A 144179-nucleotide genomic window follows, 5' to 3' on the forward strand; every position below is an offset into this window, starting at 1 on the left:
CAGCGTGCTGTGGTGATGTTTTTCAGTGGTATGGACTGGGAGACTAGTCAGGATTGAGGGAAAGATGAATGGAGCAAATTACAGAGATCCATCGGGACTCAGCTGGCCTTCTAGGCAGAGTTCCTCTGTTCTGTGTCCTTTTGCCCATCATAAACTTCTATTTTTATTGGCCAGTCTTGGGTGTTTTGCGGGTACTATTTAATGAAGCTGCCAGTTGAGGACTCGAATGTGCTTGTCGTCTTGTGCACCGGGGCCTCCCACTCCTCTTTCTGTTCTGGTTAGAGCCAGTTTGCGCTGTTCTGTGAAGGGAGTAGTACACAGCGTTGTATGAGATCTTCAGTTTATTGGCAACTTCTCGCATGGATTAGCCTTCATTTCTCAGAACAATAGACTGACGAGTTTCAGAATAACGTTTTTTTTCTGGACATTTTGAGCCTGTAATCGAACCCACAAACGCTGATGCTCCAAATATTCAACTAGTCTGAAGGCCAGTTTTGTTGCTTCTTTAATCAGACAAGAGTTTTCAGCTGTGCTAACATAATTGCAAAAGGGTTTTCTAATGATCAATTAGCCTTTTACAATGATAAACTTGGATTACCTAACACAATGTGCCATTGGAACACAGAGTGATGGTTGCTCATAATGGGCCTCCGTACGCCTATGTAGATATTCCATGAAAAATCTGCCATTTCCAGCTACAATAGCAATTTACAACATTAACAATATCTACACTGTATTTCTGATCAATTTGATGTTATTTTAATGGACAAAAAATTGGCTTTTCTTTCAAAAACAAGGACATTTCTAAGTGACCCCAAACTTTTGAACAGTAGTGTATCTAAAAAATTCAGTACCCTTGTCCAAAAATTGTTCTGCCGTGTCCGATGGCATTTTCTGTATTAGCGGGTCGGGTGCGGGCCTCCGATTTTCACTCTATCACATATAGTAAGGCGGTTATGGATGGGTTATTAGCAATTGCAGGTGGGTGTGGGTGAACAAACAGCTGATCTGCGCACTACTTGTGTGTGTGTGTATATGTGTGTGGGTCAGCGGGGTCGGTGATTTTCCATGGTCAGCTCAGGACAAAGATTAGCTAATGGTATAGTGTGTGTGCGTGTGTGAGATTGTGAGACAGGGACAAGAGCAGGACCTGACTATAACCAGCCTCCTGGGGACTGACACATAGATAGTTAAACAGGCCTTTTCTGCCTAGGAGTAGACCTGCTGATTTGGAAAGGAATATAAAAGCCTTATGGAGCGAACCCTTTTTTTAAATTTTCGCCTAAAATGACATACCCAAATCTAACTGCCTGTAGCTCAGGACCTGAAGCAAAGATATTCTTGATACCATTTGAAAGGACACACTTTGAAATTTATGGAAATGTGAAATTAATGTAGGAGAATATAACACATTAGATCTGGTAAAAGATAACACAAAGAAACAAACATGCGTTTTTCTTTCTTTTTTTATCATCATCTTTGAAATGCAACAGAAAAGTCAGTGTGCTATTCCAGGTTAGGTCCAATTTCCATTTTGGCCAGTAGATGGCAGCAGTGTATGTGCAAAGTTTTAGACTGATCCAATGAACCATTGGAACATTTCTGTTCAAAATGTTGTATCAAGACTAGACTGCCCAAATGTGCCTAATTGGTTTATTTATAAATGTTCAAGTTCATAACTGTGCACTCTCCTCAAACAATAGCATGGTATTCCTGTACTGTAATAGCTATTGTAAATTGGACAGTGGAGTTAGATTAACAAGAATTTAAGCTTTCTGCCCATATCAGATATGTCTATGTCCTGTGAAATGTTCTTGTTACTTACAACCTCATGCTAATCAGATTAGCCTACGTTAGCGCAACCGTCCCGCAGGGGGACACAAATCCTGTAGAGGTTTTAAATCCCTTTAGTGTCTTTAAACGTATTACAGGAAAAACAAGGAGACGGGTGACATTTAAATGTTGATTATTATTTGACATTCAATTTATTCACATTTAAAAACATTTTAAGACATTTCGCTTTTGCTTTCATTAGAACCTATACGGTCTGGTTTTTGCCAACAAACATATTCCTGCTTCGATTTATTATTTATGATACTTTGTTAGTCAGGGCGTCAGGGCCTTTGGATTTTGTATGTGTTTGTTTTATTATGCTTGTGGGGACCAAAAAATGTATTCCCATTCAAAATCCTACTTTCCCTAACCATAACCCGTAAAACAAAACATAACCCTAACTCCTAACCCAAAACCTAACTTTAATTTTAACCCCTAAGCCTAAAATAGCCTTATTTCCTTGTCTGAATTTCCTTGTTTTACTTCTGGTCCCCACAAGGATAGTAAAACCACACTCACACACACACATACACTCTCTCTCTGCAGGTAACCCAGCTTCTACAGATAATCGAGAGAATGGAGATGAGCGTGCGAACAACAGCTCCTCTCCTATCCCTCTCATCTCCTCTTCCTCTCCCTCTCATCTCCTCTCCCTCTCCCTCTCATCTCCTCTCCCTCTCCCTCTCATCTCCTCTCCCTCATCTCATCTTCCTCTCCCTCATCTCCTCTTCCTCTCCCTCTCTCATCTCCTCTCCCTCATCTCCTCTTCCTCTCCCTCTCATCTCCTCTTCCTCTTCCTCTCATCTCCTCTCCTATCATCTCATCTCCTCTCCCTCCCATCCTCTTTCTCCTCTCACTCTTATCTATCTACCTCTCTCTCTCTTCTCTCATCTCCTCTCCCTCTCCTATTATCTTGTCTCCTCACCCTCATCTCCTCTCCCTCTCCTATCATCGTATTTCCTCTCCCTCTCTCTCTCCTATCCTCATCTCCTCGTTCTCCTCTCACTCATCTGTCTCTCTTCTCTAATCTCCTCTCCCTCTCATCTCATCTCTCTCACCTCTCCCTCTCCTATCCTCTTTTTTTCTCTCCCTCTCTCTTCTCTTATTGCCTCTCCCTCTCCTATCATATTGTCTCCTCTCCCTCTCTTCTCCTATCCTCTCATCTCCTTTCCCTCTCTCTGTCCTATCCCTCTCATGTCCTCTTTATCCTCTCCCTCTCATCTATCTTCCTCTCTCCTCTGCCTCTCCACTCTCTCTTCTCTTCTCTCCCTCTCTCTCTCTCTCTCTCTCCATCTCCTCTATCTCTCCTACCCCTTTCCCTCTCCATCACCTGCTCACTTATATGCTCCACTTCTTCCCTCCCCCTCCACCCATCTCTCCCCCCTCTCTGCTTCTCCCCTCTTAATAATAGGTCAGCCCCAGTCCTCCCCTCTCATCTATCTCTGTCTCCCCCTCTGACAATGTCATCCCCATCTCTCCTTTTCTTTTTTACAATAATCTGTCCTTCTCCTCTCCCTCTCTCTCCATCCCCATTCTGTAAAGCAACCCCAGTTTTTTTTTTACTCTGTACAGTGTGTGTAACGGCTGCCAACAGTGTGTGTGTGCACCCAGCATCCCTCCGCTCATCTCTAGGCACCCACTCTCCGTGTGTGCTCAGTGTTCACCTCCCCAACCCCCCTCTCACATCATCCTCTCTCTCTCTCTCTCTCCCTCACTCTCTCACTCTATCGATGTGTGTGTCTCTCTCTCTCTCTCTCTCCCTTTCTCTTGCAGGCTTTCCCTTCTCCCTTCAATGCGCTCTTCTGTGTGGGTGCGTGTTTGTGTGTGCAGCTAAAGCGAGATGCTCTTGCTTACACAGAGCTGCATTTAACAGGTGCTCAGTGCTATCAGCATAGCTAGCCTGAGAGGAATACAGAGACAAGCTACAGAGTAGGAACCAGAAAGGAGCTACGCTGCTCTGAAACTGATCCAGGATAGAGCACCTCTTTGGGGATGCACTTGTCTGAACGAGCCCCTTGGAGAATAAATCTCTTGAACTGGGTTTAGTTGCCTGACAGAACGTGGAGATCCAGAGAGAGTCTACACTGGCCAGGGTTGTGATACTCTGCCCTGCTCGGCAGGGTTTCCTGGAAGTTTCAGAACGGGATGGACTAAGATTTATTTAGAACTTTGGATGTGCTCCAGAGAGGGACTCAGTGTGACTGAGACAGCCAGGAGAGAGCTTCAGATCTGGGCTACACTTACCTTAGTGGTACCGGCATTCCTTAGAACTCAGTGAGAGAGAAAGACCTACTGTGCTCTCCTTTCTTTCTCTGTGAGATAGAGAGACATTGAGAGGTTAGCCTGAATGTGACTTTTGCTTCTCATCTGGACTTAACCTCTCCTCTCAAGGGTACCATTCAGGACTAACCTCCATCTCCCTCCTCTCCTACTCTCGTCTCCCCCTCTCCCCCTCTGCTCTGCAGCTCGGAGAGTAAGATATCTCACCTGGCTCAGAGGTTGAACCAGAGACCAGGGGATGCTCTGATAAAGGACTTCAGACAGTTGCTCTACACGGGCTCACCACGCACGTCTCACAGCCTGGACAGGTACAACTGCTGAAGCCACCGCACACACACATACAGGTGAACACACACATGCACAAAGCACAGACGTAAGTACACACACGTGCAGATTCCCACACATGCAAAGATGCATAGGCGCATGCACCGACACATGCAGATGTACACACACACACACACACACACACACACACACACACACACACACACACACACACACACACACACACACACACACACACACACACACACACATCAGATGATACACGACATCAGTATGTGTGAGGTCAGTATACGTCTACTGTGCTGTCAGCTGATAATTGATCTGTTGAACTTGGTGGGTGAGAGATGTAGGCTAGATAAAGGGGTAGGTAATTAATGTACACTGTATGACTGCTGCTTCAGCATTCCTGGCTGTTAGAAGAATATACTTTTTTGGTTTCGCTTATACAGTATCGATTGAAGCTGAAGATATCCTCATATCCCTCCCTTTCTCTCTCCTCGTTCCTTCTCTTCTTTGCGCAGAAACAAATTAGACTGACTTGACTTCTGTTGCTGTTACTGTAATTTCTCTCCATCTTTATGTTCCTGTCTTTCTCAACCTGTTATCCCTCTCTTCTCCCCCCGTTCTTTCTCGCTCTCTCTCTACTCTCTCTCTCTCGTTCTCTCTCTTTCTCTCTGCTTTGCGCAGAAACAGATTACTGACTTGACTCCTGCTGCTGTTACTGTAATTTCTCTCCATCTTTATGTTCCTGTCTTTCTCAATCTGTTATTGCTCTCTTTCCCCCCCGATGTCTCTCTCCCTCTCTCTCTCCCTCTCTACTCTCTCTTGTTCTCTCTCTACTCTCTTTCCTTCCGTCTTTTGTGCGCAGAAACAGATAAGACTAACTTGACTTCTGTTGCTGTTTCTGTCTTTCTCCATCTATTATCTTGCTCTTCTTCCCCCATTCTCTCTCTCTTTATCGCTCTGTCCCTTATTCCTCTGTGTGTAATGTATGTGTTTCAGTGTAATTGTTGCAGTAGGCTGTTGTTGAAAATGCACCTGTACGTGTCTGTTGGTTGCTACAAGTCCCGTAGGCTCTTTAGTTAGCAATGTTCTGTTTAGATGTTCCATTTAAGACAGAATCAGCATGTTTTTCTTTGTGGGAGTGATTGAATAACGATGTTGGCGCTGAATAGAATACTCGTACTTGTGTTCTAAGTAGTAGCCTGTTTGGTAATGCAAAGAAATAATGTTTTATAGTATGTTACATTTCCAAAATTGAGTATGCTTTAAATGCCAGGATGTCATACTAGTTTCTGCTTTTTATCTAGTAGAATTTGCTACACACTGTTAAAGATTGTTATGCCTTGAGACATGGATTGTGTTTGTGTGCCATTCAGAGGGTGAATGGGCAAGACAAAATATTTCAGTGCCTTTGAACAGAGTATGGTAGTAGGTTCCAGGCGTACCGGTTTGAGTGTCAAGAACTGCAACGCTGCCGGGTTTTTCACGCTCAATATTTTCCCGCATGTATCAAGAATGGTCCACCACCCAAAGGCCATCCAGCCAACTTGACACAACTGTGGGAAGCATTGGAGTCAACATTGAGTATATAGTTCCTGTAGAGTCCACGCCCCGAGGCTGTTCTGAGGGCAAAAGGGGGTGTTACTCAATATTAGGAAGATGGTCCTAATGTTTTGTACACTCAGTGAATAAACAACATAGCCAAAAGTATATGCATACCCCTTCAAATTAGTGGAATCGGCTATTTCAACCACACCCGTTGCTCACAGGTGTAAACAATTTGGCACACAGCCATGCAATCTCCATAGACAAAGATTGCCAGTAGAATGGCCTGTACTGACTTTTTAACGTGGCACTGTCATAGGATGACAACTTTCCAACGAGTCAGTTTGTCAAATTTCTGTTCTGCTAGAGCTACCCCAGTTAACTGTAAGTGCTGTTATTGTGAAGTGGAAATGTCTAGGCTCAGTCGCGAGGTGTTAGGCCACACAAGCTCACAGAATGGGACCACCGAATGCTGAAGCGCGTAGCGTGTAAAACATATTCTGTTCTCGGTTACAACACTCACTACCGTGTTCCAAACTGCCTCTGGAAGCAACGTCAGAACTGTTTGTCAGGAGCTTCATGAAATGGGTTTCCATGGCAGAGCAGCTGCACACAAGCCTACGATCACCATGCGCAATGCCAAGCGCCAGCTAGAGTGGTGTAAAGTTCGCCGCCATTCGACTCTGGAACAGTGGAACCGTGTTCTCTGTAGTGATGAATCACGCTTCACCATCCGGTAGTCCAAAGGACGACTCTGGGTTTGGTGGATTCCAGGAAAACACTACCTGCCACAATGCATAGTGCCAAGTGTAAAGTTTGATGAGGGAGGAGAAGTGGTCTGGGGCTGTTTTTCATGGCCCCTTAGTTATATTGAAGGGAAATCTTAATGCTACAGCATACAATTACATTCTAGATTATGCTTTGCCTCCAATTTTGTGGCAACAGTTTGGGGATGTCCTTTTCTTGTTTCAGCATGACATTTTATCTTTACTTTTTTTTATTTCACCTTTATTTAACCAGGTAGGCTAGTTGAGAACACGTTCTCATTTACAACTGCAACCTGGTCAAAATAAAGCAAAGCAGTTCGACACATACAACAACACAGAGTTACACATGGAATAAACAAACATACAGTCAATAATACAGTAGAAAAAGTCTATACAGTGTGTGCAAATTAGGTAAGATAAGGGAGGTAAGGCAATAAATAGGCCAAGTAATTATGATATAGCAATTAAACACTGGAATGGTAGATGTGCAGAAGATGAATGTGTAAATAGAGATACTGGGGTGCAAAGGAGCAAGATAAATAAATAAATTCAGTATGGGGATGCGGTAGTTGGATGGGCTATTTACAGATGGGCTATGTACAGTGATCTGTGAGCTGCTCTGACAGCTGGTGCTTAACTTCTTGCAACTATAGGGGGTGCTGTTCCGCATTAGCATATTTGTGTCTCCAAATTAAACTGCCTCGTGCTAAATTCTTGATCGTACAATATGCATATTATTGTTATTATTGGATAGAAAACACCTTCTAGTTTCTATAGAAGTTGGAATTTTGTCTCTGAGTGGTACAGAACAATTTCTACAGCACTTTTCATGACAGGGTTCAGATTTCAGAAATTTTTACCTCTGATCTGGGGTCTGTTTTTAAGGCGACAGTGAATGCTATGAAGAAACCGACACTGCCTACGTCTTCCTCTGGGTGTCTGTACGTCATCACGTTTTCAATGGAATCGATCGGACATTCACAGCCATTATAAAAGACCAAAATGTATAGAGACCGCCCTTTCTCGTCGTGCGCCTGAAGCGTGAAGGACATCGGACCTGCCTCGTTCCAAATCGTTTTCTAACCAGCAGTATTTCTCCGGTCATGTTTTCAGTTGTTATAGTTGTTAAAAACATCATAATGTAGTTAATTTGAACCGTTTTATAGCAATTTATATCCGTTTAGTGCGATTTTGAGGAATTTCTTTGTTGTGCACTCTGAAAGTTTGGACACGTTTTGGGGTGTCGGTCGTTGGTGGTGGACATTTCGAAGGACAGAGGACATCTATCGACCAAAAGACGTTTATAACATAGAAAGGATACATTGCCCAAGAATCTGATGCAAGAACAGCTCAAAGTAAGCAATATTTAATATGATAAATCGTGTTTCTGTCGAAATATTTTAAACGCATATTTCGCCATTTTGTTTGGTATAGCTTCACTTGGCCAACCCTGTATTGAAAAGTAAGGATAATTTTAAAAATGTAAATCAGCGGTTGCATTAAGAACTAATTTGTCTTTCGATTGCTGTCAACCCTGTATTTTTTAGTCAAGTATATGATTAGCTTTCAATTAAACTAGATCACTCTGATAGATGACGTCAGACATATTGAGGCTTGATTTCCTAGTATTTTTATTGTGTAACCACGGTTTTGTATGGCTAAATATGCACCTTTTCGAACAAACTGTATATGTATATTGTAAAATGATGTTACAGGAGTGTCATCGGAAGAATTCTGAGAAGGTTAGTGAAAAAATTAATATATTTTGGCGATGATAACGTTATAGCTCCCTTTGCCTGGAATCGATGCTCTGGTAACGTTTGTACATGTGGTATGCTAACTTATCGATTTATTGTGTTTTCGCTGAAAAACGCTTAGAAAATCTGAAATATGGTCTGAAATCACAAGAACTGGGTCTTTCCATTGCTATGCTTTGTCTATTTTTATGAAATGTTTTATGATGAGTAAATTGGTCATACACGTTGCTCTATCTAGTAATTCTAGTCGATTTGTGATGGTGGGTGCAATTGTAAACTGTGATTTCTACCTGAAATATGCACTTTTTTCTAACAACACCTATCCTATACCATGAATATGTTATCAGACTGTCATCTGATGAGTTTTTTTCTTGGTTTGTTGCTATCAATATCTTAGTTTAGCCGAATTGGTGATAGCTAGTGGTGGAGAGAGAAAATGGTGGACAAAGAAAGATGGTGTATTTTGCTAACGTGGTTAGCTAATAGATTTACATATTGTGTCTTCCCTGTAAAACATTTTAAAAAACAGAAATGATGGGTTTATTCACAAGATCTGTATCTTTCATCTGGTGTCTTGGACTTGTGATTTAATGATATTTAGATGCTACTATTTACTTGTGAAGCTATGCTAGCGATGCTAATCAGTGTGGGGGGGGTGGGGGGTGATCCCGGATACGGGGTTGAGGTTCGGTAAAGGTTAAAGCTAGTGAGGGAGATGTGTGTCTCCAGCTTCAGTGATTTTTGCAGTTCGTTCCAGTCATTGGCAGCAGAGAACTGGAAGGAAAGGCAGCCAAAGGAGGAATTGTCTTTGGGAGTGACCAGTGAGATATACCTGCTGGAGCGCGTGCTACGGGTGGATGCTGCTATGGTGACCAGTGAGCTGAGATAAGGCGGGGCTTTACCTAGCAAATACTTGTTGATGACCTGGAGCCAGTGGGTTTGGCGACGAGTATGAAGCGAGGGCCAGCCAACGAGAAAGTACAGGTCGCAGTGGTGGGTAGTATATGGGGCTTTGGTGACAAAACGGATGGCACTGTGATAGACTGCATGCAATTTGTTGAGGAGAGTGGAGGCTATTTTGTAGATGACATCGCCGAAATCGAGGATCGGTAGGATTTTCAGTTTTACAAGGGTATGTTTGACAGCATGAGTGAAAGATGTTTTGTTGCGAAATAGGAAGCCGATTCTAGATTTAATTTTGGATTGGAGATGGTTAATGTGAGTCTGGAAGGAGAGTTTACAGTCTAACCAGACACCTAGGTATTTGTAGTTGTCCACATATTCTAAGTCAGAACCGTCCAGAGTAGTGATGCTGGACGGGCGGACAGTGATCGGTTGAAGAGCATGCATTTAGTTTTACTTGCATTTAAGAGCAATTGGAGGTCACGGAAGGAGAGTTGTATGGCATTGAAGCTCGTCTGGAGGTTAGTTAACTGTGTCCAAAGAAGGGCCAGAAGTATACAGAATGGTGTCGTCTGCGTAGAGGTGGATCAGAGAATCACCAGCAGCAAGAGCGACATCATTGATGTATACAGAGAAAAGAGTCGTCCCTAGAATTGAACCCTGTGGCACCCCCATAGAGACTGCCAGAGGTCCGGACAACAGGCCCTCCGATTTGACACACTGAACTCTGTCTGAGAAGTAGTTGGTGAACCAGGCGAGGCAATCATTTGAGAAACAAAGAGAGTCTGCCGATAAGAATGTGGTGATTGACAGAGTCGAAAACCTTGGCCAGGTTGAAGAATACTGCTGCACATTAATGTCTCTTATCGGTGGCGGTTATGATATCGTTAGGACCTTGAGCGTGGTTGAGGTGCACCCATGACCCATGAGTTCTGAAACCAGATTGCATAGCGTAGAAGGTACGGTGGGATTCGAGATGGTCAGTAATCTGTTAACTTGGCTTTCGAAGACCTTAGAAAGGCAGGGTAGGATAGATATAGGTCTGTTGCAGTTTGGGTCTAGACTGTCTCCCCCTTTGAAGAGGGGGATGACCGCGGCTGCTTTCCAATCTTTGGGAATCTCAGACGATACGAAAGAGATTGAAAAGGCTAGTAATAGGGGTTGCAACAATTTCAGCAGATCATTTTAGAAAGCGAGGGTCCAGATTGTCTAGCCCGGCTGATTTGTAGGGGTCCAGATTTTGCAGCTCTTTCAGAACATCAGCTATCTGGATTTGGGTTAAGGAGAAATGGGGGAGGCTTGGGCGAGTTGCTGTGGGGGGTGCAGGGCTGTTGACCGGGGTAGGGGTAGCCAGGTGGAAAGCATGGCCAGCCGTAGAAAAATGCTTATTGAAATTCTCAATTATAGTGGATTTATCAGTGGTGACAGTGTGTCCTAGCCTCAGTGCTGTGTTCTTATTCTCCATGGACTTTACAGTGTCCCAGAACCTTTTTGAGTTTGTGCTACAGGATGCAAATTTCTGTTTGAAAAAGCTAGCCTTAGCTTTCCTAACTGCCTGTGTATATTGGTTCCTAACTTCCCTGAAAAGTTGCATATCACAGGGGCTATTCGATACTAATGCAAAACGCCACAGGATGTTTTTGTGCTGGTCAAGGGCAGTCAGGTCTGGAGAGAACCAAGGGCTACATCTGTTCCTGGTTTTACATTTTTTTGAATGGGGCATGCTTATTTAAGATGGTGAGGAAGGCACTTTTGAAGAATAACAAGAATAATATCCTCTACTGATGGGATGAGGTCAATATCCTTCCAGGATTCCCGGGCCAGGTCGATTAGAAAGGCCTGCTCGCTGAAGTGTTTCAGGGAGCAAGCAATGAGGCAGTGATCGCTGAGATCTTGGTTGAAAACAGCAGAGGTGTATTTGGAGGGCAAGTTGGTTAGGATGATCTCTATGAGGGTGCCCGTGTCTACGGCTTTGGGGTTGTACCTGGTAGGTTCATTGATAACTTGTGTGAGATTGAGGGCATCAAGCTTAGATTGTAGGATGGCCGGGGTGTTAAGCATGTCCTAGTTTAGGTCACCTAGCAGCACGAGCTCTGAAGACAGATGGGGGGCAATCAGTTCACATATGGTGTCCAGAGCACAGCTGGGGGCAGAGGGTGGTCTATAGCAAGCGGCAACAGTGAGAGACTTGTTTCTGGAAAGGTGGATTTTAAAGGTAGAAGTTAAAATTGTTTGGATACAGATCTGGATAGTAAGACAGAACTCTGCAGGCTATCTCTGCAGTAGATTGCAACACCGCCCCCTTTGACAGTTCTATCTTGTCGGACAATGTTATAGTTAGGGATGGACATTTCAAGGTTTGGCAGAGTGTGCTAAACCAGTGAATAAAACAAACTTAGGGAGGAGGCTTCTAATGTTAACATGCATGAAACCAAGATTTTCACAGTTACAGAAGTCAATAAATGAGAGAACCTGGGGAATAGGAGTGGAGCTAGGCACTGCAGGGCCTGGATTAACCTCTACATCACCAGAGGAACAGAGGAGGATAAGGGTACGGCTAAAGGCTATCAGAACTGGTCGTCTAGTATGTCCGGAACAGAGTAAAAGGAGCAGGTTTCTGGGCGCGATAGATTAGATTCAAGGCATAATGTACAGACAAAGGTATGGTAGGATGTGAATACAGTGGAGGTAGGCCTAGGCATTGAGTGATGATGAGAGAGATATTGTCTCTAGAAACATCATTTAAACCAGGTAATGTCATTGCATGTGTGGGATGAGGAACTAAATGGTTGGCTAAGGTATATTGAGCAGGGCTAGAGGCTCTACAGTGAAATAAGGCAATAATCACTAACCAGGACAGCAATGGACAAGGCATATTGACATTAAGGAGAGGCATGCGTAGCCGAGTGATCATACGGGTCCAGTGAGTGGTGAGGCTGGTTGGAGACACGGCATTTCAGACAGCTAGCGGGCCGGGGCTAGCAGCTAGCAGAAGGGCCTCAGAGGGACGTCGCGATGGGGGAAGTCTGTTTATAGCCTCCTCGTGCAGAGCCTCCTCGTGCGTTTACATTGGTAGACCAGTCGTGATGGATTAGTAGGGTTCCGTGTGGTAAAGGGGACCAGTCCAATTGGCAAAATAGGTATAGTGGCCAAAGTAATTGTCGGATGGACCTATTCAGCTAATAGTCGATATGCTCTAGACAGCTAGCGGGCCAGCTAGCAGATGGGCATTTGGGGGACGTCGCGACGGAGATCCTCGTCAATCATACAGCAAATGCCATTTGCGTCCCTTATGTAGGAGAGTATTTTGAAGTTGAGGTTTAGAAAAAATATTAAAAAGATATTCGCAGAAAACGATATAAGATATAAAAGATATATACATGGGACACGACGAGGACAAAGGCGTCTGACTGTTACGCCATCTTGGATCACATTGCCCCCGTGCACAAAGCAAGGTCCATACAGAAATGGTTTGTCGAGATTGGTGCGGAAGATCTTGCGAACAGATTTGGGATGAATTGGAACGCCGACTGCGAGCCAGGCCTAATCGCCCAACATCAGTGCCCAACCTCACTAATGTTCTTGTGGCCGAATGGAAGCAAGTCCTCTAAGCAAGTCCTTGCAGCAATGTTCCAACATCTAGTGGAAAGCCTTCCCAGAAGAGTGGAGGCTGTTAGAGCAGCAAAGGGGGGACCAACCCTATATTAATGCCCGTGAATTTGGAATGAGATGTTCGACGAGCAGGTGTCCACATACTTTTGGTCATGTAGTGTATATATACAGTATATACAATGCATTTGGAAAAAGTTCTCATCAATCTACACAATTCTCATCAATCTACACACAATACCCTCTAATGACAAAGCGAAAGTATTCAGACCCTTTGCTATGAGACTCAAAATTGAGCTCAGGTGCATCCTGTTTCCATTTAGCATCCTTGAGATGTTTCTACAACTTGATTGGAGTCCAGCTGTGGTAAATTCAATTGATTGGACATGATTTGGAAAAGCACACACCTGTCTATATACTGTCCCACAGTGACAGTGCATGTCAGAGCAAAAACCAAGCCATGAGGTCGAAGGAAATGTCCTAGCGCTCTGAGACAGGATTGTGTCGAAGCACAGATCTGGGTAAGGGTACACATTTTTTACAGCATTGAAGGTCCCCAAGAACACTGTGGCCTCAGTCATTCTTAAATGGTAGATGTTTTGAACCACCAAGACTCTTCCTAGAGCTATTTAATCAATTTTAGAATAAGGCTGTAACGTAACAAAATGTGGAAAAAATCTTGGTCTGAATATTTTCTGAATGCACAGAACAAAAATATAAACGTAACATGCAACAATTTCGACGATTTTACTGAGTTACAGTTCATGTAAGGAAATCAGTCAATTGAAATAAATAAATTTGGCCTTAATCTATGGATTTCACATGACTGGGCAGGGGCGCCACCATGAGTGCGTCTGGGAGGGCATAGGCCCACCCACTTGAGAGACTGGCCCATCCGCTGGGGAGCAAGGCCCAGCCAATCAGAATGAGTTTTTCACCACAAAAAGGTTTTATTTCAGACAGAAATACTTTCAGTTTCATCAGCTGTCCAGGTGGCTGTTCTCAGAAGATCCTGCAGGTGAAGAAGCCAGATGTGGAGGGCCTGAGCTGGCGTGGTTACACAGTCTGCTGTTGTGAGGCTGGTTAGACGTACTTCCAAATTCTCTAAAACGACTTTTCTCTTATGGTAGAGAAATTAACATTCAATTCTCTGGCAACAGCTCTGATGGACTTTCCTGCAGTCAGCATGTCAATTGCACGCTCCCTCAGAACTTGAGGCATCTGTGACATTGTGATGTGTGGCCTTTTATTGTCCTCTGCACAAGGTGCATTTATGTGATTAACATGCTGTTTAATCAGCTTCTTGATATGCCATATCTGTCAGCTGGATGGATTATCTTGGCAAAAGAGAAATACTCACTAACAGGGATGCAAACAAATTTGTGCAGAGAAATAAGCTTTTTGTGTGTGGAACATTCCTGGGATCTTTTATTTCAGCTCATGAAATCTCTCTCTCTCTCTCTCTCTCTTTATTTCTCTCTCGAGCACTTTTCTTATCCACTCTCTCTTTCTCTCCGCCCTATTTACCTCTCTACTTCTCCCTTCCTCTTCCTCCCTCACTCCCAGCTAATGATTTGTCCCTTCAACCAATTTTGTCAGCTCATATCCGTAGTTATTAGGGTGAAGGGTGAGAGGCCATTGTACCAGCCTGCTGCTATTTGAGGCCCAGTTGATAGAGCTGGAGTCAGATGTGAAGGACTATTCATTGTGTTGTACATCACTGTTCCAGCCACCTCTCAATAGATACATGGAGAGATGACGCAACCGTTAAATTCAAACACTCCTGAAAGGACAGACGTGACTATTCTGTGGTTGGTCATGAGTGTGTGTGTGTGTGTGTGAGCATAAAAGAGTGCTCATTGTGGATATTTTAGTTCACTCGCCTCAATTAGTGGGGACACACACATAGGTACACACATGCTCACGCACACATATGCATGCATGCACACACACACTTTCTCCTGCAGTGCCTCTAAATGGTCATGTCTTGGGGTGGCAAGTAGCCTAATGGTTAGAGCATTGGGCCAGTAACCGAAAAGTTGCTGGATTGAATCCCCGAACTGACAAGGTGGAAATCTGTCTTTCTGCCCCTGAACAAGTCAGTTAACCCACTGTTCCCCGGTAGGCCGTCATTGTAAATAAGAATTTGTTCTTAACTGACTTGCCTAGTTAAATAAAGGTTAAATAATTAAATAAATGTCATGTTCCATATCTGTGCCCACAATCCCAGGTGTAATATTTGATGATATTTTAATGACATTTGGTTATTTCTTCAACAAGAAGGACACTCACTTGCACACTTAAACTAATTGTCAGCCAATTAATCAATCATTCAGTCAATTATTCAATTTTGCTTTATTCAAGAAATGTATTTATAAGATAAACTAATTGGTCCTGGAAATGATAGAGAGCATTCATCTTTACTTAACATATACTGTACTCTTGAAGCATAAAGGACAAAAATAAACCATCTTTAGAAGCATTTGTTTTGTTATTCTTTCTATTCCTTAGGCTGTACCCAATTTGTGACAAAATATAATAATTGGGCTGCCTGTGTAAACGCAGCCATTCTATTGGAATACTAAAGCATGTTTTATCCCTCTGTAGCTATGTGAACGCTAATTATGTTTTGGCAGAGGAAAGATAATGACGGTTGTCGTGACTCGCTGGCCTGTCTTCTGTGACAGTGAAGAGATAATGAATAGAGGAACACTAGAATGTTCCTTTTTCATGAATGGTTTCTGAAGAGCCCTCCACTTAACTGAGCCTTCTCACAGCTGAATGTAGAGGTTTGAAACTCAGTTTCTTATTGGTCTATTAACTAATTTAATGTATAGTGATGTCACCATGGAAGGCCAAACTCCATCCCACCAAAACACGCTGAAATTTCAGGTGGTCTTTTTAAACAACTCTTACACTAAAAGGGCATTATAATAGTCTTCACAATTTCACAGTATTATTCCAACCTCATCGTGTGGAAATATATATAAAACACAGGAAGATTACATTTTTGATTGAACTGGGCCTTTAATAGTCCTTGAGGACATGTGAAGATGATGAAGATTTTAACTTACACCAGATATGAAGAGTGCCTTGCTATTTTTTCTAATATATTTTCCTCCCTTCCTTTAGGAACTTATGTTCTGTCACAATGACAGAACCTGAAACTCATCCATTTTTCAAACTCATCAATTTGTACTGTCTTCATTGTCAGCCAATATATAATTGGGTAGAAATGTAGACTATTACTGTCCTCAAAAGAAATTGGTCTTACACATTCAAATGACTTTTCTCTTCCTTAGGAACTTCTATTCTATCAGCATGACTCAACAGATGCAGAACCTGCAGCTGTCCCAAACCAGGAAGTGCTCGGGAGGCCCTGCCTCTCCCAGCGCTGCCAAGCGCCTGTACAGGAACCTATCAGAGAAGCTCAAAGGTGGCCACTCCTCCTTTGAGGATGCCTACTTCTTCGGCCGTGGAGACCGCCACGGTCATCGCAAGGGCTCGGTGAGTTGGGAATTGTGTGTGTGTGTGTGCGTGCATGCGTGCCCTGTTTGTGTGTGTGTGGAATTTTGTGTGTATGGGTGAGCATCTATACGGGACTGTTATGCGTCTCATCTTCATCAGATCAAATGATACCAGCCAGCCCAGATAAGAGTGTCCAGGAGGACTATACTGTGACTTACTACACTCTTATAAGTAAAGGAACCCGGAAGAACCTTTAACCTTTAAATAATTGCCCATAGGGGAAACCTTTCCAGTTCTAAAATGTTCTTTGAGGAAAAGGGTTCCCTTGAAAAGGGTTTTCGGGGAATACATGTGTTAAGGTTCAAACCTTTTCACATGGATGGGGAAGTGTTACATTTTTTACATTATTAGTAATATATTGTAGAGGTATTTTGGTGGCAGCCTATCAGAAGATTGGAGGCGTGACTTTCAGGTTTTGGCCACCCATTAGAGTAAATGTGATTCATGTGATTCATTTATTTTCCTTTAATATTTATGCATATTGTAGTACAATATTAACATTACTGATTACATATAGTAATAAAATGCTAACTATTACAACTTTGGGATTTGCATAGGCTCTTGATTAACTCTTACATCACTTTAAGCCTCATTGATTCTACAAAACTGTCAGTTTTCAACCTTAACATGTGTTGACAGTACAACAGAACAGATGAACAGAAATGACATTTACTCCCACAGGTGGCCTAAAAAGATCTTTCTGAAAGCCATGCCCCTACTAATCCACACCTCCAGTCCATTGTTCTGCCATGAACCCTTTGCTACATTGAAACATTCCTCCAAGGTTCCTCCAAGAGTCGCTCAACTAACCAAAGGTGCAAATATTAACAATGAATAACAATAGTCGAGTCTCCACTAATTCTAAGAGTGTAGATAGTGACTGGATAGGCTGGAGGTCTCTCTTTGTGTCTGGGACACTGGGTTCAGACAGTGACTGGCTAGAGTGGAGGTCTCTCTGTTTATCTGAGACTCTGGGTTCAGACAGTGACTGGCTAGAGTGGATGTCTCTCTGTATCTGAGACTCTGGGTTCAGACAGTGACTGGCTAGAGTGGAGGTCTCTCTGTGTATCTGAGACTCTGGGTTCAGACAGTGACTGGCTAGAGTGGAGGTCTCTCTGTGTATCTGAGACTCTGGGTTCAGACAGTGACTGGCTAGAGTGGAGGTCTCTCTGTGTATCTGAGACTCTGGGTTCAGACAGTGACTGGCTAGGCTGGAGGTCTCTCTCTGTCTCGGGAACACTAGGATCAATACAGATTGGGTTGGTGTGTATTGTCCCATTTCCTGTAATTGGTTTATAATTTCTTTAGAACAGTGGGCGGCCCATAGAATTAGAATACGAGTAATTTTAATAGGATCTCTATGAGGCAGCCCCTCTGATTGTAAGCCCAAGAGTAGAGGAGACACAGAATAGAGGCACAGAATAGAACAGGGCTGCTTCCATAATGGCTGCCCCCGGAGATGATTTCCTTCAGTGTCCTTCAGAATGTGCCATTAAATTAAATTTAATTTGCTTTATTGGCATGACGTAACAATGTACATATTGCCAAAGCTTATTTTGGATATTTACAATATAAAAATATAAAAATGAGAATCAAAATTGTCAGCGGGACAACAGTAACAACAATAACCAAGTGTCAAAATAACCATACATTCAACAATAACAATAAGCATACAGTAGAGTACATGTGCAGGTTGATTGTTCTGTCAGACACTGTCCCTCGACTTATGGCAGACGGCAATATAGTGTGCTGCCAGCCCACAGCTCTCTGCGTCCTCCCCCAACAGGATGGGTAGCCTACTCTCATCAGAGAGGTCTTTGAAACCTTGAATAAGGGTTATTTTTTACTGCTATTTTTTACTGCTATAAGATATTTTTTACTGCTAGATTGATGCCTCTTTACTGTGAGTGAATGTGGTATCCAGAAAGTTATCTGAGTGTTTGGATATTTTGGTTACAGGTTGCTTTCTGGTATTCTTCTGTGCTGTTTTGGGCCCATCTGTATGAATTGCTGATGTTGTATAGCTTACTGGGCTGTGAATGTATGGTTGTTTCCATGTCTGTTCTTTTGAGGAACAACGTAATTTGGCTGTGATCAGACAGAGGTGTTGGTGGCTTGACAGTGAATGAGCTGAGAGAGAAGGGGTCAATGTCTGTGATCATATAGTCTACTGTACTGTGGCCAAGAGGTGAGCAGTAGGTGAATCTCCCCAAAGAGTCCCCCCGTAACCTACCATTGACAAAGTACAGACCCAGGCTTTTACAGAGCTGCAACAGATCCCTTCTGTTTTTGTTGACGGTGCTGTCACTGTTGTTTCTATGGGGGAGATTAAGACAGTTAGAAACAGTATGGCCTGTAATAAAGCTGTCCCCTCGTGTGCTCGTTAGATCAGGTAGTGTTCCTGTGCGCGCATTTGTGTCCCCACAGATGAGCACATTTCCCTGGGCCTGGAAATGGCACGTCTCTTCCTCAAGGGTGGGGAAGATCTCTTCTGAGTAATATGGGGATTCTGAGGGGGGGATATATATTGCGCAAAAGAACACATATTTTTCTGTAGTACAAGTTCTTTTTTCAGTTTTAACCAAATGTGATATTTACCCATTTTGAGGGGATCAATTGGATTTTGTAGTTCGGATTTGTACCAAATGATCAATCCTCCAGAGTCTCTGCCTCTATTGACAGAGCTGTGTTTCTGTGATGGCACAATTACCTCTCTGTAGCCTGTGGGACAGTGAGTGACAATGTCAGCCTTACACCATGTCTCCTGCAGAATGATGACGTCAACATCTTTACGTTTTTTGTTGAACTCCAGTGCTAAACTCTTCAGTCCAAAGGTTGATGAGTTTAGGCCCTGAATGTTCCACATGCTAACTGATAGCGATTTCATGTTCCAAAAGAAAGAATAGCAGTCAGAAATAAAGTAACTACTAACTAATAAGTTGTTAAGAGTGAGATAAACAGGATAACAGCTAACATTATTTCTGTTATATATATATATATATATATATATATAAATATTCCTATTCATTGAACAAGTAAATTATAGTACAATAGGTGTGTGTGTTTAGTGCAGATGTATTGGAGGAGCTGTTTAATCTCACATAATCCTACAGGGTTCTCTTGTCCTCTGACGACCTCTGCGTAGCTGCACTGGTCCTGCTGTTGGGCCCTGTGGAGTGGAGGGGGGCCAGGTCTGGGCCGTGGGGCTTCCTCTCTGGTCTGGTAGGGGTGGTGGTCTGGGCCCGGTCCGGTCTGGCTAAGCCGATGGAAGTGGGATGCTCTGGTGGTGGGTGGGGCCTGTGGGGTGCGCTGGGTCTGGTGGGGCGTTGAGGGGGCCTGGGGCTCCTTGGTGGTGCAGTGGTCTGGTAGGGGTCTCGGTGGTCCTCTGTCCAGTGCTGCATGGGGTGTTTGTCTACCAAGTGCCACATCCTTTAGAGACTTGGCAAACATCCCTACTGTCTGCTTCCTCAGGTGGGAGTGGTCGTGCAGATGCTCTGAGGTGATTGTTGGGTGGTGAGCAACGTGTACGTTCGGGAGTAGGCCACACCCTCTGGTGATGTCAGCGTTGACTTTCTGAATGGTACGGGGATGAAAGTCTTTGCGGGGCAGCAGAGTGGAGATGGTGATGTGGGAGTTGGGGAACCCCTCAGAGGCCCTCTCTGCTACTCTGTTGACCAGGCTGCCTACTCTCTCCTGCTCCTCTCGCAGGTTGTTGGTGCCGGTGTGAATAATAATGTGGCCTGGTGTGCCAAAGTCAGGCTGGGATGTGGAGCGCATCCTGTGTTTTTGGGCACCATATTTTACACACCTTGTGTTGGGGGAAGAGTTTATCTTCTTGGATGAATTTCCCATTTGAGTCAATGAGGATGGCCACCTCAGTGGGTTTTACCAGATTAGTGTGTTTACGGTCTGGGGCTGGAGTACACAGGGCCTGTGTACATGGAGGGGTGTGTCAGGGGGGGCCAGAGAGCTTCTCTCTGTAGTAGGTGTCCCCATGTGAGTCTCCTTGTTGACTGGGGGTGTGGGTAAAGTGTTATCGGTATGGAGGGAGGTTGTGGGTAAAGGTGGGGTTGTTAGGGGTGGTGAGGGGCTGCAGCTTCTCTCGAGTCTCTACAGTCTGCTCTCTGTGCTGTAGCACTCTCTTGATGACATCCTTTTCCATCTCCTCCTTTACCTGCACCAGCTCTCTCCTCATGGTGGCCTTTACCTCCTCAAGCTCTGTGGTAAGGCTCTCTCAGCTCCTGGACAGAGTTCTTCAGCTGGGTCCTGCACTGGTTGAGCTGGTCCTGTAGAAGCTCTGTGTCTGGTGGTGGTGTAGCTGGGGGGCTGCTCCTTCAGCTCAGTAACCCATACCTCTAACAGAGCCAGCACAGGCTGATGGTAGTGTGGTTTGGCTCTGGTTGTTGTAGGCAGGCGCTCTGGTGGTTGTAGGCAGGCAGGGGGGAGGATAGTCCTGCTGTTGGGGTGCCTGAGGTGAGGGGAGAGGTCGTGGTGCTTTCCTTTTCTTTTTTGCTTTCCGCTATCTTCGTTAGGGTGGGGAAGTCCTGCACAACAGAGCTGAGTGCAGCCTCACTGCCCTGGACCATGACAGTACTGGTCTTTATGCCCTGGACCATGACAGTGCCGTTCTGGTACATGTTTACCGTCAGAAACCTGTTTTCCTGGTCCTTATCGCTGTCCTCAAAAATGTGGATTTGTCTTCCCTTGCAGATGCCTTTTTTTGTTGTATAGCTGAAATGCCTGGTTACAGCTGTATGCCAGGCAGTAGTGTGGTCTGTGTAAAATAACAGGTTTGTAACAGTCCTGTTTTGTGAGTAGTCGGCAAACAACGTTTCTGGGTTCTCGCTCAGAATTCTGTGCTTAAAATTGATTCTTCCCATTTGATTTCTGCTGGGCATTCAAAAAAAGGGGGGGGGGGGGGGGGAGTCTCTCAGTCTCTGCTGCTGCTAACGCTGCTAGCGCTGCCTCAGTGGCCATGTTGCTATGGTTACCACAAGTAAACAGATGGCGCTAGACGGTAAGCTAGCTGACATATTTGAATTTGGCTAGCTACCACGATGAAGATTGACAGAGTGAGTTAAAGACCAATCTTTTCCGCCTGTGTCGATCTTCAGTTGTACAATTTGATTACCTATACATTTTTTGCTAATTTAAGCATGTCAATCTCGCTCTTAACAACCAAAAAGTTATAATAAGTCAGGAGCCGTTCTTCTGCATGACTTCTCTCTCTCTCTCTCCCTCTGTTTATCTCATTTATCTCTCTTGTACCATCATTTCTCCCTATTGACTCCTTTATTTTCCCTCTTTCTCTGTTCCTCATTCTCTCTCTTTGTATTTCTCTCTCTGTATATCTGTCTCTCTCTCTCTCAATCTCTGTGTGTGTGTGTGAAAAAGAGGCTGTTCTCACATTGCATCTTTAAGGGGATCTGCACCTGCTGATTTGGCCTAAATTTTGGGCTAGCTCCAAAAGAAATGCTGGCAGCCAGACAGAAGCCAAATGTGAGTTGTCTTGGAGGTGTGGTTTGATGTGGGTGTTTCTTGTGTGTGTCCTTGCCAGCACTAAGACACGCCCATCTGTCAGAATCTTGCCCACAGCTATTTATCACAACAAAGAAACCTCTTGCAGGTTGAATTCCATATCTACAGGCAGATGTGTGGTTAGATGCTTTGAATAGGCCAGTAGCCTACAGAGTAATATGAGAAGAATGCAATTCCTGAATTTATGTAGATATTCTAAACTTTCAAATGTAGTATCAGGTCCATGTAGAATAAACAACTCTTTACATAATACCATAGAATCAGTGTTCTGCTAATATAACAATGTGCACCTTTCACTTTTCATTGTCATTCCCTGCTGATACAGATACTGTGCCTTTCAGCATTTTGTCTGTTGGTAATGGGGCTACTTTGGCAAACATGTCAGAGTGGTTATACCTTCCTGTGTGGTGTCCCGTATACAACAGGAGATCCCTGATCCTGTTGCAGAATACATAGGGTTTCTCCCTCCCCATATTGACTGATACCATTCAATTAATGTGCTGACTCCATACATGTTTCTGTGAACACATACTGTACACACATAGTCACTTCTATAATCTATGGCAGTTAGAATAGGTCATATCTGACACATAAGCAGGTACTGTTGAAGTTTGAAGAGGTCAGATAAAACCTACCCAATTATTGTCTCCCCGTCAAACGACCGAGGATGGCATCTGCCAAAGGCATCTACAGTCCTGCCAATCTGTAGAAATAGGCAGAGTTCATCAGTGATGGATGGAATGATAAGGGTGGTGCAAATACTGGACATTTCTGCTGTACTGTATTATTAGTAAATACCTTCAGTCCCACATTGTGGATGTGTTGAGTGCCAGGTCTCTCTCCATTCAGAGACGTCAGTATCAATCCTGTCGGTCAGGACTCCATCACATCTCCCAGTGCTGACTCTATAGATGCATCTGTGAACACATACACAGTCACTGTTCTATTACCAATGGCAGTTAGGATAGGTGATATCTGACAAACAAACATACTGTATACTATGTTGAAGTTTGATCAGGTCAGACTAAACCTACCTAATTCTGGTCTCCCTATCGACGGAGACAGGCAAGAGGTGAGGCTGGAGGTAAGGTCTTTGCCAGCGCCCTGTTGATGGGCATGGCAGCGTAGATCAGCTCCTGGCCCCTCATCAAAGATACTTCACAGTCACACACAGGGCACTGATTACGTTATCAATGGTGGTTATGATTAGCATGGTGGAACCAACTTGATTGCCACATTCACCTTTCTATTTCACTTCAGATGCCATATGTGAAATAGAATAGTAAATGCAGCGATCAGGCTGGTTCCACCAGGCTAGGTTATGGTGAATTGGGAGAAAATTCTAAACAGTTTTGACCTTTGACTAGGTCAAACGACACCAACCTGATTCAAGTGTCCTCCCCGTTCCATTTATAGGAATACTCACAGCGAAGTCATGTCTATGTGATGCTGAGGGTCCCCTTGCTGGTCTTCTCCATGTTGCATGTTCGGCTGCAAACTAGACATCTCTCGAACAACTGCAGCAGGCAATCCTCATAAACAATGTACTTCCTCATCTTATAAGGGGGTGTTGACAGGGAGGGCCTGTGACAGGGTGATACAATAGACAGCCAAGTGGTAAATTGCATTTTCTTATAAAGGACAAAGCTTTTTTATATTGTACTTCACAACCAAAACGACTCTACTACTTGTACTGTATCAGCTTGGATGGGTAATTAACCTATTAGTTTATCAAACAGGGTATTTTTTTATTCAACATTTCACATAACACACATTGTTGTTGATGAAGCCGTCTGTGTCATCAGGACAGTAACTCGGGTCAAGCTAATTCTAGGTCGTCATTAGTTACCACAGCCACAAGTCATAAATCCCGCCTATTTCTACAATTTATCTTCTTAAAATGTGATTTTAAAACTAACCTTAACCACACTGCTAACCTTATTCCGAACCCTAACCTTAAATTAAGACCAAAAAGCACTATTGTTTTAATAATTTTTTACGATGTAGCCAATGTTGACTTTGTGGCTCTGGTAACTAGTGGAAACCCTAATTATATACTTTACAGATATAGACTGAGTATATCTCCAGATTAGATTCAGGCTGGTAAAGCTATCACGGTTTGCTCTTAGTTCACTGTATTAGTGAGACTCAGACATGAGTTAGCTACCACCATAACTGAATTCATTATTTAGTTTTGCCCTAGACAATACAGAATACACTTGTATGAGCTACGAACTGACCTGCAAATCTGACTTGTAGGCTAGCATTAAGGAAGAGTTGCCTCACTAGCATTATCAAATGATAGCGTTATATAACCAGCAGTATGTAGACAACACACAATAAACTTGTATGAGCTACGACCTAACTAAGTTGTAATGAGGTAACTAACTAGCTAATGTTAGCCAGCCTGCATCGCTTATTCAATAGATAGCTACTTACATAACCAGCAATAATGTTAGCTAAGTTATACCAGAGAGGTCAGTAACGTAAACTCACCCCATTCCGTACAAATGTGCGCAACCGCAACATTCAAACGAGGCTACAAAGAAAACTAATGGGACTGTAGCGACTGTGTTGACTTCAAAATCTGTGGTGTGAACTAGGTTTCTATTCAAGCGTTGATCGACATGGTAATGGCTTTATAGTATTGGAGAAAAGTTGAAAAAACGGACTCTCCGTTACATCATGTCATGCCGTAACGTACAGCACGCATAAAGCAATATATAATGACACATTATATAAACTCTTTATAGTGTTTTATTTACATTTTAGAGGCGATAAGGTGATAAGTTGGACAGATCGAGTGAAAAAAAAAAAAAATCCCCACATCTCTCCTTCTCACTATCACGCATTAGTTTCGCTTCCCCACCCGCCATTTTTAAAAAGACCCGACGGGGCTCATTGCCTTCTTGAATCATGCAGAAACGTGCAGTGTGGGGGTCATGCAATTGATTCTGTTGGAAAGGGGAGAAATTGTGCTTTACAATGGTATTGACATTACAGTTGATCTGGAAGTATTACGTTTTTGGGGCGCTAAAATAAGGTCAATTGTACGGACCAAGGCGATGTACAAAAGTGAGTGAGTTTACGTTAGCTAGCTAGCTAGCCTCCCTCGCTAGCGTTATCAAATGATAACGTTACATAACCCAGCAGTATCTAGACAATACAGAAATGTATATGAGCTATGACCTAACTAAGTTGTAATGAGGTAGCTAGATAGCTACCTGCATAATCAACAATAACATATATAACGTCATTAGCTAAGTTATACCAGAGAGGTCATTATATTCCAATACCTCTGGTTATACTCACCACCACCGGTTGTTGCCCCGTTCAGTTAAGGGCAGTGAAGTGGGTGGAGGGGCGATTTGCACATGGAGCTTGGTAAAAGGGGGCATGATTTGTTGACATAATTAATGTTGGGTTTGAATTATAATTTATTCGTTGTGACACACTGAGGTTCCAAACTCTGTTTTAGAGGAGACTGGCTTTGACCAAAATGATCCTCTTTACACTTTGTAGTACATTTTGGCACTAGAATAAATGTTTCTGACTCGATGCCACACAGGCTTTCAAAGGGATTAGTTGCTTTTTAGGGGCAGTCGCTCTTAAAACTCTAGAGCTGATGTTTCTCAATCTGATAAATTCCACCTGGCTACACATTATCTCACATACAGGTTGTTGTTAACTCCTCTTTAAAGCTAGATTCCTCAATTGGCGAAACTGCCACGTCGGTTTGGGATATTACAAAAACAAAAGTTACTGAAAACAATGAACAGTGTTTTTTTCCTCTGACATCATTGCATGCACGATGGAACAGCAGAATATATACTGCAACTTCTTTTACCATGCTGCCGGATGCTCATCTGCTCCGTTTCATCAATAAGACAATAACAAAGGTGCTGGGTTCAACAGTCGCACTGTTTCTCCAAAAGTACGGATTCGATATTCAAAACCTTTTAAATATAAATAGACATACCCAAAGTAATGCAAGCCACTTCGATCTACAGTGTCCACAGATCGATTTATAAGCGAAAATGTCAGTCGGAATCGGTACCTAGAACCACACTAGTCTCCTATTACCGCTTCAACACTTTCACTGCAATGCTACCTCCTTCTCTTCATCCCTTTTCTCTCACTTTCTCACTTTCCGTCACCTTTCCTTAGCCTCTCTCTCTCTTGACTGGTTCTGTTGTAGTTGGTTTCTAAATGCAACTACTTTTAGACCAAATGTTCTAACAGGTTTTTCATTACACAGGCGCACACAAACACACACACACACGCGCGCGCGCTTCTCATTAGTCCTCCAGGCGTATGTATTTCGATCACGCTGAACGATGACCTACCATTATCTGTATCACATTCAGTGTTGGGGTAATGTGTTACAGCAGGGGTCTTCAACCTTTTCTTACCCAGGGACCGTCTCGCAGGCAAACCAACGACCCAGGGACCCCATCATACAATCCCAAAAAAATATTGTTTTCACGTCTGGTCTTATCATCAGATGAATGATCATGGCAGGAAGAAGTAATCAGTTTTTCATTATTTTGACTTTCCCACATTATAATTAGAAGATGAAGTATAAACTCCAACATAGCCTATTAGCTATAAAAGGTATAGTATCTCCAAATACATTTTCGCTATGAGCAGGTTAGAGGTTAGCGATGTGTTGTCAAAAATGTATGTCCAAGTAAAGAAAGCTTACCAGCAGTACTTGCCGCACTGATACCCTATTCGCGGGTGCTTGTTCAAAGCCTATTTCAGATACTCCAGTGAGTGTAATTTGCTCAATAATAGGAGTTCAGAAATAGTGTACATAGTTAACTGTAGGTATGTCATAAAAAATGTGTATATTCTGTTGTTGCTAGCGATATTGATAAAAACATTTTAAATAATTTGTATTTTCTTTATTTTTTCTCTGACCTACTGCAGCACCTCTGCGGAACCCCGGTTGAATACTCCTTAATGTTACAGCTTCAGCACTTTCACTGCAGTTTTACCTCCTTCTCTTCACCTCTCTTCTCTCACCTTCTCACTTTCCTTTCCCCCTCTCTCGCTTTCTCACTCTCTCTCTCATGTACCGTCGCTATGTCACCTCTCCTCTCTATGGTCCAATTGTCACACATCAATTATCATGCAGGAACTTGGCAATCACTCCACTTAATGTTGTTGCTTTGTCTGCCTTGTTTTCAGGTTTGGGTGTGTTTTTAAAAGTGTGTTTAGTACTGTTGATGATGGTGATGATGATGATGATAATGCTGCTGATGAGGATGACGTCAACGATTATGATGTTTGTATTCTGACGTGTGTGTGTGTGTGTGTGTCCCTCTTCTCTCCTCCAGAGCATGCAAGGTAGTGAGTGTCTGTTTGAGGCGGTGGAGCAGCAGGATCTAGATGCTGTCCAGATCCTTCTCTACCAGTACACAGCTGAGGAGCTGGACCTCAGCACACCCAACAGCCAAGGGTTAACACCGCTAGACATCGCCATCATGACCAACAACACCCCCATAGCCAAACTACTGCTGAAGGCCGGCGCCAAGGAGAGCCCTCACTGTGAGTGTACACTACATAGGGCACACTGAGTACACACTTAGTAGGGTATACTAAGTACACACTATGGAGGGTGCAATGGGAGTATACACACTAATTAGTGCAACCTTCCGACTCAAAGTCCAGCATTGAAACTTGGTGGAGTATCCAGATTGCCATACTGGGGTATTCGGTAATACCGGCACTGAACACAAGGGGTGCTGTTTTCAAATCCCACTGATGCGCTGTAATCCGAAGGTTAGCAATGCTAACAAGTACATGTAAAATCCCATAAATAATGCTAACTAAATGAGCGCATTGCAAACATTTTGTACAGTTTCTGACCTAAACTATACAAGTAACTCAAATATTTACATTTTACATTTAACCATTATTTAACTAGGCGAGTCAGTTAAGAACAAATTCTTATTTAGAATGAGGGCCTACACCGGCCAAACACGGACGACGCTAGGCCAATTGTGCGCCGCTCTATGGGACTCCCAATTACGGCCGGTTGTGATACAGCCTGGATTCGAACGAGGGTGTCTGTAGTGACGCCTCAAGCACTGAGATGCAGTACCTTAGACCGTTGCGCCACTCGGGAGCAAATATGCTACTCACAGTTTGCTGCACGCACAACACAAATATTAGCCAGCAAGGCTCTTGATCCAGGAGGGATTTCTCTGCTGTTACCAAGCGAATGCTTGATTTTGGAAGAAGCTAACCACTTAGCTAGATAGCTAACTATCTTCTAAATTAGCTAACCAAATGCACAACTGCAGAGCATTAAGCACATTTTAGACAGATAACTTAATAGTTATAAGATATCTAGCTGGCAAACATTTAGTTGTGAATTCCATAGTGTAATTAAATCTCCTGGCACATGCTGAAGAACAGTGAGTTACTCACAAGGCTCCGGTCTCTCGTTGTTGTGTGCTCGTAAACAAACACCACGTGACGGGGACTACTGTAAGCTTTGTAATAATGTGACAGGTGAAATGAAGAATGCAATGCTTTATCTCCTAACGTATCGCACAAGTTGACTGCAGGTATTTACTTAAAAAGTAGCTGCACATATTCAAACTTCAAAGAAATGGTTTCAACGGTATTGAAAAACCATCCCGTGGCTTTTTACAAATACCCGGTATACGGTATACCACCCAATCCGTTACTCAAAGATAGTGCCTTCGGAAAGTATTCAGACCCCTTGACTTTTTACAAATTTCGTCAGGTTACAGCCTTATTCCAACATTGATCATTAAATTGTTTTTTCCCCTCATCAATCTACACACAATACCCCATAATGACAAAGCAAAAACATTTGTTTTGAAAATGTTGCTAATTGATAAAAAAGTAACTTAAATATTACATTTACATAAGTATTCAGACCCCAAATTCTTTTTTTTTTTTATAAAAAACATAAGTATTCAGACCCTTTACTCAGTATTTTGTTGAAGCACATTTGGCAGCGAATACAGCCTCAAGTCTTCTTGGGTATGACGCTACAAGCTTGGCACACCTGTATTTGGGGAGTTTCTCCCATTCTCCTCTGCAGTTCCTCTCAAGCTCTGTCACATTGGATGGGGAGCGTTGCTGCACACACAGCTATTTTCAGGTCTCTTCAGAGATGTTCGATTGGGTTCAAGTCCGGGCTCTGGCTAGGCCACTCAAGGACGTTCAGAGACTTGTCCCAAAGCCACTTCTGCGTTGTCTTGGCTGTGTGCTTAGGGTCATTGTCCTGTTGGAAGGTGAACTTTCATTCCAGTCTGAGGTCCTGAGCACTCTGGAGCAGGTTTTCATCAAGGATCTCTCTGTACTTTGCTCAGTTCATCTTTGCCTCGATCCTGACTATTCTCCCAATCACTGCCGCTGAAAAACATCCCCACAGAATGATGCTGTCACCCCCATGCTTCACCGAAGGGATGGTGTCACGTTTCCTCCAGATGTGACACTTGGCATTCAGGCCAAAGAGTTCAATCTTGGTTTCATCAGACCAGAGAATCTTGTTTCTCAAGGTCTGAGAGTCTTTAGGTGCCAAGTGGGCTGTCATGTGCCTTTTACTGAGGAGTGGCTTCCAACTGGCCACTCTACCATAAAGGCCTGATTGGTGAAGTTCTGCAGAGATAGTTGGTCCTTCTGGAAGGTTCTCTCATCTCCACAGAGAGCTCTGTCAGAGTGACCGGCCCTTCTCCCCCGATTGATCAGTTTGGCCAAGTGGCCAGCTCTAGGTAGAGTCTTGGTGGTTCCAAACTTCTTCCTCAAAAGAATGATGGAAGCCACTGTGTTCTTGGGGACCTTCAATGCTGCAGAAATATTTTGGTACCCTTCCCAGATTTGTGACTTGACACATTCCTGTCTCGGAGCTGTACGGACAATTTCTTCAATCTCATGGCTTGGTTTTTGCTCTGATGTGCACTGTCAACTGTGGGACCTTATATAGACAGGTGTGTGCCTTTCCAAATCATGTCCAATCTATTGAATTTACCACAGGTGGACTCCAATCAAGTTGTAGAAACATCTCAAGGATTATCAATGGAAACAGGATGCACCTGAGCTCAATTTCGAGTCTCATAGAAAAGGGTCTGAATACATATGTAAATAGGGTATTTATTTTCTGTGAAAATAATTTGCTGAGGACATTTTTATATCTAATCAATTTTAGAATAATGCTGTGAGGTAACAAAATGTGGAAAAAGTCAAGGGGTCTGAATCATTTCCGAAGGTACTGTATATACTGAACAAAAAATGTAAATGCAACATGCAACAATTTCAACAATTTTACTGAGTTACAGTTCATATAAGGAAATCAATCAATTGAAATAAATTAATTACGCCCTAATCGCTGGATTATGCGCCCATGACTGGGCAGGGGCGCAGCCTTGGATGGGCATAGGCCCACACACTGGGGAGCAAGGCCCACCCACTGGGGAGCAAGGCCCAGCCAATCAGATTTCGTTTTTCCCCACAAAGGGTTTTTATTACAGACAGAAATACTCCTCAGTTTCATCAGCTGTCCGGGTGGCTGGTCTCAGACGATCTCGCAGGTGAAGAAGCCCGATGTCGAGGTCCTGGGTTGGCGTGGTTACAGGTGGTCTGCGGTTGTGAGGCCAGTTGGACCTACTGCCAAATTCTCTTATGGTAGAGAAGTTAACATAAAATGATCTGACAAAAGCTCTGGTGGACATTCCTGCAGTCAGCCTGCACGTTCCCTCAAAACTTGAGACATATGTGACAAAACTGCACATTTTATAGTGGCCTTTTATTGTCCGCAGCAAAAAGTGCACCTGTGTAATGATCATACTGTCTAATCAGCTTCTTGATATGCCACACCTGCCAGATAGATTCATTATCTTGGCAAAGAAGAAAAGTTCAACAATTGAGAGAAATAAGCTTGCGTATGGAACATTTCTGGGATCTTTTATTTCAGCTCATGAAATCATGGGACAAACACTTTACATGTTGCGTTTATATTTTTGTTCATGAAATTATGTTGAGCCAACGTCGAATAGATATTGAATTGATGTCTGTGCCCAGTGGGATGATATCGGTCAGAAAATCCCTTTGTGTCCCACTGAATGTAAGGTGTGTACATTAGCGATACATTGCACAGACTGGGTTTTACTCTGTCAATTAAGTGTTGACACTGTCCCGTCTCAGGTTTTAGTGAACACATCAGTAACAGAAAAGAAAGTGTACTGTAGTTGGTCCACTAACAGTATGTCTCTTTTGAGGAGTACATGTTATCCAAATAATGAACTGCTTGATTAGCCAATTATCTTGAACTGATTGAACTTGGCTTGGCAGTGTAAGAACCTTATTCAAGTGTTCCATTATCTGAAGCTGTTCCTGCCTGGCTGACACGACCCACATGGTCTGGACCGGAGTCTATTGGTACAATATTCACCCAGAAATGTAGAGATTTTTGATAGGTTCTCTCAGACATGTTGTTTTCCTGGGGGGTTGAGACCTGGATTTGAAACTCCAACAGTTGTAATGGAAGGGGGTGGAGCTCGGGTACTGTACAAAACCAGCTTCATTATCGATGCATGTCTAGATACTTTTTTATAGTGGAGATCATGTTTATAAAATGCCTGGCTGGGCTGATGAGACAGTGGACTGCTCAGTCAGATGGAACAGAGTAAATAGGCATTTTAACGTCATAGATTTAGCTGGTGGTAACTTGTGGAATAGACACGGGCTGGAATGCGGCTTTAATCAATCAGCATTCAGGATTAGACCCACCTGTTGTATAAAACCAGCCAGTCAGAAGCACAATGTCCTTCATTATTGATGGATGGTGTCGACAACATCAAACAGCTTCTCCAGACTCAGAAGTCAGGAGGACTTTGAGTTTGGTATCAGACAGACTACTTTATGCTTGCCTTTGATCCATGGTTTTCTATTTAATATTTGTATGTACCTGTAGTACTTGAGATAACCCTAGTGACTGGCTAATGGACCAGTCACTCCCAACCCTTCACCCCCTTGAGTTGTCCCTCCTGTGTAGGACACAATCCAGAATGGAGGAAAGCATGAGTGGTGGTCCTGTGGTGTGGGCTTGACCCAGACAGGGGCTGTGTTTGTGTCTGCATCCCAGCCACGCTCTCACCTTACTGGGCTTGAATAAGCTCCCTCACCCCTTTCCCGCCATCCCTCCCTCCTCCACCGATCCTCGACAGGTGGTTCTTACCTTGTCCAACATCCCTGGACAGGATAAAAAGAAAGTGTGTGTCTGCTCTCCAAGCCTTTAGTGTGTGTGTGTGTGTGACTGCGTCTGCTCTACTCCATGGTAGTGACAGGTCTGTCTGGGGTGAAACAGTGGCCACTTTAGAGTCTCCCTCTCCCAGGTTCAAGGAGGGGCTGCTGGGCCTCCCCACGTCCCCACTGAAAAGCCCTAACAAGGTTTGGCATTTAATGGTTTAACTTTTCCAATGATGCATGTAACCGCCCGCCAATTATAACTAAGTGATTTATTGTCCTCCGGAGCTAAGAGCAGAGCGAGCGGAGCTTTTTTTCTAAACACGCGCGCGGATGCGCACCCACACACACACTTTCAAGCAGGCAGACACACCGCTCTCTCCCTCTCTCCTCACTGTGGTACAATTTGATCGTTGTAAACAGAGGGGTAAACATGGATCGGTTTTTCCTCCTGGGAATTTATGCTTTATGCTGCTGTCATTCCTCAAGTGCCAAGTAAATCCATCAGACAGGGTCTGACAGGCCGGGTTGGCTGGGCTGGGTTGGGGTGGTGGGGTGGAGGGGGGTTAATTTACGAGTCCTTCAGGGTCCCAGTCGACTATATTTAGGCCCACCCCTCCCCATCCCGCCGTAGTGCTCACCGGCCAGCAGGCAGGCCAGACAATGGACCAGTGTGTGAGTATGTTTGTGTATGTGTGCGTGCGTGCTTGTGTGCATGCGTTCCCGTGTGTGTGTATGGCTAGATGGACAGATCTGCATGTTCATTTATAGCCCAATCAATTAACCTCCGCCTGCATCTGCTTGTCACTCCTGAAGAGGCAGGAAATTGCACCTAGACGAGGCTCGTATGACCTGATTCTTTTCCACTGCAGCCCAGACTCAGGATGGCCCACAAATGGCACCCTATTCCTTACCTAATCCCTATAGGCTCTGGTCAACAGTAGAGAACTATATACGGAGTATAGACCCTGATCAAAAGTAGTGTACTACATAGGGTATAGGGTGCCATTTGCGACGTATATTTAGACTTACCTCAGACCCCCAGGTATGGAGGTGGAGAGATGGAGTGATCACTGAGCTGGAGATAGAATACTTATTCTGTCATTCCCTCTCTCTCTCTCTTGCTCTCTCTCCATCCCTCCGCCTCTCTATCCCTTCCCCTCGCTCTCCCTCCTCCACCCCTTCTCTCCATCCCTCCCTCCCCAGGGGGTAGGTGCAGGGTGAGAGGGCCGTGAAAGAGGGTCTTCTTCTGCAGATGTGTTTATGTGTTTATGTTGCTGTCATGGTCGGTGACTAAGGCTGGGTCCCAGAGAGAGAGAGAACATACAGCACTGTACTACAGCAGGGAAAGGAGGAGGAGGAGAGGAGGGCTGGCAACCTGCAAGGAGTGCTAGTGTTTTACCATGACAGATCTGTGTATGTGTGTGGGGGGGGTCGAACACACGCCTGTCTGTGTGTTCTTCCAAGGGGAGTGCTGCTAGTCTCTCCTCTCTTTTTGGTACTCCGCACATTCAACCATTCAAGACAGTGTGAAACGTTGTGTTCTCTCACTGAAACATGGGCTCTTTTCGGTCTCTAATGCTGACCTGTGTTCTGTATCCCATAGTAACGTGTGTTCTGTATCCCATAGTAACGTGTGTTCTGTATCCCATAGTAACGTGTGTTCTGTATCCCATGGTAACCGGTGTTCTGTATCCCATGGTAACCGGTGTTATGTATCCCATGGTAACCGGTGTTCTGTATCCCATGGTAACCGGTTATGTATCCCATGGTAACCGGTGTTCTGTATCCCATGGTAACCGGTGTTCTGTATCCCATGGTAACGTGTGTTCTGTATCCCATAGTAACGTGTGTTCTGTATCCCATGGTAACCTGTGTTCTGTAACCTGTGTGCTGTATCCCATAGTGACCTGTGTTCTGTAACCCATAGTAACGTGTGTTCTGTAACCTGTGTTCTGTATCCCATAGTAACCTGTGTTCTGTAACCTGTGTTCTGTATCCCATAGTAACCTGTGTTCTGTAACCTGTGTTCTGTGTTCTGTATCCCATAATAACGTGTGTTCTGTATCCCATAATAACGTGTGTTCTGTATCCCATAGTAACGTGTGTTCTGTAACCTGTGTTCTGTAACCTGTGTTCTGTAACCTGTGTTCTGTAACTCATAGTAACGTGTGTTCTGTAACCTGTGTTCTGTATCCCATAGTAACCTGTGTTCTGTAACTCATAGTAACGTGTGTTCTGTAACCTGTGTTCTGTATCCCATAGTAACCTGTGTTCTGTAACCTGTGTTCTGTATCCCATAGTAACCTGTGTTCTGTAACCTGTGTTCTGTATCCCATAGTAACCTGTGTTCTGTATCCCATGGTGACCTGTGTTCTTTCCTCTGTTCCATGGTCCTCCTCTCTGATCCCACCGCTATTATTAGCAGTCTGTTTGTGTTCTAGTTGTCAGCTGTAACAAGCAAGTGGAGCTGCAAGGTCTTTGACCTGTACCTCTCTGAGTGGCCCCGATAACAGAAAGCACAGCACTCTTAGTTTTTTTTTAATGAGCCTCACTTTCATGCAGCTGGTGCAAAAAGGACTAGAGTTCTTAATCTGTTGGTTTGAAGGTGGAGATAGATGGAAGAGCAGAGCAGGCTTTCTTTATAGGATATCTTGCTGATGTCAGTACACTGTACTTTCCTAACAGCCTCCACACTTTTCAGATCCAACCCTGCATACATCAAGACAGCAGCATGGGAACATGCCTCTCAGCACAGTTCCATCCTCTTGTACAGCAAGCCAAGGAAGTGTTAAGGTCATGTGTAACAATAAAAGGGTTGTTCCACCAATTTCATGATATCAATTGGTAGTTACAGTCTTGTCCCATCGCTGCAACTCTCGTACGGACTCGGGAGAGGCGAAGGTCGAGAGCCATGCGCCCCCCGAAACACAACCCTGCCAAGCCACACTGCTTCTTGACACACTGCTCGCTTAACCCGGAAACCAGCCGCACCAATGTGTTGGAGGAAACACCGTCCAACTGGCGGCCGTGTCATAGTGCATGCACCCGGCCCACCACTGGAGTAGCTAGAGCGCAATGGGACAAGCACATCCCGGCCGGCCAGACCCTCCCCAAACCCAGACGACACTTGGCCAATTGTGTGACACCTCATGGGTCTATGGGTCGCGGCTGGCTGCGACACAGCCCGGGATCGAACCCAGATCTGTAGTGATGCCTATAGCACTGCGTAGCAGTGCCTTATACCGCTGCGCCACTCGGGAGGCCCTCAATGTGGCTTTTGACATTATCGATCATAGTCTGCTGCTGGTAAAACCTGAGCACACTGTTCAGTCGTGTGGTCAGGTACCACAAAGAGGAAAAGTAACGTGTGTGCACGGCTGGCCCTTAAAAGTACACGGGGAGCTAACATTGGAGAAATGCATGTCAATCTCTCATGGTTCAAAGTGGAAGAGAGATTGACTTCATCACTACTTGTTTTTGTAAGAAGTGTTGACATGCTGAATGCAACGAGGTGTCTGTTTAAACTACTAGCACACAGCTCAGACACCCATACATACCCCACAAGACATGTCACCAGAGGTCTCTTCACAATCCCCAAGTCCAGAACAGACTATGGGAGGTACACAGTACTACATAGAGCCATGACTACATGAAACTCAATTCTACATCATGTAACTGATGCAAGCAGTAGAATCAGATTTTAAAAAACCAGGTAAAAATACACCTTATGGAACAGCGGGGACTGTGAAGAGACACACACAAAGGTGCAGACACAAGCATACGCACACACACGTACATTGTAATATTGTTGTACGGTGGTTTTATACATTTTGTATTGTAGTGGCGTAATAATGTTATATGATGTACTGTTTTATCTTTTTATATATGTAATGTAAGTGCCTTTAATGTGGGGATCCAGTACGGGTTGGATTTCAGTGCGGGTTGGATAAACATTTGCAGGACAGAAATATTTTACTGATCACCGTCACTGATCAAGGTAGCAAGCTAAGTTATTTATGAACATTTTATTTGTGATTTACAGGATATCTACCAAAAAGCAACTATATCCTCTATAAATATGACATTAAATACAAAGTTGTTTAGTTTACCTTCTTAGGTACAACTTAAAGATGTGTCTATCAATGGCAGTGGATAAGAAGTATACACAAGTGTTTGTGCTAAACCACCACAACGGGTGGCTGGCTGAATTAATTAAACTTTGTCTCCAAGTAAGTCTGAAACTGCACTTTTCACACTGACAGTTGAAGTCAGAAGTTTACATGCACCATAGCCAAATACATATAAACTCAGTTTTTCACAATTCCTGACATTTAATCCTAGTAAAAATGTCCTGTCTTAGGTCAGTTAGGATCACCACTTTATTTGAAGAATGTGAAATGTCAGAATAATAGTAGAGAGAATGATTTATTTCAGCTTTTATTTCTTTCATCACATTCCCAGTGGGTCAGAAGTTTACATACACTCAATTAGTATTTGGTAGCATTGCCTTTAAATTGTTTAACTTGGGTCAAACGTTTCGGGTAGCCATTCCTCCTGACAGAGCTGGTGTAACTGTGTCAGGTTTATAGGCCTCCTTGCACACACTTTTTCAGTTCTGCCCACAAATTTTCTATAGGATGGAGGTCAGGGCTTTATGATGGCCACTCCAATACCTTGCCTTTGTTGTCCTTAAGCCATTTTGCCACAACTTTGGAAGTATTCTTGGGGTCATTGTCCATTTGGAAGACCCGTTTGCGACCAAGCTTTAACTTCCTGATTGATGTCTTGAGATGTTGCTTCAATATATCCACATAATTTTTCTGCCTCATGATGCCATCTATTTTGTGAAGTGGGCTATTAGCAGGACAATAGACTCACCATGTATTATAATAGCCCATTATGTGCTATTAGCAGGACAATAGACTCTTGCCAACACCTCTCTGTATTTTGATACTTTGTGCAAGGCAATTGATCTGCATTAAAAACTTTGTGGATGGGGCCATCATGAGTGGCGCAGCGGTCTAAGACTGCGTTGCTACAGATGCTGGTTCGATACCCGTGCCGGCTGCGACCGGAGACCCATGAGGCGACGGTGGGCTTTTGGTTTCTCTCCCTCTAAAAACATAAATAAATAATTATAAATAACAAACTGGCTTTATTTACAAATTAGTAAGAATGTCTCACCCCATGTTCAAGAATGGCCTTTTTCTCACTCACTTTAGGTTATTTGAAAACAAAATCATCAGAATATCATAATTTTTTTAACAAAGTGATTATTATTGTTATTATTTCATTTAGAATTAAATAAAAGCACCTTAGATATTCTCAGAGATCCTAACGGAAAATGCCCCTTAGATATTAATTTAGAGTCCTCCAATCCTCTAAATCGAATTATTGGTCATGACATTGAAAAAAATATTTTTCTATATACAGTCGTGGCCAAAAGTTTGGAGAATGACACAAATATAAATTTTCACAAAGTCTGCTGCCTCAGTTTGTATGATGGCAATTTGCATATACTCCAGAATGTAATGAAGAGTGATCAGATGAATTGCAATTAATTGCAAAGTCCCTATTTGCCATGCAAATTAACTGAATCCCCAAAAACCATTTCCACTGCATTTCAGCCCCGCCACAAAAGGACCAGCTGACATGTCAGTGATTTTCTCGTTAACACAGGTGTGAGTGTTGACGAGGACAAGGCTGGAGATCACTCTGTCATGCTGATTGAGTTTGAATAACAGACTGGAAGCTTCAAAAGGAGGGAGGTGCTTGGAATCATTGTTCTTCCTCAGTCAACCATGGTTACCTGCAAGGAAACGTGCCTTGCACAAAAAGGGCTTCACAGGCAAGGATATTGCTGCCAGTAAGATTGCACCTAAATCTACCATTTATCGGATCATCAAGAACTTCAAGGAGAGCGGTTCAATTGTTGTAAAGAAGGCTTCAGGGCACCCAAGAAAGTCCAGCAAGCGCCAGGACCATCTCCTAAAGTTGATTCAGCTGCGGGATCGGGGCACCACCAGTACAGAGTTTGCTCAGGAATGGCAGTAAGCAGGTGTGAGTGCATCTGCACGCACAGTGAGGCGAAGACTTTTGGAGGATGGCCTGGTGTCAAGAAGGGCAGCAAAGAAGCCACTTCTCTCCAGGAAAAACATCAGGGACCGACTGATATTCTGCAAAAGGTACAGGGAATGGACTGCTGAGGACTGGGGTAAAGACATTTTCTCTGAATCCCCTTTCCGATTGTTTTGGGAATCCGGAAAAAAGCTTGTCCGGAGAAGACAAGGTGAGCGCTACCATCAGTCGTGTGTCATGCCAACAGTAAAGCATCCTGAGACCATTCATGTGTGGGGTTGCTTCTCAGCCAAGGGAGTGGGCTCACTCACAATTTTGCCGAAGAACACAGCCATGAATAAAGAATGGTACCAACACATCCTCCGAGAGCAACTTCTCCCAACCATCCAGGAACAGTTTGGTGACGAACAATGCCTTTTCCAGCATGATGGAGCACCTTGCCATAAGGCAAAAGTGATAACTAAGTGGCTCGGGGAACAAAACATCGATATTTTGGGTCCATGGCCAGGTCTCTCCCGAGACCTTAATCCCGTTGAGAAATTGTGGTCAATCCTCAAGAGGCGGGTGGACAAACAAAAACCCACAAATTCTGACAACTCCATGCATTGATTATGCAAGAATGGTCTGCCATCAGTCAGGATGTGGCTCAGCAGTTAATTGACAGCATGCCAGGGTGGATTGCAGAGGTCTTGGAAAAGAAGGGTCAACACTGCAAATATTGACTCTTTGCATCAACTTCATGTAATTGTCAATAAAAGCCTTTGATACTTATGAAATGCTTGTAATTCAACTTCAGTATTCCATAGTAACATCTGACAAAAATATCTAAAGACACCGAAGAAGCAAACTTTGTGGAAATTAATATTTGTGTCATTCTCAAAACTTTTAGCCACGATTGTACTTTAGGCCTACCGTAGGCGACATGAGTCTCACTAGTGTTGAGTAATGTGCTGTTAAAAGTGGTGTAGGTCTTATTTATTTTAAAAGTATATTGAATTTAGAAGCAATAGGATTTGAAGCAATAGCCTACCTGCTGTGGTCAACTATTTTATCACCGTTTCTTGCTGCTCTGAGAGAAGCATGGGGACTGGTCTTGATAAATCAATGAGATTTTTATTTTCACTGAATCTCTGTTTGGGTATTGGTTAGACTACAATTAGGGTGTGGAAATGTTATGCTCTTAGTACTGTAGCTTACTCCCGACCGTCACGTTGTACAGCACCATATTTTCCTAACAGAAACCCTGAGGGTTTTGTTTTAATTTTTTCTTGGAATAGAAACACTATAAAATGAATCATATCAATTAAGCTACATTTCTTAAAATCAATCCCATATACTTCTTACAAAAATGTTTTTTAATTATCTAGTACAGCCAATATTGAAGGCTATCAAATGCTTGTCAAAGATGCCCTCTGGTGGTCAAACTAGCACTAACTAACATTAATGGTAACAAAGGCTGATAATGTGCCATAGAATTCTGCGGCAGCCCACAAGGAGTGCGGCAGTATGGTGTAACTTTTACAGGAAGAACCACTGTAAACAAGCACAAGCTAGGTGTTCATTATGACAATGTTTTCTTACAGAAACCATATGTACGTTCCACTGTTATTCAATACAAAATGTATTGGCTATAAATTTCAACTGCAAATGGCATGAGCTGATGACTGAAAACATTTATGCAGGCAAATACTTGCCGCACTAGTATTAGTCACACGTTTTCTAATTTAGCTAGCTAGCTAACATAAGCTTCTTATCTCATCATGAATGCAAGCACATGGCCTGAACGATAGATCTGCGCCAACTGTCTGGCTTTTTGCAAATTGCATATTTGGGAAAACTAACTAAATAAGAACACTAGCTAACATAATAGGCCCAGACAGTAACCATTTTCTTTTTGTATCAAGGACGAGAGTTCACTTTGGCGACAGTCCAGTATTAGCACAGATTGCTAGCTAAGCTAACTACCTTGCTGGCTAGATCGCTGAGCTAGCTACGTTAACGAAGTGAGAATGTGATGAGGACAGGGCTCCTTGCTTGGTGACGTGTACTTTTGATTATTTACTTATTCAAATATGCTGGCTATGGCAAGCTACTCACCTTCAAACCACCATGCCTACTCTCTCTCACACGTTGTGACCTAGGGCTGAATGATTTTTAATGAGCAGCTGGTCGAGCACCCTCTTCATGCAACCATTGAAAACACTAAAAATGACCGCAAATGAGCAGACATATTTGTTTATTCTATGTATATAATATTGGAGCTGTATCTGTGTAATAAAGACCAATTTTTTTATTTTACCTTTATTTAACTAGGCAAGTCAGTTAACTTCTCTGGGATATGTGGGACGGTAGCGTCCCACTTGGCCAAAAGCCAGAAAAAATGTAGCGCGCCATATTCAAATATATTACTATAAAAATCAAACTTCCTTGAAATCAACATGGAAGACACCAAATTAAAGCTACACATGTTTGATTTGTGTTTGTCTGATTTCAAAAAGGATTTACGGGGAAAGCACACCAAACAATTATGTTAGCTCAGTACATAGCCACAGAAATACACAGCCATTTTCCCAGCAAAAGATGGTAGTCACAAAAAGCAGAAATAGAGATAAAATTAATCACTAACCTTTGATCTTCATCAGATGACACTCATAGGACATCATGTTACACAATAATTTATGTTTTGTGCATATTTATATCCACAAATCTCGGTTTACATTGGCTCCATGTTCAGAAATGCCTCAAATATCTGGAGAAATTGCAGAGAGCCACGTCAAATAACATAAATACTCATCATAAACATTGATGAAAGACACATATTTTACATAGAATTAAAGATACACTTGTTCTTAATGTCAGATTTCAAAAAAACTTTACGTAAAAAGCACACCATGCAATAATCTGAGACGGCGCTCAGATAAAAACAACATTTCTCCGCCATGTTGGAGTCAACAGAAATACGAAATTACATCATAAATATTCCCTTACCTTTTTATGATCTTCATCAGAAAGCACTCCCAGGAATCCTAGTTCCACAATAAATCGTTGTTTTGTTCGATAATGTCCATTACTTATGTTTAAGTAGCTACTTTTGCTAGCATGTTTAGTGCACATGTCCAAACGCTCGCGCAGATGCAAGCGAACTCGGACGAAAACTTCAAAGTTATATAACAGGTCGAATAAACTGGTCAAACGAAGTAGAAAATCAATCTTCAGGATGTTGTTATCATAAGTATCCAATAACGTTCCAACCGAAGAATTCCTTCGTGTCTCTAGAAGAAATGGAACGCAAGGCGATATCATGTGTAATGCGCGTGACCAGGAACTGGCATTCTGCCAGACCACTAACTGAAACACCTCCCATCCGGCTCAACATCACAGCAGAGGCTTCATTCCACGTTCTACAGACTGTTGACATCTAGTGGAAGGCGTAGGAAGTGCAAACAGATCCATATCTTACAGGGAATTGAAAAGGCGATGAGTTGAACATCGACCAGCCTCAGAATTCTCACTTCCTGTTTGGAATATTTCTCAGGTTTTTGCCTGCCATATGAGTTCTGTTATACTCACAGACATCATTCAAACAGTTTTAGAAACTTCAGAGTGTTTTATATCCAATAGTAATAATAATATGCATATATTAGCATCTGGGACAGAGTAGGAGGCCGTTCACTATGGGCACGCAATTCATCCAAAAGTGAAAATTCTGCCCCCTATCATAAAGAAGTTAAGAACAAATTCTTATTTTCAATGACGGCCTAGGAACAGTGGGTTAACTGCCTCGTTCAGGAGCAGAACAACAGAGTTTTACCTTGTCAGCTCAGGGATTTGATCTTGCAACCTTTTGGTTACTAGTCCAACATGCTAACCACTAGGCTACCTGCCGCCCCAATATGAATATTTCTGTGAAAGGCTAATATTGGCCGATAATACCGGTCAACCGATTTATCAGTCGGGCTCTAATAGATGGCTAGCTTTTTTTTTTTTACTTACCTTGCCTGTGATAAGGAACATCTTCCTGTCTTGCAATGCCATATTCGTGGCTCATTCACCCAACCCGTACTGAAATATCTGAAGCCATCAGTGTTTTTGTACGCCTTCAGGCTTTCTCCAGTGTAGGGTGAAGGGTTGTGTGTAAGGTACATGTAAACATCAGGACATGTTGATTCGGCAGCTTTTCTGTGTTTTCAGTGGCTTAAATGCGTTGGGTGAGGCACTATAAGGGTCGCATCCCCCAAGTACAGCTAGTTTTTCTAAATATAATTTTTTTAATATTTTGCCATGTCAAGCTAGCTAGCTAGACTTATAATATAGCGGCTGTCTGTGTTATTGTAGTTGTGGACAGTGATGAGTCCCACCTTGGTTCCATGGTGGTGCAGGCTGAGATGAGGGCAGGGGAACTGTAATGTTATGTCTATAACTTTATGTCTGTTTTGTGTCTGTGTTGTAGTTGTCAGTGTGGAGAGTCGCGAGGCCCACCTCGGCAGCCTGGTCATCGAAGCAGAGAGAAAGGCAGGGGAGCTGGCTGCCCAGGCCCAGAGAGAGGGTCTCAGCCTGGAGGCCTGTGACAAAGACAAGCAGCTCCGAGCCTGGGAGTGGAGGAGCAAGCTCTACAAACGCATGAGGACTGGTTTCCAGCATGCACGTGAGTATGCTGGGACTGTATGTGTGTGTGGGGGGGGAGGGAGGGAGGGTGCATGCGTGTGTTAGGACTGCACGAGTCTTGACCAGAGCCCAATGCACAGCCGTATTAAGGCAAGGGATGGGGAGAAAGAATACAACAACACATTATAGGGAAGACAAAGAAATGGTCATAGCTGCCACATACCTTAGTGTGGAGTGGTATGGCTTCAACCTTGGACATAAGTGGGGACAAGGCTAGCATCAATTGTTTGCAGGTAAGAATCTTTCATTTTTTGTGTGTTGATATGATCTCTTTTCTATATTTAGTCCTTTTACACAGAACAACTTGATTATAAGCGTGAACCCAACAACCCCAGCACATGTCTTTGTCCACTAGGAGCTCTGATGGCACACACACACACCATGGGAGGTGTCAAGTCTGAGATTGACAGGAGGATTTTGTGTATTTCAAAGGTGCCAGACAGGCTTGGAGGAAATCTGAGTGAGGTTATTATGGCTGGCAGGTCGTCCAGACTCCACAGTTACACCCTGTGTGTCCCAAATGGCACCCTCTTCCCTTTATAGGACATGGTGCATAGGGCTCTGGTCAAAGGTAGTGCACTAAACCAGGAATAGGGTGCTATTTGGGACACCGTTCCAAACAGGCCTGGGGGTACCGCCTGCTGGGGTGGGGGAGTGGAGAGAATAGAGGGGAGAGTGTTCTATCATCTTGCCAAACATCTCCTATCCATTACTGCTGTGACAAGCAATAAAGGAGGATAGGAGCGAGTGTGTATTGTACACATATTTGTACACGCACACACACAATTCCATACACACACAAACACACACATACACACACTATTTTTTACCTTTGATATTGATGACTGCGTTGTTGAGGAAGAGCTTGCACGTTTCACTGTGCTCTTTACACCTGGAGGTATCCTGTGCACGTGACAAATACACGTTGATTTGATTTGACCACAGGAGGTTGGTGGCGCCTTATTTGGGGAGAACGGGCTTGTGGTAATGTCTGGAGCGGAATCAGTGGAATGGTATCAAATACATTAAACACATGGTTTCCAGGAGTTTGATGCCATTCCATTTACTCCGTTCCATCCATTATTATGAGCCATCCTCCCCTCAGCAGCCTCCACTGAATTTGACATACACACACATTCTCTCCTCCTCTGTCGGTGCACCGTGAGGTAAATGTTCGTGTTGTGTTTGTGCCCCATCTTTTTGTGTGCTCTATCCATCAGTCTGACAAGCATTGTTATGGACTAGGTTAGGTAGTTCAGTTCTAAGGGGCACAGTTAGACACTACACTATCACGTCCACACTCCATCACCAGGTGGCAGCACCAGCCGAGTCAGGGGGCAGCACCAGCCGGGGCAGGTGCTGTGTTTTTCCAGGAAGTCTTGTTAAGTGTTGATTGTGCACAGGTGTGGGTAATCAGTGATTGGCAATCGGTGAGAGAAAGGTGGAAAGGAGCCTCTCGGCCTGCAAATGTAATTTTTTGTGTTGCGTCTTTAGTTTTAGGCATGCCTTTAGTAGTTTCCCTTTTGTATATATTTATTTTTCAAAAACTGAACACACAATAATCTGTTTGGGCTGGCCGACCAAGGGGAGTACACTGACTTCTCACGTAAATGCAAGCGTTAAATCAGGTTACAGACCATTTAGCTAAAGCTAGGACTGCCTAGACTTGTAACAATATCAGTAGGTTAGCTCAAGGGTTTCGTAACAGCATATACATAATGAAAAACTATCTGTCCTTAATGTACTCTAAAACCAGCACAGCCAGAGGAAGACTGGCCACACCCCTCGGAACTTGGTTCTTCTTCAGGTTTCTTCCTAGGTTCCTGCCTTCTAGGAAGTTTTTCCTAGCCACTGTGCTTCTGCTTTGCTTGCTGTTTGGGGGTTTTAGGCTGGGTATCTGTAAAGCACTTCGTGCCAACTGCGGATTTAAAAAGGGCATTTCTAAAATTATTAATATTTTTTTGGTAGGTGTGCCGGAGCCGCCGTCTGCAGTGGGTCTGTGTGTAACCAGTAGCTCCTCTCTCACAGTTACCTTCCAGGAACCCCACTGTCTCAATTCTGCTGTGGTCACCAAGTACAGAGGTACACACACACAGACTTGTGGAAACACACACAGACGCACGCGTACACACGTGTACACATATGAAAGGAACTGCAATTTAGAAAGGAAACTAAATGGGTAGGAACAAATAAATGATTGTTGCTTTTCATTGTTACTTTCTCCCTCTGTATTTTCTCTCATGCTCTCTTTCTTCTCTCTCCCCCTCTGTCTCGCTTCTCTCTCCCTCCTCTCTCTCTCTGCCTCCCCTTTCCTATTCTCCTTCCCTCTGCAATTTATTTCAAACCCCTGTGCCCCCTCTGTCTGTTGTCTCACTAACCTGCTTCCCTCTAGCCCTGTGGGATGACAGTAAATCTATTAACTATTGCCATGACTGATATTGACTTATTCCCCTCCTCCCTACCCGTCCCTCCCACCATCCCTCTCTCCCTCCAAGCTACAATTACGTGGGGTGACAGTGAAACTATTAAATATCCCTATACCATCCTCCACTCTAATCCCCTCTGTCCCTGCTAGCTATTCCCCTCACCTCTCTTCTTCCTCCTCTCTCTCTCCCACCCTTACCTACCTTCATCCGTTCTAGCTCAAGGCCAGAGAGCCCTAGAGAGCCCTAGCAGAGCCAGATCAGTGTATTGAACTGTAAAGGCTAAAGGGCTGGTCATTTGGGACTAATAGGCTTATGTTGCAGATGGAGCATGAAGCTTACAACAGGCTTTGTAATGATCTATAGTTAATCTCTGCTCATCAGGGCTTTCCCTAGAGGTGTAGAAGTCTTTACAAGCCTTTTAGGGGTTCTGTGGAAGTAGAAGCAAAGGAGAGAGAAATGAGAGAGATTGAGCAGAAAGGGAAAAAGAGAGGGAGAGAGTGAGCACATTTCCTCAGTGAAAACGATGTACTGAGCAAATGGCAAAAAACACATTTATTTCCACAGTGCCGTGGGGTGAGACAGTGATGCAGCTTAAGCCCCACCCTCTTCAACATACATATCAACAAATTGGGGAGGGCACTAGAACAGTGTGCAGCACCCGGCCTCACCCTACTAGAATCTAACGTCAGATGTGTACTGTTTGCTGATGATATGGTGCTTCTGTCCCCAACCAAGGATGGCCTACAACATCACCTAGATCTTCTGCACAGATTCTGTCAGACCTGGGCCCTGACAGTAAATATTAGTAAGACAAAAATAATGGTGTTCCAAAAAAGGTCCAGTTGCCAGGACCACAAATACAAATTCCATCTAAACACTGTTATCCTAGAATACACAAAAAACTATACATACCTCGGCCTAAACATGAGCGCCACAAGTAACTTCCACAAAGCTGTGAACGATCTGAGAGACAAGGCAAGAAGGGCCTTCTATGCCATCAAAAGGAACATAACATTCGACATACCAATCAGGATCTGGCTAAAAATACTTGAATCAGCTATAGAACCCATTGCCCTTTATGGTTGTGAGGTCTGGTATCAGCTCACCAACCAAGAATTCACAAAATGGGACAAACACTAAATTGAGTCTGCATGCAGAATTCTGCAAAAATATCCTCCATGTACAACGTAAAACACCAAATAATGCATGCAGAGCAGAATTAGGCCAATACCCGCTAATTAAAATCCAGAAAAGAGCCATTCAATTCTACAACCACCTAAAAGGAAGAAATTCCCAAACCTTCCATAACAAAGCCATCACCTACAGAGAGATGAACCTGGAGAAGTCCCCAAGCAAACTGGTCCCCAGGACAGCAACACAATTAGACCCAACCACTCATGAGAAAACAAAAAGATAATTACTTGACACATTGGAAATAATTAACAAACAGAGCAAACTAGAATGCTATTTGGCCCTAAACAGAGAGTACACAGTGGCAGAATACCTGACCACTGTGAATGACCCAAACTTAAGGAAAGCTTTGACCTTGTACAGACTCAGTGAGCATAGCCTTGCTATTGAGAAAGAAAAGGGCAACCAGTGAAGAACAAACATCATTGTAAATACAACCCATATTTATGTTTATTTATTTTCCCTTTTGTACTTTTAACTATTTGCAAATAATATGACATTTGAAATGTTGTAATGTGTAATGTTTACTGTTAATTTGTATTGTTTATTTCACTTTATTATCTACTTCACTTGCTTTGGAAATGTTAATATACGTTTCCCATGCCAATAAAGCCCTTGAATTGAATTGAGCAGAGAGAGCAGAGAGAGGGAAACCACACACCTCAAGGCATTAGCAGCCCAATGAGAAAGTTAATAGTGTAATACACAGCACCAGGGTACCTATTGATATCTATTATGGAGAGAGGACACACACATACCCAGTCTGTGTTGTTATTGTCTGTGAGTATTTGTAATGCTGACTTTGTGTGCGTGTGCGTATGTATGTGTCATTACAGTGGAGTGGAGCTGTCTAAAGGATTTCTCATTGCTGGCCGGAGACATGATGTTGGAAAACCTACAAACGCTCAAGTGTACCATCAACGGCCTTACCATGGTAAATAGTACTGAAGTATATGCAGCAGACGGGGAGGAAGGGGGAGAGAGAGGGAGCACAGAGAGAGAAAAAATCAAATTACATTTTTGTCACATGCGCCGAATACAACAGGTGTACAGTGAAATGCTTACTTACAAGCCCTTAACCAGCAGTTTTAAGAAAAATAAGTGTTAAGTAAAAAATAGATAAATAAAAGTAACAAATAATTAAAGAGCAGCAGTAAAATAACAATATTGAGGCTATATATAGGGGGTACCGATACAGAGTCAATGTGCGGGAGCATCGGTTAGTCGAGGTAATTGAGGTAATATGTACATGTAGGTAGAGTTAAAGTGACTATGCATAGATAATAAACAGAGTAGCAGCAGCGTAAAAGAGGGGTGGGGAGGACAATGCAAATAGTCTAGGTAGCCATTTGATTAGCTGTTCGGGAGTCTTATGGCTTGGGGGTAGAAGCTGTTAAAGGACTTACTCACATCAGCTACGGAGAGCGTGATCACACAGTCGTTCGGAACAGCTGATGCTCTCATGCCGGTGTAGTATGATTCAATCTTAGTCCTGTATTGATGCTTTGCCTGTTTAATTGTTTGTCGGAGGGCATAGGGCGATTTCTTATAAGCTTCCGGGTTAGAGTCCCGCTCCTTGAAAGCGGCAGCTCTACCCTTTAGCTCAGTGCGGATGTTGCCCGTAATCCATGGCTTCTGGTTGGGGTATATACGTACAGTCACTGTGGGGACGACGTCATCGATGCACTTATTGATGAAGCCAGTGACTGATGTGGTGTACTCCTCAATGCCATCAGAAGAATCCAGGAACATATTCCAGTCTGTGCTAGCAAAACAATCCTGTAGCTTAGCATCTGCTTCATCTGACCTCTTTTTTTATTGACCAAGTCACTGGTGCTTCCTGCTTTAGTTTTTGCTTGTAACCAGGAGGATAGAATTATGGTCATATTTGCCAAATGGAGGGCGAGGGAGAACTTTTTACACTTCTCTGTGTGTGGAGTAAAGGTGGTCTAGAGTTGTTTTCCCTCTTGTTGCACATTTAAAATGCTGGTAGAAATTAGGTCAAACTGATTTAAGTTTCCCCGCATTAAATTCCCCGACCACTAGGAGCGCTGCCTCTGGATGATCGTTTTCCTGTTTGCTTATGGCCGTATACAGCTCATTGAGTGCGGTCCTTGTTCCGGTATCGGTTTGTGGTGGTAAATAGACAGCTACGAAAAATATAGATGAAAACTCTCTTGGTAAATAGTGTGGTCTACAGCTTATCATGACATACTCTACCTCAGGCGAGCAAAACCTTGCCTGAGACTTCCTTAGATTTCTTGCACCAGTTGTTGTTTACAAATATTCATAGACCGCCACCCCTTGTCTTACCGGATGCAGCTGTTCTATCCTGCCGAAAAAGCGTAAATCCCGCCAACGGTATGTTATTCATGTTGTTGTTCAGCCATGACTCGGTGACACATAAGATATTACAGTTTTTAATGTCATGTTGGTAGGATATACGTGCTCGTAGTTTGTCTATTTTATTATCCAATGAGAGAGATAAGGTGAAAGAAGGAGCTCACACAGAAAGGGGATGAGAGAGAGAGAAGGAGCTCACACAGAGAGAAAGGTGATGAGAGAGAGAAGGAGCTCACACAGGGAGAAAGGGGATGAGAGAGAGAGGGAGCACAACGACAGATGAGTAATTGAGGGGGCCAGTATAGGAGGAGGGTAATGCTGGAGGGAGGAAGTGAAGGAGTGTGGGAATGACACAGTAATGGAGTGAGGGGCTGAATGAGGGAAAGCTATAATGGTGACTTCTAGGATGCTTCCCAAATGGCACCCTATTCCCTATAACGTGCACTAGTTTTGATTAGGGCTCATAGGGCTCTGGTCAAAAGTAGTGCACTATGTAAGTTTATAGGGTGCCATTTGTGACATCCTAGAAGTCACCATTATAGCGTGTTGCCTTCATTCAACCACAATACTGTGATATTACTGTGCTCTGCTCAACTTTCAGCTGTTTTAACCATCTTCCTCTGGCTAGTACATACTGTGTGTACGTTTTACTTAATGTGAAAATGTATTTTACACAGTATTTTACATAATGTGTGCGTGTGTGTTGTGTGTGTGTGTGTTTTCCAGGGGAGGCTGTACTATGTTCAGGTGTCAGCCTACAACATGAGAGGTTGGGGTCCACCTCAACAATCTCTACCCCCCTCTGCTGCACCTTCCAGTGAGTCCATTACTTTATTAGGTTTAAATCAAACCTTTATTGAATGTACCTTCATACAAAATCGTAGAATCGGTTGATATTTTCCTTCAAAAATAGTTTTGTTTTCGGGAAATAAGACACTTATAAGATGTCCAGTAAAGTTGTGTTCTCAAAGCCTGCTATGGCAGTTATAATTAACTCCGTCATTCAGTTGGATTGAAACCCAAACTTGCTTTTCCCTGCTACTTTGAAAATGTAGGCTCTGTCCCAAATGGCACCATATTCCCGATACACAGATGTCGCAGGAGAAAAATAATCCTGCAGCAGGAGGATTTGAATATCTAAAGAAATATTTAGAAAGGCCGTCAGGGGGCAGCTGGAAGCGGTGTCTGTATACAACGCAGTACCATAGCTACAGTGTACCTTATGTAACCTACGTGCCGGCTACGACGCATCTCGTGTGAATTCTTATGTTGATTATAATAAATCATTTATTATTCACATAGTATACCAAACAATATTGAGTTGCTGCCTCCTCCCCTCAGAACAGCCTCAATCCGTCGGGGTATGGACACTACAAGGTGTCAAATTCGTTCCACAGGGATGCTGGCCCATGTTCAAATCAAATTGTATTGGTCACAAACACATATTTAGCAGATGATATTGCGGTGTAGCGAAATGCTTGTGTTCCTAGCTCCAACAGTGCAGTAGTATCTAACAATTCACAACAATACACACAAATCTAAAAGTAAAAGAATGGAATTAAGAAATATAGAAATATTGGATCAAGCAACGTCAGTGGCATTGACAAAAATACAGTAGAATAGAATACAGTGTGTGTGTGTGTGTATATATATATGTATATATATATGTACACTGTATTCTATTCTACTGTATTTTTGTCAATGCCACTCTGACGTTGCTTGATCCAATATTTCTATATTTCTTAATTCCATTCTTTATGGAATTAATTTATAATATATATATTTATAATATATATATTTGAGATGAGTAAAGCAGTATATGAACATTATTAAAGTGGCCAATGATTCCAAGTCTATTTACTTAGAGTCCAAGAAGCTTTCTCTGCCCTCAACCTTGTTCTGAACACTTCCAAAACAAAGGTTATGTGGTTTGGTAAGAAGAATACCCCTCTCCTCACAGGTGTGATTACTACCGCTGAGGGTTTAGAGCTTGAGGTAGTCACCTCATACAAGTACTTGGGAGTATGGCAAGAGGGTGCACTGTCCTTCTCTCAGCACATATCAAAGCTGCAGGCTAAAGTTAAATCTAGACTTGGTTTCCTCTATCGTAATCGCTCCTCTTTCACCCCAGCTGCCAAACTAACCCTGATTCAGATGACCGTCCTACCCATGCTAGATTACGGAGAAGTACTTTATAGATTGGCAGGTAAAGGTGCTCTCGAGCGGCTAGATGTTCTTTACCATTCTGCCATCAGATTTGCCACCAATGCTCCTCATAGGACACATCACTGCACTCTATACTCCTGTAAACTGGTAATCTCTGGCTCAAATAGCCGACCAATCAGCCTGTTACCAACCCTTAGTAATCTTCTGGGAAAAAACTGTGTTTGACCAGATACAGTGCTGTTTCACAGTAAACAAATTGACAACAGACTTTCAGCATGCTTATAGGGAAGGACACTCAACAAGCACAGCACTTACACAAATGACTGATGATTGGCTGAGAGAAATTGATGATAAAATTATTGGGTGCTGTCTTGTTAGACTTCAGTGCAGCTTTTGACATTATCGATCATAGTCTGCTGCTGGAAAAATGTATGTGTTATGGCTTTACACACCCTGCTACAATGTGAATAAAGAGTTACTTGTCTAACAGAACACAGAGGGTGTTCTTTAATGGAAGCCTCATAGAATCCAGTTAGAATCAGGAATTCCCCAGGGTAGCCGTTTAGGCCCCTTGCTTTTTTCTATTTTTACTAACGACATGCCACTGACTTTGAGTAAAGCCAGAGTGTCTATGTATGCGGATGACTCAACACTATACACGTCAGCTACTACAGCAACTGAAATAACTGCAACACTCAAAAGGAGCTGCAGTTAGTTTCAGAGTTAACCGTAAATATTTCTAAAACTGAAAGCATTGTTTTTGGAACAAAACACTCACTAAACCCTAAACCTCAACTAAATCTTGTAATAAATAATGATGAAATTGAGGACGTTGAGATGACTAAACTGCTTGGAGTAACCCGAGATTGTAAACTGTCATGGTCATAACATATTGATGCAGTTGCAGCTAAGATGAGAAGTATGTCTATAATAAAGTGATGCTCTCTCTGCCTTAACAACACTATCAACAAGGCAGGTCCTACAGGCCCTAGTTGTCGCACCTTGACTACTGTTCAGTCGTGTGGTCAGGTGCCACTAAAAAGGACTTAGGAAAATTGCAATTGACTCAGAACAGGGCAGCACGGCTGGCCCTTGGATGTACACAGAGAGCTAATATGAATAATATGCATGTCAATCTCTCCTGGCTGAAAGTGGAGGAGAGATTGACTTCATCGCTACTTTTATTTATGAGCGGTATTGACATGTTGAATGCACCGAGCTGTCTGTCTAAACTACTGGCACACAGCTTGGACACCCATGCATACCCCACAAGACATGCCACACAGTCCCCAAGTCCAGAACAGACTATGGGAGGCACACAGTACTACATAGAGCCATGACGACATGGAACTCTATAAAAAAATACCTTATGGAACAGCGGGGATTGTGAAGCATCACAAACACACACACACGATAACATAAACATTTCTTGTTAACAAACTATAGTTTTGGCAAGTCGGTTAGGACATCTACTTTGTGCCCGACACAAGTAATTTTTCCAACAATTGTTTACAGACAGGTTATTTCACTTATAATTCACTGTATCACAATTCCAGTGGGTCAGAAGTTTACAAACACTAAGTTGACTGTGCCTTTAAACAGCTTGGAAAATTCCAGAAAATGATGTCATGGCTTTAGAAGCTTCTGATAGGCTAATTGACATCATTTGAGTCAATTGGAGGTGTACCTGTGGATGTATTTCAAGGCCTACCTTCAAACTCAGTGCCTCTTTGCTTGACAACATGGGCAAATCTAAAGAAATCAGCCAAGATCTCAGAAAAAAAATTGTAGACCATCACAAGTCTGGTTCATCCTTGGGAGCAATTTCCAAACACCTGAAGGTACCATGTTCATCTGTACAAACAATAGTACGCAAGTATAAACACCATGGAACCACGCAGCCGTCATACCGCGTTCTAACGCGTTCTGTCTCCTAGAGATGAATGTACTTTGGTGCGAGAAGTGCAAAGGACAAAAGTACAAAAGTATCTATATCCACAGAAAAACTAGTCCTATATCGACATAACCTTGAAAGGCCGCTCAGCAAGGAAGAAGCCACTGCTCCAAAACCGACATTAAAAAGCCAGACTACTGTTTGCAACTGCACATGGGGAAAAGATTGTGCTTTTTGGAGAAATGGCCTCTAGTCTGATGAAACAAAAATAGAACCGTTTGGCCACATTGACCATCGTTATGTTTGGAGGAGAAAGGGGTGTCTTGCAAGCCGATGAACACCATCCCAACCGTGAAGCACTGCAGGAGGGACTGCAGCACTTCACAAAATAGATGGCATCATGAGGAAGAAAAATTATGTGGATATATTGAAGCAATATCTCAAGACATCTGTCAGGAAGTTAATGCTCGGTCGCAAATGGGTCTTCCAAATGGACAATAACCCCAAGCATACTTCCAAAGTTGTGGCAAAATGAATTAAGGACTACAAAGTCAAGGTATTGGAGTGGCCATCACAAAGCCCTGACCTCAATCCTATAGAAAATTTGTGGGCAGAACTGAAAAAGTGTGTGCGAGCAAGGAGGCCTATAAACCTGACACAGTTACACCAGCTCTGTCAGGAGGAATGGGCCAAAATTCACCCAGCTTATTGTGGGAAGCTTGTGGAAGGCTACCCGAAATGTTTGACCCAAGTTAAACAATTTAAAGGCAATGCTACCAAATACTCATTGAGTGTATGTAAACTTCTGATCCACTGGGAATGTGATGAAAGAAATAAAAGCTGAGATAAATAATTCTCTCTACTATTATTCTGACATTTCACATTCTTAAAATACAGTGGTAATCAAAACTGACCTAAGACAGGGAATTTTTACTACGATTAAATGTCAGGAATTGTGAGAAACTGAGTTTAAATGTATTTGGCTAAGGTGTATGTAAACTTCTGACTTCAACTGTATGTGGTACTGGTGGAGTAGGGACCTGAGGGCACACAGTTTGTTGTGAAATCTGTGAATGTATTGTAATGTTTTTAAAATTGTATAAACTGCCTTCTGCTGGACCCCTGGAAGAGTAGCTGCTGCTTTGGCTAATGGGGATCCATAATAAATACAAATACAAGTCTCTGTTTACCTGTCGCAAGACCCACTGGTTGATGCTTATTTATAAAAACCCTCTCACACCTTACTCCCCCCTATCTGAGAGATTTCTCGTCTTTTCAGTTCGCTGCTGCTAGCGACTGGAACAAACTATAACAAACACTCAAACTGGACAGTTTTACCTCAATCTCTTCATTCAAAGACTCAATCATGGACACTCTTACTGGCAGTTGTAGCTGCTTTGTGTGATGTATTGTTGTCTCCACCTTCTTGTCCTTTGTGCTGTTGTCTGTGCCTAATAATGTTTATACCATGTTTTGTGCTGCTACCATGTTGTTGTCATGTGTTGCTGCCTTGCTATGTTGTTGTCTTAGGTCTCTCTTTATGTAGTGTTGTGTTGTCTCTCTTGTTGTTTTGTGTGTTTTGTCCTATATTTTTATTTTAAAGTAGATATTTTTAATCACAGCCCCCGTCCCCACAGGAGGCCTTTTGCCTTTTTGTAGGCCATCATTGTAAATACGAATGTATTCTTAACTGACTTGCCTGGTTAAATAAATACAAATACAAATGTATATAGGGCAGCAGCCTCTAAGGTGCAGGGTTGCATAATGGGTCGAAGCCGGCTAGTGATGACTATTTAACAGTCTGATGGCCTTGAGATAGAAGTTGTTTTTCAGTCTCTCGGTCACAGCTTTGATGCACTTGTACTGAACACGCCTTCTGGATGATAGCTGGGTGAACAGGCCCTGGCTCGGGTGGTTGATGTCCTTGGTGATATTTTTGGCCTTCCTGTGACATCGAGTGCTGTAGGTGTCCTGGAGGGCAGTTAGTTTGCCCCCGGTGATGCGTCCACCACCCTCTGAAGAACCCTGCAGTTGCGGGCGGTGCAGTTGCTGTACCAGGTTGTGATACAGCCTGACAGGATGCTCTCAATTGTGCATCTGTAAAAAAGGGTTTTAGGGGGGACAGCTAAATTTCTTAAGCCTCCTGAGGTTGAAGAGGCGCTATTACGCCTTCTTCACCACACTGTCTGTGTGGGTGGACTATTTCAAATTGTCAGTGATGTGTACGCCGAGGGACTTGAAGCACTTCCACGTTCTCCACTGCGGTCCTGTCGATGTGGATAGGGGCGTGTTCCCTCTGCTGTTTCCTGAAGTCCACGATCAGCTCCTTTGTTTTGTTGACATTAAGTGAGAGGTTATTTTCCTGGCACCACTCTCCCAGGGCCCTCTCCTCCTCCCTGTATGCTGTCTCGTCATTGTTGTCGTCTGCAAACTTGATGATTGAGTTGAAGGCGTGCGTGGCCACGGAGTCATAGGTGAAAAGGGAGTACAGGGGGGGCTGAGCACGCACCCTTGTGGCGAGGATCAGCGAAGTGGAGGTGTCGTTTCCTACCTTCATCACCTGGGGGCGACCCATTGGGATGTCCAGGACCCAGTGGCACAGGGCGGGGTTCAAACCCAGGGCCCTAACCTTAATGATGAGCTTGGACGGTACTATGGTGTGGAATGCTGAGCTATAGTCAATTTACGGAATTCTTACATAGGTATTCCTCTTGTCCAGATGGGATAGGGCAGAGTGCAGTGCGATGGCGATTGCATCGTCTGTGGATCTATTGGGGTGGTAAGTAAATTGAAATGGGTCTAGGGTGACAGGTGATATGATCCTTGACTAGTCTCTCAAAGCACTTCATGATGACAGAAGTGAGTGCTACGGGGCAATAGTAATTTAGTTCAGTTACCTTTGCTTTCTTGGGTACAGGAACAATGGTGGACATTTGAAGCAAGTGGGGACAGCAGACTGGGATAGGGAGAGATTGAACATGTCCATAAACACTCCAGCCAGCTGATCTGGCATGCTCTGAGAAAGCAGCTAGGGATGCCGTCTGGACCGGGAGACTTGCGAGGGTTAATACACTTAAATGTCTTACTCAAGTCGGCCATGGAGAAGGAGAGCCCCCGGTCCTTGGTAGCGGGCCACTTCGGTGGCATTGTGTTATGATCAAAGCTGGTGGAGAAGGTGTTTAACTTGTCCGGAAGCAAGACGTCGGTGTCCGTGACGTGGCTGGTTTTCCCTTTGTGGTCCGTGATTGTCTGTCAACCCTACCACATACGTCTCGTGTCTGAGCCGTTGAATTGCGACTCCACTTTGTCTCTGTACTAACGTTTTGCCTGTTTGATTGCCTTATGGAGGGAATAAATACACTGTTTGTATTCGGCCATATTCCCAGTCACCTTGCCATTGTTAAATGCGATGGTTCGTGCTTTCAGTTTGCTGCCACCTATCCACGGTTTCTGGTTTGCGTAGGTTTTAATAGTCACAATGGGTACAACATCTCCTATACACTTCCTGATGAGCTTAGTCACCATATCCATTTATTCAATGTTATTCTCAGAGGCTACCCGGAACATATCCCCGTTCGCGTGATCAAAACAATCTTGAAGCATGGATTCCGATTGGTCAGACCAGTGTTGAATAGACCTTAGCATGGGTACTTCCTGTTTGCTCCTCCCTTCCTATAGGCAGAAACTCAATCTGATGATCTGATTTGCCAAAGGGAGGGTGGGGGAGGGCCTTGTAAGCATTTCGAAAAGTTGAGTAGCAGTGGTCCAATGTTTTTACAGAGCGAGTACTACAGTCAATGGGTTTTTATTTATTTATTTCACCTTTATTTAACCAGGTAGGCCTGTTGAGAACAAGTTCTCATTTACAACTGCGACCTGGCCAAGATAAAGCAAAGCAGTGCGACAAAAACAACAACACAGAGTTACACATAAACAAAGGTACAATCAATACCAGAAAAGAAAAATAGAAAAATCTATGTATAGTGAGTGTGTGCAAATGTAGAAAAGTAGGGAGGTAGGCAATAAATAGGCCCCTGAGGTGAAAATAATTACAATTTCGCATTAATACTGGAGTGATAGATGTGCAGATAATGATGTGCAAGTAGAGATACTGGGGTGCAAAAGAGCAAGAGGGTAAGTATTAATATGGGGATGAGGTAGTCGGGTGTGCTATTTACAGATTGGCTGTGTACAGGTACAGTGATCGGTAAGCTGCTCTCACAGCTGATAGAACCGGTAGTGTTTTTCTCAAATTTGCTCTGTTAAAATCCCCAGCTACAATTAATGCGGCCTCAGGATATGTGGTTTCCAGTTTGCATTAAGTCCAGTGTAGTTCCTTGAGGGCCGTCATGGTATCGGCTTGAGGGGGAATATACACGACTGTGACTATAACCGAAGTTAATTCTCTTGGGAGGTAATATGTTTGGCATTTGATTGTGAGGTATTCTAGGTCGGGTGACAAAAGGACTTGAATTGCTGTATGTTATCACAATCACACCATTAGTAGTTAATCATGAAACATACACCCCCGCCTTTCTTCTTCCCGGAGAGTTCTTTATTCCTGTCTGCGCGATGTACTGAGAACCCAGCTGGCTGTTTGGACGGGGACAGTATATCCCGAGAGAGTCATGTTTCCGTGAAACAGAGTATGTTACAATCCCTGATGTCTCTCTGGAAGGAGATCCTCGCCCTGAGCTCGTCTACTTTATTAGCGAGTAATATACTCGGAAGCAGTGGATGGTGTACACGCCTCCTGAGAGACGAGAAGTTCACTCTGGATACCTCTTCTCCACCGGCAGTGTTTTGGAGCAGCGTCTGGAAAAGTTCAATTGCCCTCTGGGGTACAGTACAAACAAAATCGTAAAAGTCGTATTCCTGGTCGTAATGCTGGTGAGTTACCGCCGCTCTGATATCCAAAAGTTATTTCCGGCTGTATGTAATAACGCAAAAAAATGCTGGGCTAATGTAAGAAATAACACAAAAAAACAAAATACTGCAAAGTTGCTTAGGTACTAGAAGCAGATCTGTCATATCTGTCGGCGCCATCTTAGTTTTGTCAAGTTGGCTGGATGTCCTTTAGGTTATGCAGTGTTGCAGTTCTTGACACAAACCGTGCACCTGGCACCTACTACCATAACCCGTTCAAAGGTACTGCAATCTTGTCTTGCCCATTCACCCTCTCTGAATGAGACACACACAAACCATGTCTCAATTGTCTCAAGGCTTAGAAATCCTTCTTTAACTTGTTTACTCCCCTTCATCTACACTGATTCGAAGTGGATTTAACAAGTGACATCAATATGGGATCATAGCTTTCACCTGGATTCACCTGGTCAGTCTGTCATGGAAAGGGTGTTTTTCCTATCCACCATGCCTCTACACCTGCATTGCTTGCTCTCTAGGATTTTAGGTTTGGTTTCTGTATAAACACTTTGTGACAACTGCTGCTGTAAAAAGGGCTTTATTAATACATTTGATTGATTGATGGAAAGAGCAGGTTTTCTTAATATTTTGTATACTCAGTGTATGTTGAAGGCAAGCAATAGGCAAAATGAATTATTGATTTCCTCTGTGCCTGTGTGGTCCAGCGGTTACAGTCACTGACCCCGGCACACACATACCAGACTCGGCATGGATTCGAATCTGGCCCACTGCCGTTTGACTCATGAATGATCGTCTATTTTTGATGCATTAATTCCGCCTGGTTGCAGGTTTAATTGTGTGTGGTTACAGGGTTAAAACAGAAACAACTCAAAGGTTAACAGTTTAAGCATTAATTACTAGTGCTTAAGGTTAGGGTTATGGTTTGGGTAAGGCTTAAAACAACGTAATAAAAACTATGTACATATCATCAGTATTCCTAGTACTCTTGGTGCTTGCTCGAGCATTGGTCTCAGCGGTGACAATGAATAGGCTAACGGCAGCGTACAGAATGTAGCTTATATGTAGGCACTTAGATCAGTGGTTCCCAAACATTTTATAGTCTCGTACCCCTTCAAACATTCAACCTCCAGCTGTGTACCCCCTCCAACACCAGCGTCAGCGCACTGTCGAATGTTGTTTTTTGCCATCATTGTAAGCATGCCACACACACACAATATACGATACATTTATTAAACATAAGAATAAGTGTGAGTTTTTGTCAACCTGGCTTGTGGGAAGTGACAAAGAGCTCTTATAGGACCAAGGCACCAATAATAATATAATAATAATCAATTATTCTGCTCTTTCTTTAACCATCTTACATATAAAACCTTATTTGTTCATCGAAAAGTGTGAATTACAGGTTACCACAGGTTAATGAGAAGTGTGTGCTTGAAAGGATGCACATAACTCTGCAATGTAGTATTGACGAGAGTCTGTCTTAAATCATTTTCCACAGTCTGTGCCTGTATTTAGTTTTCATGCTAGTGAGGGCCGAGAATCCACTCTCACATACTGTAGGTACGTGGTTGCAAAGTGCATCAGTGTCTTAACAACGCGATTTGCCACTGCAGGATACTCTGAGCGCAGCCCAATCCAGAAATCTGCCAGTGGCTTCTGATTTAAATAAAAATTTCACAGAACCGCTTCTTGCAATTTCGATGAGGCTCTCTTGTTCAGATATCTGGAGGCAGGGCATGAAAGGGATAACGAATCCAGTTTATGTCATCCGTTTCGGGTTTCGGGAAAGTACCTGTGTAATTGCGCACCCAACTCGCTCAGGTGCTTCGCTGTCCGTAAGCTTGAGTTAATTTGCACACAAAAAATCATACAATGATGGAAAAACCTGTGTTGTCCTTGTTGTCCTTGGGGCGGCAGGTAGCCTAGTGGTTAGAGCTGACAAGGTAAAAATCTGTCATTCTGCCCCTGAACAAGGCAGTTAACCCACTGTTCCGAGGCCGTCATTGAAAATAAGAATTTGTTCTTAACTGACTTGCCTAGTTAAATAAAGGTTAAAAATAATGCAGACAGAGAAGAGCGCCAACTTCTTAATCATAGCCTCAATTTTGTCCCGCACATTGAATATAAACTCAGCAAAAAAAGAAACGTCCTCTCACTGTCAACTGCGTTTATTTTCAGCAAACTTAACATGTGTAAATATTTGTATGAACATAACAAGATTCAACAACTGAGACCATAAACTGAACAAGTTCCACAGACATGTGACTAACAGAAATGCAATAATGTGTCCCTGAACAAAGGGGCAGTCAAAATAAAAGTAACAGTAAGTATCTGGTGTGGCCACCAGCTGTACTGCAGTGCATCTCCTCCTCATGGACTGCACCAGATTTGCCAGTTCTTGCTGTGAGATGTTACCCCAGTCTTCCACCAAGGCACCTGCAAGTTTCCGGACATTTCTGGGGGGAATGGCCCTAGCCCTCACCCTCCGATCCAACAGGTCCCAGACGTGCTCAATGGGATTGAGATGCGGGCTCTTCGCTGGCCATGGCAGAACACTGACATTCCTGTCTTGCAGGAAATCACGCACAGAACGAGCAGTATGGATGGTGGCATTGTCATGCTGGAGGGTCATGTCAGGATGAGCCTGCAGGAAGGGTACCACATGAGGGAGGAGGATGTCTTCCCTCTAACGCACAGTGTTGAGATTGCCTGCAATGACAACCAGCTCTGTCTGATGATGCTGTGACACACCGCCCCAGACCATGACAGACTCTCCACCTCCAAATCGATCCTGCTCCAGAGTACAGGCCTCGGTGTAACGCTCATTCCTTCGACAATAAACTCGAATCCGACCATCATCCCTGGTGAGACAAAACCGCGACTCGTCAGTGAAGAGCACTTTCTGCCAGTCCTGTCTGGTCCATCGACGGTGGGTTTGTGCCCATAGGCGACGTTGTTGCCGGTGATGTCTGGTGAGGATCTGCCTTACAACAAGCCTACAAGCCCTCAGTCCAGCCTCTCTTAGCCTATTGCGGACAGTCTGAGCACTGATGGAGGGATTGTGCGTTCCTGGTGTAACTCGGGCAGTTGTGTTTGCCATCCTGTACCTGTCCCGCAGGTGTGATGTTCGGATGTACCGATCCTGTGCAGGTGTTGTTACACGTGGTCTGCCACTGCGAGGATGATCAGCTGTCCGTCCTGTCTCCCTGTAGCGCTGTCTTAGGCGTCTCACAGTACGAATATTACAATTTATTGCCCTGGCCACATCTGCCGTCCTCATGCCTCCTTGTAGCATGCCTAAGGCACGTTCACGCAGATGAGCATCGATCCTGGGCATTTTTCTTTCTGTGTTTTTCAGAGTCCGTAGAAAGGCCTCTTTAGTGTCCTAAGTTTTCATAACTGTGACCTTAATTGCCTACCGTCTGTAAGCTGTTAGTGTGTTAACGACCATTCCACAGGTGCATGTTCATTCATTGTATATAGTTAATTGAACAAGCATGGGAAACAGTGTTTAAACCCTTTACAATGAAGATCTATGAAGTTATTTGGATTTTAACGAATTACAGGTGCTGAAAAAGGGATGTTTCTTTTTTTTGCTGAGTTTAGTTGCAGAGAGTCCCTGTAATCCTAGATTCAGATCATTCAGGCAAGAAAAAACATCACCCAGATAGACCAGTCATGTGAGAAACTTGTCATCATGCAAGCGGTCAGACAAGTGAGAATGATGTCAATACTTTGCCCCTTGATAACCAGTGCACTTCTGTATGTTGTAAAAGTGTTATATGGTTGCTGCCCATGTCATTGCATAGTGCAGAAAATACACGAGAGTTCAGGGACCTTGCTTTAACAAAGTTAACCATTTTCACTGTAGTGTCCAAAACATCTTTCAAGCTTTCAGGCATTCCCTTGGCAGCAAGAGCCTCTCGGTGGATGCTGCAGTGTACCCAAGTAGAGTCGGGAGCAACTGCTTGCACGGGTGTTACCACTCCACTATGTCTCCCTGTCATGGCTTTTGCGCCATTAGTACAGATACCAACATGAGCAGCAGCTACGTTTGGCTACATACGCAACGTTAGTGGAATTCCTGCGAGAGAGTAATGGTTAATGTGATTGGATGTTAATTCTTTGACTAGCCTACCTGTATTTGACATTGTGTTGTTATTTCATTGAACACTAGATGGTTTAATTTTATTTTTGGCAGTGAAATGAGGCTACTCAGGCGAGAAAATTATCTCACCCAAATGTATAGCCCCGTTGGAAATATAAATGGACTGTTTGACAATAAAAAAAAAAAAAAAATGTGAATCACATTATTATTTGGCGTATCCCCTGACGGCATTGCACGTACCCTTGGGCTGTACATATTTGAAATGTCAAAATAAATCCAGTCAATCGGGGGGTGGAGTTATTTGTGCCAGAAGGACGTTGGCTGGAATCAAACCCACGCCAACATGGTAGCCCCATTCTGTATGTGCGCACTGATGGAAGTGTCCCTAACCACTAGACCACCCCAGGCCACGATTGAACTTAATTTTGACCTTAGGATACATTTGAAACTTGTTTTGTCGTAGCCTAGTGGAGACCAATATCTATCTTGTGTTATTATGCTATCCACTGACTGTAATGAGTGTCCATGACAGACTGACCAGGTGAATCCAGGTGAAAGCTATCATCCCTTTATGTCAGCTGTTAAATCCAGATGCATGGGAGGAGACAGGTTAAAGAAATATTTTTAAGCCTTGAGACAGTTCTGACATGGATTGTGTATGTGTGCCATTCAGAGGGTGAATGAGTAAGACAAAAGTGTGTATCAAGAATGGTCCACCATCCAAAGCACATCCAGCCAAGGGCAGGTCAGTGGTTGAAAAATGGGTCATTGATCAACGATTACAAGGGAGGCTGACACGAAATGTGCAGAGCAACAGACGGCTACAGTTAGTCAACTGACAGTCCAGTACAACCAATAAAAGAATGCACAACTCAACGTACCTTGACATGAATTGGGTATGGCAACAGATGACCTTACAGAGTTCTACTTCTTTCAGAAGAAAATAAGAAACTGCAGTTGCAGTGGGCTAAGGAATGAAAACACTGAACACTGGAGAATTGGAAAAACATTGCCTGGACTGATGCATCCTGGTCCCTGCTGTTTCATGCTGATGTGAGGACTAGGGTATGAAGAAAACCACGAGTACATGCATCAATCATGCCGCATGCCAACATTGCAGGATAGTGGTGGTGGTGTGATGGTGTGGGGTGTGTTTTCATGGCACACATTGGGCCCCTTGATAAAGGTGGAGCAACGTTTGAATGCCACAGGATATCTGAACATCATTGCCAATCAGGTGCATCCCTTCATGGCAGCAGTGTAACCATCTGCAAATATATATTTTTCAGCAGGATAATGCCCCATGCCACAAGGCTAGGATTGTCCAGGAATGGTTCCACGAAAATGACAGTGAATTCAGCTTACTGCAAGTGGCCTGCCCAGTCACCAGATCTCAATCCAATGGAGAATCTGTGGGATGAGACGGAATGAGCTAATCGGAGTAGAGATCCACTATCAGACAACTTTACACAACTGTGGGAAGCATTGGAGTCAACACTGGCATCCCTGTTGAACGCTTTCGACACCTTGTAGATTTCATGACCCGACAAATTGAGGCTGTTCTGAAGGCAAAAGATACATTTTTGATACATTCAGATACATTCTTGTACATTTGAATCTTGCAGTAATAGAGCCTTGTCCTAATGTTTGTGTGAGCGAGAGAGAAAATGATTTTGATAGCAATCCCTGTTCCCAATGACCCACCTCCTCCTGCATGAACCAAAAGAGATTTGCTCATTTTCAGACACTCACGAGGCTCATTTGAATTTCCTGATGCAGCAGGAAAATTATCTGTGACAAAAGAGTGATCAAGTTAAGATCCAACATCTGTAATGCACTACAGTCCTCAGCTACAATTGAAACCTTCAACTAAAGTGTATATTTGACACCACAGTTAGGACTCTCCTTATAACCATTCACTCAGATCAGCTTTGGAGAGGGTGTCCCAGAACAAAATAAGACATAAAAAGAAAAATGTGAACAAATAACAGAGGTGGAAAGAAAAACGGAGTGAGAGAGGGGAAAAAGGGTAATAAGTAAATACTTAGTCAGGAGATGTTTTGGAACTGCTTAGATGAGAAATCGAATAAAATGTCTTCTTCTTCAAACCCAAGGACACTTTATACAGTATGAATCACAAATGGGTCCAAACTGCGGTGACAGTGGTCTGTTTGAATGTGTGAACTTTACATGTGTAGTGCTGAGAGAATGAACCCGAACACTTAACTACTACTGCGTTGTAGAGATGAGCTTCTGAGTATAGCCCACCCTCTGCCCCCAGCCTCCAATTGCTCTTAAACGCAAGTAAAACTAAATGCATGCTCTTCAACCGATCGCTGCCTGCACCTGCCCGCCCGTCTAACATCACTACTCTGGACGGTTCTGACTTAGAATATGTGGACAACTACAAATACCTAGGTGTCTGGTTAGACTGTAAACTCTCCTTCCAGACTCACATCAAACATCTCCAATCCAAAATTAAATCTAGAATTGGCTTCCTATTTCGCAACAAAGCATCCTTCACTCATGCTGCCAAACATACCCTTATAAAACTGACCATCCTACCGATCCTCGACTTCGGCTACGTCATTTACAAAATAGCCTCCAATACCCTACTCAATAAATTGGATGCAGTCTATCACAGTGCCATCCGTTTTGTCACCAAAGCCCCATATACCACCCACCACTGCGACCTGTACTCTCTCGTTGGCTGGCCCTCGCTTCATACTCGTCGCCAAACCCACGGGCTCCAGGTAATCTACAAGTCCCTGCTAGGTAAAGTCCCCCCTTATCTCAGCTCGCTGGTCACCATAGCAGCACCCACCTGTAGTACGCGCTCCAGCAGGTATATCTCTCTGGTCGCCCCCAAAACCAATTCTTCCTTTGGCCGCCTCTCCTTCCAGTTCTCTGCTGCCAATGACGTGAACGAACTACAAAAATCTATGAAACTGGAAACACTTATCTCCCTCACTAGCTTTAAGCACCAGCTGTCAGAGCAGATCACAGATTACTGCACCTGTACATAGCCCATCTATAATTTAGCTCAAATAACTACCTCTCCCCCTACTGTATTTATTTATTTTGCTCCTTTGCACCCCATTATTTCTATCTCTACTTTGCACATTCTTCCACTGCAAATCTACCATTCCAGTGTTTTACTTGCTATATTGTATTTACTTTGCCACCATGGCCTTTTTTTGCCTTTACCTCCCTTATCTCACCTCATTTGCTCACATTGTATAAACACTTATTTTTCTACTGTATTATTGACTGTATGTTTGTTCTACTCCACTTCTCTGTGTTGTTGTATGTGTCGAACTGCTTTGCTTTATCTTGGCCAGGTCGCAATTGTAAATGAGAACCTGTTCTCAACTTGCCTACCTGGTTAAATAAAGGTAAAATAACATTTTTTTTAAATAATTCAAAAAATTGTCTCATACACATGGTTAGCAGATGTTAATGCGAGTGTAGCGAAATGCTTGTGCTTCTAGTTCCAACAATGCAGTAATAACCAACGAGTAATCTAACCTAACAATTTCACAACAACTACCTTATACACACAAGTGTAAAGGGATGAAGAATATGTACATAAAAATATATGAATGAATAATGGTACAGAACGGCATAGGCAAGATGCAGTAGATGGTATAGAGTACAGTATATACATATGAGATGGGTATGTAAACATTATATTAAGTGGCATTGTTTAAAGTGGCTAGTGATACATTTTTTACATACATTTTTACATCATTGAAGTGGCTGGAGTTAAGTCAGTATGTTGGCAGCAGCCACTCATTGTTAGTGGTGCCTGTTTAACAGTCTGATGGCCTTGAGATAGAAGCTGTTTTTCAGTCTCTCGGTCCCTGCTTTGATGCACCTGTACTGACCTCGTCTTCTGGATGACAGCGGGGTGAACAGGCAGTGGCTCGGGTGGTTGTTGTCCTTGATGATCTTTATGGCCTTCCTTTGACATCGGGTGGTGTAGGTGTCCTGGAGGGCAGGTAGTTTGCCCCCGGTGATGCGTTGTGCAGACCTCACTACCCTCTGGAGAGCCTTACGGTTGTGAGCGGAGCAGTTGCCGTACCAGGAGGTGATACAGCCCGACAGGATGCTCTCGATTGTGCATCTGTAGAAGTTTGTGAATGCTTTTGGTGACAAGCCAAATTTCTTCAGCCTCCTGAGGTTGATGAGGCGCTGCTGCGCCTTCTTCACCACACTGTCTGTTTGGGTGGACCAATTCAGTTTGTCCGTGTTGTGTACGCCAAGGAACTTAAAACTTTCTACCCTCACCACTACTGTCCCGTCGATGTGGATAGGGGGATGCTCCCTCTGCTGTTTCCTGAAGTCCACAATCATCTCCTTTGTTTTGTTGACGTTGAGTGTGAGGTTATTTTCCTGACACCACACTCCGAGGGCCCTCACCTCCTCCCTGTAGGCCGTCTCTAAATAATAATAGCAATTAAATAATAATAATACCTTTTTTAAAGTACATTAACAGCTAATAGGCCTACAACTAATAATAACTACTGCTACAACTACTAATACAAATAATAAAACTAAGTACAGTACCTATAATATATAGTGCATTCGGGAAAATATTCAGACCCCTTGACTTTACACATTTTGTTACATTACAGCCTTATTCTAAAATTGATTAAGTCGTTTTTTTCCTCCTCAATCTACACACAATACCCCATAATGACAAAGCAAAAACAGTTTTTTAGACATTTTTGCTAATTTTATAGAAAATGTGAAACTGAAATATCACATTTACGTAAGTATTCAGGCCCTTTACTAACTTTGTTGAAGCACCTTTGGCAGAGATACAGCCTCGAGTCTTCTTGGATATGACGCTACAAGCTTGGCCCACCTGTATTTGGGGAGTCTCTTCCATTCTTCTCTGCGGAGCCTCTCAAGCTCTGTCAGGTCGGATGGGGAGCGTGTATCACTTAAGGACATTCACAGACTATTCCTGAAGCCACTCCTGCGTTGTCTTGGCTGTGTGCTTAGGGTCGTTGTCAGGTTGGAAGGTGAACCTTCAGCTGAGTGCTCTGGAGCAGGTTTTCATGAAGGAACTCTCTGTACTTTGCTCCGTTCATCTTTCTCTCGATCCTGACTACTCTCTCAGTCCCCGTTTTTAAAAACAACCCCACAGCATGATGCTGCCACCACCATGCTTCACCGTTGGGATGGTGTCAGGTTTCCTCCAGACGTGACGCTTGGCAATCAGTCCAAAGAGTTCAATCTTGGTTTCATCAGACCAGAGAATCTTGTTTCTCATGGTCTGAGAGTCCTTTAGGTACCTTTTGGCAAACTCCAAGCGGCCTGTCATGTGCCTTTTACTGAGGAGTGGCTTCCGTATGGCTGCAGTACCATAAAGGCCTGATTGGTGGAGTGCTACAGAGATGGTTGTCCTTCTGGAAGGTTCTCCCATCTCCACTGAGGAACTCTGGAGCTCTGTCAGAGTAACCATCGGCTTCTTGGTCACCTCCCTGACCAAAACCCTTCTCCCCCGATTGCTCAGTTAGCCCGGTATACATACAGTACCAGTTAAAAGTTTGGACACACCTACTCATTCAAGGGTTTTTCTTTATTTTTACTATTTTATACATTTTAGAATAATAGTGAAAACATTAAAACTATGAAATAACACATATGGAGTCATGTAGTAACCAAAATATAGATAATGGTCTCCACTAGGTTACGACAATACAATTTTCAAATGTATCCTATGGTCAAAATACATTTTATACTTGAAATACTTCAAAATAGCCACTCTTTGCCTTGATGACAGCTTTGCACACTCTGCAAAGCTGATGTTCGATGAGAACATCTGCTCATCGAACATCTCATTACAAGATCATGGGCTTTAGTATGGAGTTGTCCCCCCCCCCCCTCTTCTGGGAAGGCTTTCCATTAGATGTTGGAACTGTGAGGGCTTGCTTCTATTCAGCCACATGAATATTAGTGAAGTCGAGCGATTTAGGTCTGGCTCACATTCGGCGTTCCAATTCATCCCAAAGGTGTTCGATGGAGTTGTGGTCAGGGCTCTGTGCAGGCCAGTCAAGTTCTTCCACACAGATCTCGACAAACCATTTTTGTATGGACCTCGCTTTGTGCACGGGGGCATTGTCATGCTGAAACAGGAAAGGGCCTTCCCCAAACTGTGGCCACAAAGTTGGAAGCACAGAATTTATTTTATTTTATTTAACCTTTATTTAACTGGGCAAGTCAGTTAAGAACAAATTCTTATTTACAATGACAGCCTACCCCAGACAACACTGGGCCCATTGTGCGCCGCCCAATGGGACTCGCAATCACGGCCAGATGTGATGCAGTCTGGATTCGAACCAGGTGATGCCTCTTGCACTTGCACTGAGATAAAGTGTGATAGCCCACTGCGCCATTCGGGAGCCCAATTGAAATGTCTGGAATGTCATATTCAAAACCGATAAGATTTCCGTTCACTGGAACTAAGGGGCCTAGCCCGAACCATGAAAAACTGCCCCAGACCATTTTTCCTCCTCCACCAAACTTTACAGTTGGCACTATGCATTGGGGCAGGTAGCGTTCTACTGGCATCTGCCAAACCCATATTCGTCTGTCGGACTGCCAGATGTTGAAGCATGATTCATAACTCCAGAAAACACTTTTCCACTGCTCCAGAGTCCAATGGCAGCAAGCTTTACATCACTCCAGCCGACGCTTGGCATTGCGGATGGTGATCTAAAGCTTGTGTGCGGCTGCTCGGCCATGAAATTTCATGAAGCTCCCGACGAACAGTTCTTGTGCTATCGTTGCTTCCAGAGGCAGTTTGGAATTCGGTAGTGAGTGTTGCCACCGAGGACAGACGATTTTTACACACTACGCACTTCAGCATTCGGCGGTCCAGTTCTGTGAGCTTCAATGCCACTCCGACATTGCTTGTCCTAATATTTATATATTTCTTAATTACATTCTTTTACTTTTAGATTTGTGTGTATTGTTGTGAATTGTTAGATACTTAACTCCACTGTTGGAGCTAGGAACACAAGCATTAAGCTACACCCGCAATAACATCTGCTAAAAATGTGTATGTGACCAATAAAATTTGATTTGATTTGTGTGGCCTACCACTTCATGGCTGAGAAACGTTGTTGCTCCTAGACGTTTCCACTTCACAATAACACCACTTACAGTTGACCGGAGCAGCTCTAGCAGGGCTTATATTTGAAAAACGGACTTGTTGGAAAGGTGGTATCCTATGACGGTGCCACGTTGAAAGTCACTTAGCTCTTCAGTAAGGCCATTCTACTGCAAATGTTTGTCTATGGAGATTGCATGGCGGTCTGCTCGATTTAATACACCTATCAGCAACGGGTGTGACTGAAATAGCTGAATCCACTCATTTGAAGCGGTGTCCACATACACTACAAAAGTATCTTTATCTTCAACCCCTACATTTCACCCCTTACCCCTATTCCCTACCCCCTAACCCCCAAAACCTGACCTTTACCCTCTAACCTTTAGACTGGAGGGAGAGTGATGGTCGTGAGCCCAGGAGAAGAGGGCACATAGAGGCTATGGAGCGCTTGCTGCAACAGGTCCGCGCTACACACACACACTACAGCTGCGGAGGTGAGTAGACACACACACGTAAAACAGCTCTCTCTTCTCCATCAGTGTGTGTGTGTGTTTGTGTGTCTGCGTGTGTGTCTTCTCACTCTAAGGCCACACTTCTTCCAGTAGATTAACTTTGTATTAAAGTGAATAAATGAAGCATGAAACTAAAAGTGTTTTTACTCCAGTACGCTATGAATGGGTTCTCACAGTACCTCTCACACACACACACACACAAACAGTAGGCACTCCTCTCGTCACTGCCCCCCCCCCTTACACGCCAGGGGTCCGTGTGTACATAAATAATGTTTAATACGTTTATCCATTCTGGATTATACACATTTATGTGTTTTAGCATGTCAACCGTATAGCCTTGCTTTGTAAATCATCATGCTGGTAGAGAAAATACACCTAGGGGGAGAGATGGTAAGAGCTACTAAAGCCCACCGTGAGTGGCGGTCAGCGCTGGAGGTAGTTGTTGTTCATAAGATCAGATCCACCATCAGGTTGGGCGATTTCTCGACCATTATGATGGATACTAGCTGGTTTCAGATCAGTCCCAGCACAGGGTAGGTAGAGTTGCATTAGCAAGTGTGTGCGCGTGTGTTGGTGGTACGATGCGGCCTCAGTGTCTGGCTTCGTGCTTGACCCCAATCTTCGTGGTGGCGTGGGGGATAGGAGGAAGAGAGGGAGGGATAGATGGAGAGAGGTATAGAGGGCGGCTGTGCAGGCAGGGTGCTGAAAGTTGCCCAGCACGCACAAACGGCAGCTTCATGTCTAATGTGGGACTCCCCGAGAGGGAGCGTGCATGTGTGTTTGTTGGCGGGGGGGGGTGGAGAAAAACCCACCGTCACTCAACCGCTTAGGAGTGAACAGCTATGATGTCAGTGGGTTCGCAGCCAGCCAGCCACGCACGCACGCGTGCGCACACATACACACACACAGTCTGGAGTAGTAGAATATGTGTAGTAGAAAGAGATGGGGTGTGTGAGATTGTTTGTCAAAGTGGATTTTGGACAGACACTTGAAAACAGAGAGCAACCTCATGGAAGGACAGAAAAAAATGTGTTAAACTTAGCAGTGAAAAAACTTCTGTAGGCATTTATTTGGAGTTGTTTGAATTTATGGTTAGAGTGTTCAGTTAATTACTCACTCTAGTAGTGTGAGTGTGTGTCTAACCATGGGTGTGTGTGTCTGACCATGGGTGTGTGTGTGTCCGCGCACCCTCGCTCTGTGGGGTGTGTGTTGACATAGTTTATTTTTGGCGTGTCAGTGTTAAAAAATACATTTGCAAAATGAATCAGAGGTTGGTACAATGCCACCACTATAGAAGGCTGGGAGCAAACCCCTCATTTACCAGGAAGGTTATCTTCATTTCTGATGTGTATATGTGGAGCTGAGAGGACCTACACTACCAGCACAGCACAGAGAGAGGGGTGTGTGGCACACTGCACCCTGTATTCCCCCGCAGACACCCCACATACACACACACTGCTATGTTCGCACACAAACACACACAACCAGCCCCAAATGGATCACACACACATTATTGTGCTCACACACACACTCTCTCTCTCTCTCTCTCTCTCACTCACTCACTCACTCTCACTCACTGCACAGCTATGTAAGCAACCTCTCCAAACTGTATGATGAGCTTTTGGGGAGATTTCTTTCTCCTCGACTCTCTCTTTCTCGCTTACACACACACACACACACACACACACACACACACACACACACACACACACACACACACACACACACACACACACTCTCTCACCGCATCTCTCTTTCCTCACTTCCACCCCTTCCCCCTCTCTGTCTGTTTGTGCCAGCAGTAGTAGTTGGATCAGATTGAACGGTCCTCATCTCATTAATCACTACCAATTCTGTTTCTCTCACTCTCTCTCCTTTCTCTTTTTATTCTCTGTGACGAGGATCAAGCAGCCTTTTTCATATTATCCACTTGTCAAAAGCAGTTAACCTTGTGGAAACAGAAATACATGTAGACTTAGACTAGCAAGTCACCAGCACCTTCTTCTGTTCTGAAAATAATTCTGTCTTATGAAAATACACACTTTTTTAATTGTAACAATGCGGGATGCTATAAGAGTTTTTGGAGAATATTAAAAGAGAGCATTAAACTAGTTAACTATGTTTTGAATACCTAAACGTTAAAGCTGTAGTCAGTAGATGAGAGAGTAGTAAAGAGAGAGAGGGAGACAGCGAGAAAGGGCAACCAGTGAAGAACACACACCATTGTAAATACAACCCATATGTATGTTGATTTATTTTCCCTTTTGTACTTTAACTATTTGCACATCATTACAACACTGTATATATACATAATGACATTTGAAATGTCTCTATTCCTTTGGAACTTTTGTGAGTGTAATGTTTACTGTTAGTTTTTGTTTATTTCACTCGTTTGCTATATATTTCACTTGCTTTGGCAATGCAAACATTGGCTTCCCATGCCAATAAAGCCCCTTAAATTGAAATTGAGAAAGAGAGCGACAGAGAGAGATAGACAGAGAGACATGGAGAGAGATAGACAGAGAGACATGGAGAGAGATAGACAGAGAGACATGGAGAGAGATAGACAGAGAGACATGGAGAGAGATAGACAGAGAGACATGGAGAGAGATAGACAGAGAGACATGGAGAGAGATAGACAGAGAGACATGGAGAGAGATAGACAGAGAGACATGGAGAGAGATAGACAGAGAGACATGGAGAGAGATAGACAGAGAGACATGGAGAGAGATAGACAGAGAGACATGGAGAGAGATAGACACATGGAGAGAGATATACAGAGATGCAGAGAGAGACAGAGAGACATGGAGAGAGCCTCAATCTTTAGTCTGATAATGGGGATTATATACGTCAGTTCCTGATCCTCAGGAAGTTAGAGGCTTCACAAGGAAGAATTCTCCCTTCCCTTCTTGTATCCCTCCCTCCATCTCCTTCCCCTCCCTCCATCTCCTTCCCTTCCCTCCATCCCTCCTTCCCCTCCCTCCATCCCTCCTTCCCCCCCTCCCTCCATCTCCTTCCCCTCCCTCCATCTCCTTCCCCTCCCTCCATCTCCTTCCCCTCCTTCCCCTCCCTCCATCTCCTTCCCCTCCCTCCATCTCCTTCCCCTCCCTCCATCCCTCCTTCCCCCCCTCCCTCCATCTCCTTCCCCCCCTCCCTCCATCTCCTTCCCTCCTTCCCCTCTCTCCTTCCCATCTCTCCTTCCCCTCCCTCCATCTCTCCTTCCCCTCTCTCCATCTCTCCTTCCCCTCTCTCCATCCATCTCTCCTTCCCCTCCCTCCATCCATCTCTCCTTCCCCTCCCTCCATCCATCTCTCCTTCCCCTCCCTCCATCTCTCCTTCCCCTCCCTACATCTCTCCTTCCCCTCCCTCCATCTCTCCTGTCCCAGGGGAGTGAGTGATATTACCAGACCGTGGCGTGGGCACATATCTTTTTTTCCTTCCTTCCCTCCATCTATCCTTAGGGCAATGATACTTTGACTGAAATCGTGACTGAACCGAGTAGAGTTAGCTAACAGTATACTGTGGTCAGTCTGTCTGACTGCCTTGTGTTTCCACACTGTGATTATGTGTTTAATTAGCTGGTAGAGTCCCTGTGGTCTGGAGATTGGCATCACTGGGGCCAAGGGTCATGGGGCAGATAGCAGGGTGATGGGGGTGAGAGGGGGGAGATACAGGGTTAGATAGGGGCTATGGAGGATAGACAGCTGAACAGACTGAGATAAAACAACGGAGTGTCACTGAAGCTTGACAGTTGACCAGCACTGTGAACCTCTTATTTCTGACTCACTCACTCTTCCCCTGCTGTTTTGTGATTGTTTCCTTTCATTCAATTGCCAAAAAAGGACACGACATTACACACAGTCAACAAGGTTGTTCTCTCCTGCTCTCTTTCTCTGTCTCTCTGTCTCTCTCGATCTCTCGCTCGCTCTCTTTCTCTGTCTCTCTCGATCTCTCGCTCGCTCTCTCTCTGTCTCTCTCGATCTCTCGCTCTCTCTTTCTCTGTCTCTCTGTCTCGCTCGCTCGCTCTCTCTTTCTCTGTCTCTCTGTCTCTCTCGATCTCTCGCTCGCTCTCTCGCTCTCTCTCTCTCTCTCTCTCGCTCACTCCGATAAAGTGAGTAAGACTCACTATGCTCCTTAGAAAGTCAAGGTCCTAGTACAGCACTGAACACAGACAATAACAACAATTACAATACTGAATAAACCATTAGAAGATATATGTTCAAGTTCTGTACAATAACAGTTAATTCAATACTGATCAACATGCAGGGAATAACATTGTAACATTATGGAGAAACACATACAGAGACACTCCATGGTCAATTTCAAAAGTCAGACAGAACCATGCAGCTGTGTGTTAGCGCTGGATTTCTTTAAACACTAACTGGAGACTACAAACACCTGTGATCATCCGGTGGCCAACAACGGATAACTACAACAAGGTTAAAATAACACAGTTAGCAGGGTTGGTTGTCGTAACAGCATTTGAATAGCGAACAACATATAGGGAATAACAGCATTACAATACTGAAAAACACACAAAACACCAAGATATTATAACACAATAACACCCAGGCCAGGCCTGGCTTTATAGACACTACTATGACAGCATTTACATTCTGAAAGCATTTGAGTATTTCAAATCAGAGCACAAACAGACATACAGACACTAGTTCATGTTCAAAACAGCAGAAGTAATGAGACCAACAAATAAGAGGTTAAATGTCTTCTTTACTATGAAGACAAGTAATCAGTTTCTCTTCTTCCTCATCCTGTCTCCTCTCCTACTCTCAGACACATCAAAGCTCCAGAACCCAAGCCGTAAGCAGTCCGTCTCCAGAAGTCTCAAGCACCTGTTTAACTCTTCAAACAAGTTCGTGAAGACACTCAAAAGGTGAGCTAGTAGTGTTTTTGTGTAAATTACACCACCTGGATGTACATCATGGACTGTTCAAATTGGAGACTCTACATTGTGTAACTGAGCTGGACTGTTCCATTGTGCTGGTTTTATAGGGGGGTTTACCTGGCGGCAGTGTTTTACCACAAAGACAGTGTTCTGGTGACCACAGAGGACCAGATCCCTATAGTGGAGGTGGATGACTCCTACGGCAGCTCTCTCATGCAGGACTTCCTCTGGTTCACTAAGGTATTGTGGGTAATGTAGTACATTATATCAAGAACAGTGGCCACATTGAATAGATTTTTTGTATGACTAAATTGCATCAAGCAGGATTCTGCATTTCACTTTATACTTAGCAGAGTAAAAATGTATGTACCATGATACCTTTTCTAGATTATCTTCATGGTGCAGTCTCTCTCTCTCTCTCTCCCCCCTCTCTCTCTATTTCTCTCTATATCCCCTCCCTCTCTCTGTAGTTGTCATGTATGTGGGAGGATGTGCGGTGGCTGAGACAGAGTATGTCTGTCTCCATGTCCTCCTCCTCCACTCTACAGGCCAGACAGAAGATGCTGTCTGCTGCCGGGCAACTACAGGTACACTCGTGTATGTGTGTGGTATGTGAGTGAGAGATGAATAGATAGGCAAACATACAGATAGAAGGATTTATTGGTGTATTCATTGATTGATTGATCAACTGATGTCATTCTCAGAATCTGTTAGGCACACACAACCTGGGGCGTGTCCACTACGAGCCCATCAAGGATCGTCATGGTAATGTATTGCTATTGACGATCAGGGACATGGAGAGCCAGTACTCCTTCTTCAATGGGAAGTGGATGCAGGTGTCCAAGCTACAGAGCCAGAGGAAGAGTCTGTCCACACCTGAGGAACCCTACGCACTGGACATACTGATAATAACCATACAGGTAGAAGATAGCTTTACCATAACATTACCACAACCCTACCATAACCTTACCATAACTCTACTATAACCCCACCATAACATAACCATATCATAGTGGTCATAGTGTAGCTCAGTTGGTACAGCATGGCACTTGCTACGTCAGGATAGTAGGTTTGATTCCAGGTATCACCCATACTTATGCACACATAACTTTAAGTCTCTTTGGATAAAAGTGTCTGCTAAGTAGCATATATTATAACCAATGATGTATATAAACCCTAAATGAGAGGGTTTGAAGCCACCGGTCGGCCATATTGGCACTCGCCAGAAGAAGCAGTCCTCCATAGGAATGAATGGAATTCTACAGTATTTCAATGAAATATTTCATGGACAAAATTACATATATTTAAGTATTTTTTGTTGTAGTGGGGACAGTAACATTAGAACTTTCAAAAAATGATACCTTAAGGAACATGTTTATCTCACATATCATTTTAAAGTATGCATTGAGATGTCTATAATAAAATAAACGTGGCAAAAGCAAATGTAGACATTAATTAATGCATTTCTATAGCTTCCAAAATATTTGTTACATGGTGGGGGAGTGCCAAGATGGCTTCATTACAGCGCCCCCTGTCAGTCATCTAGTGTATATATAAATAATTGATTATGACCCTATGCACTGGACATACTGCTCATCACTATACAGGTACCACACACATACGCACACACATTCACCCACTGACCCAGTATATTCTCTCTCCCCTTTTTCTCTCTCTCTCTCTCTCTCTCTCTCTCTCTCTCTCTCTCTCTCTCTCTCTCTCTCTCTCTCTCTCTCTCTCTCTGTCTCTCTTTCCCTCCCTCCCTCCCCAGGACATCTTGGCCTACCAGAGGCGTAGCCAGCATCGCCTGGTCCCAGGTCTGTACCTGGGCTACCTGAAGCTCAGCAGCTCTGTAGACCAGATCAGGGTGCTGGTGCCACAGAGGATGCCCAACATGCTGTGTCACGCGCGGGTACGAGACAACGCCAATGTCTCCAGGTAAGGACTCACCACAGCTGGATGTATACTTACTGTCTTACTTACTCTTACCTTTACATTACCTTTGGATTCACAGAGCAACCAAGATGCAACTTTGTAGCAAGCAACCAAAATTGCATCCAGATTACTTCATGTGACATCAGTTTAAGGCTGCAATGAACTCCCTCCATGAAACATGTTGAGCGTCACTTCAAGACAGGTTGATTTTGGAACGCTCCTCCATCATAGTGTTGCAACATGGTTCCAGGCCTCATATACACCCCAAAATTCTAGCCCGGTCCAACCTAAGCATGGTGAGCTGAAGCCCGAGCCCAGGCTCGGACCGACATCACAGAAATTAAATTAGCCCGAACCTGAAATAAAAGCCATATTACTAGAAAACAGTATATTGATTTAAACTCGTATTGAGAGCAATGCGGTGTATGCAGGCGGCAGCGGAGTGAGAAGACGAGGAAACAGCCCTTGGGGTGGATGCAGGCGGCAGCGGAGTGAGGAGACGAGGAAACAGCCCTTGGGGTGGATGCAGGCGGCAGCGGAGTGAGGAGACGAGGAAACAGCCCTTGGGGTGGATGCAGGCGGCAGCGGAGTGAGGAGACGAGGAAACAGCCCTTGGTGTGGATGCAGGCGGCAGCGGAGTGAGGAGACGAGGAAACAGCCCTTGGGGTGGATGCAGGCGGCAGCGGAGTGAGGAGACGAGGAAACAGCCCTTGGGGTGGATGCTGGCGGCAGCGGAGTGAGGAGACGAGGAAACAGCCCTTGGGGTGGATGCAGGCGGAGTGAGGAGACGAGGAAACAGCCCTTGGGGTGGATGCAGCGGAGTGAGGAGACGAGGAAACAGTCCTTGGGGTGGATGCAGGCGGCAGCGGAGTGAGAAGACGAGGAAACAGCCCTTGGGGTGGATGCAGGCGGCAGCGGAGTGAGGAGACGAGGAAACAGCCCTTGGGGTGGATGCAGGCGGCAGCGGAGTGAGGAGACGAGGAAACAGCCCTTGGGGTTGATGCAGCGGAGTGAGGAGACGAGGAAACAGTCCTTGGGGTGGATGCAGGCGGCAGCGGAGTGAGAAGACGAGGAAACAGCCCTTGGGGTGGATGCAGGCGGCAGCGGAGTGAGGAGACGAGGAAACAGCCCTTGGGGTGGATGCAGGCGGCAGCGGAGTGAGGAGACGAGGAAACAGCCCTTGGGGTTGATGCAGCGGAGTGAGGAGACGAGGAAACAGCCCTTGGGGTGGATGCAGCGGAGTGAGGAGACGAGGAAACAGTCCTTGGGGTGGATGCAGGCGGCAGCGGAGTGAGAAGACGATGAAACAGCCCTTGGGGTGGATGCAGGCGGCAGCTGAGTGAGGAGACGAGGAAACAGCCCTTGGGGTGGATGCAGGCGGCAGCGGAGTGAGGAGACGAGGAAACAGCCCTTGGGGTGGATGCAGGCGGCAGCGGAGTGAGGAGACGAGGAAACAGTCCTTGGGGTGGATGCAGGCGGCAGCGGAGTGAGGAGACGAGGAAACAGCCCTTGGGGTGGATGCAGGCGGCAGCGGAGTGAGAAGATGAGGAAACAGCCCTTGGGGTGGATGCAGGCGGCAGCGGAGTGAGAAGACGAGGAAACAGTCCTTGTGGTGGATGCAGGCGGCAGCGGAGTGAGAAGACGAGGAAACAGCCCTTGGGGTGGATCCAGGCGGCAGCGGAGTGAGAAGACGAGGAAACAGCCCTTGGGGTGGATGCAGCGGAGTGAGGAGACGAGGAAACAGCCCTTGGGGTGGATGCAGCGGAGTGAGGAGACGAGGAAACAGCCCTTGGGGTGGATGCAGGCGGCAGCGGAGTGAGGAGACGAGGAAACAGCCCTTGGGGTGGATGCAGGCGGCAGCGGAGTGAGAAGATGAGGAAACAGCCCTTGGGGTGGATGCAGGCAGCAGCGGAGTGAGGAGACGAGGAAACAGCCCTTGGGGTGGATGCAGGCGGCAGCGGAGTGAGGAGACGAGGAAACAGCCCTTGGGGTGGATGCAGGCGGCAGCGGAGTGAGGAGACGAGGAAACAGCCCTTGGGGTGGATGCAGCGGAGTGAGGAGACGAGGAAACAGCCCTTGGGGTGGATGCAGCGGAGTGAGGAGACGAGGAAACAGCCCTTGGGGTGGATGCAGGCGGCAGCGGAGTGAGGAGACGAGGAAACAGCCCTTGGGGTGGATGCAGGCGGCAGCGGAGTGAGGAGACGAGGAAACAGTCCTTGGGGTGGATGCAGGCGGCAGCGGAGTGAGGAGACGAGGAAACAGCCCTTGGGGTGGATGCAGGCGGCAGCGGAGTGAGGAGACGAGGAAACAGCCCTTGGGGTGGATGCAGGCGGCAGCGGAGTGAGGAGACGAGGAAACAGCCCTTGGGGTGGATGCAGGCGGCAGCGGAGTGAGGAGACGAGGAAACAGCCTTTGGGGTGGATGCAGGCGGCAGCGGAGTGAGGAGACGAGGAAACAGCCCTTGGGGTGGATGCAGGCGGCAGCGGAGTGAGAAGACGAGGAAACAGCCCTTGGGGTGGATGCAGGCGGCAGCGGAGTGAGAAGACGAGGAAACAGCCCTTGGGGTGGATGCAGGCAGCAGCGGAGTGAGGAGACGAGGAAACAGTCCTTGGGGTGGATCCAGGCGGCAGCGGAGTGAGAAGACGAGGAAACAGCCCTTGGGGTGGATGCAGCGGAGTGAGGAGACGAGGAAACAGCCCTTGGGGTGGATGCAGGCGGCAGCGGAGTGAGGAGACGAGGAAACAGCCCTTGGGGTGGATGCAGGCGGCAGCGGAGTGAGAAGATGAGGAAACAGCCCTTGGGGTGGATGCAGGCAGCAGCGGAGTGAGGAGACGAGGAAACAGGCCTTGGGGTGGATGCAGGCAGTCCTTGGGGTGGATGCAGGCAGCAGCGGAGTGAGGAGACGAGGAAACAGTCCTTGGGGTGGATGCAGGCAGCAGCGGAGTGAGGAGACGAGGCAACAGTCCTTGTGGTGGATGCAGGCGGCAGCGGAGTGAGGAGACGAGGAAACAGTCCTTGGGGTGGATGCAGCGGAGTGAGGAGACGAGGAAACAGTCCTTGGGGTGGATGCAGGCGGCAGCGGAGTGAGGAGACGAGGAAACAGCCCTTGGGGTGGATGCAGGCAGCAGTGGAGTGAGGAGACGAGGAAACAGTCCTTGGGGTGGATGCAGGCAGCAGCGGAGTGAGGAGACGAGGAAACAGTCCTTGGGGTGGATGCAGGCAGCAGCGGAGTGAGACGACGAGGAAACAGCCCTTGGGGTGGATGCAGGCGGCAGCGGAGTGAGAAGATGAGGAAACAGCCCTTGGGGTGGATGCAGGCAGCAGCGGAGTGAGGAGACGAGGAAACAGCCCTTGGGGTGGATGCAGGCGGCAGCAGAGTGAGGAGACGAGGAAACAGCCCTTGGGGTGGATGCAGGCGGCAGCGGAGTGAGGAGATGAGGAAACAGCCCTTGGGGTGGATGCAGGCAGCAGCGGAGTGAGGAGACGAGGAAACAGCCCTTGGGGTGGATGCAGGCGGCAGCGGAGTGAGAAGACGAGGAAACAGCCCTTGGGGTGGATGCAGGCGGCAGCGGAGTGAGGAGACGAGGAAACAGCCCTTGGGGTGGATGCAGGCGGCAGCGGAGTGAGGAGACGAGGAAACAGTCCTTGGGGTGGATGCAGGCGGCAGCGGAGTGAGGAGACGAGGAAACAGTCCTTGGGGTGGAGGCAGCGGAGTGAGGAGACGAGGAAACAGTCCTTGGGGTGGATGCAGGCAGCAGCGGAGTGAGGAGACGAGGAAACAGTCCTTGGGGTGGATGCAGGCAGCAGCGGAGTGAGGAGACGAGGAAACAGCCCTTGGGGTGGATGCAGGCGGCAGCGGAGTGAGGAGACGAGGAAACAGTCCTTGGGGTGGATGCAGGCAGCAGCGGAGTGAGGAGACGAGGAAACAGCCCTTGGGTTGGATGCAGGCAGCAGCGGAGTGAGGAGACGATGAAACAGTCCTTGGGGTGGATGCAGGCAGCAGCGGAGTGAGGAGACGAGGAAACAGTCCTTGGGGTGGATGCAGGCAGCAGCGGAGTGAGGAGACGAGGAAACAGCCCTTGGGGTGGATGCAGGCGGCAGCGGAGTGAGGAGACGAGGAAACTCACCTTAGTTATGATCAACTGAATGACAAAAATATTTGAATAAAGTAGGCTAATGCAATTAAAGGCATGTATCAAATTCTTGCTTATACTGAAATTCCCTAAGTAACTAATTTAAAGCAATGGTAGTGTGTGGTCACCTATATGATAATTTCAGCACCGTTTTGATTGGGACAGCGCCATCATGCTGCTTTGAGACAAGCGTGAGGGAAAGGTCTAGATAAATCAATTAATGTTAGATTTTTGTTTTAACTGAATCCCGGTTTGGATATTTGGTAACAATTAGGCTGGGAAAATGTTTGCTAAGTTGAGGTGAGTGCTTCACTCACATAACCTACTCCCGACCAAAAGCCTGTAACTTGTTTGATAATCAGTCAATGTGATTTTCACTGAATCTCTGCCTGTATATTTGGTTGATTGATCTCTGGCTGGGCAAGTGGAGGTGGTAGCTCATTTATTTGTTGGCTCATCTATCACTGATCAGAAACATTTAGCATGCCAAGATGTATCCTAAATCAAGTGTATTATTTTGCACTTGACTCACGTAGTAGCCTTATATAATCTATCCACCAGAGAGCTGTGAAAGCACGTCCTGGTTTTTAGGTCTTAATGTCACTTAGCCTACTTCGATATAATCAATCATAAATTAATGTCAGTACACAGCATACGAGTTGTTAATGCCTTTAAATACAATCAAGCATTTTATTTTTAAATGAAATAACAAAGGTAGCCTTGAATAATTAAACAATAAATAACTTGCTTGTCTGCCAAACACCAAACATCCATTTGAATAATCTCTAAAAAGCCCTTTGTTTTAAATGTATGTTTGATTAAGGAAACATTTGAATCAGTTACGGGTCTACTTTCGATAGTTTAAAAGGTCCAGTAAGGTGCATTAGCAGAACAGTCATAGGGTTTATTTTGTTAGGATGTATCTGCCATTGGAATATGGGCTTCTTCTGATACTAAGATGCGCTGCCTGTCATCGTCTTGGGGATCTTCATGCTCCCGAGTACACTCCAGCCTATTCCTATCACAATTTGAAGCATTTCAATAATCAGAAATATACATTTCATCATGCCAACAGATGTCTCTGGCCCAGCCAATATTGGAATCCTGGTGCCACTAGTGGCTGCAGCTGCTGCGACTGAGAGAGCTGTAGTAGGCTAAAAGGTGCACAGACACAAGCTCAAGACCGTCCCGGCCCGAATCAATAAACAAAATTTGAGAATGAGAACTCTATGCTGAGTAACTACAGGTCTGTTTTTAGATTGTCTGTCTGGCTGTGTATACTGTAGGAAGTATTAGAGTCTGTCTGGCTGTGTATACTGTAGATAGTATTAGAGTCTGTCTGGCTGTGTATACTGTAGGAAGTATTAGAGTCTGTCTGGCTGTGTATACTGTAGATAGTATTAGAGTCTGTCTGGCTGTGTATACTGTAGATAGTATTAGGGTCTGTCTGGCTGTGTATACTGTAGATAGTATTAGGGTCTGTCTGGCTGTGTATACTGTAGATAGTATTAGGGTCTGTCTGGCTGTGTATACTGTAGGTAGTATTAGAGTCTGTCTGGCTGTGTATACTGTAGGGAGTATTAGAGTGTCTGGCTGTGTATACTGTAGGTAGTATTAGAGTCTGTCTGGCTGTGTATACTGTAGGTAGTATTAGAGTCTGTCTGGCTGTGTATACTGTAGGGAGTATTAGGGTCTGTCTGGCTGTGTATACTGTAGGAAGTATTAGTCTGTCTGGCTGTGTATACTGTAGATAGTATTAGGGTCTGTCTGTTTTTAGATTGTCTGTCTGGCTGTGTATACTGTAGGAAGTATTAGAGTCTGTCTGGCTGTGTATACTGTAGGTAGTATTAGGGTCTGTCTGGCTGTGTATACTGTAGATAGTATTAGGGTCTGTCTGGCTGTGTATACTGTAGGTAGTATTAGAGTCTGTCTGGCTGTGTATACTGTAGGTAGTATTAGAGTATGTCTGGCTGTGTATACTGTAGGTAGTATTAGAGTCTGTCTGGCTGTGTATACTGTAGGTAGTATTAGGGTCTGTCTGTTTTTAGATTGTCTGTCTGGCTGTGTATACTGTAGATAGTATTAGGGTCTGTCTGGCTGTGTATACTGTAGGAAGTATTAGAGTCTGTCTGGCTGTGTATACTGTAGGTAGTATTAGGGTCTGTCTGTTTTTAGATTGTCTGTCTGGCTGTGTATACTGTAGGGAGTATTAGGGTCTGTCTGGCTGTGTATACTGTAGGTAGTATTAGGGTCTGTCTGTTTTTAGATTGTCTGTCTGGCTGTGTATACTGTAGGGAGTATTAGGGTCTGTCTGTTTTTAGATTGTCTGTCTGGCTGTGTATACTGTAGGTAGTATTAGGGTCTGTCTGGATGTGTATACTGTAGGTAGTATTATAGTCTGTCTGGCTGTGTATACTGTAGGTAGTATTAGGGTCTGTCTGTTTTTAGATTGTCTGTCTGGCTGTGTATACTGTAGGGAGTATTAGGGTCTGTCTGTTTTTAGATTGTCTGTCTGGCTGTGTATACTGTAGGTAGTATTAGGGTCTGTCTGGCTGTGTATACTGTAGGTAGTATTAGAGTCTGTCTGGCTGTGTATACTGTAGGTAGTATTAGAGTCTGTCTGGCTGTGTATACTGTAGGTAGTATTAGAGTCTGTCTGGCTGTGTATACTGTAGGTAGTATTAGGGTCTGTCTGGATGTGTATACTGTAGGTAGTATTAGAGTCTGTCTGGCTGTGTATACTGTAGGTAGTATTATAGTCTGTCTGGCTGTGTATACTGTAGGTAGTATTAGGGTCTGTCGGTTTTCTAGGTGGTATTAGAGTCTGTCTGTTTTCTAGGTGGTATTAGGTCTAAGACTTGGCACCATAACAGTTTTTGTTAGATCATTAACTTAGAGCAGGGTTCCCCAACTGGTGGCCCACGGCCGAATTTGGCCCGCAGGTGTTTTTATTTGTCCCCCCAAGTCTTCTGAGCAAAAAAATAAGACTGTAAAAACACCAGGAATTCAGCTCTAAGTGATTTTAATTTAACAAATCTGTTCTCAAGTATTCCCACGCGTAATAGAGAGACACGGGATTTCATACAAATGTAAGCAAGGTTTGAAATTATTAATGTTTTAGTCAAACATATTATATCTGTTTGGGCTTCTTGCGGTCAATTTGCGGTCTACAAATTATTTGTAATTATGTTCTGGCCCCTTGACCATCCGCTCAAGAAAAAATCGGCCCGCGGCTGAATCTAGTTGATGATCCCTGACTGAGAGGAATGCCAACTCGCTGTTTACACCTCTGATGTTGTCAGCTAACATTCACCGCATTACACACATTCTCTACTGGGACACTCCCCGCTAATCTACCTAGAGTATTATGTTACATTGACTCTGAGGCTGTGAGTGTGTGTGTTTGTGTGTGCGTACGCATGCTGGCGTGTGTGTGTTTGAGTACTATCAGATCTGATTTCTATGGGGCTGGGAGGAATAGGTTGAAGTATGTGTGCAATGCTCCTTGGCTACAGCTCAGTCCAGAGTTCCTGGACGCTAGTCAGCTAGCGGAGTTCCTGGACGCTAGTCAGCTAGCGGAGTTCCTGGACGCTAGTCAGCTAGCGGAGTTCCTGGACGCTAGTCAGCTAGCGGAGTTCCTGGACGCTAGTCAGCTAGCGGAGTTCCTGGACGCTAGTCAGCTAGCGGAGTTCCTGGACGCTAGTCAGCTAGCGGAGTTCCTGGACGCTAGTCAGCTAGCGGAGTTCCTGGACGCTAGTCAGCTAGCGGAGTTCCTGGACGCTAGTCAGCTAGCGGAGTTCCTGGACTCTAGTCAGCTAGCGGAGTTCCTGGACTCTAGTCAGCTAGCGGAGTTCCTGGACTCTAGTCAGCTAGCGGAGTTCCTGGACTCTAGTCAGCTAGCGGAGTTCCTGGACTCTAGTCAGCTAGCGGAGTTCCTGGACTCTAGTCAGCTAGCGGAGTTCCTGGACTCTAGTCAGCTAGCGGAGTTCCTGGACTCTAGTCAGCTAGCGGAGTTCCTGGACTCTAGTCAGCTAGCGGAGTTCCTGGACTCTAGTCAGCTAGCGGAGTTCCTGGACGCTAGTCAGCTAGCGGAGTGTCTGGACGCTAGTCAGCTAGCGGAGTTCCTGGACGCTAGTCAGCTAGCGGAGTTCCTGGACGCTAGTCAGCTAGCGGAGTTCCTGGACTCTAGTCAGCTAGCGGAGTTCCTGGACTCTAGTCAGCTAGCGGAGTTCCTGGACGCTAGTCAGCTAGCGGAGTTCCTGGACTCTAGTCAGCTAGCGGAGTTCCTGGACTCTAGTCAGCTAGCGGAGTTCCTGGACTCTAGTCAGCTAGCGGAGTTCCTGGACTCTAGTCAGCTAGCGGAGTTCCTGGACTCTAGTCAGCTAGCGGAGTTCCTGGACGCTAGTCAGCTAGCGGAGTTCCTGGACGCTAGTCAGCTAGCGGAGTGTCTGGACGCTAGTCAGCTAGCGGAGTGTCTGGACGCTAGTCACCTGTGCTGCAGTCCTAGTTAGCTGTGCTGTGGTTGAAAAATAAGGGTAGGGTTGTGGAGAATCGAAGGACCATGAATGTAATAAGAAATCTTAGGTGCTGGCTGAAGGCCGGTAACAACCACTACAGAATGCCCGGTCAGAACAAGGATGAGGCGGATGTCCAGGTTAGGGGGAGTTTAATGGAAGAAGATGTCCACATTCACACATCACGCACACATCTGACCTCTCATGGTTCAGATAACTGATAATTATGTCCAGTGAGAACTGACATTAACTATGTGGTTCTGAAAGGAAAGAGGAGAATGAAAACTTAGGCTATGGCACTGCTTTAATATGAATGACATGGCTGTATAAGCCAGCACAGGTAAGTAATAACAGCAAGGGCTATACACTACAGAAAGCATAAGGCCTAGTCACATGGCAAGAGGCTAAACAGCCTTTTGAGCTTGTACACATGAAACTCAGGCAAATGTGCTCAAATAAACATAAGAGTAATGATGAAATGTATACAGAATATAATTACAATGAGTGTGAGTCATATACAGTACCAGTCAAAAGTTTGGACATCCCTTACTCATTCAAGGGTTTTTCTTTATTTTTACTATTTTCCACATTGTAGAATAATCGTGAAGACATCTAAACTATGAAATAACACATATGGAATCATGTAGTAACCAAAAAGGGTTAAACAAATCAAAATATATTTTAGATTATTCAAAGTAGCCACCCTTTGCCTTGATGACAGCTTGGCATTTTCTCAACCAGCTTCATAAGGTAGTCACCTGGTATGTTTTTCCGACAGTCTTGAAGGTGTTCCCACATTTACTAATCACTTGTTGGCTGCTTTTCCTTCACTCTGCGGTCCAACTCATCCCAAACCATCTCAGTTGAGTTGAGGTCGGGTGATTGTGGAGGCTAGATCATCTGATGCAGTACTCCATCACTCCTTCTTGGTCAAATAGCCCTTACACAGCCTGGACGTGTGTTGGGTCATTGTCCTGTTGAAAAACAAATTATAGTCCCACTAAGCGCAAACCAGATGGGATGGTGTATCGCTGCAGAATGCTGTGGTAGCCATGCTGGTTAAGTGTGCCTTGAATTCTAAATAAATAACTGACAGAGTCACCAGCAAAGCACCATCACACCTCCATGCTTCACAGTGGGAACCACACATGCAGAGATCATCCGTTCATCTACTCTGCATCTCACTAAGACACGGCGGTTGGAACCAAAAATCGCAAATTTGGACTCATCAGACCAAAGGACAGATTTCCATTGCTCGTGTTTCTTGGCCCAAGCAAGTCTCTTCTTCTTATTGGTGTCCTTCAGTAGTGGTTTCTTTGCAGCAATTCAACCATGAAGGCCTGATTCACGCAGTCTCCTCTGAACAGTTGATGTTGAGATGTGTCTGTTACTTGAACTCTGTGAAGCATTTATTTGGGCTGCAATCTGAGGTGCAGTTATTTGCCAATTTCTGAGGCTGGTAACTCTAATGAACTTATCCTCTCCAGCAGAGGTAACTCTGGGTCTTCCTTTCCTGTGGTGGTCCTCATGAGACCCAGTTTCATCATAGCGCTTGATGGTTTTTGCGACTGCACTTGAAGACACTTTCAAAGTTCTTGAAATGTTCCGGATTGACTGATCTTCATGTCTTAAAGTAATGACTCTCTTTGCTTATTTGAGCTGTTCTTGCCATAATATGGACTTGGTCTTTTAACAAATTGGGCTATATTCTGTATACCACCCCTACCTTGTCACAACACAACTGATGGCTCAATTGCAATTAGAAAATAAATAAATTCCACAAATTCACTTTTAACAAGGCACACCTGTTCATTGAAATGCATTCCAGGTTACTACTTCACGAAGCTGGTTGAGAGAATGCCAAGAGTTTGCAAAGCTGTCATCAAAGCAAAGGGTGGCTACTTTGAAGAGTCTCAAATATAAAATATTTTTTGATTTAACACTTTTTTTTTTGGTTACTACATGATTCCATATGTGTTATTTCATAGTTTTGATGTGTTCACTATTATTCTACAATGTAGAAAATAGTACAAATAAAGAAAAACCTTTGAATGAGTAGGTGTGTCCAAACTTTTGACTGGTACTGTATAGAATAGGAAATAGCACATCACCATAAATGAGCAATGCTAATAAACGGCTAATCACTAACAGTCATACTAAAATGTTCATGCATTCCAATGCAAAATGCTAACGGTAGTACTTGCGGGAGTGCGAGCTAGCTCAAAAGCTCAACGCACGATAATTATACACAATAGACCACAAAACTTTGGAAGTGTCACGACTTCCACCGAGGTCGGTCCCTCTCCTTGTTCGGGTGGTGTTCGGCGGTCGACGTCACCGGTCTTCTAGCCATTGCCGATCCACCTTTTATTTTCCATTTGTCTTGTTTTCCCGCACACTTGGTTTGCATTCCCTCCTTACTTGTCTTGCATATAACCCTCTGTTTCCCCCCATGTCTGTGTGTGGAATTGTTATGTGTAAATGTATGTGTACTCCAGGCTGGTTTGCGCCGGGTTATTGTAACCCGTGTGTGTTTAGTTTTCTGAGTGCCGTGTTTTGTTCGCCTCAATAAAGGGCTCCGTTTGCTACGCATTTCTGCTCTCCTGCGCCTGACTTCCCTGCAGCCAGTTACGCACTCCTTTACAGGAAGCGCTCATCGGGATGGGGAAAGCACATTTCTGACCACACAGTGTGCTGGTGTCACAGACTAACTGAAACAGAAGTCCCGGGAATCAAGGCTGCTGATAGGCTGAATGAGATGTGGTGATAAGTATTTGGCGTGACCTTGACCAATAAGACACAAACAAAAGTGGGGGTCCTCTGAATATGAGACTAAGCTGCCCGACTAGAACTAGCCATAAAGGATGGCTAGAATCAGCTGACTGAAGCTGGCTGTTTTAACAGCGGTCCTAGTTAGCTGGGCTGCGCTCCTAGTCACCTGTGCTACGGTCCTAGTCACCTGTGCTGCGGTCCTAGTTTGCTGTGCTGCGGTCCTAGTTTGCTGTGCTGCGGTCCTAGTTTGCTGTGCTGTGGTCCTAGTTAGCTGTGCTGCGGTCCTAGTTACCTGTGCTGCGTACTAGTTAGCTGTGCTGTGGACCTAGTTACCGGTGCTGGCTGCGGTCCTAGTTACCGGTGCTGGCTGCGGTCCTAGTCACCTGTGCTGCCGTCCTAGTCAGCTGTGCTGCGGTCCTAATTAGCTGTGCTGAGGTCCTAGTTAGCTGTGCTGCGGTCCTAGTTAGCTGTGCTGCGGTCCTAGTTAGCCCTGCTGCGGTCCTAGTCAGCTGTGCTACGGTGCTAGTTAGCTGTGCTACGGTGCTAGTTAGCTGTGCTACGGTGCTAGTTAGCCGTGCTACGGTCCTAGTTAGCCCCGTTGCGGTCCTAGTCAGCTGTGCTGCGGTCCTAGTCAGCTGTGCTGCGGTCCTAGTTAGCCCTGCTGCGGTCCTAGTTAGCCGTGCTACGGTCCTAGTTAGCCGTGCTACGGTCCTAGTTAGCCCTGCTGCGGTCCTAGTCAGCTGTGCTGCGGTCCTAGTTAGCTGTGCTGCGGTCCTAGTCAGCTGTGCTACGGTCCTACTTAGCTGTGCTGCGGTCCTAGTCAGCTGTGCTGCGGTCCTAGTCAGCTGTGCTGCGGTCCTAGTCAGCTGTGCTGCGGTCCTAGTCAGCTGTGCTGCGGTCCTAGTCAGCTGTGCTGCGGTCCTAGATACAGTGGGAAGTGAGAAACAAAGGGAAACATTGAACTGCGGTTTTCCCCTTCATCTCAAGAAAACACTGCAGTCAGACAGACTTTCTTCTCTCTCATCCCTCTTTCTCTCTCTCTTTCTGTCTGTTTACTCTCTTCTCTCTATTTCACTGTCTCTCTCACTATCCCTCCCTCGTGTTAGTGTGTGAGACAGAGAGGCAGACACTAGACGGGCAGCAGTGTGTATTTGGATCTGACAGTATAATATTATGCTACAGACACTGTGACAAAGCCTCATGTATTTTCATCTACAGATCATGGAAATACTTGGGAGCTTTGGCTGTTGATGGATGTAGAGAAACTGGAGAGTGTTGTGCCCATGGTCAGTTGAGGAGAGAAAGAGAGAGATGATGAGAGAAAGAGAGGGACGAGGGGAGAGGAGATATGGAGAGGGACGAGGGGAGAGAAAGAGACGGGTGAGAGGAGAGAGAGGGATGAGGGGAGGAGAGAAAGAGAGGGGAGGGGAGGAGAGAAAGTTCTAAGGGAATAGAAGTGAGAGGTGTTGAGTTTCTCTCTACAGGTGAAACAGATGTGTATGGGTGTGTGTAGGTGTGGGTGTGTGTAGGTGTGCGTGTGTGTTCTCTGTGCGTTGGTGCGTGTGTTTGTGTTAGTTGTGTAAATGAGTTGTTTGTTGACATTGGTCTGAGGTGGTAGAAGTGACCTCAGTGGTTAGCTTGACACAGGGAGTATTATACAGTATATACACCCACTGGGCCAGTTACACACACACTCGCACTTTGGAAGAGGACTTCACACACACACACTATAAGTTTCAGGTAAAGAGGAATATAGACAGGCAGACATACACTCACTGTTGCTGGCAAGGAAGTATACACACACACACGTCCAGGGGCAGTGGAAGATGGGATTTACTAGGTCTTTCCACAGACTGCACCACAGAGCACAGTGGGGGTCCGAGGGAGAGCCCACATACAGAGAAATTCCCTGGAGAAAAACAACGATCCACAAACACACACATAAACAGACCGATGGACATGGTGATACTCTATTGGTGCATCGTAATGTTTTCGGCAGCATCAGCCTTCAGTCACAGCCCATTACTCTGTTACTATTCCGCTGCTCAGTGCTATGCTCCGACACAGAGCCATCACAACAACTTGGAACCTATGATCTTATTCCTGCTTACATTAGGTGTTTCTCTTCTTTCTCTCTCAGGGAGGAGTGGGACTGGCTGCAGAGACTGTCAACCCTAGAGGATGGAGAGGAGAGAACGGCGGGAGAGAGAGAGGGAGCAGATCAAACGACAGACAGTAACACACCGCTCCTCTACTACGAGCTACAGACTTCCCTCAAGGCCCTGCTCAAACTCATCAACCTACCTCTGCACCAGGTACACACACACACACACTCACAGGAATGCACGTATATACAGTGGGGAGAACAAGTATTTGATACACTGCCGATTTTGCAGGTTTTCCTACTTACAAAGCATGTCGAGGTCTGTAATTTTTACCATAGGTACACTTCAACTGTGAGAGACGGAATCTAAAACAAAAATCCAGAAAATCACATTGTATGATTTTAAGTAATTCATTTGCATTTTATTGCATGACATAAGTATTTGATACATCAGAAAAGCAGAACTTAATATTTGGTACAGAAACCTTTGTTTGCAATTACAGAGATCATACGTTTCCTGTAGTTCTTGATCAGGTTTGCACACACCGCAGCAGGGATTTTGGCCCACTCCTCCATACAGACCTTCTCCAGGTCCTTCAGGTTTCGGGGCTGTCGCTGGGCAATACGGACTTTCAGCTCCCTCCAAAGATTTTCTATTGGGTTCAGGTCTGGAGACTGGCTAGGCCACTCCAGGACCTTGAGATGCTTCTTACGGAGCCACTCCTTAGTTGCCCTGGCTGTGTGTTTCGGGTCGTTGTCATGCTGGAAGACCCAGCCACGACCCATCTTCAATGCTCTTACTGAGGGAAGGAGGTTGTTGGCCAAGATCTCGCGATACATGGCCCCATCCATCCTCGCCGCAATACGGTGCAGTCGTCCTGTCCCCTTTGCAGAAAAGCATCCCCAAAGAATGATGTTTCCACCGCCATGCTTCACGGTTGGGATGGTGTTCTTGGGGTTGTACTCATCCATCTTCTTCCTACAAACACGGCGAGTGGAGTTTAGACCAAAAAGCTCTATTTTTGTCTCATCAGACCACGTGACCTTCTCCCATTCCTCCTCTGGATCATCCAGATGGTCATTGGCAAACTTCAGACGGGCCTGGACATGCGCTGGCTTGAGCAGGGGGACTTTGCGTGCGCTGCAGGATTTTAATCCATGACGGCGTAGTGTGTTACTAATGGTTTTCTTTGAGACTGTGGTCCCAGCTCTCTTCAGGTCATTGACCAGGTCCTGCCGTGTAGTTCTGGGCTGATCCCTCACCTTCCTCATGATCATTGATGTCCCACGAGGTGAGATCTTGCATGGAGCCCCAGACCGAGGGTGATTGACCGTCATCTTGAACTTCTTCCATTTTCTAAAAATTGCGCCAACAGTTGTTGCCTTCTCACCAAGCTGCTTGCCTATTGTCCTGTAGCCCATCCCAGCCTTGTGCAGGTCTACAATTCTATCCCTGATGTCCTTACACAGCTCTCTGGTCTTGGCCATTGTGGAGAGGTTGGAGTCTGTTTGATTGAGTGTGTGGACAGGTGTCTTTTTATACAGGTAACGAGTTCAAACAGGTACAGTTAATACAGTTAATGAGTGGAGAACAGGAGGGCTTCTTAAAGAAAAACAAACAGGTCTGTGAGAGCCGGAATTCTTACTGGTTGGTAGGTGATCAAATACTTATGTCATGCAATAAAATGCAAATTAATTACTTAAAAATCATACAATGTGATTTTCTGAATTTTTGTTTTAGATTCCGTCTCTCACAGTTGAAGTGTACCTATGATAAAAATTACAGACCTCGACATGCTTTGTAAGTAGGAAAACCTGCAAAATCAGGCAGTGTATCAAATACTTGTTCTCCCCACTGTATACACACACACACCAATCTGTCTCTACAGTAGCTCTGTGCCAGGCACATAAAACCCATCTCTCATCAGGTCCTTCTCTGACAGGAGCCATATTGGATGGTTGATGGTCCTGACGTTAGCCTCTCTATTAAGTTTATAGTTTCTGTTTTATCTTTTATCTTCTCTCTACCTCTGAACACTCCTCTCTTTACTCAGAGTTGTTTTACAACACAAATCAGCTGGGCTCTGAAAGCCATCCATCTCCCTGAGTGTCATCAAATCAAATGTATTGGTCACATACATGTGTTTAGCAGATGTTATTGCGGGTGTAGCGAAAAATAAACAATGTTGTGTTCTTCAGGAATGTCAGTATCAGAGTGCTGAGGCTAGCTATGTGGTGGTGTCTACGTCAGAAAAATGACACCCTATTTCCTATATAGAAGTAGTGGGTGTCAATAGGGTGTCATTTTTCGGACGGAGGCACCACCACATTGCTAGCCTCAGCACTCTGATACTGACATTCCTGAAGAACACAACATTATGTTGTTTATTTTCTAAAAAGAACTGGACAGACAGAATGTCTATCACACTTAGAGGGACGAGTTGGAATGTGGGTTCGATGAGTCATGCCATGTCGTTTGTGCCTTAGTGAATGTGTGTGTCCCTGCCTGTGTGCTTGCCTGTGTGCGCGTGGGTGTGTGTGTGTGTGCGCGCCCGGCTGTATGTGTCCATCTTTGCCCCTGTTCATATTCTTACTGTGTTCATGTCTGGTTGCAGGCCAAGCACTTCCGTATCTACACTCACGAGGTGTTGGAGCTGGGTCATAATGTTTCCTTTCTGCTGCTGCTGCCGGCAGCTGACGATGTGTGTACCGCTCCCGGACAGAGCAACCCCTACACTCCCCACTCCGGCTTTCTCAACCTCCCTCTACAAATGTTTGAGCTGGGTACGTCTACACTGACCACTGCCTTCTCTTAAGCCCCTCATCTTGTTGGAACATCTATTTTCTCCCATCTTTCCCTCCTCTATCCCTGTGTACATCTCTCTCTCTTTCTCCCTCACGCTCCCTTGAATGAGTGAGAGATAATTTTTTCTCTTTCTCTGTTGGCCCTTCTCTCTCCCTCTTTCTTTCTCGCTTTCTGTTCCTCTCTCCCTCCCTCTCCTTCTCTCTGTTAGCCTCTGTTCTTCTCTCTCTCTCTCTTGCGTTCTCTCTCTCACTCTGTTTCTCTCTCTCTCTGTGTTAGTTCAGTGGTTGAAGATTCCTCTCTTTTCCTCTGGTCCCTAGGGCCACACATTAAATCAGTCTCTCTGAGGGCTCCAGAGCAGCGCCAAGCTGATCTGACCTTTGACCCCTTCTCAGAGTGACTAGCCCCAGAGATTAGTAGTGCTGTGAATACAAAGACACGTTCATCAATCACAAAATGTCTTGTTATACACCTGTTATACACCTGTTATATGCTGTTAACATGTATTCTGATATAGTTATGCTCTGTTTACAAATGCAGAATAAAATGCATAACAAGGATTTAATAACACAATTATAACAATCTCGCCAGTCCACTTCCGTGCGTATAAGAAGTTAATTAGTCTATATATTGTATTTTCTGATATATATTTGTCTCTTTAATCCACTTCTGTGCGAATATGAAGAAGTTCATTAAGAACACCTGCTCTTTCCATGACATGGACTGACCAGGTGAATCCAGGTGAAAGCTATGATCAGCTGTCACCTGTTAAATCCATATCAATCAGTGTAGATGAAGGGGAGGAGACAGGTTAAAGAAGGATTTTGAAGCCTTGATACAATTGAGGCACGGATTGCGTATGTGTGCCATTCAGAGTGTGAATGGGCAAGACAAAGGATTAAAAAACTACAACGCTGCTGGGTTTTTCATGCTCAACAGTTTCCTGTGTGTATCAAGAATGGTCCACCACCCAAAGGACATAAAGCCAACTTGACATAACTAACAAATGCTTGTAGTCCACGCCCCGATGAATTGAGGGTAAAGGGGGTGCAACTCAATATTAGGAAGGTGTTCCTATTGTTTTGTACACTCAATGTATGTCTCGGTATACAGTATTAACACTGTATATGTCTCTCTCCAGTCCATGTCTGTGCCTATAAGAAGTGATTTAGTCAATATATTGTAAGTTCTGATATATATTTGTCTCGCTCCAGCTCAATTCTGTGAATACAAGGAGAAGTTGGAGTCTATTTTATATTCAAAAATATATTTCTCTCAAGCCCATTTCTGTGAATACAGGGAGAAGTTTGATGCTATATTTTATATTCATATATATATTTATCTCTCCAGTCCACTTCTGTGCGAATAAGAAGTTCATTGGTCTATATATGTCTTGTCTCTCTCCAGTCCATTTCAGTGCGTACAAGGAGAAGTGCATCAGTCTGTACTGCCGCATGTCATCTGTCTTGGACCTGGATGCACTTATTACCCAGCAGGCACTGCGAGAGGCCATAATGGACACAGAGGTTGCCACTGCCAAACAGAGACACCAACATATACTGGACTACATACAGGTAGGGAGATATATAACTGTCCCTGTAAATGTATAGCATGAAACTGGCAGCAGAGTTGCCAGCTAAATGCTGTAGTTTTGCTTTACAGCGGGGATGCTGTCACATGTTTAACAGTAAGAAAAACAGTGTTGTATTATACAATATAGCATTATACTGTAAATAGGCCTACTGTAATAATTACAGCAACACAGCTGTATTATATAATTACAGTAATTTGCTGGCAACTCTGCTGCCAGTATAATGCTGTAAATGTACAGTACAGCATGTTACTGTAATATTTTTACGGTAATTGTAATGAATTAATTAAATTAATTGAAGGGAGGGAGGCAAGGTACAGTATTTTACTGTAATTGCTTGGGATTTGCTGCTAGGTAATGTGTTTTCATATTACGGCATATCAAATATATATATATATATACATATATATATATATATATATATATATATATACACACAGTTGAAGTCGGAAGTTAACATACACTTAGGTTGTAGTCATTAAAACTTGTTTTTCAACCACTCCACAAATGTCTTGTTAACATAATTTGTATAATTTTGGCAAATCGGTTAGGACATCTACTTTGTGCACGACACAAGTCATTTTTCCAACAATTGTTTACAGACAGATTATTTCCCTTATAATTCACTGTATCACAAATCCAGTGGGTCAGAAGTTTACATACACTAAGTTGACTGTGCCTTTAAAAAGCTTGGAAAATTCCAGAAAATTATGTCATGGCTTTAGAAGCTTCTGATAGGTTAATTGACATAATTTGAGTCAATTGGAGGTGTACCTGTGGATGTATTTCAAGGCCTACCTTCAAACTCAGTGCCTCTTTGCTTGACATCATGGGAAAATCAAAAATAATCAGCCAAGACCTCAGAAAAAAAGTTGGAGACCTCCACAAGTCTGGTTCATCCTTGGGAGCAATTTCCAAACACCTGAAGGTACCACGTTCATCTGTACAAACAATAGTATGCAAGTATAAACACCATGGGACCTCGCAGCCGTCATACCGCTCAGGAAGGAGACGCGTTCTCTCTCCTAGAGATGAACATACTTTGGTGCGAAAAGTGCAAATCAATCCCAGAACAACAGCAAAGGACCTTGTGAAGATGCTGGAGGAAACAGGTACAAAAGTATCTATATCCACAGTAAAACGAGTCCTATATCGACATAACCTGAAAGGCCGCTCAGCAAGGAAGAAGCCACTGCTCCAAAATCGCCAAAAAAAGCCAGACTACGGTTTGCAACTGCACATGGGGACAAAGATTGTTCTTTTTGGAGAAATATCCTCTGGTCTGATGAAACAAAAATAGAACTGTTTGACATAATGACCATCGTTATGTTTGGAAGAAAAAGGGGGAGGCTTGCAAGCTGAAGAACACCATCCCAACCGTGAAGCACGGGGGTGGCAGCATCATGTTGCGGGGGTGCTTTGCTGCAGGAGGGACCTGTGCACTTCACAAAATAGATGTCATCATGAGGTAGGAAAATTATGTGGATATATTGAAGAAACATCTCAAGACATTAGTCAGGAAGTTAAAGCTTGGTCGTAAATGGGTCTTCCAAATGGACAATAACCCCAAGCACACTTCCAAAGTTGTGGCAAGGACAACCAAGTCAAGGTATTGGAGTGGCAATCATGAAGCCCTGACCTCAATCCTATAGAAAATGTGTGGGCAGAACTGAAAAAGCATGTGCGAGCAAGGAGGCCTACAAACCTGACTCAGTTACACCAGCTCTGTCAGGAGGAGTGGGCCAAAATTCACCCAACTTATTGTGGGAAGCTTGTGGAAGGCTACCCGAAACGTTTAACCCAAGTTAAACAATTTAAAGGAATTGCTACCAAATACTAATTGAGTGTATGTAAACTTTTGACCCCCTGGGAATGTGATGAATGAAATAAAAGCTGAAATAAATAATTCTCTACTATTATTCTGACATTTCACATTCTTAAAATAAAGTGGTGATCCTAACTGACCTAAAACAGGGAATTTTTACTAGGATTAAATGTCAGGAATTGTGAAAAACTGAGTTTAAATGTATTTGGCTAAGGTGTATGTAAACTTCCGACTTCAACTGTATGTGTATATATGTATATATGTACCAGTCAAAAGTTTGGACACAACTACACATTCAAGGGTTTTTCTTTATTTTACTATTTTCTACAATGTAGAATAATAGTGAAGACATCAAAACTATGAAATAAATCACATGGAATCATGTAGTAATCAAAAAAGTGTTTTATATTTGAGATTCTTCAAATAGACACCCTTTGCCTTGATGACAGCTTTGCACACATTTGCCTTTCTGTCAACCAGCTCCATGAGGTAGTCACCTGGAATGCATTTCAATTAACAGGTGTGCCTTGTTAAAAGTGAATTTGTGGAATTACTTTCCTTCTTAATGCGTTTGAGCCAATCAGTTGTGTTGTGACAAGGTAGGGGGGTTACACAGAAGATAACCCTATTTGGTAAAAGACCAAGTCTATATTATGGCAAGAACAGCTCAAATAAGCAAAGGGCAATGACAGTCCATCATTACTTTAAAACATGAAGGTCAGTCAATCCGGAAAATTTCAAGAACTTTTAAAGTTTCTTCAATTGCAGTCGCAAAAAACATCAAGCGCTATGATGAAACTGGTTCTCATGAGGACCGTCACAGGAATGGAAGACCCAGAGTTACCTCTGCTGCAGAGGAGTTACCAGCCTCAGAAATTGCTGACCAAATAAATGCTTCACAGAGTTCAAGTAACAGACACATCTCAACATCAACTGTTCAGAGGAGACTGCGTGAATCAGGCATTCATGGTAAAATTGCTGCAAAGCAACCACTGCTAAAGGACACCAATAAGAATATACTTGCTTGGGCCAAGAAACATGAGCAATGGACATTAGACCAGTGGAGTCCAAATTTGAGGTTTTTGGTTCCAACCGCTGTGTCTTTGTGAGACGCAGAGTATGTGAACGGATGATCACTGCATGTGTATTCCCCAACGTGAAGCATGGAGGTGTTATGGTGTGGTGGTGCTTTGCTGGTGACACTGTCAGTAATTTATTTAGAATTCAAGGCACACTTAACCAACATGGCTACCACAGCATTCTGCAGCGATATGTCATCCCATCTGGTTTGGGCTTAGTGGGACTATCATTTGTTTTTCAACAGGACAATGACCCAACATGCCTCCAGGCTGTGTATGGGCTATTTGACCAAGAAGGAGTGATGGAGTGCTGCATCAGATGACCTGGTCTCCACAATCCCCCGACCTCAACCAAATTGAGATGGTTTGGGATGAGTCGGACCTCAGAGTGAAGGAAAAGTAACCAACAAGTGCTCAGCATATGTGGGAACTCATTCAAGACTGTTGAAAAAGCATTCCAGATTAAGCTGGTTGAGAGAATGCCAAGAGTATACAAATCTATCATTAAGGCAATTATTCTACAATGTAGAAAATAGTAAAAAATAAAGAAAAACCCTAGAATGAGTAGGTGTTCTAAAACTTTGACCGGTAGTGTATATATACAATTGCAGCCAAATATATTGGCACCCTTGCACTTTAAATAAATTGAAACTTTTAAATTTTTCAACATTGCAGAATCAATTTTAAGTTTAGAATTTTTATTCAGAAAATAAAGACAAATGGAATGGACAAAATTATTTGCACCCAGGAGCTTGTACTTGGTTGCACAACCTTTGGCCAAGATAACTGCCAACAAATGCTTTTTGTAGCCATCAATGAGCTTGCTTCACCTTTGTACTGGCAATTTGTCCCACTCTTCAGCAGCAAACTGCTGTAATTCTTCAATGTTTGAGGGATGCCCTCAACCAACTGCCGTTTTCTGCTCTTGTCATAGGTTATGGATGTTATTCAGATCTGGACTCATCGCTGGCCACTCCAGAACAGTCCAACATTTCTTCTTGAACCATTCCAGGGTTCAAGAAGAAAACATCATTGTAAAGAAAATAATTATAATAGATAAATACAGTAATATGAGATCTTTATGTAAAACATTTACATTTGACATTTTTGTCATTTATCAGATGCTCTTAACCAGAGAGACTTACGGTCAGTGCATTCATCTTAAGATAGCTCGGTGAGACAACCACATATGACAGTCAAATATAAAGGATACACATATTCCACTCCAGCTAAACTATGGATATATAGCTTTTGCAACAAAAAAACCCATCTAAAATCAATTAATAAAAAAATCTGAGAACGGTAATATTTTACACACTCATGAATAAGCAATCATTTCTGATGGGAAAAAACTACTGTGAAAAATGTGTGGATATAGTGTTTTGGAAATAAATAATTCTAATTTTCTAAATTAAAATTGTAAACTTAAATTTACAAAAATAAAATTAGTTTGGCAATGTTGAAAATGCAATAACATGATTTGGTGAACAATTTGTTTTTCCATTTCAACTTATTTAAGAAGAAATATGGAATTATTTAAGAAAGGTGCAAGGCTGCCAATATATTTGGCCACAAATGTATATACTGTATATATAGAGGCTTTACAAAGGCTTCCAAACTTGCAGTGACTACAGGGCAAAACAGACCAAAGACATGGCCAACACTCAACCATTAAAGGTTTGCGGCTTGCTACTGTACCACTCGGGGTTGGGGATAATCAGTTACATGTAATGTGGTTACAAAAACACTGTAACTGTAATCAGTTATGTTACCAGCAAAAATCAGATTACAGATACTTTTGGATTACTTTTAAATTCAGAAAGGATGTTTGTGGAAAAAATACAATGACACCTTTCTGTTTTTTCAATAACATTCAATTCAGCATTGAAAAAAGGTGCAAGTTTTTAAAGTTGTTCCACCTAAGTGAGTCTGACCAAAACCACCGAGCACTATAATGACAAACCAAATGCGTATGATGGATCATTTTTGTCTTTTTCCAAGTAATCAAAAAGTTACTGAAAGTAATCAGATTAAGTTACTGAGTTTGGGTAATCCAAAAGGGATGTTACTAATTACAATTTTGGGCAGGTAACTAATTACATTTAGAAAGTAATTTACCCAACCCTGCTACCACTCCAATCTGTCCCCTATACACATTTAATTGTTGTGGCACTACTACCACATATCAGTTAAATTGGTACAGCAATCTCAATCACAGTTTCAACATATGTAGCATCTTACAAGGCACGCATCAAACTATGCTAATGAGCCAGAAACAACAATACCATGCACCCACTAGTGGTCAAAAGGTTTTTGGTTCTCCAAAAATATGGTACAGTACTGTATTCTTTGGGGTGGAATTACAGTACCATTTCAAATAAGACTTCTTTGAAGTAATATACAGTCGTGGCCAAAAGTTTTGAGAATGACACAAATATTAATTTCCACAAAGTTTGCTTCTTCGATGTCTAACCAATACCCAAACAGAGATTCAGTGAAAATAAAAATCTCATTGATTTATCAAGACCAGTCCCCATGCTTCTCTCAGAGCAGCAAGAAACGGTGATAAAATAGTTGACCACAGCAGGTAGGCTATTGCTTCAAATCCTATTGCTTCTAAATTCAATATACTTTTAAAATAAATAAGACCTACACCACTTTTAACAGCATATTACTCAACACTAGTGAGACTCATGTCGCCTACGGTAGGCCTAAAGTACAATCGTGGCTAAAAGTTTTGAGAATGACACAAATATTAATTTCCACAAAGTTTGCTGCTTCAGTGTCTTTAGATATTTTTGTCAGATGTTACTATGGAATACTGAAGTATAATTACAAGCATTTCATAAGTGTCAAAGGCCTTTATTGACAATTACATGAAGTTGATGCAAAGAGTCAATATTTGCAGTGTTGACCCTTCTTTTTCAAGACTTCTGCAATCTGCCCTGGCATGCTGTCAATTAACTTCTGGGCCACATCCTGACTGGTGGCAGCCCATTTTTGCATAATCAATGCTTGGAGTTTGTCCACCCGCCTCTTGAGGATTGACCACAAGTTCTCAATGGGATTAAGGGTGCCAGGGACCCAAAATATTGATGTTTTGTTCCCCGAGCCACTTAGTTATCACTTTTGCCTTATGGCAAGGTGCTCCATCATGCTGGAAAAGGCATTGTTCGTCACCAAACTGTTCCTGGATGGTTGGGAGAAGTTGCTCTCGGAGGATGTGTTGGTACCATTCTTTATTCATGGCTCTGTTCTTAGGCAAAATTGTGAGTGAGCCCACTCCCTTGGCTGAGAAGCAACCCCACACATGAATGGTCTCATGATGCTTTACTGTTGGCATGACACAGGACTGATGGTAGCGCTCACCTTGTCTTCTCCAGACAAGCTTTTTTCCGGATGTCCCAAACAATCGGAAAGGGGATTCATCAGAGGAAATGTCGTTACCCCAGTCCTCAGCAGTCCAATCCCTGTACCTTTTGCAGAATATCAGTATCAGATGCACTCACACCTGCCTGCTTGCTGGACTTTCTTGGGCGCCCTGAAGCCTTCTTCACGACAATTGAACCGCTCTCCTTGAAGTTCTTGATGATCCGATAAATGGTTGATTTAGGTGCAATCTTACTGGCAGCAATATCCTTGCCTGTTAAGCCCTTTTTGTGCAAAGCAATGATGACGGCACGTGTTTCCTTGCAGGTAACCATGGTTGACAGAGGAAGAAAAATGATTCCAAGCACCACCCTCCTTTTGAAGCTTCCAGTCTGTTATTCGAACTCAATCAGCATGACAGAGTGATCTCCAGCCTTGTCCTCGTCAACACTCACACCTGTGTTAACGAGAGAATCACTGACATGATGTCAGCTGGTCCTTTTGTGGCAGGGCTGAAATGCAGTGGAAATGTTTTTTTGGGATTTGCATGGCAAAGAGGGACTTTGCAATTAATTGCAATTCATCTGATCACTCTTCATAACATTCTGGAGTATATGCAAATTGCCATCATACAAACTGAGGCAGCAGACTTTGTGAAAATTAATATTTGTGTCATTCTCAAAACTTGTCATTCTCAAAACCATGACTGTACTGTTAAAACATGGTTTCATTGGAATTTACTACATAATTTACCAATTACGCCTAAAATCACCCAGAGTGCATTGGGAGTTATGACAATTTACTGTAAATACTTATTAGGGTATAATACTATAAAAACAACCATTTTTAACAGTGTAAGAAAATATGAAAGAACTTGGCGCCGGTAATATGGGTCATATCTTTTTGAACTGTTGGGGCTAGAAACAAGTTGGTTCCTCTGTAGTAATGGGGCAAACATAATGGTCACGAATCTGTGCTCAGTTTATTCACTATGGCACCCAGAGGCTGCGGTACAGCAAAGCCTAATCATTAAAACAATTATTATCTGGGTGATTTCTTTCTTCTCCTTTTTTACTAAAATAGTCTGAGCTTCATGTGTCTCACCCAACAGCATGAGGTTGGCGCCTGAAACTGAAAATATGACTCTACAGTAGGCATAAACTAGAGTAATTTTTATAAGAGGCTTCCAATTACAGTTAATAACTTTTCAGCATTTTACCCATAATGCAGTGCAATCTACAGCATTCATTCTGTAAAACACAAGGTGCATTATACAGTATTTTGCTGTTAAAATTACAGAAAAGTCCTACAGTGTATATTAATATGTATTCCAGGTATAGTTGACCTAAGTGTGCCGTATGTAAACTGTGTGACGGTTTACTGGAATACATACAGTTATATGTGACAATATATTTCAGATGGCTATATCTAACTTGAAAAAGTAAAGTCACTTTACTGTATGCATCTTTTGCTTTCAAGTCTGTCACTTTATGAGAGCGTCAATTCAATCAGTACGGTGTGAAATACAGTGAGCTCCAAAAGTATATGGACAGTGACAATTGTTTAGTTGTTTTGGCTCTGTACTCCAGCATTATACAATGACTATGAGGTTAAAGTACAGACTGTCAGCTTTAATTTGAAGGTATTTTCATCCATATCGGATGAACCGGGTAGAAATTATAGCACTTTTTGTACATAGTATTGGGACAAATTCAAGTAGTAAAAAATGTAGTATTTGGTCCCATATTCATAGCACGCAATGACTACCGTACATCAAACTTGTGACTTTACAATTTTGTTGGATACATTTGCTGTTTGTTTTGGTTGTGTTTCAGATTACTTTTATGTTAAATAAAAATAGAATATGTTTCTGAACACGTCTACATTAATGTGGATGCTACCATGGTTAGGGATAGTGAATTGTGAATGATGATGAGTGAGGAATTTACAGACGCACAAACGGCATACCGCCAAGTCATGCAAACCTCTCACCATTACAATGACAGTGGAGGTTAGGATTTTTTTGGTGGGTATGATATTTATGCCTCTAACTTTGTCACTCATTATTCACAATTCATTCAGGATTATCCGTAATCATTGTAGCATTCACATTAATGTATAAGTGTTTCGAAACATATTATATTCTTATTTACAATATAAGCGACTCCAAAATGACACAATACGTTATTTACCATTAATTTCTATTGAGTACAAAAATAATCTGAAACACAACCAAAACAAACAGCAAATGCATCCAACAAATGTGTCGAGTCACAAGCTTGATGTAGTCATTGCGTGCTATGAATATGGGACCAAATACTTCACTTTCTACTTCTTTAATACACACACAAGTGAATTTGTCCCAATACATTTGGTCCCCTAAAATGGTGGGACTATGTACAAAAAGTGCTGTAATTCCTAAACGGTTCACCCGATATGGATGAAAATACCCTCAAATTAAACCAAATTAGCCTCAAATATAATCATTTCCTATAGTGCTGGAGTACAGAGGCAAAACAACAAAACGTGTCAATGTCCCAAAACTTTTGGAGCTCACTGTATAATTTAAAAAAAATCTATTTCTAATACAAATGCATGAGTCCTTTTTTTCACATTCATCAAACGAAAATTGTTTAAAAGCTTATTTTTCATATCGTTTATGTCATGTCCATTTTTCAGTAAATATATTTATGCTAATAATCCCATTGGAGTCAGTTTATTGATGTAATAAAGCCTAACTGCTAGGAGTACTAGCTGTTAAATAGCTTGTTTTTCTAATGTTAAAGAACTCCATAACTGCCCAGCCTTCTCTCTCATGTCAGAAAGTTAAAAGCATGAAAGTAAACCCATCTGGTGTTTTTCTCTGTGAAGAACTAATCCAGCTTTTACCACCATGGTCTCTACTGGTAATGGAGACCAACCACAAAACCACAAGTGTGTTTCTGTGATCTGAGAGTGTGTGTGTGTGATCTGAGAGAGAGAGAGTGTGTGTGTTCTGAGCTCAGAGAGGCACGGAAAAATGTGGCCCCCAAACCACAGATTACACAGTACTCGGGAGAGCGAGAGAGAGCGACAGGGGAAAAAATAATACCAATCATGAATGACTGAGAGGGAGAGTGTGTGTGTGGGTGGGGATGTCTGAATATGTGTCTCTGTATAGAAGTGCCAATGTCTGTCTCTCAGTCTGTGTATGTGCGTGAGTCTGCCTCTGTGTGTGCATGTAAATCTCATAGTTGTGCGTGTTTGTGCATTTGTGTGTGTATGTGAGCTCAGCAATGTGGGCTGCATTAGAGAGAGTGAAGTGTTAATGTGAGGGGGCAAAGCGTGTGAAAAGAGGCCCGTCTGTCTGAAAGCTCTTAGTGCTGGCCTGTCATACCACAGTCTGTCTAGATACTGGGAGGTCCTGTCAGGGTGCATGTGTGCGTGCGTGTGTGCACATGCGTGCATTTCTATGTGTGTGCGCATTGTTACTTGCGAGTGTATAGGTGCGTAAAAGCGTTTGTGTTTACGTGCCTGTGTGTGTGTGTATCTGCGGCGTGTGTGTGCGTGTGGCTGTGCAGAAATGATGACGTTAAGCCATCTCATTGTACAATTTGTTTTGACTTGTCATTACATGATCGGGGGGGGGGGATTCCCTTACTGTGGTATTGTTGTCGAAGACTGGTTTAGTCCAGTAGACATCCTGTTAGTATTGTGTGGAAGTGCATCTTATTCAATTCATCACTGGATTTGGCATCACCCTCACATCAACTGACTAAATGAGTGAGTGGACTAAGTAAGGCCTGCGTCTTTTGAACATTGAGGAAGCCTCTGGTAATCTGAACTCCTGAGAGGAGAATTAGGGGACCAAACTCTAACCTCGATATGTGCAGTTCCTATTGTGTAGTTCAACACATTGATATACTATAAACCGACTTGGTCCTCCTGTGTGCGCTTGCGTCATCCTCCAAAGGAACCACAGACCCAGCTGCATCTAGCTCTCTCAGGCACCACAACAGGGCCTGGTGGTGGGGGAGAGACCCCAGCAGTGGGGCCCCTGCCCTGGATCAAAGGAGAGTGGAGGGGGGCATCTGTGTGAATAGGGGGAATAGATTGGAATAGGGTGCAATTTAGGATTCAACTGGGAATTTGGGATTCCCATCTGTGGGAATAGGGTGCAATTTGGAATTCAGACTAAGTAAGCTTCATTGATTGAAGCGAAGGGAAGCCATTCCATATGGGCCCTGGTCAAAACTAGTGTACTATATAGGAAATATTCATAACCTTAAAGCCAATATTGCATACTATATATCTCCTCTCCCCTTCAGTAGGAATAGCAGAGGAACAAATATGCCCGTAACCCAGCCAACCGTCCCGCGTCAATCCCAATACGATCCCCCCTCTGGTTCTCATCTGCGTCTCACGCTGAATACCGTCCCACTCTGACTCCAGTCCTTAGCTCCAGTGCGTGCTAATGTAATCTAAAGATGTCTGGACAGAATGGGCAATTTCCTGTTTCAGGAGGAAGTCCTTTTGTCTGGCGCTCCTTACCTGTCACCTTCATTTGGACTCACTGGGACCGCTGCTCTCTCTGCTGGCTGGCTGGAGCCTACCTGGAGAGAGGTGGGGGTGTAGTGTGTGTGTGTGTGTGTGTGTGTGTGTGTTTCCCAGTCACCTTCAGTAAGACTCTCGTTTCTGAGATGACTTCTGGCTCCCTGCAGGCGTGTTGCGAGCGCTTGCTGTCAGGAAATTATGCTGCATCAAGAGCACACACACACACAGAATAGTCTTACACTCTCTCCCTCTCTCACACACACACACACACACACAGGTCTTGGATGACACTTGGGTCAGCTGTCGAGTGCTCAAGAGAGATGATACTGCTGTGCTGATGAATGCTGGGAGTCTGGGGGATGCTACCTTTCTGGAAGCTACAGTGGGTTTCCTCTCCTGATTAGGGCTAGATGCAATCTGTTGAGATTGAGGAAATTCAATCTACAGAAATCATTGGCAATCAACTATTTAAGTAAGTGGAATGAAGGGAAATACCTTGAAAGGAGGACAATGGAAGTTCAGTAAAAAGATTTTTAATGATTAAAAGCCCAAGCATTTTAGAATGAAAGCCTTCGTCAGGGTGCTTAGAAAAGTTAAATGGCAGTTGACATGCATCCAGAGCCTTCTGCTTGGCTTTCAGAGAAGTGTATGGCTGGATTAGCATGCATTATTATCATACCCATTTACAGACCATTCATCCCTTTCACTGATCCCTCTTCATGCAGAACTGTTTACCTCTCGGATATACAGTATACTCTTATATATAAATATACCTCTCAAATATGATGTAAAACATGTACCTGTAAGACCCTCTTATCTGAAATATAGCCCACCTCTCATACAGTATAAGACCCTCATATTTCATATCCTGTATTTGAGATATACAGTAATATTCTTGCCTTTGGCTGTAAAAGAAAGAGTGATTGAATTCGGTTATAGGGAGAAAGAGAGGAATATCCTCTATTATTCCCAGTTTTGTCTCTCTCTCTCTGTCCCCCCCCCCCTCTCTCTCTGCCATCTGATCCACGGCATTCTTTCCAGCCGAGTCATCCCCTGGTGTCAGTCTCTTTTATATATACACTGCTCAAAAAAATAAAGGGAACACTTAAACAACACAATGTAACTCCAAGTCAATCACACTTCTGTGAAATCAAACTGTCCACTTAGGAAGCAACACTGATTGACAATACATTTCACATGCTGTTGTGCAAATGGAATAGACAAAAGGTGGAAATTATAGGCAATTAGCAAGACACCCCCAATAAAGGAGTGGTTCTGCAGGTGGTGACCACAGACCACTTCTCAGTTCCTATGCTTCCTGGCTGATGTTTTGGTCACTTTTGAATGCTGGCGGTGCTTTCACTCTAGTGGTAGCATGAGACGGAGTCTACTCAGGTAGTGCAGCTCATCCAGGATGGCACATCAATGCGAGCTGTGGCAAGAAGGTTTGCTGTGTCTGTCAGCGTAGTGTCCAGAGCATGGAGGCGCTACCAGGAGACAGGCCAGTACATCAGGAGACGTGGAGGAGGCCGTAGGAGGGCAACAACCCAGCAGCAGGACCGCTACCTCCGCCTTTGTGCAAGGAGGAGCACTGCCAGAGCCCTGCAAAATGACCTCCAGCAGGCCACAAATGTGCATGTGTCTGCTCAAACGGTCAGAAACAGACTCCTTGAGGGTGGTATGAGGGCCCGACGTCCACAGGTGGGGGTTGTGCTTACAGCCCAACACCGTGCAGGACGTTTGGCATTTGCCAGAGAACACCAAGATTGGCAAATTCGCCACTGGCGCCCTGTGCTCTTCACAGATGAAAGCAGGTTCACACTGAGCACATGTGACAGAGTCTGGAGACGCCGTGGAGAACGTTCTGCTGCCTGCAACATCCTCCAGCATGACCGGTTTGGCGGTGGGTCAGTCATGGTGTGGGGTGGCATTTCTTTGTGGGGCCGCACAGCCCTCCATGTGCTCGCCTGACTGCCATTAGGTACCGAGATGAGATCCTCAGACCCCTTGTGAGACCATATGCTGACACATGCACATTTGTGGCCTGCTGGAGGTCATTTTGCAGGGCTCTGGCAGTGACCAAAACATCAGCCAGGAAGCATAGGAACTGAGAAGTGGTCTGTGGTCACCACCTGCAGAACCACTCCTTTATTGGGGGTGTCTTGCTAATTGCCTATAATTTCCACCTTTTGTCTATTCCATTTGCACAACAGCATGTGAAATGTATTGTCAATCAGTGTTGCTTCCTAAGTGGACAGTTTGATTTCACAGAAGTGTGATTGACTTGGAGTTACATTGTGTTGTTTAAGTGTTCCCTTTATTTTTTTGAGCAGTGTATGTGTGTGTGTCATCCCCTGGTGTCAGTCTCTTTTATATATGTGTGTGTGTCATCCCCTGGTGTCAGTCTATTTTATATATATATATATGTGTGTGTGTCATCCCCTGGTGTCAGTCTCTTTTATATATATGTGTGTGTGTGTGTGTGTGTCATCTCGTGGTGTCAGTCTCTTTTATATATATATATGTGTGTGTGTGTCATCTCGTTGTGTCAGTCTCTTTTATATATATATATATATATATGTGTGTATGTGTGTGTGTGTGTGTCATCTCGTGGTGTCACTAAGTGCTCTCATACTGTCTCTGACAGACGCCTAATTGCTGTTTAACATTTGTCATGCTTCATTCTCTACACACACGGAAACATAGAACAATGCTCTCCCTCTCTCTCTCTCTTTCTCTCTCTTTCTCTCTCTCACTCTCTGACTCCCAGGGGAGGTTTGGAGTGATGGAAAGAATGAGAGGGGGAATAGGAGGAGTGAAAGCAGGAATGACGTTTGGTTACGGTGGCCTAGGGCCCCTGATAAGATTGGAACCACATTGGAGACTGCATGCATGGGGAGACTGGCAGGAGAAGGGCTTTGGTGTGCAGCCAGTCATTGTTATGGTCACAATGTGCTTTCTATTCTATACATTCATCCCAAATGGCACCCTATTCCCTATATAGTGCACTACTTTTGACCAGAGCCCATAGCACTGTGTAGGGAATAGGGTGCCATTTGGGACAGTCTATACATTCTCTACTGCTTCTTCTCAAGACTGCTGTGATATGATCAGGTGCCAATTTAATGCAGGATTCTGTGTAGAGGAATCGTATGCATTATGCATAGTTCTATTCGCTACAAACCCTTTCGACTGTGTGGGAATATACAACAGTACACACACTTGCACAAACACACATTCACCTATACACCTATAAACAGATACACGCACCTACACAAAAATGTTAATCTGCGTGGTAATAATGTATTCACTGAAGCTGTAGGCTTAATGTGTGAATGGTTTTGTCCCTCTCGGAGTGAAATAGAAACCTGCAACTAACCTTAAGCTGCTGTCTACTAGTGTCACTTTTTCCTGGCTATCTTGACCTGGACCTGACTTTTGTTCTCCATTTCAGCAACTGGATGAGATGTTTTTTAACTGTTTTAATCAACTATAACTATCTATAACTAGGATGCTTTATAATTGTAATAATCAACTATAACTATCTATAACTAGGATGCTTTATAATTGTAATAATCAACTATAACTATCTATAACTAGGATGCTTTATAATTGTAATAATCAACTGTAACTAACTATAACTATGATGCTTTATAACTGTTATAATCAACTAACCCTAACTATGACTTATAACTGTTATAATCAATTACAACTAATTATAACTATGATGCTTTAGAACTATTATAATCAACTAACCCTAACTATGACTTATAACTGTTATAATCAATTACAACTAATTATAACTATGATGCTTTAGAACTGTTATTATCAATTACAACTAATTATAACTATGATGCTTTATAACTGTTATAATCAACTGTAACTATGATGCTTTATAACTGTTATAATCAACTATAACTATGATGCTTTATAACTGTTAATCAACTATAACTATGATGTTTTATAACTGTTATAATCAACTCTAACTATGATTTATAACTGTTATAATCAATTACAACTAATTATAACTGATGCTTTATAACTATTAAAATCAACTATAACTAACTAAATGTGATGCTTTATAACTGTTATAATCAATTACAACTATGATTTATAACTATTAAAATTAACTATAACTAACTATAACTATGATTTATAACTGTTATAATCAATTACAACTAATTATAACTATGATGCTTTATAACTATTAAAATCAACTATAACTAACTAACTATGATTTATAACTGTTATAATCAATTACAACTAATTATAACTGATTTATAACTATTAAAAGCATCTATAACTAACTAAATATGATGCTTTAACTGTTATAATCAACTAACTATAACTATGATTTATAACTGTTATAATCAATTACAACTAATTATAACTATGAACCTTTATAACTATTAAAATCAACTACAACTAACTATAACTGATGCTTTATAACTGTTATAATCAACTATAACTATGATGCTTTATAACTGTGTTATAATGAGTGCATTTTGTTCTCTATTGCAGCAACTGGATGAGATGTGGCGGGAGCTGCGTTGGATCACTGATGCCCTGCAGTGTGCCCGCTACAAGCAGCCCCGTGGCGGTGTGCCCATCACCAGCCTGGTCAATGCCAGCGAGCCTGAGTCAGACCAGGGGGCACAGAAGAGTGACTCAGCATCCTCTACCATGGACTATCTACCCACACCATCACCATCACCTGAGCTACGGCGCAGGAAGGATGTTAGTGGTGAGGAGAATGCACACAGAGAAAGACACACACACTGTCTTGGCTGTCCATCGAAGACGATGATGACGATGCTCCTCTTGAGGATGGGGTTGTATGGGTGTGTTCGCCCTTCTGGCGCTGGTGCCACTTCACACTTATAGATGCAGTGCATACAAATACACAGACATAAACATACACATTGACAGACATTTGCCCACCTCCTCACTCTCAATACACTGGAAGTAAGTCAGGAATGGTCTTTATCATAAGCTAAACACATACCCCCACTCTATAATCATAGTTTGTACTGTGTCTGTGTGCAACGCTATTTTGTACATGGACTGTATGTGTGTTTCTTACCCGTCTGTCTTTCTGTCTCCTCCCTCAGACTCCCAGCTGGGGTCAGATGAGGACGGTTGTTCAGAGGTGTTCCTGCCGACAGACAGTGACTACGACTCCAGCGAAGCCTTGTCCCCACGCGAGCTGGACCTGCTCTACTCCCCCCCACAGGACCTATCCCAGCAGGCCGTGCACGCCCTGGGAGGCAGCGCTCCCGACGTACTACAGATACACGAGCTCAGGTACGAGAACGACCTCTAACCAATGTTCCCTGTAAAATGTTTTTGACACTGAGCAAATTTCAGGTCTGCTGAGTGTAAATATGAATGTTGTGAAAGTTCTGTGCAACTTCCGGTGCGCATTTACTGTGAACACTGAGGCTATACCTGCTTTATGTTACAGTTTTAACAGTGGCCAAGTAGACTACTGTGGCTATTTGATCATAATGTAGGCCTACCAGAGTGGCCTACCATCAAAACAATGGCGAAAAATGCGTCCCACAACATTTTAACATGGAAAAAGCTGTTCTATCATTCAGCCTACAGTAGCAGCAAATGTGTGGTGTTCAATATAGGCCTACATTCCATGAGACTTTAAAAAATAACATGCAGGGCTTGACATTAACCTGTTTATCCACTTGTCCTCCAGACAAGGTGTTGACAGTTTGATGCAAGAAGCCACTTTACAAAATAAAATGTATTATTATTCCCATACCATTATTACAGAGAATCAGACAAATTATGCTACCCTCAGCCTATTGGCTACTTAGCTTAAAATACAACACTGCTCCTTTAAGACATAAAAAAAGCTCTTTACCTGACTCACTTTTCACATTTTGTGCTCTTGTAGGAAGCAACCACTTCCCCATTGTTGACTAGAAATGTGCTATAACTGGGCTAATAGCTCACTAACTAACAAAGAATATGAACAAATGTGCACACGTGGCTACATGCAGCTCTCACAATGATCTCAAAACAAGCCATCTACTCACTACCGCTCATGCTGTAAACACAGTCCAGTTCAATACGAATGGCACAGATTCTACTGCAGCTCTGATTGGCTATGGTGCACCGGTCTGTGTGTAGAGTACTTGCCTGAGTCGTGCCTGTCAATTCAAAACAATCCAACTCCAATGTGCTCTGCCTACAAGAAAATCTCTTCCACAGTTATTTTTGCGTAGCACATTTTGTTTCTGCATGTTACATTGAAAGTGGCTAATATTGCGTTGATTCAAGCACAATTCCCACAATAGATCGAAACATTGATAATGTTAACTAAAGGGGAAACTCTAGAAAGATGAGTGAAGCTTCTCTGTGCGTGCTAATATTTATTCTGGTAACATTGCCTCTAACCCTAACCTTGACATACTGCAAATACACAAGCTCAGGTACGAAAACGACCTCTAACCCTGACCCTAACCTTGACCCTGACATACTGCAGATACAAGCTCAGGTACGAGAATGACCTCTAACCCTGACCCTAACCTTGACCCTAACGTACTCTCTTTTTAACAGCCTTGAATAGAACCTAACAAATCTTATTTTTTATTTTCCAGGTACAGCATCTGCCAGCCCAAAGACCTCGCTCTCTCCCCCGCCTTCCCCCTCTCCCCAGGCCCAATCCTCTCCCCCGCCCCACCCCTCTCACCTGCCCCCATCTTCCCTGAGACCACTCTATCCTGCTCCAAAACCCTGGAGGGTCTCTCCCTCTCCAAGACAACCCAGGACAAGCACTCCTTCACCCCGTTGCAGCCGCTTGCCAACCCCCCAACCAAGCGGAAGCTGCTGTCCCGGAGCCACGGGGCCACTGGGGCCCAGGTGGGTTACTTCAGCGGGCCCCAGCGGTGGCTCAGGGGCCACAGCGACAGCCACACAGGGTCCCTGTCCGAGGGGGTCTATACCAGGCAGAGGGACCCAGACCTGCCCACCCTGCCCCTGAATCTCCCATCACCTCAGGAGGAGATATATGCTAGTCATGCTTCCTGTGTCCTGGAGGGCCGGAGGGGGGGACAGAGGGAGCCCAGGCCCCATATCAGGACTATCTTTGTGGAACCGTGTAAGGAAACGTCGCCTGAGAACAGGGGCTGTGGAGAGGAGGAGAGAGGGATGGAGGGAAAGGGAGGGATGGAAAGAGGGGCAGGGGTGACAATGGTTTTGGCAGAGGAGGGGTCAGGAGAGGAGGGGTATGAAGGAGCGAGAGCCCAGGATCTGGACTCAGACGACCAAACAAATGCACAGGTGTCAGAGATCCTCAGCAGCAAGCTCTAGGATTAGACAATGGTTCGGCAAGGCACTCCAGGATTGGACAATGCTCAGTAATATGCTCTAGGATTGGCCATGTTCAGCATTTGACAGTGGTTCAGTAATAACCTCCAGGATTGGACAATAGCTCAGCAACATGATCTAGGAGTGGACGGGACTGAGTAACAAGCTTTTGAACGATTGGACATCGGCTAATTGATGACAGTTGGACGGAGCGATGTTGTTTTGGTGCGTTGCATACACTACATATCCCTCATCCCTGTGTCCAAACTGATAATGATGCCCCTTTTCCTGTCTGTTTGTCTCTGTGTGTGTTGTTGTGTGGGTCTATATCTTTCTTTTATCCCTTTCTCTTTCTATCGATCCTTCAAATGACTGTGGACAGGCATGCTGAACTGACTCTGAGCTAGTGCATGTTTCTCTCTGAGCTCATGCACGTGTGTAGCTCACAGACTAGACAACCCTTGCTCTCTCTGTAGAATGTACTAGAGACTCAGGTTGCTGGCCAACTGTCTGACCTGTTAACTCAGAACCAAGCCAAGGCTCCAACTGTTATGACCTATAATTAATGCAACATGACGTCGCTGTCGGATCTAAACGTCAACTCAAAAAAAGAAATTATAATGTATTTTCCAAATAACGAACATACAATTATGAAACTTCAGAAGTATTTTGAATACATTTTCTTTGTCCTAGAGTCATGAAAGGCAGAAATTGTGTTACAAGCTTTTCATCCGACAGCGACGATGAATTTAAGCACTGCTTTACCTATACCTCTGCACTTGAAAGTGTGTTGATGACCGACAATGGCTCGAAGTTGCTATTTCAATTGATGAGTATTCATTATACATTGACACCTTACATAAACTCAGCAAAAAAAGAAACGTCCTCTCACTGTCAACTGCGTTTATTTTCAGCAAACTTAACATGTGTAAATATTTGTATGAACATAAGATATGACAACTGAGACATAAACTGAACAAGTTCCACAGACATGTGACAAACAGAAATGGAATAATGTGTCCCTGAACAAAGGGGGGATCAAAATAAATCAAAAGTAACAGTCAGTATCTGGTGTGGCCACCAGCTGCATTAAATATGCCTCCTCATGGACTGCACCAGATTTGCCAGTTCTTGCTGTGAGATGTTACCCCACTCTTCAACCAAGGCACCTGAAAGTTCCCGGATATTTCTTGGGGTAATGGCCCTAGCCCTCACCCCCCGATCCAACATGTCCCAGACGTGCTCAATGGGATTGAGATCCGGGCTCTTCGCTGGCCATGGCAGAACACTGACATTACTGTCTTGCAGTAAATCACGCACAGATTGAGCAGTATAGCTGGTGGCATTGTCATGCTGGAGGGTCATGTCAGGATGAGCCTGCAGGAAGGGTACCACATGAGGGAGGAGGATGTCTTCCCTGTAACACACAGCGTTGAGATTGCCTGCAATGACAACAAGCTCAGTCCGATGATGCTGTGACACACCACCCCAGACCATGACGGACCCTCCACCTCCAAATCGATCCCGCTCCAGAGTACAGGCCTCGGTGTAACGCTCATTCCTTTGACGATAAACGCGAATCCGACCATCACCCCTGGTGAGACAAAACCGCGACTCGTCAGTGAGGATGACTTGTTTCCAGTCCTGCCTGGTCCAGCGACGGTGGGTTTGTGCCCATACGGGACGTTGTTGCCGATGATGTCTGGTGAGGACCTGCCTTACAACAGGCCTACAAGCCCTCAGTCCAGCCTCTCTCAACCTATTGCGGACAGTCTGAGCACTAATGGAGGGATTGTGTGTTCCTGGTGTAACTCGGGCAGTTGTTGTTGCCATCCAGTACCTGTCCCGCAGGTGTGATGTTCGGATGTACCGATCCTGTGCAGGTGTTGTTACACGTGGTCTGCCACTGCGAGGACTGTCAGCTGTCCATCCTGTCTCCCTGTAGCACTGTCTTAGGCGTCTCACAGTACGGACATTGCAATTTATTGCCCTGGCCACATCTGCAGTCCTCATGCCTCCTTGCAGCATGCCTAAGGCACGTTCACACAGATGAGCAGGGACCCTGGGCATCTTTCTTTTGGTGTTTTTCAGAGTCAGTAGAAAAGCCTCTTTAGTGTCCTAAGTTTTAACCTGCCTACCGTCTGTAAGCTGTTAGTGTCTTAACGACCATTCCACAGGTGCATGTTCATTCATTGTATATAGTTAATTGAACAAGCATGGGAAACAGTGTTTAAACCCTTTACAATGAAGATCTGTGAAGTTATTTGGATTTTTACGAATTATCTTTGAAAGACAGGGTCCTGAAAAGGGGACGTTTCTTTTTTTGCTGAGTTTATTAGAAGTGTGGACACACGATACAAGCCTTATGTTTCTCTAGGTTTCTCAGCATGGGTTTATAGGCATTTCCCCAATAACAGTGAATGTATTGTCATGGTTTAAAGTTGGTTTTCTGCAGTAATTAATTCTGTTTCATTATCATCATGCTAAGCTGCTTGATTCTATTTGGTTCTTTTGTGGATCTGTTATAACAAGAAGTCAACCAGAGTATCATTCAGAACGACAGGAATGTTCTTCATACACTAAAACAGTAACTTTTCCCACTTTTCTCGAACTATGAACATCATCTGACGACCAGCCTTCAATATCTGCATAGTATACAGTAAGAAGTAAACAGTTTTGAATCCGAAAGTTTACTGTCGATTTACGCTAGTTGCCCCCGCGCCTAGTTCTGACGAGCCCATCGTTAAGAATACTGATGATAACGAGAGTACTAAACATTCCACAGCAAGCTGCAGTGAATTCCAATATCATAGCCTCTATATCCCTATAAGTATTTTTGTACTCTTTTTTTTATTTTTTATCATAACTTGCTATTCAGCATTGAATGCCTACCATTCGTATTGTACTTGAGTCAAATGATGTATTATTTGTTGGCATGGACTTGTTTTGTGTGGACTCTAGCTTATGTCCAGTTTGAATATGTGCCCCCCTTGGTTTGGCTTGAGAAGGTCAAGGGTTAGAGGTTAGCGGTCATGGTTGGTGGGGTCAGAGGTTAAGGGACTTGAGTTACACAAAAACAGTCTGCACTTTGCATCCTGGACTTAAGTAGCCATGTTCTTCTGTTTAGCCAGAAAGTGATTTGTGGTTTGAAGTTATGTTTCTATGACACTTTAAGGGTTGTTTTAAACTAAGTTGAATCATGAACACTGTAGCTTTGTGTTCTTATCCTATGTTCTCTGGTACAGAGTATTATACCCTCTATAGTAGTATTACTCTATATTACTCTCTAGAGTATTATATTCTCTGGTAGAGATGCATACAGAGTATTAGAATCATGTTATTAAAGTAACATTTCCAGGACCAGCTAATGATTGTGGTCATATGAGGTTTAACACATCATGGACTATATCGGACTGAATTGCACTTTCAACATATGTCTTGTTTTTTCATTTGATTTCTATGATACATCAAGCTAATTCCCAAACAATACCTTAATGGTTTTATCAAAGCCACGTTGCACGGGTAACAGGATACCTTGAGCTAGCTTTTCACTATTTTAACATTGCAGGTGATTATAAAACCTCATTCAAATTTGATGTACTGATCGAGGGCAGCTTTATCGGTAACTATTGTAAAACAAATTGTTGCATTATTGGAATCTTAATATGACTTGTTGAAGTGTATTGTTGCATCAACAGGCCGGTTGGTTTTCCACTACACAGTATATATTTGCAACAATGTTTTTATCATATGTAGCTAGGCTAGTAATTATTGTGTTCTCACTTGACAGTGTATAAGCCACCTTTGCATTTACAGGCTGTTGTAAATGAGTACTGATCGCCTACGAATAGCAAGTGTAATAGGGGATTATAACATGTGTTTCACAGTATGTATCCATTCATAGTTAATGGACTAATAATTACAGTAGTTATAAGTAGATACGAGCTGTAAGGAATGCTTATAACTAGTCTCATAATGCTCTACGAGTGTTATAGAAGGCACTATAATGCATTATTAGGCCACACAGGTGGTTAATAGATAATGTATGTGTCCCAAATGGCACCCTATTCCCTTTAGGGACTATAGGGCTCTGGTCAAAAGTAGTGCAATATAGGGAATAGGGTGCTATTTGGAACGCAGACAGTGTTACACTCACTTTTATTTACAGTCATGTCGTCTTTAAACCACCTCCAAATGACCAAATGCATTAATGCTATTGTTTTAAGTGTTGGGCTTTGGGTTTGGGTGTAGGCCTACTACCAAATCTACCAGTTAATGTATATTTCCTCAGGAGTAAAAGCATAATTTGTCTCTATGAAATATTGAATATTACTATTTTATTGTCCTATTTATTTTGCTATCTATGTCTCTCCACTTCCACCTCTTTCTATCAGTCATTAGGCTATTAGTTTGTGGTCTATCAAGTGACTAGGCCTCATCAGATCATTGTCAATGCGTTTATACCATGTGCACATAGTGAGTGGGCCAAAATCAAGAGGGGTCATCATATCTGTATATTTTTGCATTTCCTGATTAAAATGTATGAACTATCATAGCTTCTTAAATGAAAATAAGGCTAATATGTTTGCAGTTGGGGTGAAGAAGTCCTAAAATCAACAAAGTTCCTGTAATGGTTTGATTATTTTCTTCCTGGCTTGTTGCAATGCTATCTCTGTCTAGGGCAGGCCTACCTTATGGTGGCAGATGGATGTGTTTGACCAGTTTAAATAATAAACCTTTCCCTTGTGGATGTTGTGTACAACACTGCCTCTGTATCTCACTCTTCTCTCACTGCATTGATTAGTGAAGCCACTTCAAGTAGTGCAGACAACACACTGTACAGTATACCATCCTTTATTGGTGATTCTACTTTACTCTAGTGGGTAATAGATCCATTCTGGCTTTCTACAGACTGATAAAGTACTATCTATCCAGTAGCAGCTCAAGAGAGAGTACTGTGTGTTAGTGGAGTTCTCTCACCTTCTTCTACCCCTCCTCTCACCCCCTAATCTCCTATCCTCCAACTCACTTATTTCTCAGTTGACTACATCTTGGATCTGTTCCAGCTGATAGTTTTTAATGGCTGTCAATGTCCTGTGCCCACGGCGATAGAGTACAATGGAGTAACGCAACATCTCAAAGGCCTCCAGATATCAACATTGGGCTGAAGGCATGGCAACGGATATCCATGGCAACCACACAAAGGCGCTGTGTGCGGTCCTGATCTGCAACATTTTGTGATGAGAAAGATGGAGATGGAGAGAGGGGGCTGGATAGAGAGATGGGGGGGTTGAGAGAAAGGAAAGGGGTGGGGTGGAGAGATGAAGAGCAAGATAATGGATGCAGATGTATTATTGACAGGTATTGTCTGCTGCCAATGGCCATGTGGGAAGAGAGGGAGAAATGACTTCATACAGCATTGGGATTATTCAAACATTTTTGCATTAATCCCCAGGAGATTGACTTAAAACATAATTAAAACAGCAGCACAGATAGTACATTTGGAGGTAAGAGATGTATGGTTTGCTGTTCTGTTTTTATCCATCTTAGATTCAAAAAGCCACAAGTAGAACTAGAGTATATTGGACAAAAATATAAACGCAACATGTAACAATTTCAAAGATTTTACTAAATTACATTTCACATAAGGAAATCAGTCAATTTAAATAAATTCATTAGGCCCTAATCTATGGATTTCACATGACTGGGAATACGAATATGCATCAGTTGGTCACAGATACCTTTAAAAAATGTAGGGGCGTGGATCAGAAAACCAGTCGGTATCTTGTGTGACCACCGTTTGCCTCATGCAGTGTGACACATATCCTTCGCATAGAGTTGATCAGGCTGTTGATTGTGGCCTGTGGAATGTTATCCCACTCCTATTCAATGGCTGTGCGAAGTTGTTGGATATTGGCGGGAACTGGAACACGCTTGTCGTACACGTCGATTCAGGGCATTCCAAACCTGCTCAATGAGTGACATTTCTGGTGAGTATGCAGGACATGAAAGAGCTGGGACATTTTCAGCTTCCAGGAATTGTGTACAGATCCTCGCAACATAGGGCCATGCATTATCATGCTGAAACATGAGGTAATGGCGGCGAATGAATGGCACGATAATTGGTATCACGATCTCGTCACGGTATCTCTCTGCATTCAAATTACTATTGATTAAATGCAAATGTGTTTGTGGTACATAGCTCATGCCTGCCCATACCATAACCTCACCGGCTTAAGGTAGAGAAATAAACATTAAATTCTCTGGCAACAGCTCGGGTATGCATTCCGGCATTTGGCATTCCCCCCTCAACTTGAGACATCTGTGGCATTGGGTTGTGTGACAAAACTTCACGATTTAGAGTGGCCTTTTATTATTCCCCGCACAAGATGCACCTGTGTAATGATCATGCTGTTTAATATACGATCATGCTTTGTGATATGGTACACTTGTCAAGTGGTTGGATTATCTTGGCAAAGGAGAAATGCTCACTAACAGGGATGTAAACAACATCTGAGAGAAATAAGCTTCTGGAGCGTATGGAAAATGTCTGGGATTTTTTATTTCAGCTCATGAAACACGGGACCAACACTTTTCGTTTATATATTTATATTCAGTGTTAATTTATGTTAATTGAGTGTGATGCAAAACCCAGGCTGGCAAAACCCTGGATCATTGTTATTCTAACTTCTGCGACGCATATAAAGCCCTCCCCCGCCCTCCTTTCGGTAAATCTGACCATGACTCCATTTTGTTGCTCCCAGCCTATAGACAGAAACTAAAACAGGAAGCGCCCGTGCTCAGGTCTGTTCAACGCTGGTCCGACAAATCGGATTCCCTTGCTTCAAGATTGCTTCGATCACGTGGACTGGGATATGAAATCAAATCAAATTACATTTTATTTGTCACATACACATGGTTAGCAGATGTTAATGCGAGTGTAGCGAAATGCTTGTGCTTCTAGGGCCACCATTGTTCCTGTTCCCAAGAAAGCGAAGGTAACTGAGCTAAATGACTATCGCCCCGTAGCACTCACTTCCGTCATCATGAAGTGCTTTGAGAGACTAGTCAAGGACCATATCACCTCCACCCTACCTGACACCCACTCCAATTTTCTTACCGCCCCAATAGGTCCACAGACGACGCAATCACACGGCACACTGCCCTAATCCATTTGGACAAGAGGAATACCTATGTAAGAATGCTGTTCATCGACTACAGCTCAGCATTTAACACCATAGTACCCTCCAACCCCGTCATTAAGCTCAAGACCCTGGGTCTCGACCCCGCCCTGTACAACTGGGTCCTGAACTTCCTGACGGGCCGCCCCCAGGTGGTGAGGGTAGGTAACAACATCTCCACCCCGCTGATCCTCAACACTGGGGCCCCACAAGGGTGCGTTCTCAGCCCTCCTGTACTCCCTGTTCACCCATGACTGCGTGGCCATGCACGCCTCCAACTCAATCATCAAGTTTGCAGACGACACTACAGTGGTAGGCTTGATTACCAACAACAACGAGGCGGCGAAAACGATTTTATCAATTTTAGAATAAGGCTGTAATGTAACAAAATGTGTAAAGTCAAGGGGCCTGAATATTTTCCCGAATGCACTATATATTATAGGTACTGTACTTAGTTGTATTATTTGTATTAGTAGTTGTAGCAGTAGTTATTATTAGTTGTAGGCCTATTAGCTGTTAATGTACTTTAAAAAAGGTATTATTATTATTTAATTGCTATTATTATTTAGAGACGGCCTACAGGGAGGAGGTGAGGGCCCTCGGAGTGTGGTGTCAGGAAAATAACCTCACACTCAACGTCAACAAAACAAAGGAGATGATTGTGGACTTCAGGAAACAGCAGAGGGAGCAGCCCCCTATCCACATCGACGGGACAGTAGTGGAGAAGGTGGAAAGTTTTAAGTTCCTCAGCGTACACATCACAGACAAACTGAATTGGTCCACCCACACAGACAGCGTGGTGAAGTAGGCGCAGCAGCGCCTCATCAACCTCAGGAGGCTGAAGAAATTCGGCTTGTCACCAAAAACACTCACAAACTTCTACAGATGCACAATCGAGAGCAAGCTGTCGGGCTGTATCACCTCCTGGTACGGCAACTGCTCCGCCCACAACCATAAGGCTCTCCAGAGGGTAGTGAGGTCTGCACAACGCATCACCGGGGGCAAACTGCCTGCCCTCCAGGACACCTACACCACCCGATGTCACAGGAAGGCCAAAAAGATCATCAAGGACAACAACCACCCGAGCCACTGCCTGTTCACCCCACTATCATCCAGAAGGCGAGGTCAGTACAGGTGCATTAAAGCTGGGACCGAGAGAGTGAAAAACAGCTTCTATCTCAAGGCCATTATACACTTGTGTGTGTATAAGGTAGTTGTTGTGAAATTGTTACATTAGATTACTTGTTAGATATTACTGCATGGTCGGAACTAGAAGCACAAGCATTTCGCTACACTCGCATTAACATCTGCTAACCATGTGTATGTGACAAATAAAATTTGATTTGATTTGATTTGTACAATATACAGTGCATTTGGAAAGTATTCAGACCCCTTGACTTTTTCCACATTTTGTTACATTAGTCTTGGTATAAAATTCATTAAATAAAAAAAATCCCCATTAATCTACACAAAATACCCCATAATGACAAAGCGAAAACAGGTTTTTACATTTTTTGTTATTTTATCATTTTTCTAAGAGCAACAATGGCTCAGCCACAAAGTGGTAGGCCACACAAGCTCACAGAACGGCACCACCGAGTGCTGAAGCGATTAGCGTGTAAAAATTGTCTGTCCTCTGTTGCAACACTCACTACCGAGATCCAAACTACCTCTGGAAGCAAAGTCAGCACAAGAACTGTTCATCGAGAGCTTCATGAAATGGGTTTCCATGGCCGAGCAGCTGCACACAATATAATATCACCATGCGCAATGCCAAGCGTCGGCTGGAGTGGTGTAAGGCTCGCCACCATTGGACTCTGGTGCAGTGGAAACATGTTCTCTTGAGTGATGAATCACGCTTTACCATCTGGCAGTCCGACGGAAGTATCTGGGTTTGGCGGATTCCAGGAGAACGCTACCTGCCCCAATGCATAGTGCCAACTGTAAAGTTTGGTAGAGGAGGAAAAATAGTCTGGGGCTGTTTTTCATGGTTGGGGCTAGGCTCCTTAGTTCCAGTGAAGGGAAATTCTAGATGATTCTGTGCTTCCATTTCTGTTTCAGCATGACAATGCCCCCGTGCACAAAGTGAGGTCCATACAGAAATGGTTTGTCGAGATCAGGGGGGAAGAACTTGACTGGGCTGCAAAGAGCCCTGACCTCAACTTCATCGAACACCTTTGGGATAAATTGGAACGCCGACTATGAGCCAGGCATAATCGCCCAACATCAGGTCTTGGTCTTGTAGTTGAATGGAAGCAAGTCCCCGCAGCAATGTTCCAACATCTAGTGGAAAGTCTTCCCAGAAGAGTAGAGGCTGTTACAGCAGCAAAGTGACCACATACTTTTGGTCATGTAGGTATTTTGAGCGGTAAATGTTGTTTTGGTGTGGATGAAATCATTTTGTTTTTTTGTCAATTGGTGTAAATGTTATTTTCTTTGAGCCATTTTTTAAATGTGTACCTATAGCTTATTTTTTTATTTGCGATTATTTGATCATCTTGGCATTAATCCCCAGGATATTGAATTAAAACATAATTTAAATAGCAACAGATACATTAGTTAATCTGAAGACATGAGAACATTCATTATGTATCCTTTTCTCAGTCTCATAGCCCTAAGCCTGTGCTGTGTGCTTTCTATTCAGTAGTGATTGGCCTTGATCTTGGTAGCCTTCAAACAAACCCTGAGCCCACCGCATTTACTGAAAGTGAAACTGCTTTCCGAGTGGCTCAGCGGTCTAAGGCACTGCATCTCAGTGCTAGAGGTGTCACTACAGACCCTGGTTCGATTCCAGGCTGTATCATACCCGGGCCGTGATTGGGAGTCCCATAGGGCCTCGCACGATTGGCCAGCATCATCCGGGGTAGGCCGTCATTGTAAATAAGAATTTGTTCTTTACTGACTTGCCTAGTAGATAAAGATTTTTTTTAAATTAAATTATATATACACAAAAAAAATGGTGTTCCGCTTTGTGAAGGGTGGTGATTCTATGTGGAACCACAATGACTCAAATAACCCTTTGAGCTCTTCAGTGGTTCTTTACAGTTCGCAAAATGGGTTCTTTGCTCTTTTGGTTATAACTAAAATGTGGGAGGCAGCTCATTAGAATATTTTGGGGTGTGGTTTGCTCACAGTTCTTTTTTTGCAACCTTGAGTGAGAGTGCTATTCCAGTTTATCTCATATGTTGTGGTATGCCATTACGGGTTATATATCAGGGTTCCAAACTTGGTCCTGGGGCCTATTGGTTTTTTGTTTTTTTTCTGATTGAAATAACCAGCTCATCATCAAGCTTTGATTATTTGAATCAGCTGTGTAGTGCTAGGGCAAAAAACCTGAATGTGCACCCAGTTTGGGAAACCCTGTTATACAGTATATGACTATGACCAATGATGGTGTTTTGTAAAGACTCACATGTGGCCCTGTGTCAATTGAGAACGATTGACTAAATCAGTCAGTGGTTCTCAATTCAAATTGTCAATGAACACAGTAATAACGCCTATGGAATGTTAACAATGAAATATGGCTGACCAGAATACAAAAAAACCTGTATTTATCTTCAAGAGGATCTACAAAAACCTTTCAGATTGAGAATAGTTCTATAAAGAACCTTTCTCCATAAAGGTTCTATAAAAAACATGAAAAGGGTTCTATTTAACCTCAAACAGGGTTGTAACCATAACGGAACCATTTGTGGTGCTATTAAGAACACGAGCATGGTTTTTTATTGAACCTTCAAAAAAGGGTTCTATATAGCACCAAAAAGGGTTCTGCTAAGGTTACAAGCCAAGGAACCCCTATCTGGTACTATTTAGAACACATTTTTTGTGTGTATACACTCAGAAAAAAGGTGCTAAGTAGAACCGTATAGGGTGATTCGGTCTTTCCCCATGGTGCTAGGTAGAACCCTCTATGTTCTACCAGCTTTATTTGCATATTTTTACGACAATGCATTACATATATCATAAGGCCTTTCTTTCAGGGCCTAGTTATACCCTATCACAGTGGTCGCAAACTTTTGGTTTACATGCCACACCAGGCCTGCAAGTCCTATTATGCTGGCTTGCAAAGTGATGTTTAATTCCTTTTGGAATCCAGCCAGAGTGAGGATCAGTGTTGCCAACTTTTTTTCTGAGAGAATCACTATTGGATCTTGATTTGTTGCTAGAAGTCGCTAGATGACTTCTCTGTTCATCGCGCAGACAGGAACAAAGAACTTTCCGGGAAACAGAGGTGGAGGGGGATGTCTCATGATTAATAACTCATGGGGTGATTGTGGTAACGTACAGGATTTCAAGTCCTTTTGTTCTCCCGATCTGGAATACCTCACCATCAATTGCCAACCGCATTTTTTAAATGTAACCTTTATTTAACTAGGTAAGTCAGTTCAGAACAAATTCTTATTTACAATGACGGCCTACACCGGCCAAACCCGGACGACGCTGGGCCAATTGTGCGCCACCCTATGGGACTCCCAATCACAGCCGGTTGTGATACAGCCTGGATTACCTCCCGTGAGAATTTTCTTTGGTTATAGTCACTGCCGTGTACATTCCCCCACAAGCCGACACCGCGATGGCGCTCAAGGAACTACACTGGACTTTGTGCAAACTGCAAACCGCATATCCTGAGGCCGCATTTATTGTAGCTGGGGACTTTAATAAATGAATTCTGAGGAAAACGCTCCCAAAATTTTATCAACACATCTCCTTTGCTACTCGTGGCGAGAGCTTTCTTGACCATTGCTACTCTCCCTTCTGGGACAGCTACAAGGCCAATGCCTCCATCCTGCTCCTCCCTGCTTATTAGCAGAACTTAAGGAGGAAGTACCCTTGGTAAGGACTGTTCAACGTTGATCTGACCCATCGGAATCTATGTTCCGGGTTGTTTCTGATGGTCTGACGTACCAAGGCTGTCAGCCAATCAGCATTCAGGGCTCGAATCACCCAGTTTATAATTCCTAGTATATCCTAGTAATTCATCCGGTGTAGATACGTAAAGATTGCATTTAGATTACTGTTACACTGCTATATGTGTTGTTATTGGACTCATTCCGACATTTCTTAATTTCTTAAGAAATGTATTTTAACTTTTTGGATGATGTTTGTATTGTTTTTGTTTTGCTAGCTATTAGTACTGCACTGTTGGAGCTAGAAACACAAACATTTCGCTGCACCTGCGATAACATCTGCAAATCTGTGTACGCGATTTTATGACATCTTTGTCACAGCACCAATTTTCCTTGCTGCGGCACAGCTGTGGTCCTCGAAAGCGACAAAGTCGCTAAATTGACAACACTAGTGAGGATATCCAACAATTGGAACTTTTAATCACCTCAACCTGCATTCAGAATGACTGCCAGGGTAGGGCAGATTGATTAGTGGGACTACCTAAATCATTTAAACTGGAACAAACATCTCCGTAATAGGTGCGATAAATCCAACTACTAACAGATTGGATTAGTTTAGAAAAATCGTATTTATCTTTGCATACCAGTGCAATGAAATCAAATTGTATTTGTTACATGGGCCGAATACAACAAATGTAGAGTTTACCGTGAAATGCTTACTTACGAGCCCTTTCCCAACAATGCAGTTAAAAAGTTAAACAATTTACAAATAGATAAAAAGAAAATAGTAACGAGGCTATATACAGGCTATATACAAGGAGCAGTTGGGGTGATTGATTGAGGTAATATGTACATGTAGGTTTGGTTAGGTGATTGATTGAAGTACTAAGTACATGTAGGTAGGTGGTAAAAAGCAGAACGTTTGGGTAGCCGTTTAATTAACTGTTTAGCAGTCTTACGGCTTTGGAGTAGAAGATGTTCAGGAGCCTTTTGGTCCCAGACTTGGTGCTCCGGTACTGCTTGCCTTGTGGTAGCAGAGAGAACAGACTGTGACTTGGGTGGCTGGAGTCTTTGACAATTTTTAAGGCCTTCCTCTGACACAGCCTGGTACAGAGGTCCTGAATGACAGGGAGCTTGGCCTAGTGATGTACTGGGCCATACGCATTACACTCTGTAGCGCCTTGCGATCGGATGCCGAGCAGTTGTCATACCAAGCGGTGATGCAGCCGTTCAAGACGCACTTAATGGTGCGGCTGTAGAACTGAGGGCCCATGCCAAATCTTTTCTGCCTCCTGAGGGGGAAGAGGCGTTGTTGTACCGTCTTCACAACTGTGTTGGTGTGTTTGGACCATGATAGGTCCTTAGTGATGTGGACACCAAGGAACTTGAAGCTCTCGACCTTCACCACTACCACCCCGTTGATGTGAAATGGGGGTGTATTCAGCTCTACATTTCCTGTAGTCCACCATCAGCTCCTTTGTCTTGTTGATGTTGAGGGAGAGGTTTTTGTCCTGCACCACACTGCCAGCTCTCTGACCTCCTCCCTATAGGCTGTCTCATTCGTCATTGGTGATCATGCCTACAACTGTCATGTCATCAGAAAACGTAATGATGGTGTTAGAGTCGTGTGCGGTCATACAGTCGTGGGTAAACAGGGAGTACAGGAGGGGCTAAGCACGCACCCCTGAGGGGCCCCGTGTTGAGGTTTAGCGTGGCAGATGTGTTGTTTGCCTACCCTCACCACCTGGGGTCATACTGTAAGAAAGTCCAGTATCCAATTGCAGAGGGAGATGTTTATTCCTAAGGTCTTTAGGTTAGTGATGAGCCTGGAGGGCACTATGGTGTTGAATGCTGAGCTGTAGCCAATGAACAGCATTCTCACGTAGGTGTTCCTTTTGTCCAGGTGGGAAAGGGCCGTGTTGAGTGCAACAGAGATTGCGTCATCTGTGGTCCAGTGAAAATCATGTTTTTCATCAAATTGGAAGATATATGGATGAAACCAGTTAATAGTAGGTAGACCCAAGTATGAACAATTCCTGTAGCTGGTACATTGACAAAGTTGCAACATCACCTATTGCCGGACATTTTTCCTGGCAAGACCCATCGAATGTTCTCCCCAATTAATAAAGCAACTTTGCTTGAAATGTGCACTGCACACGCATGACATGATCGTAATTTTCGGTGCAGCCTGTCCACCCGGAATTTTAAAAAATCTAATAAAAAAAAAGCAGCCACTGCTGTCGAATGTCTTCATTCTTCGGAAACTAGTGTAATAATAAATTAACAGTATGGCATCCAGGCACAACAGTGTGCTTTTTTCGGCATGCTAGTAAGCTAGCTAAAAGTCACAACACAGATGAAAAAGGGTTAGTTATCGTTCTGCCATGTTCTACTTGAGCAATCTTACGGTTTGTAAACAAAGCCGTATGATGCCATATGTGATGACGGTTTGAAGGCATTACATATTTAAATTAGTTACGATTATAAGGCGCTACCATTGGTGTATAAAATGTCCGGCAATAGGTGATGTTGCAACTTTGTCAATGTACGATCATGTCATGCGTGTGCAGTGCACATTTCAAGCAAAGTTGCTTTATTAATTGGGGAGAACATTCGATGTGTCTTGCCAGGAAGCTAATCCTGAAGACGGATGCTGTACCATCATTAACAGTGGATCAGTGGATCTTGCAAGCGCTGCCGGTAACGTAAGTATATCTACAGGATCTCAAGTATTTGGATCGGGGGTGCTAACGTTAGATAATGCAATTATAACTGTGGCTGCTTTGACTTGTGAACGGTATACTTTCTGTAACAAACCTGACCATCACTATATGTTTTTTGTTCTTCCATCATACATTAAGTCGGAGAACTGCCAGCACACAGCTGACACGAAGGAATGTTGTCCACAAAAGGAGTTGCAGTGTGTATAGTATTTGTAATTTACCCCTGGAAATTATATTTTACTATTCCATTGTGTGGGTTGTTGTCTTACAGTTGATGTAGCTTGTGTCATCGGGGCTAATCATGATGATTAGAGGGGGATATTATTATTTAACTATTATTTTCTATCTCCTTTTGTCTTTTCACGATCATCAAGCTGTAATGATCGACATTTTAGACAATTCAACATCTACTCTTTCTGCGCAGCTTCCCAGGCAACCACCTCAGCAGGAATGCTGTGATACAAAATAAATACATAAATTCTGTGATACAGCTTTCCCAAGGCAAAGAAGGGGGAATATGATGTAAAGACAGACACAACATAACGTAAGTCATAGCATTTCAGGCACACACATTCCAAATACAAACAATGAAAAGTTTCACCAAAACGTGCATTACCAAATATAGCAGATATCAAACAGAGTACTTCAAAAATACCAGATAACACATTGTAGAGTGAGTAGATCACTACATAAATGAATTGATGACTGAAGCCAAGTGGGTAACAGAAGCCTGCTTGATTTGAAGCGGGGTAGATGGGAACCCCCCCTCTCCTGCTCCCGTCCCCTCAATCTCTGTAGTTGGTTGCAATTCCTAAAGCCCAAATAATTCACTTTTATGTGGTATGATATGACATTTTGTTACTTTATATTGTTTTTTTCAAGCATTCGGATGGGAGAGGAGTGTTACAAATTGTACAAATCAATGGGGTTCTGCACACTGTAGGGTGGCTGGGTGCCTATATTAGGTTTATGGCTCTAATATTTTTTTTCTGTCAAATGATGTCTCACCATTATTTCTCACCTTTATTTCTCATGAGTGTTCATGTTTATCAATATTTTAGCTATGGTGGCCTATTGCAAATGATGAAATAACGTCTGATCAATACATAATATGGTTGTGGTTTTATGTGTTTACTCTACACAGAGTAAAAATAATCACACTCAAATGTGGTTATTAACACCAACACTGGGATTATTTTACATCACTGAGTGTTAATTTAACTCTTTACAGAGTTCATTCAACTCTTGAATCAACACTAGAAATGTAACACGGACAAATCAACACAAGTCAATTTTCTCTGTACCATACAGTACACTGCTGGTTCACTCAGACTCCCTTCTATTCTCCTACTCTCTGCTCAATAACAGAAAAATACTAATTTGAAAGAAAGAAATCATGGCAAATATATCAACTATTTCAGTACTGTGTAAAATGATTAAGGGAATACCAGATACATGTACAACACAGGAGGTTGGTGGCAACTTAATTGGGGAGGACGGCTCGTGGTAATGGCTGCAGCGGAATAAATGCAATGATAAATACATGGTTTCCACGTGTTTAATGCCATTCCATTCACTCCATTCCGGATATCATGAGCTGTCCTCCCCTCAGCAGCCTCCTGTGATGTACAAATATTCCAATATAGGTCAAGTTTCCTTTTAGCTCCGACGCTCGTCGAATGTGGCAGGACTTGCAAACTATTACGGACTACAAAGGGAGCAGGTTGAGAACTTAAAGGTCCTTGGTGTCCACATCAACAACAAACTAACATGGTCCAAACACACCAAGGCAGTCGTGAAGAGGGCACGACAAAGCCTATTCCCAGGAGACTGAAAAGATTTGGCATGGGTCCTCAGATCCTCAAAAAGTTCTTCAGCTGCACCATCGAGGGGATCCTGACTGGTTGCATCACCACCTGGTGTGGCAACTGCTTGGCCTCCGACCGCAAGGCACTACAGAGGGTAGTGCGTACGGCCCAGTACATCACTGGGGGAGAGCTTCCTGCCGCCCAGGACCTCTATACCAGGCGGAGTCAGAGGAAGGCCCTAAAAATTGCCAAAGACTCCAGCCACCCTAGTCATTGACTGTTCTCTCTGCCACTGCACGGCAAGCGGTACCGGAGCGCCAAGTCTACCCTGGCAGTCATTCTGAATGCAGGTTGAGGTGATTAAAAGTTCCAAAAGTTGCACCTCAACCTGCTTCTTAACAGCTTCTACCCCCAAGCCATAAGACTCCTGAACAGCTAATCAAATGGCTACCCGGACTATTTGCATTGTCCTCCCCACCCCCCAATTGTATTGCTGCTGCTACTCTGTTTATTATCCATGCATAGTCACTTTACCTCTACCTACATGTACATATTACCTCAATTACCTCAACTAATCTGTGCCCCCGCACATTGACTCTGTAACAGTACCCCCTGTATATAGCCTCGCTACTTTTATTTTTTTGCTCATTAAGTATTTGTCATTTTTCTATTTTTCTTCTTTCTTAACACTTATTTATCTTAAAACTGCATTGTTGGTTAAGGGCTTATAAGTAAGCATTTCACTGTAAGATCTGTTGTATTCGGCGCAAATTATTTTATTTTGATTTGATTATTCTGATTCTGAAGGGTTCTATGTAAACTCAGCAAAAAAAGAAACGTCCTCTCACTGTCAATTGCGTTTATTTTCAGCAAACTTAACATGTGTAAATGGACTTCCTGACGGGCCGCCCCCAGGTGGTGAGGGTAGGTAACAACATCTCCACCCCGCTGATCCTCAACACTGGGGCCCCACAAGGGTGCGTTCTGAGCCCTCTCCTGTACTCCCTGTTCACCCACGACTGCGTGGCCATGCACGCCTCCAACTCAATCATCAAGTTTGCGGACGACACTACAGTGGTAGGCTTGATGACCAACAATGACGAGACGGCCTACAGGGAGGAGGTGAGGGCCCTCGGAGTGTGGTGTCAGGAAAATAACCTCACACTCAACGTCAACAAAACAAAGGAGATGATTGTGGACTTCAGGAGACCGCAGAGGGAGCACCCCCCTATCCACATCGACGGGACAGTAGTAGAGAGGCTGTATCACCGCCTGGTACGGCAACTGCTCCGCCCACAACTGTAAGGCTCTCCAGAGGGTAGTGAGGTCTGCACAACGCATCACCGGGGGCAAACTACCTGCCCTCCAGGACACCTACACCACCCGATGTCACAGGAAGGCCATAAAGATCATCAAGGACAACAACCACCCGAGCCACTGCCTGTTCACCCCGCTATCATCCAGAAGGCGAGGTCAGTACAGGTGCATCAAAGCAGGGACCGAGAGACTGAAAAACAGCTTCTATCTCAAGGCCATCAGACTGTAACATTTAGTGGCCGCTGCCAACATACTGACTCAACTCCAGCCACTTTAATAATGGGAATTGATGGAAATGTATGTAAAAAATGTATCACTAGCCACTTTAAACAATGCCACTTAATATAATGTTTACATACCCTACATTACTCATCTCATATGTATATGTATATACTGTACTCTATATCATCTACTGCATCTTGCCATCTTTATGTAATACATGTATCACTAGCCACTTTGAACTATGCCACTTTATGTTTATATACCCTACATTACTCATCTCATATGTATATACTGTACTCTATACCATCTACTGCATCTTGCCTATGCCGTTCTGTACCATCACTCATTCATATATCTTTATGTACATATTCTTTATCCCTTTACACTTGTGTGTATAAGGTAGTAGTTGTGGAATTGTTAGGTTAGATTACTCGTTGGTTATTACTGCATTGTCGGAACTAGAAGCACAAGCATTTCGCTACACTCGCATTAACATCTGCTAACCATGTGTATGTGACAAATAAAATTTGATTTGATTTATTTGTATGAACATAACAAGATTCGACAACTGAGACATAAACTGAACAAGTTCCACAGACATGTGACTAACAGAAATGGAATGTTGTGTCCCTGAACAAAGTGGGGGTCAAAATCAAAAGTAACAGTCAGTATCTGGTGTGGCCACCAGCTGCATTAAGTCTCCTCCTCACAGACTGCACCAGATTTGCCAGTTCTTGCTGTGAGATGTTAACCCACTTCTCCACCAAGGCACCTGCAAGTTCCCGGACATTTCTGGGGGGGGAATGGCCCTAGCCCTCACCCTCCAATTCAAAAGGTCCCAGACGTGCACAACCGGATTGAGATCTGGGCTCTTCGCTGGCCATGGCAGAACACTGACATTCCTGTCTTGCAGGAAATCACGCACAAAACGAGCAGTATGGCTGGTGGCATTGTCATGCTGGAGGGTCATGTCAGGATGAGCCTGCAGGAAGGGTACCACATGAGGAAGAAGGATGTCTTCCCTGTAACTCACAGCGTTGAGATTGCCTGGAATGACAACAAGCTCTGTCCGATGATGCTGTGACATACCGCCCCAGACCATGACGGACCCTCCACCTCCAAATCGATCTCACTCCAGAGTACAAGCCTCGGTGTAACGCTCATTCCTTCGGCGATAAACGCGAATCCGACCACCACCCCTGGTGAGACAAAAACGCGACTCGTCAATGAAGAGCACTTTTTTCAGTCCTGTCTGGTCCAGCGACGGTGGGTTTGTGCCCATAGGCGACGTTGTTGCCGGTGATGTCTGGTGAGGACCTGCCTTACAACAGGCCTACAAGCCCTCAGTCCAGCCTCTCTCAGCCTATTGCGGACAGTCTGAGCACTGATGGAGGGATTGTGCGTTCCTGGGGTAACTCGGGCAGTTGTTGTTGCCATCCTCTACCTGTCCCGCAGGTATGATGTTCGGATGTACCGTTCCTGTGCAGGTGTTGTTACACGTGGTCTGCCACTGTGAGGACAATCAGCTGTCTGTCCTGTCTCCCTGTAGCGCTGTCTTAGGCATCTCACAGTACGGACATTGCAATTTATTGCTCTGGCCACATCTGTAGTCCTCATGCCTCCTTGCAGCATGCCTAAGGCACGTTCACGCAGATGAGCAGGGACCCTGGGCATCTTTCTTTTGGTGTTTTTCAGAGTCAGTAGAAAAGCCTCTTTAGTGTCCTAAGTTTTCATAACTGTGACCTTAATTGCCTACCGTCTGTAAGCTGTTAGTGTCTTAACGACCATTCCACAGGTGCATGTTCATTCATTGTTTATGGTTCATTGAACAAGCATGGGAAACAGTATTTAACCCTTTGCAATGAAGATCTGTGAGGTTTTTTGTATTTTTACAAATTATCTTTGAAAGACAGGGTCCTGAAAAAGGGACATTTCTTTTTTTGCTGAGTTTAGTACCATTCTTGCCTTCCACCCTTTGATTACAAAGAACCCTCATCGTCCAAAAGGGTTCTTCAGATGAAAACGGTTATTGGCAGAACCCTATGCCTTCACAAAGAACCCTTTTGGAACCCTTTTTTCTAAGAGTGCACAGCGCGTGTCAAACTCATTCCACGGCGTGTCGAGTGTCTGTGAGTTTTCACTCCTCCCCTGCACTTGATTGATGAATTTAGGTAACTGATTAGTAAGGAATTCTCCTCACCTGGTTGTCTAGGTATTAAATGAAAGGGATAACCAAAAACCAGAGGACACTAGGCCCTCCATGGAATGAGTTTGACACCCCTGGTGTACAGTATACAGTGTATGGACTATATATGATTTATTTTGGGCTCTATCCAATCTGTATCGTGCAAAGGCCCAATTGAAATGTAAAGGCAATGTTCCCGCGTTGGCGGAGACTGCATTCACGGTAAATTCTGCATATATCGGCTCAATCTGAAATGATCTTAAAATTTAAATTGTGCAATCTGCAACGCTTCAGTGATAGAGATTGAATAGATCAATTTTTTAGCATAGGTAGCTGAGAACACATATTTTACAATACCAACCTGGTAGATCTTAATTTATGCTACTGTCCCCAGCTGAGGGGGGAGGAGCTTAGGGGCCAGATATATCAAGGATAAGTGCTGATCTAGGATCTGTTTTGCATAATTAATCTGATTATTATGGACAGGGAGGACACAAATCTACAGGATCTCAAGAATGCCACCCCCCCCCCCCCCCTGCTCCACAACCGTCTGCCTGATCCACACCCCTTTCCCTGCTAAGCACCCCTCCCTGCTCAACACCCCCCACCCCCCTCCCTTATTTTATTTATTTAACTTTTATTTAACACGGCAATTCAATTAAGAAGAAATTCTTATTTTACAATGACGGCCTAACCCGGCCAAACCCTCCCCTAACCCAGGCGATGCTGGGCCAATTGTGCGCTACCCTATGGGACTCCCCAACCTGGCCGGTTGTGATACAGCCCAGGATCGAACCAGGGTAAGTAGTGACACCTTTATCACTGAGATGCAGTGCCTTAGACCGCTGCTCCACACCAGTCTCCCTGCTCAACATCCCTCTCCCTGCTCAACATCCCTCTCCCTGCTCAACACCAGTCTCCCTACTCAACACCCCTCTCACTGCTGGCGGGTGGCACAGTGATCTGTAGTTAGGGGGACCGGGTTGGGACGCCATGTGGGAGTGTGTGATGGTGGGGTGTGAACCGACTGGAATCTCACACCACTTTTGGCAGGGAATATTCCCATTGGAGCAGCTCGGAGCACTGGGGAGCGCCAATCCAAGCCACAGGATCGCGGTCCGAGAGCTGCCATTGCTAGCTGCCGAGCTGATGGGGGTTGGCACTCTCATAGTGGCCTGTCAGAAAAAGGACTGCATCTATCGATCTATCTATCTGTCTATCTATCTATCTATCCCTTAATCAATCTGCCTCTCTATCCATCCGTCTCTCTACCTTTGCAAGGTCATGGGCAGAGCAGCAGACAACGCTTGGCAGTAAGAGGTCTGCACACTGTACATTTTCTCTTTCTGTTTCTTTTTCACTCCCTTTCTCTCTCTCACACTCACTATTCATCGCTCTATCCATCTCAATGCAAGACAATGCATTGAAAAACAATTCCATGAATTTCTGATTTTCAACCGGGCGTGTTTCCCGAGAGAGAGGGAAGGAATTTGAAATATAGTGTTTTTTTGTTTTTTTTATCATATATTTGGTCAGGCTTGAGAGAGAGAGAGAAAGGGGTGGAAGACAGAAACAAAAGAGTGCTACTCTTTATTTGTATCTCTCTTTATGTGTGTGTGTGTTTATGAATTGACCCTTGGCTGCCACCCTGAAGCCTTCGCACCCAAATGGACCGTCCAAATTGCCCTGTTGTCAGACCATCAAAGGTCTGTGAGGAGAATTACACAAAAACAAACAAATGACGTTTCAATCTTTATCTAGGGTCACAAAAGTAGCAAGTAACTACTCTCTCTCGACCTGGGAGGCCTGTTGATTCACCATTAAGATTAACAAGACTTTTTATTTGAACATCAGAGCAAACGTACTGTATTTTAGTGTGTGTGGCCAGTGTGTGTAATGTGTGTGTCTGTGTATGTGTGCATGCGTACGTGCGGTCATCCATTGTGTGTGTAATATATACGTGTGTGGCATTATTGCCGGCCACTGCTTCAGATGATGTGTCCACAGCGGCCAGTGATCTACTGCGCTGGGCTGTATCACAGTCATTCTCTGGAAAATCTAAGGAAAATCTGATTGAAAACATGTGGATCTCCATCCGTAGTGGAAAGAAGAGGGGGAAAAACACACTCAAGGAGCAAATTGGAATATACGGAAAGTCGTAATGACTATGGGGCTTCGTTTGACGATAATGGAAGCTAATACTCTATACATGACAAAATGTAATTAAAATACAAAAGTGTGTTGCCTCGTGCCACCATTTTGTCTGCACATTGGCCACCTAAACCAGGTAAACACTTTGATTCAGCACTGGAACGTTCGTTTAAAAGTTAGACAGTTGTACAATAGGCCTATACTGAAATAGTTACTTTGTTCTGCAATGGATCAGTATGGTCAACAAAGTTAAAGCCACCATCTATGGACAAATACAAACGTTCATGTTAAATTCATTGATTTAATAGATTACGCCCTTTGCTCCTTTAAAGCTGCAATCCTTAGTTGCTACATCCATTTTTGGACTTATAAATTAATGATATACCATACCCATTGATTCTTGAAGAATATAACCTAGAAATGATTCATGAGCTTGGTTCAACTGTCCTACCCCGTCAGACCTCAAAATATAAGCTTCTTTTTTTTTTTTTTTTTTACAAATATACTTATTAGTTCCAAATAGGACAATCAACAATTACAAAAATACAACTTTCTTTAAAAAAAATTCACACATACCCCCAACCCAAATAGACCCAACCAAACATTCACAAAAAAGAATAATAATAAAGTCTTAACATTTCCAATAATAAAAATAGATAAAAAGTATAATATGCAGTCGTAGATTTATTTTTCACTATATAAGTAAATATTTTCAAGAGCCAGGCTTGACATGAATTATTTTAACCAATGACCTAGTGAGGGGGAACTGACATACTTCCAGTGGAGAGCAATTGAACGTCTACAGTAGCTTGTAATACAGAGGTCAACCATTTTCTTCTCTCTCCTATGTTCTCTCAGATGTTCTCTGGGTAAAAATGTAGGATGCAAAGTTTAGGGATTAGTGGTATTGGGGTAGAGTTAATCTCAGAGATATAGCGCAGTACTGAGCTCCAAAATGTTTGTATCTCAGCACATTCCCACAGGTATACAAGGTGCCTAAATGCGTGTTACATTTAACACACAGGTCTGGATATCAGGGTCAAATTAGTGGAGCTTTACAGGGTGATATATGTTCTCATTGTTGTATTGCAACAATCTCAGGCGGGTGTTTATTGTCTATCTGAGCTCCAGAGCATATCATACCCCAGTCCTCTGCTGAAATATCTTCCTGCATATCTTGCATCCACTGAAGTCTCTTACTATCAGAGTTGTCTTTATGAGTAGCTACCATTTTCCCATATAATGATGTCATTTGACCTCTCCCATAACACATTTCAACAGAGAGCATTTCTAAAGTTGTCAAAAGAGGTTCTAGGGCAGATTGTTTTAGACTGGTAAAAATAAAGCTTCTCAATTTTAAGTATTTGAAAAAATGCTTTTGTGGTACATTAAATCTTCCCTTTAGTTCTTCAAACGACATGAGCCCTTTTTCATTGTATATGTCCATTACTTTAACAATGCATTTTCTTGCCCATTCTTTAAACCCCAAGTCATTTTTACCAGGTGTGAAATTGTCATTGCCCCAAATTGGTGTAAAACTGGATAATACGGGGGATTCGCCCAGATATTGCTGTACTTTGTGCCATATAATTAGGCTGTTTTTAACAAAGGGATTAGTAGTTTTCTTCTTTAGTTTCTTAAAGGGAGCACAGTACAAATATCCATGCAAAGTTAAGCCTTTTGTGGGCAGCATTTCAGTCTGCAGCCAGGGTACAGTAAGTATGGTTTCTAAAATATTGCAGCCCTAAGTTGTGCAGCCCAGTAGTCTTGTAGGTTTGGAAGTTGCAACCCCTCTCTATCATAGCGCAAATAAAGAAGAGAAAGTCTAAACCTTGGTTTTCTGTTGCTCCAGATAACATTTGATAATGTCTTTCTGCTCTTTGGGGAAAATAAAGGTGGTGGAGAAAGAGGAATTGATTGAAATAGATAAAGACATTTGGGCAGAATATTCATCTTAATTATATTTATTCAACCAATAATAGATATAGGCAATGATGTCCATCTGTTGATGGATTCTGTTACACTCGTTACCATGGGTTCATAATTTGTTGAACTCAAGGAACTAATTTCTGGTGTGATTTTAATACCAAGATATGTGAGACCTTGTTCTGTATTCACAAATGGATGATGTACAACTAGTGTCAGTTTCTCTTGCTTGTTGAGGAAAAGGATAGAAGATTTGGTTTTTATTAACTTTAAACCCAGAAAACTGACCAAAGTTATTAATTAAATTGGAGAAGGAAGAGATAGAATTATTTAGATATGTTAGGAATAAGAGGGTATCATCGGCATACAGGGCCACTCGATGTACAAAATCCGATGTTTTAATTCCACTAATTGACGGGTGGGCCCTTACTGCAATGGCAAAGGGTTCTATTGCTAAAAGAAAGAGTCCTGGACTGGCCGGACATCCTTGTCTCGCGCCCCGAAAAAGCTTAAAAGGTTGTGAAATCAAGTTGTTAGTGGCAACTTCTGTAGTGGGGTCAGTATATAATATCCTTATCCATTTACAGAAGCAGTTCCCAAACCCAAATCTCTTAAGCACTTCAAATAAATAAGACCACTTAACTTGATCAAATGCCTTCTCTGCATCAAGTGAGAGTATCGCAGTATCAGGGGACCCTTCACACATGTGCACTATGTTTAATACTCTCCTTACATTGTGAAAACCTTGTCGGTTTTTCATGAAGCCATTTTGGTCTTTGTGTATTAGATATGGGAGCACTCTATCCAATGTCCTGGCTAATTGAGTAGGAGTTCAGATGAGAAATCGGTCAGTTGTCCTTAAATGTCTTAAAAACATCCATTTGGAGCCCATCTGGACCTGCCGCTTTACCTCCCTTCATATTGGAAATAGCATCAGATATTTCAACAACATTCCTTTTCCAGATCTAATTTTGTGTCTTCTGAAATAGAGGGAAAATCAAGACCATCCAAAAATGATGTCTGATTAGTTAAGTTCTCAGGAGATTCAGAGTTGTAAAGTGTGTTGTAGTAGGAAGCAAATGTTTGGTTTATTTCTACAGGATCCATTGATTATTGTCCTTGTAAATTATGAATTGCATTAATGGCTCTGTCTAAATTTAACTTCTTAATCCGCCAGGCCAGCAATTTACCAGGTTTTTCACCTTGATCATAGAAAGACTGTTTCAGCCTCATTAATCTGTTTGCAGCCTTTGAGGTGGAAAGTTCTTCATACTGAGCTTTTAGAACAAATAATTCCTTATTTATTTTTACTGAGTTATCCAAAAAAGCTTCCCTCCCCAATTCTCTGATTTTGCTGTCCATCTCTCTCATTTTCAGATTGAATTGATTTGATTTGAAACTGGTAAATCGTATCATTTGCCACCTAATATATGCTTTGAAAGCCTCCCATCTGGTACTCACTGACGTTTGGTTAGTGTTCAATGTAAAATAAACATTGATATGCACTCCAACGTAATGTAAGAAGTATTTGCCCAGTAACCACCTCGGATGCAAATGCCATCTAGAGGATCCTTTTACTCGTTTTATATCCCTATAGAATAATGACACAGGGGAATGGTCACTTAGAACAATACTATCATATCCACTTCCTGCTACAATGAGCAAGAAACTAAAAAGTAGTCTATCCAATAATCTGATTTAAATGTCAACGAGTAACATGATACTTGGGTTCTGAGTCCTCCAAGGTTCACATAGATTCAAGTCCATAATGAAATGCTGTAATTTCTTTATACTCTACGATTGGGAAGTGTCTAAACCAGAGGAGCGATCTAAATGAGGATCAAGAGTGCAATTAAAATCCCCTGCCATTAGGACATTACCAGGAAGGGAGGCTATCATCATCATTAGGACCATAAACATTAACCAGATGAATATGCTCATTCAAAAGAGTTCCCTGTATCAAAATGTATCTACCAGCTGTGTCAGTTATAGTATTATCCACTTGAAACGGAACAGATTTGTGAATTAAAACCATAACACCACGAGAATGAGAGGAGAAACAGGATGCTATTACTTGCCCTTGCCATCTCCTGCGTACTTTAAGTAGTTCATCCTTCAACAAGTGAGTTTCTTGTAGGAACACAATAGATGAATGAAGTTGTCTTTTTTTATTTAGCCCTTTTTCTCCCCAATTTCGTGGTATCCAATTGGTAGTTACAGTCTTGTCACATCGCTGCAACTCCCGTACGAACTCGGGAGAGACATAGGTCGAGAGCCGTGCATCCTCCGAAACCCAACCAAGCCGCACTGCTTCTTGACACAATGCCCACTTAACCCGGAAGCCAGCCACACCAATGTGTCGGAGGAAACACCGTACACCTGGCAACCGTGTCAGCTTGCATGCGCCCAGCCCGCCACAGGAGTCGCTAGAGCGCAATGGGACAAGGACATCCCGGCTGGCCAAACCCTCCCCTAACCCGGACGACGCTGGGCCAATTGTGAGCCGCCCCATGGGTCTCCCAGTCGCGGCCGGCTGCAACAGAGCCTGGACTCTAACCAGGATCTCTAGTGGCACAGCTAGCACTGCAATGCAGTGCCTTAGACCACTGCGCCACTCGGGAGGCGAATTAATGAAGTTGTTTTAGCCTAGTAATAACCTGTTTAAGCTTGGATAGTTTACAAACTCCACGGACATTCCACAAAGTAAATTTCAGTTTTACATTTTTAGTAATTTAACCAAATATGTAAACATGGAATAAGCTATATCATAAAGGCATATCTAAAATGTTTAGTAACCACAAGGACCCCATGAATATTTTGTAGTGAGGAAAATATGTAAAGATCTGTTAGAACAAACAAACATAAATCTATCCTAATAGTAAAACACTGAACCCCATTCCCTTGTCTCCCTAACCCGAGACACCCAACGCTTCTTCTCCCACCTCCCCCTAATCGTAGTGTAGCCTGGTGGACGACTGATTCATTAAAGGGAGCAGTCTAACCTAAGCGACGCTAAACAAAACTAAGTGTATCCTGTCTTCTCTTGGCCATTACTCCTCAAAATCAAAACAAAAGGCATATCTTGCAAGATGTTATGTGAAATATCACAACAAAAGGCATTCTAGCAAGATGATATGTGAAAAATCACATAGTATTCATTTGAAAAGTAGCAAAATATAGCTTCACCTAAAACAGTAACGCTAGTTAGTGAAGCCTGACTAATGTTAGTGTTACAGTATGGACAATCCAAAATAGTTGTAGATGATCCACAACACAGGGTCTGCTGCTAGTAGCTACCAAAATTGCCCATACACATAGCGTTAACGTAGCATACCATGGTAAGTTTATAAACCAAAAAAAGTATCAAAGATCAGAAATGAACAGGCTACGTGAGTAAAAGAGATATCATTGAATATGTGCTACGTTACCCAAAGGCCCTTTGTACATGATGTCGATGTCAGGCTTGCACGTGACTGTCAATCATTTTAGTTCAAGGATATGATCGAAATTTAAGTATTCATATAAAGTAGTCCTGATGCTTCTCATGGTGCAGGATGAATGAATAAGGTCCCACTGTGTTAAGGCTGGCTCACTGGCAAAATAAGCGAGGTAACGTTAGACATCTTGAGTCCGTTGACATGGAGCTAAACATCTTTGCCGGCATTTTACAGTGTTTTATGTAAACCAATGGGAGAGAATTATCAATATAACAAAAGTAAACTTAAACATGACGTCCAACGTTCAATGGACAGCTATCTCGTCTGTCATATAGAAGAAACTGAGCTAACTGATGAGCACATACAGGCTACAAATAATATAAGGAAACTTTGAGTGGGCTAGCTCGCCATATTATTCACTTAAATGTTATGCTAGCTACAGTACTACAGTAGCAGCTAATAAATTGGCTAATGTTAGTTAGCTTGCCAACAGTCACATAATCCAAGGTGGTTAAATTCTCCGTAGTCTAGAGTGGTGGTAAACTTCACAGAGAAAAAATGTATCACTAACCTTTGATGATCTTCATCAGATGACACTCATAGGACTTCATGTTACACAATACATGTATGTTTTGTTTGATAAAGTTCATATTTATATAAAAAAATCTGAGTTTACATTGGCGTGTTACGTTCACTAGTTCCAAAAACATCCAGTGATAGTGCATAGCCACATCTATTCAACAGAAATACTCATCATAAATGTAGATGATAATACAAGTTATACACATGGAATTATAGATATACCTCTCCTTAATGCAACCGCTGTGTCAGATTTAAAAAAAAAGCTTTACGGAAAAAGCAAACCATGCAATAATCTGAGACAGCGCTCAGAACTATAGTCAAGTTAGCCCCCATGTTGGAGTCATCAGAAACCAGAAATGACATGATAAATATTCCCTTACCTTTGATGATCTTCATCAGAATGCACTCCCAGGAATCCCAGGTCCACAATAAATGCTTGATTTGTTCGATAATGTTCGTTATTTATGTCCAATTAGCTACTTTGGTTAGTGCGTTTGGTAAACAATTCCAAAGTCACAAAGCGCGTTCACTAAAATGTGACGAAATGTCCAAAAGTTCCGTAACAGTCAGTAGAAACATGTCAAACGGTGTATTGAATCAATCTTTAGAATGTTGTTAACATAAATCTTGAATAACTTTCCAACTGGAGAATTACATTGACTTCAGATGAGCGATGGAACGGAGCTCCCTCTTATGTGAACGCGCATGGTGAAAGCATGGTCAGGTCATGGCAGTGGTGACTAATTCTCCTCTCATCCGGCCCCCCTTCACAGTAGAGTCATCAGACAAAGTTCTACAGACTGTTGACATCTAGTGGAAGCCGTAGGAAGTGAAAACTAATCCATATCTCACTGGGATTTCAATGGGAGCTTGGTTGAAAATCCACCAGCCTCAGAATCTCCACTTCCTGTTTGGATATTTTCTCAGGTTTTTGCCTGCCATATGAGTTATGTTATACTCACAGACATAATTCAAACAGTTTTAGAAACTTCAGAGTGTTTTCTATCCAATACTATAATAATAATAATATGCATATATTAGCAACTATGACTGAGGAGCAGGCCGTTTACTCTGGGCACCTCTGTGCACCTTTCATCCAAGCTACTCAATACTGCCCCTGCAGCCATAAGAAGTTATCTCACCTCATTTGCTCACATTGTATATAGACTTATTTTTCTACTGTATTATTGACTGTATGTTTGTTTTACTCCATGTGTAACTCTGTGTTGTTGTATGTGTCGAACTGCTTTGCTTTATCTTGGCCAGGTCGCAATTGTAAATGAGAACTTGTTCTCAACTTGCCTACCTGGTTAAATAAAGGTGAAAAAAACAAGCGTCTGCGTTGCCAAGGGCTAAAATAGAAGTCAGTTCTATTTGTGACGCAGATCGTGCTGCAAGTCCTGCCTCTCCCATCTCCTCATTGGTTTATAGAAGCAGGTACCCACGTGCCATCTCCTCATTGGTTATACCCACGTGGGTGACTGAAAGACGAACGAGGTCAGTGGCGGTAATGTACCTAATTTATGAAAGTTGCCAATCACAATATAAAGTCAAGAGAAGAAAAAGCCTAGAAGGAGGAGAGATGACTAGAAACGATTCGGTTGACCGTTTTATGTGTTGATTAATTGTCGGAGTAGAGGACCTTGTGCATTTCAGGTAAAATAACAACTCAATGTTTATATCCCAGGACAAATTAGCTAGCAACAGCAAGCTAGCTAAATAGGACAAATTAGCTAGCAAGTGCAAGCTAGCTAGCTAAATTGCCATAAATGTTTAATGCTTTTCGACCTGTCCCCAAATTAATGTAATTGGTTTAGAGTTTGTTTTGATATTTTAATCTGCGTGTCGTGATCGCGTTTGGTGTGGGGGACAAAATACATTTATGCACGATGGCGCACTCACGCAGCTGGTTTGGGTTCCGTGTTAGGAGCATAGGCCACTCACTAATATACAGTCATGAATCTGAATAAAACTTCAATTTTCCCCTTGGGGTCAGTAGGTTTCGTGAGACGCTTGGCCACTTTGTCATGGTGGCATACACAGGGTCCATATGCAGCCTGACAGGAAAGACCCTTATCTGAGAATCACCGTTTTGCCCTTAACTTCCTTTGTACAGAGAGATAGGCTATCACTGGCGCCTGCCTCCCTTCACATACTGTCACACTACTAGGCCAGAAAATTAGGCCAAGGTCAATTTAAAAAGTGAATGAGGAAGAGAGGGGGTTGGGCTACAACAAAAAATAACATTGGGAGATTGGTTCTCTAGTTCTTCCTGTAGAAAGTGACTCAGTTGATATGTATGCTGGTGGCTTAGTCAAATAGTATAAAAAGGCGAAAAAAAAGTTGCAAATTAATTCCCATCATTTGCATTCATTCGTTTGAGACATCAATGATTAGAAAATGTTGATTATAAATCTAGAATGTATAGGCCTATAAAATGTATCCACTGCCACCACACTAGGTGAGTGTGGCAGGGCCTGTCTAGTAGCGTACTACATTGTGTCAGCAAGTTGTCACTATGAAATAACGCTATTAATTCCCGCGGTCAGGTCGCCGCAGCCCTCGCAGTTGGAACTAAAACAAGTTCCTGACATTCTAGGACTTATTTGTCCATGTCTCGTGCGGTTGAGCCGAGAGAGCACAGACGCCCCTTTATCTGGGCGCTGGACTTTTCAGCATTAGCGTCGTAGACAAGAGTTGTTTTTTATCTGGGCCATAATTCAACCTTTACTACATGCACAAACATTCCAATGGTTTGCCTTTGGCGAGAGAAGGCAGCGCGAGCCAGGCCTGGCGCATGGCTCCGTGGAAGTCCGTCTGACTAATTGAATTGTGACCGTTTAAGTACTTTTCTCTGCTTCTACCGTTCATTTATTAGACCCCGGAATTAACTGAGCCTATAAAGGATTTTACAATGTCAGCCTGGTATACTTTGTCACCTTTTCCCTCCTTAAAAGTCCCGCCTGACCCTAATGAATTGAGTCGTGTTTCTGTCAATTAAACACTTTGTCCACTTTCTGTCCTGAACAGAAGAAGAACAAATCTATAGAGGCTTCCTTGTCCAATAAAAATGATAAATAATATTGGTAATGAAATGGAGTAGCCTACTTTGCTCACTCTCCCCGTCCTGGATAAATCTAAACACACGTTGAGAGCATCTAACTGGAGAGAGTTATAAAATAAACACTGCTCTGGCACCAGCCGTCTTCAGGACAGGCGCCCTCGTAAAAAAAAACTCGCAGTTT

At 43.6% G+C, this 144179-nt stretch overlaps 1 protein-coding gene across 1 annotated transcript; it reads left to right on the plus strand.

The window, feature by feature from the left end:
• Positions 1-16303: 16303 nt before the first annotated feature.
• On the plus strand, positions 16304-117723 carry ankfn1 (ankyrin repeat and fibronectin type III domain containing 1). Its single transcript, XM_038990866.1, has 20 exons — positions 16304-16503; positions 27393-27601; positions 42807-43001; positions 44990-45103; positions 47475-47572; positions 49708-49798; positions 69543-69650; positions 74460-74559; positions 74679-74811; positions 75042-75158; positions 75276-75491; positions 76343-76509; positions 90066-90240; positions 92645-92813; positions 94240-94406; positions 109751-109973; positions 110341-110533; positions 111732-111743; positions 111847-112376; positions 117596-117723. The coding sequence occupies exons 1-20, from the start codon at positions 16304-16306 to the stop codon at positions 117721-117723; spliced, it is 3345 nt and encodes a 1114-aa protein (XP_038846794.1).
• Positions 117724-144179: the final 26456 nt, after the last annotated feature.

Source organism: Salvelinus namaycush, chromosome 4, assembly GCF_016432855.1.
Source record: "Salvelinus namaycush isolate Seneca chromosome 4, SaNama_1.0, whole genome shotgun sequence".
NCBI classification, from domain to species: domain Eukaryota; kingdom Metazoa; phylum Chordata; class Actinopteri; order Salmoniformes; family Salmonidae; genus Salvelinus; species Salvelinus namaycush.

Coding starts and splice junctions, on each gene's coding strand:
- ankfn1 (XM_038990866.1), top strand. CDS start 16,304: ATGACTCAACAGATGCAGAACCTGCAGCTGTCCCAAACCAGGAAGTGC. Junction 47,573..49,707: donor CCATCAACGGCCTTACCATG/GTAAATAGTACT, acceptor TGTGTTTTCCAG/GGGAGGCTGTACTATGTTCA. Junction 75,492..76,342: donor TACTGATAATAACCATACAG/GTAGAAGATAGC, acceptor CTCCCTCCCCAG/GACATCTTGGCCTACCAGAG.